Source organism: Hemicordylus capensis, chromosome 5 (assembly GCF_027244095.1).
Source record: "Hemicordylus capensis ecotype Gifberg chromosome 5, rHemCap1.1.pri, whole genome shotgun sequence".
NCBI lineage: Eukaryota > Metazoa > Chordata > Lepidosauria > Squamata > Cordylidae > Hemicordylus > Hemicordylus capensis.
In genome coordinates, this window is record NC_069661.1 from 202,300,290 (window position 1) to 202,440,063 (window position 139,774).

Sequence of the window (139,774 nt, forward strand, 5' to 3'; positions counted from 1 at the left end):
TAGTCTGAGAGTGCTTGTGTCCCCCCCGCCACTGCCTCAGCAGCACGGCCTGAGAATGCAGAGCACCAACCCATAGATCGGAGCGGCATCCTATTGCCCTTTACTTCAGGCAGCAAAATGTCTCGGACTAAAGAGCCAAGACTTCTCACACTGCACTCTGGTGCACAGATTCCAGTCACTGCAGGTGCAGGAACAAGTATGCTTTCCCCTGCTAACTGAACAAAGAGGCACCTTTTTCAAGTGGAGATTCCGACCCAATTCAGTCAGCTTGTGAAGAATATGTTCTGCCAACTGAGCAAAGAGGCACCTTTGAGCAAAGTGGCGATTCTCTTTATTTAGCAGGGGGAGAGCAACTGGCCCTATCCATCCCAAGCACACCATCCCTCCAGTGGATGTTGCTGGTGTGTGTCTTATGTTTCTTTTAAAGACTGTGAGCCATTTGGGAACAGGGAGCCATTTGATTGATTGATTGATTGATTGATTGATTGATTGATTGATATTGGGAACTTGCATTGAAAAGAACTATATAAATATTGTTGTATTCATAGAGGACTCATACCCACCACAGCTACTGCAGGCTGAATATGGAATACTCATTTGGACAGGAGAAGACTGCCATCTGTCCACCGTTCTTTGCATTAGAAGGATCATAGGAGTGGGCCTATTAGCACATGAATGTACAAGCCCAGATTGACATTCCTGTTAAAGTTTTAGCATGTGGAGATAGTGCATCCATGTCTGAGATTGGCTCCTGTGGTGTGCTATATGTAGAACCTACCTCCTGGAGTGCCCTGTGAATCAGTTCAGATGTTCACCTCATTCGACCACTGTGCTGAAAACGATAGCTGGGAAGAGATTGTATTGTACGTGCTGCATCATTTTAAATGGCCCTTCAACCCATCCCCACTTTAAGTGGCACAGTGGAGAAATGCTTGACTAACAAGTAGAAGGATGCCAGTTCAAATCCCCGCTGGTGCTATTTGTAAACCGCCCTGAGCCATTTTTGGAAGGGTGGTATAGAAATCAAATTATTATTATTATTAGAAGATGCTGAAAGGCATCATCTCATACTGTGTGGCAGGAGGCAATGATAAACCCCTCTTGTATTCTACCAAAGACAACCACAGGGCTCTGTGGGTGCCAGGAGTCGAATTCGACTCAACGGCACACTTTACCTTTACCAACCCATCCCATTATATGCGTTGGATGGTGACCCAGCTCTGGCCCACATATCTGAAGCTGAAACAGAGATTGGTCCTCGTATGCACAGACTGTTAACTCTTTTCCAACATTCTGTTCATAAGCCATGCAGACTTTATTGTAAAATGAAAGGTTCGTTGCTCGTAGAGGATGGTCCAGATCAGGACTCCCAGCTTTATGCATGTCCTATTCAAAGCGACCGCATACTCCAGACCGGGTTGGCATCAGACCAAGGCAGTAGCCACGGGTCCAAGGCTATCCAAGGCTCCATAGCTGACTCCTGAGGTTCTGGTGGGGAGAAACGATGAAAGGAAAGGCAGCCTTACATTACAGTAGCATGACTGGGCTACTGCGGAGTGACTTAAAAGCACCTCCAGGCAGCAGCATAGCATTCCTTCAATTGGAAACAATGCACGGAGTGTGTGCTGCTCCCTGGAAATGGTTCAGAGTCACTCCGCAATACACATCACTGCACCATTGGGCTGCCTTTCAAGTGGCACATCAGCGGAGGGCTGTCCGTCATGTTGGCCTCTGTTAGCGAGCATTTATGTTACACTTTTCCGAAGCATTCAGAGCATTGCACATACATTTTACTGCTGGGTGTTTGCATTGTAGGATATTTTGTTGTAAGCCACCTTGAGCATGTTTTTGTGAGAAAATGGGGTAAAATATATTTTAAATAAAATACTCTAGGAATCCCGAAAACAGGCCTGTGGAGTAGGCCAGTTTATTCTCCCCATATTACTGTTATGCACTTCCAGCTTCCCCGAGCAGTGAGAAGTCCTGAGGAAGCATTACCAATGAATGTCTTGGGAAGAGAGAGCACCAGAAAGAGCCTTGGGGGAGCATGGCTTTATAATATTTGCTCTCTTTGCAAGTATACCACCAGAGCACAAGAGGAGGCAAACTAAGGCTGTTGACCCTCCAAGATTGGCTTGGGGTCTCCAGTAATCGGCATCAATCCTCTCCAGATGATAAAAAAAATGTTTAGGAATGGCTTCAGGAGCGGAGCCTGACCACCAGGGGCCCATGTGTGGCCACGGCAGCGGCCCCACTCACCCCGCCCCCACATCTGACATCAGACACAGGGGCTAGCCATGCCCCCACATCTGACGCGGGGTGTGTGGTCTGGCTCCCAAATGGAGCCCCACAGCTCCATTCGGGTGTGGACCCTTTGGGAGCTAGTCTAGGGCTGGCAATGTGTTCTTAGTTGCTCTGCTCAGGGCAAAAATCTGACCGAGGGCCACCCGGACGCTGTGTGAAACGCTCCAGCCCTGTATCCCTCCTCCTGTCTTGGCTGAAGCTGGGACGAAATATGCACTTGATGCTAGCAAGCCAGGGCTGTTTATAGGCAGATCTCTGTCTCCCACTCGGAAATGGCTCGTTGACTGTTGTTGGAGGAATACATGGAATAAAATCTTGAATTGTCATTACCCAGCGTGGTGTAATTCCTTCCCCTCAACTCTGAGATCAGTTATAGGAACAGGGTGGGCCCTAACCCTAACCCTAACCCTAACCCTAACCCTAACCCTAACCCTGCCTGAAGGCAGTGAAGAGCTGCTCCTGGCCACGCCACAAACACAGCACCAGCCATTTAACTCCCAAAGGGGCTGCGTAGCCCCTTTGGGAGCTAGACGTGGGCTGGTGCAGCGTTCCCAGCGCAGCCAGGAGCAGCTCTTCCCTGCAAGCCACTCCTGGCCGCGCTGTGAATACAGAGGCCATTAAACTCCCGGATGGGGGCCTCACAGCCCCCGCTCGGGAGCTAAATCAGTACCCCCGCATCTGATATCAGACACGGGGGGGGAGTGTCGGGGCCACGAGGTGTGGCCCCTGATTGAGTGCAGCCCGGGTTCTTTGAACCCGTTCTCCCAATGGTGGCTCTGCCCCGAATGGTTTTAGTCAAAGGTGGCAACTCTAAGGCAAGCAGACTCTCCTACAAGGCAGGAGATCTTCTGGAGAACAGCTTTGATGGGGAGGGTGAGGCACTGTGCCCCAGTTGCTGGGGGATGGGGACTTCGGCCAGCCTTGCTTTAAGTTCTCTCCCCCAGCCCACTCTTTGGTTTTCTCTTCCAGTGTCTTTCACCCACTGTATGCTCTCTCACTCTCTCCCCTCACTCATTTGAAGCATTCCTAGACAGCAGGCTTTACCACAGGTTTTTCTAAAATGCAATGAAAAACCTGAATCATGTGTGAAGTGCTCCCTGATAGCTCACAGCAACTTCGGGGTAATTTTGGCTGATAACCCCTGCTAACTTGGCAAAGAGGCACCTTTTAACATGTTGATTCTCTTTGTTTAGCGGAGGGAGAGTAACTGGCCCTATCCACCCCCAGCACAGTACCTCCAGTGACTGTTGCTGGTGTCTATCTTATGTTTCTTATTAGATTGTGAGCCCTTTGGAGACAGGTATCCATCTTATTTATTTATTATTTCTCTGTGTAAATGTCCTTGAGCTATTTTTTGGAAGGGCGGTATAGAAATCAAATACATAACATAACATAACATAACATAACATAACATACAAATGTGAATGTAAAAGCACAGCTCCATTCTGGAGGAGATGGGAATTAAAAGCCAGGTGGGGAAAACATCCTGCTTCTAGAGAGATGTAGCGATACCACTTTCAAGTTCTGACAGACATTCCAAGACAAAACCACAGAGAGATTCCTTACATATCAGGAAACTCTCTTCTGACAATTATCTCTCCCGGACACTTTAAGTAAATAATGGCTACATCATCAACCATTCACCCTGAACTATTAACTTGCGATTTTCTTAAGGAATGGCTGGACAGCAGCTGATTACAGATTTGGCAGGAGAGATTGATAGTGGCTTGCATCTGAAATGCTGCTCAATACCACAAAATTTCATTTCAGGGGCTGACATATAGAGCAAGGATGCAACATGAGAGAGCAGTCTGACAGAATTTGCCAACTGACTGTACCAGTGCAGCAGGGAACCAGCCATTTTTAAAACTATCTTCTCTTTCCCAGGAAGCCCTCTGTACCTCCTGCAGATATGTCACCAAGGGCTGCACAACTCTCAGGGAGCACAGAGGGCTTTTGGGGGCAGCACAGAGGGCTTCCCGGGAAAGAGGAGAGTACTGAAAATTGTGGCTTCCCCACTGCACTGACTTATTGACTCAGACCCAGAGCTTCACAGCACAAAGATACTAGTTCAGCATATCTTCTGCATCCCTGGGATCTGACAGAAAGGAGAGACAGAGCTGAAATTTATAAGCACACTGATGATGTCAAGCTCCATATCTCCAGTTCTCTCTGCTGTCTTATAGATGTTGAATAGTATAGGGGACAAAATCAAACCTTGCAGGACACCATATCCTAAGCGCCACAGTTTCAAGGAGAACTTGAAACTCCTCCAGCACCACCTTCTGGACTCTGCCCTCCAGGAAAGACCAAAACCACCTTAAAACAGTTCCCGTGAGTACCATCCTGGCAAGGTGGCCCAGAGAACTACCATGGCTGATGATATCAAATGCTGCTGAGAGATCTATGTTTGATGTAACATGCAGTTTGGTCCTCATACACATGTACCATTTCCAGCACATACAGCTTGCCTCCCCACTAGAGTGGATCAGTTGTGTATACTGTCTGCTAAAAAGAATGTTGCACCAAGATAACCAAAGGAAAGCTGCATTATTTTATTTTATTTATTTATTTATTTATTTATTATATTTGTATACCACCCAAAACACAAGTCTCTGGGTGGTTTACAACAAAACAATACTACAACAAATAAAAAGATTAAAACATTACAATAATTTAAGATTTAAAACAATGTTAAAACTTTTTAAAACCATCAAACTATTAAGACAGTATTTAATTAAAAGCCTGGGTCAACAAACGTGTCTTGACTGGCTTTTAAAAACTTTTCAGAGATGGAGAGGCTCTTATTTCAGCAGGGAGCATGTTCCAAAGCCTTGGGGACAGAGGTTACAGAGTGACCTGTATACTTGATACCCAGTAAGGACAATTCCACATGCCTGGTCTGACTTAGCATCATGGATTCTACCATGGGAAAGGACTGTAGCTCAGTGGAAGTGCATCTGCTTTACGTGCAGAAGGTCCCAGGTCCAATCCCTGGCATTTCTGAAACCCTACACTGCCAGTCCGTTTAGACAGTTCTGAGCTAGATAGACCAAGGGTCTGACAGCTTCCTATGTAACCTACAATTCTGCTCCTGAGGTAAATAGTAATGGAGGGCAGAGTATCTTCAGCCCTATTTGTTAGACATTCTGCTCAGCATCTCTCTCCCTCACCATCCCACCTCCTGAGATTTTATCAGATGTTGCCCACTCATTTTCAGCCCGGTCTTGCAAGCCAACAGCCAGTGACAGCCTATGTCAGTTGTTCTCACAACCAGCCCTACTTGGGTAGCAGAGGGCTAGTCCAGGTGGGCCTGGCCCTGATCCTAAACCCAGGCAGGAAGCGAGGCAGGAAGACAAGCACTTGCCTCCTACTTCACTCTCTGGTTGTCTGGGTGCCTGTGCTGCCAGCAGCTGCTGCCGGACTCCTGGCAGCCATCTTGGCAATAGAGCCTGTGGGGAGGAGCAGCCCAGTAGCAGGGAGGTTTTCCAATGCACCACACTGCTCATATTGTGCATTGTGGGATACCTGATGGCATGGCTTCCTTCCCCACTGCTCCTGATAGTTGCTGCGCTTGCTGCAGCACCAGTCATGTGGGTGAGTGGCAGAGCCCAAAAGACACTCGGATCATCGGGGGGGGGGGGGAGGGAAGGCAGGATCCTGCTCCAGCCCTCCCCACTTTGGTCATGTGAACGACTGTATAATCTAGTATTGGGGGAGGGGGTTTGTGGAATTTTATGCCAAATACCCGTTTTTGTGCATGTTTGACACAACATAAACACAGAAAGCCGGGGCTGTTCCAACTGTACAACAGGTGGTTTCCCACTGCTGTGATGAGTCTCTGCCGGGGAAAAGAGTCCGATGCTGTGGTTCAATTATGCATTGCAACACTGAACTGGGAATTTTGGGTGGCTGACATTCAAATAGTTGTTTTTCTTGAGTTCCCTTGCTGTTGCTTGAGCTCCCTTGGTGGAAAAGGTGATTCCCAGGTTACAGAAGGAAAAGTAGCTCTGATTGGTCAATGTGGACTTCTTATCCTTTGCTTCTTTGGGGAAGAACATACTTGGGAAGTAGTGAAGTCACTTCCTTGCCTGCTTCTGCTCATTTGTGGAGCCTGGAAACCAGTACTGAGGATTTCCTGAAATGGGACCACCACCACCACATTTGCAACTTCTGCAAGAGACACGTGGGTTCGTCTTCACTTGAAAGGCATATGGGCCATTAAAAATGGGAGGAGAGTAGGTCTTGTGGTAGCAAGCATGAATTGTCCCCTTTGCTAAGCAGGGTCTACCCTGGTTTTCATTTGAATGGGAGACTATATATAAGCACTCTAAGATATTCCCCTTAGGGGATGTGGCCATTCTGGGGAAAGCACCTGTATGCTTGCATGCAGGAAATTCCAAGTTCCCTCCCTGGCATCTCCAGATTGGGCTGAGAGAGACTTCTGCCTGTAACCTTGGAGAAGCCACTGTCAGTCTGGGTAGACAGTTCTGAGCTAGATGGACCAATGGTATGACTCAGTATAAGGCAGCATCTTATGTTCCTATATTCCTAAGATGAGCCTGTCAAAGCGTTTGCCTTTATTAGAGGAAGCTTTCTTTAAAGTTACACCCACTCCATACATTCAATAATATAAGTCCTTTCTTGGAATAAAATTTTGGACAGAATTTTGCATAACAGAAATGTGCCATGACTCACACATGCAATTTTGGGTGGTTTAGGTCTATTCTGGTGTGTGGGTGTTTGTATAGAGCAATTACATAAGTGTCAGGATTGCTAAGAACTTTGACATTTGCAGCAGCTTAACAGAGTTCCTTCCATAAACAAACAAACATAAGTAAGTTCAGGGTGCTTTCCAGACTGCACAGAAGAAGTGGTGTAAAATCCCACAATTAACCCTAACATTTTGAAGCCTCTGTCAGATTTTACATCACTTCCTCTCGTGAGAGAATAAGAGAGAGAGAGAGAGAGAGAGAGAGAGAGAGAGAGAGAGAGAGAGAGAGAGAGAGAGAGAGGTGACTGAGAGTTTCCCTCCCCTCCTCGTGCCCCCCCCCCAGTGAATTTGTGCATGGGGGCAGAAGGCTCAGGAGGAGCTTGTCTCTGGCGAGTTCTCCAACCAAACCTTGCGCACGGCAGCTGCTCTTCCTTAATTGGTGGCTGCTCTTCTTCTGGCCCCATCCCATGATTTGCACAAGAAAAGAAAACTTTTGCAAAAAAAAAAAAAAAAGTGGAGAAAAGTCTGCTGTGCAAGCCACACTTCAATAGCTACAATCGTATGCACCCTTACCTGTGAGGAAGCCCATTGAATTAAATTATTTACTTCTGAGTAAGCTCAGCAAGCCTGCAAACTGTTCTAAAAACTTCTCAAGCCTGCAAACTGTTCTCAAACAAAAAATCAGCTACTATTTTGTAACACACATACAACACTTTAAGTCTAAAACATCAAGATAAGATATGAATATAGGTTGTGATCGTTCAAACAGCATCTCGCTATTCCTGTATTCAAGACAGTGTCAAAATTGAGATTGTACGAATGCACACCAAGCCTATAGTTAGTGAAGCAATTTTAAGCTGCTGTCTGGAAAGCACCCAGGTGAAGGGTTTAACACACATTAAACTGCCCAAGTATCTGTACATTGGTTTGGGACATGTTATTAAAGCCTAATTAATTTTCTCAACATATTAAGCCACATTTTCTCTAAAGGAGAAAAGCAATTTTCAAAATGGCAAAGGACGACATATTACACAATCTGTCTGAAATCAGAAATGGGGGTGAAGTTATTCTATATGCCTGACATTTCCTTGCTAATTGGATTCACACGGGTTTGAAAGAGCTTGGTATTTGCTTAAGTGGAAATCTGAGAAAACCTTCAAGTATTTTGTATTGTACTATGGTTGCCATATTCTGGCTTTCAAAATCTGGGTGCCTAATTTGCATATTATGTAAATTGGGGTGTGTTACTGATCTTATTGCTTGTTTCAGTTCATTTTTCTATTGTACTGTTTTATTAGAAACGGTTCAGAGTGATTCATTCTGGAGTCATCTAGACATTTAATAAACAAAATAAAATAAATGGCTAACATGATATGCAGCATTACAGGGACATAAAATTGTGCCTTGGGGCTGCCGCCGTTTCTGAAGACAGCCCCAATGTTTTTAAGAAGAGATGGTTCCACTAGCAACATCACTGCAGTTTTCCCCATTTGTGACCATGAGGAAAACTGAAGAAATGCTGTTTATGCAACCACCCATTCTTGGGAACCTAGGAAGCTGCCTTTCATCGAGTCCAGCCATTGGTCCATCTAGCTCACGAGAGCCATGACTACATTGACTGGCAGCCACACTCCAAGTTTTCTTGCAGGAGTCTCTCCCAGCCCTACCTGGAGATGCCAGAGATTGAACCTGGAACCTTCTGCATGCAAAGCAGAAGCTCTAGCCCTGAGCTATGGCCCCATGCCCTAAGGGCAATATCTTGCAGCAGACAGTGCTCACATGCAGTCACCCATCCAAATGCAAACCAGACCCTGCTTAGCACAGGGGGCAATTGATGCTTGCCTGCAGAAGACCAACTATCCACACCAGCATTGGGGTTGCCTTCCAACTCTGCAAAGGCTCTGGGGCACAGTGTTACATCTCCGTAATGCTGTGCATCATGTTAGCCAATAATTTTGTCAATTTATTGAGAGTATATATATAAATAAAATATATTTATTAATAGAAAATATATTTATTAATACACGTCTCACTTGGTTGTTCACATTTTTGCCTGTTTCAATTTCAATTCCATATTTAATATCAACATCAAATCGTTGCCCAACCTCATAGTCCCCATAACTAAGCCTAAGTCAAAATATCTAATCTGCTCCTGCCTTCATCTTCCTTCTCTTCCTCTGTTGTTTCCTCCATGTCAGATTTTAAGTTATAAGTCCCCTGGGTGACTTGTCCTCTTACACTTTGCAAAATGTGATGGATATACTGATCATGCCATTGAAATAGCAGCTATAGGAATATAGAAAATTAACTGGCTACTTGACTTGTTTGAGTTTGTCAAAGGGGTTTGTCAAAAGGACGTGCCCAGCTTCCATCTGCTGTACAAGAGCAGACAACTGGATTCACTTTTTCTACCAGCATGATAAATCCCCCTGTTCAACCCCCCCACCCCCCACCCCCACAGTGTTCTAATAAAACAGGCTTTAACCTTTTCTTTTTATTAGAGATTTTAAGATTTCTTGCATATGGAAGGAAATTTCAGTCCCTCCCCCCCCCACACTTTTTCTTCCCTCTTTCTGCCTTCCATTTTAAATAACTCTTTTCTGCTAATTGGCAACATTTAATGACCTGCAAGATATCAGAAAAGACCCATTCAATGACCAGAAGCAGTGGAAAAGCAGGCCTGCCAAAGGAATTGATTGGAACCAGGTGTACTCTGCTATATCAAAAGCAATGGCTCCATTTAAACCTTCAGTCTCAATGCATGCAATATTATTCTCTGCTCTACCTTCTGTGAGCATCTTTGTCAGAGGATCTTATATCTGGCAAGGGTTCCTCTTCAAAGGACAATGGACTTGCAGCAAAAGCAGCATTCACTTAAATTCCTTTGTGTTAAATTTACTAGGGGTGTGTAATTTGGATTTTCTGTGTTTCGATTTGGATCCAAATCTAACCCATCCAAATCACCCCTGATTCGATTCGGATCCAAATTGCAGCTGATTCGATTTGAATCGATTCGGGTTTCAGATCTGTCCTATTAATTCCCCCAGATTCCCAGCTTTCATTTAAAAAAAAAAAAAAAAAGCTAAGCTCTAGCCCTTATAGAAGTAGAGTTATGGAGCAAAATGTGTGGTCACTATTTTTCAAGTGTTCGGATTCTTTGGTGTATAATAACTTTCACTCAATGAATCCTTAAGAGGATTCATTACACACCTTCATTTCCTCTATTTATTTTGACTGTCTTTTCGACAGTGCCAACTGTCAACTGCCATGTGCCAACTACACCCCACTGCCACCCACAAGGCATTGGGGTACTACTCAGTTTAAGTTAAGTGCCTAATGGGTAGAGGCTACCACCCAAATTGCAGAGGGATTGGGCAAAGGGCTGATTTTTGGTTAATGGTTGAAGGTTTAGTGCCTTTGGGGCAGATTTGGGGCATAAAGCAGGATCTGGGGTGGAAGAGTGTGGTGAGGTGGTAGTGCCTAATGGGTGGAGGCTACCACCCAAATTGCAGAGGGATTGGGCAAAGGGCTGATTTTTGGCAAATTGTTGAAGTTTACGGATCTTTAAGGTTTCCCCCCATAAAGTATAATGGAGGTGTATCGCTTCACATCAGGGGGAAAGGGGTGGCCTAGAGTGGTGTGGGGTTGGTGGTAGTGGTAGGAGTGGATGCTCTACTCCTTACACTCATGACTGTGATGCTAGTTTCCTAGTACTTTCCACTGATTGATCTCAACCTCTGTTAAATCTTCTTTTCAAATATGCAGGGGTTGCCCAAGACATTTCAGTGGCTGAGATCAGCCTGGTAGGGGCCAGATCCCTTTCGAAACTGACTGTTGCAAGCTTTGGAAGCAGTGTGAGAGAGAAAGGAAGGTTGCCAGCAGCCTCCTCTTCTCTTCTTCTACTTCTTGCAACCTTTGCAAGAAGTGTGAGAGGCTCACCTTGGAAAGTGGGCAAAACTAGAGCAGTCCCAAAGAGGTGCTGTGATGGCAGCAGAGGGAAGCTTCTCATTGCCCTGCTGGTGGCCCATTCATATGCCATACGATCCTCCTACCTCACCTCATGAAAGGGCCACCCCTGAAAATGTTGTGATGCCAGAACTTTGAGGGACCTCTGGATGCCTTTGCATTGCATGTCCCATTCTAAATTGTGCTTTTGGTGTGTATCCTTCTTTCATTGTGTATGTACACATGTCCAAATCAGGTGGAAACTGTTAGATTTCCTCGTTTGATCACTAGAGATAGTCCATGATCTCATGGTCATATAGTGGGTTACTGAGGCTGGATAGATCATCATCTTTGTTCTAATTATTATTCTGGCATTATCCCAAACAGAGATGTAAAATTTCTAGAAATTTTGACATCATGAAAAAACCACCCACCCACCCAGTTTTTTTCCAGGGAGGGGGAATTTGGGGGGAAATAGAAATACATGCAATACTTTTTTCCCCCAGCGCCCTTTATGGGCCTAAAGTCACTTTGTTTCTTTAGGAGCATGTATAAAAATTAAATAAACATATAAATTATATATGTATAATATGTGTGTGTATAACACATTATAAATTAAATTAAATTATATCAATAAATTAAATAATAATACAAATGAAAATAATAAATAATAACAACAACCTGCTTTGCTCATAACATTGCCCATGTTTGGCATATTACATTTAGCAGTATTGTATCACTATCAGCAGTTTCAGCTTCTTCTGAGCCTTCATTCTGTTAATCTTAATGACTTATGGAAACTGAATTGCCTGTATTGAGAAACACCTCTCTACTTTTTCACATGTTCCTTTATTTCTTGATCTGGTATATTTCCAAACATAGACCAGTTTCTTTAACATGCTGTAGAAGCAGAAGAATCAGAAGCAAGAAAGAAGCTTAGGAGAGTAACGGCCAGACACCTTTCCTTATAGGAATATATCTGAACACCTTTTCTTAAATATTGTATTCATAATTCTAAAAGAAAATATCTCATAATCCATTTTTTTATTTTTGTGCGGGGGGAGTCCTTTGGAAAAACTGGGGGTGGGGACTGGATTTTTTCAATGAGCCAATATTATGGGTAGTTCATGAGTATCATGGGTAGTTCATCTCCCCCTGGTGCTTGCAGCTTCTTTATCCGGCTTTCAACATGGAAATTCCTGGTTTCTTATAACTGTATCTCATAAATGTCACATCCGCCTCCAAGTACTACTTGTCTCAACAACCCAGAATGATTTGTATATTTGTCTCAGATAAGCTGTGGAATCCGGACTCCCCTACAGGAGGAGAGTGACAACTGACTGGCAGCATGCTGCCAATGTCTGCACAAAGACATGGATCCAGGCAATGGCGCTGGACCTCAATGTCCATGCAATCAAGTCCGTCATTTGAGAACTGTTTGTGGCTTCCGAAAGGGTGGAATAAATATTTTGTTCACCAGGAATGGATTCCTAGGGGATCCAATCACAAGTGGAGAGTGTGGAATCCGGTTGGATACCTATATGCAGACAGAGCTGTGGACTGACCTAACTTAGAAGAATCAGCCTACATCACCTAGAAGAATCAGCCTAGATTTGGATCATGTCTACCTGGCTCTTATCCCAAACACGGTGTTCATGTTTCTGATGTCCACTGTACCATGCAAGATGTAGCTATAATTGAATGGCCGGTGGGGGGGATGTCCCTGGACCACTGAGGGAGAGTCCTCGCCTGACTGGGTGACAGCTTACTCTTTACTGTTTATGTTTGTTTGTTTGTTTGTCTGTTTGTCTGTTTATTCATTCATTCATTCATTCATTCATTTATCATATTTTAATACCACCCAAAACTTACATCTCTGGGCGGTTTAGAACAAAATAAAAACAGAAAAAGTAAAACATCAGTTAAAACAAGGTTATAACCAACACCTTGTATTTTGCCCAGAAACACATCGGCAGCCAGTGTAGCTCCTTCAATACGGGAGTATTGAAGGAGCTACACTGGCTGCCGATATGTTTCTGGTCTCTCCGAGATGACCCAGAGACCAACCTGGCTGCCACATTCTGGACCAACTGTAGTTTCTGGACTACATGCAAGGGCAACCCCACATAGAATGCATTGCAGTAATCCAGTCTGGAGGTTACCAGCAGATGTACCACTGTTTTGAGGTCGTTCATCTCAATAAACGGACACAGCTGGTGTATCAGCTGAAGCTGATAGAAGGCACTTCTGGCCACCGCCTCAACCTGGGACACCAGGGAGAGGCTTGGATCCAGAAGCATCCCTAGACTGCGTACCTGTTCCTTCTGGGGAAGTGTGACCCCATCCAGAACAGGCAGATCAAAATCATCTCTTGGTTTCGACTCTGCACAATGAGTACCTCCGCCTTATCTGGATTCAGTCTCAGTTTGTTATCCCTCATCCAGCCTATCACCGACTCCAGGCAGGCATTTAGGGAGGTTATGCTCTCTCCTGATGATGCTGACATGGAGGAATAGATTGGGTGTCATCAGCATATTGATAGCACCCTGCCCTAAATCTCCTGATGATCTCTCCCAGTGATTTCATGTAGATGTTAAACAACACCAGAGACCATATGGAGCCCTTAGGCACACCATACAAAAGTTCAGATTTTGAAGAAGAGCAGTCTCTAAGGGACACCATCTGGAACCTGCCCGAGAGGAACCACTGCAAAGCAGTGCCTCCCACTCCCAATCCCCTCGGACACTCCAGAAGGATACTATGTTTGATAGTATCGAAAGCCACCGAGAGGTCCAGAAGGACCAACAGAGTCACACTTCCTCTGTCAATTGCCAATTGGAGATCATCTATCAGACCGACCAAGGCAGTCTCCACTTCATAGCCAGCCCCAAAGCCAGTTTGAAATGGGTTGATGTTACTCTTCACAGCTTACTCTTCACTGTTGATGTTGTAAGGATATATGAAGTGAATGTAGTAGGTATGTATGTTAAAAATGCTTCTGAACCAAGGAAATGCACATGTACAAGTGTGTGCACAAAAGTGTGTGGGGAGTGTGTGGTATTTCTTGAACAGGAGCAAGAGAAAAGTCATGGTGAGAATATTTTGTTTTGGACCATGTCCTGGTAGTTCTACAGCAAACATACAGCAGGGAGAGAAGGGATGGCAGGAACCAGTATTTCCTGCAAGATGTTGTTGACTACAGCTCCCAGCATCCCTAGCTGGATTGGCTTTTGGCTGGGGATTATGGGAATTGTAGTCAACATCATCTGGCAATCCCTTTTACAGGAAACACTGGCAGGAGCCTATCTTCACTTCTTGTCCAAAGTCACACTCCACTTTGCTATGCCCCTGGTACCATATCCATGTAATTGGCAACAGCTGCCATGGGAACAGTGCAGCATCCTGTAGAAAATGGCTAGTGGTAAAGCTACCTGCTTTCCTCTGCACTTGTGATTCTCCCTTCCATCACTCATGGGTGAAGGGTAAGGAGCTCTACCAGGAGAATATGAATTTGCCACCTGGACAAACCCTTAATTGAATAGGCCTATCCCTGGCTAATTAATGAGGTCCTGCTTTAACACAATCTTTTTGGAGAAAATTGTGGATATAATTATTATTATGTTTTACAGAGATGGAAAGTTGACCAGTTTATAGCATGGCACCTCCATCTTGTAGCATGGCTGTTCCTCTATATTGGATTTATACGAAATTCTTAAGACAGTTGTCTCCCAAGCATCTCACTGGTCAATATTAAGACAGCTGGGCCAGATTAAGATGTACATTACCCAGGAAGCAAAACACTTATTTAGATGGGACACTGTTTCTCCCTTAAGATCACTAAGATCTTTTACCTTCAGTTCTACGAGGTTTTAACTGATCTCTGTTCTGCAATTGTATGCAGAAACAAGATGGTTTTTGAATGTCTGATGCAGAAGAGTTTTCATGGTGCTCTCTGTTTAACTGCATTGTCATGTTGTTATTAGTGGCTGATATGATCCGCAGCTCTCTAGCAACAGAGGGAGGGTTGCATAGCGCTACAGGTCTGCAAGAGGGTATCTTGGTCCTAGGCTGCTTAGAACTTGTTGAAGCTATGCAGAACAGACCATAAGGACAGCCAAACTATTTTGGCTTCCCTACAAGCAATGGTTTACAGGATAATAATATTCAGCTTAATCATCTGTTTTGTAAGGATATTTATCTCATGCTTTCAAGAGTGTCATTATTGGGAGGGAGGGATGGAGGGAGGGAGGGAGATCACAAGCAGGAAGTTATCCTGTAAGAGGATGTTGAGCAAGAGAGAAGAGTGCATCTGTGAATGCCAGCAGTCCATTAGGTTTTAGAGAAGCTGATCATACAGTCGTGGCCACTCAGCCATAGCTGGTGTAAAGCACTGAGGCTAAGTGGGAGTCCATGGAACCCTGCCAGTTTACAGCAGTTGAGTGGCTGGGTTCACGTTGGAAGATTCTTTTTTTAAAAGGACCATCTCCTTTATGCTTTAAGTCAACATGAAAACAGGTTTTGCCATGGGGAATCTCCATCAATATCGCATTGATCTCACCCCTGTACTTTTGGAAGATGAGGGCACTATCAGCTTCTTATCACTTGCACAGGAAGCAGTAGCAGGCCTTAAGTTATTTATTCAGCGGGATGTATTGACTTTGAAAAGCTCTAAGTGGGCGATGGGGGATTGTGACTTTGGCCTGTAAGGATGCTGCTAAGTTAAATTAGCAGAGCTCTAGACCTTGATTTATGAGCATTTGCACCTATATGTTATTCAGAGGTGTGAATCACAGAGTGTTGAATGACTTTCTCTAAATGAAAATAAAGACATCAGAACCTGTAAAATTTATACAGTTGGGTCTGAGGTTCCTAAACATGAGTTCCCAGATGCTGTTGGATCACAATTCCTATCATTCACAGTCACAATGACCTTTGGTTATGATCCAACAATATCTGGGGACCCAAGTCTGAAAACCCCTGACTCTGCTAGATCTTTGTTATGGAAACAAAACAGAAGTCTTACAAGTATAGGAGAAACATGCATTCATCCAAAGTATAAATCTCAACATATTTCGAGCAAATAGTTCTTCATGTCTTGGTTGACTAGCTACCTTCAAAAATAAACATACTGCTGATTTCCACAATGGTAGATAGAACTACATGGTGGTCTTTTTGAGAATGTAACAACATTTATTATTTATCAGAAGCTGATGCTTGAAATATGGGGAGAAAGGTAGAATATGGAGAATATTTATTTGTTTGTTTGTTTGTTTGTTTGTTTAGTACACCGGCCCAAACTTTCATCTCTTGGAGGTTAACAATAAAATAAAACAAGTTAAAAACATATACAAAAACTTAAAACAATTTAGACAATTTAAAAATCAAAACAGATGAAAACCTAAAAATTTACAAAGCTGAAAAAGCTTGGGTGAAGAGGTGGGTTTTCAAATGCTTTTTTCAAATGGTCAGAGATGGGGAGGATCGTATCTCAGTAGGGAGCTGAGCTAACCAGCTGAGCTGGCTGCAACTGGAGACGGACCTCTCCAGATGACCTCAGTGGGTGGTGGGGCTCATAACGAAGAAGATGTTCTCTTAAATACTCAGGGGGGCCCAAGCCATTTAGGGCTTTATAGGTTATAACAAGTACTTTGTATTTTGCCCGGAAACCTATTGGCAGCCAGTGTAGCTCTATCAGCAAAGGAGTGATATGGTCTCTCCAAGATGACCCAGAGACCAATCTAGCCACCACATTATGTACCAACTGGAGTTTCCAGACTATGTACAAAGACTGCCCCACATAGAGCGCATTGCAGAAATCAGGAAATCAGGTCTGGAGGTTACCAGCATATGTACCACTGTTTTATACAACTGGTATATCAGCCGAAGCTGATAGAAAGCCCCTCTGGCTACCACCTCAACCTGAGATACCAGGAAGAGGTGTGGATCCAGAAGTACTCCCAGACTGCGTACCTGTTACTTTTGGGGAAGTGTGACTCCATCTAGAACCAGTGGCATAGCTATAATTGAGCGGATGGGTTCAAAGAACCTGGGCCCTCCAGCTCCTCAGGGCTCCCCAACTCAACCTCTCCCTATTTTCTTCATTATCTCAATCACTTCAAGGGGCCATCAGGTAGAGTGGCCAACACGGTCCCCCTCTCCACTTGCTATGCTCCTGTCTAGAACAGGTAGATCAAAATCGTCTCTAGAGTTCTGACCCCGCACAATAAGTACCTCCATCCTATCTGGAGTCAGTCTTAGTTTATTCACCCTCATCCAGCCCATTACTGCTTTCAGGCAAGCATTTAGGGAGTTTATGCCATCGCCTGATGATATTATCAGCATACTGATAACACCCCACACCAAATCTCCTGATGATCTCTCCCAACGGTTTCATGTAGATGTTAAAGAGCATTGGAGACAGTATGGAGCCCTGAGGGACTCCAGACATAAACTCAGATTTTGAAGAGCAACAGTCTCCAATCGACATCATCTGGAATCTGTCTGGGAGGTAGGAGTAGAACAACTGTAAAACAGTGCCTCCCACCCCTAACACTCTCAGATGTTCCAGAAGGATACTATCGATAATACTGAAAGCCACCTAGAGTATTGAAAGCCACCGTATTGAAAAGCACTGTGTCGATAGTATCGAAAGCCGCCAAGAGATCCAAAAGGACCAACAAAGTCACATTTCCTCTTTCAATTCCCAATTGGAGACCTCCCATCAGGCCAACCAAGAGGGTCTCTACCCCATAGCCCACCCGAAAGCCAGTTTGAAATGGGTCTAGATAATTACTTTCCTCCAAGAGGGACTGGAGCTAAGAGGCCATTATGGCATTCATAATGGCGTCATTGATTCAGTTAGCAATTTTAGACAAATCTTAGCCCTCATAACCTTCTAAAAACAGGAGCTAATGGAGGCTGGCACAAAAGGAAAAGGGGACAGCCCACCCCCCATATGACCAAAAAGGAAACAACATATGGGAACCTCAATCAAAAACATATAAATAACTCTCTAATAACCCCGGCTAACTGAGCAAAGAGGCACCTTTTAGAAGTGGTGATTTTCTTTATTGAGCAGGGAGAGAGCAACTGTCCTATACAAGCCCAGCACAGCATCTCTCCAGTGGCTGTTGCTGGTGTCTTTCTTATGTTTCTTAGACTGTGAGCCCTTTGGGGACAGGCATCCAATGAATGAATGAATGAATTAATTAATTAATTTCTGTATGTAAACCGCTTTGGGAACTTTGGTTGAAAAGTGGTATATAAATACTTGTATTCATATTCGTATTTGTAATAATACTGTAGAGTTATTCATATGGTTTTTGAGTGTGTTTTTAAATTAGTGCTCCAGTTTGGTCTTTTGTGAAGCCACCTCCTCTTTTTGTGTTGCCCTCTATAATATAAGCATATGAGAGTTTACTACTTGTTCCTGATAAAGCCAAAGTAAACATTGTCTTAAAGCAATAATGAACAGAGTAGCCTAAAGCAGAAAGTGACGGAAAGTGTCCTTCTAAGAGGGCATAGCGCCTCCAGACTCCTTTGGGGTTTACAGGGTAAACTCGATATAAGAAGTTTGAACCTCAAACCTCAAGCCATTGTATCTGAATAAGTGGCTTTGATTTTTTAACTTGTATAATAAGGGCACAACACTATATAGAAGAAATGTGTGCCACTGAGTGAGAAGGGGAAATTGGAAATATGAAAATTTATTTGGATCAAAAGGAGTCTGGAGGTGCTATGCCATCATGAAAATAATACTTGGAAAGTCACTGAGGAAGACTACAAGTCAAAATGCTGGTGACTTTGTAAAAGATCTACAAGGACTTAATATCACTTGGAATCGCAAGGATACATGATCTAGACAACAAATGCCTGAGGGCCTTTAATATTTTAATAAAATCAAATAATAATATTTAATAATAATATTTTAATAATATCAAATATATAATATTTGAACTATAATATTTCTTATTCAGAGAGGCTTGGATAACTTCATGGAGGATAGTTCTATCATCAGCTACTAGTTGGAGGGCTACAGGCCACCTCCAGCCGCAAAGGCAGGATGCCTCTGAATACCAGTTGCGGGGGAGTAACAGAGGGAGAGAGGGCATGCCCTCAGTTCCTGCCTGTAGGCTTCCAGTGGCATCTGGTGGGCCACTGTGTGAACCAGGATGCTGGACTAGATGGGCCTTGGGCCTGATCCAGCAGGGCTGTTCTTATGTTCTAACTAATTACCTCATCAGCATATGCATGAGGACTTTTAATGTATTATGACTTTTTAAACAATCCTTATTAAGTTTTAAACATTTTTATGCAGCATTATTAACCTTTATTATTAAAATTCCCATATATATGCTAATTTTTTTGTAGTTCTATATTATTAACCTAGGACCATATTGCAGTTTTTCCTGATCTTTTGTATTGCCATAAGTAAATATAGAGCCCTTTCTCATGACTGTGAGAAAGACTCAAAAGGGGCGAGGGGAGGAAGCCTCGCAATGCTTAGCTCCCCTACAGACGAGCTCCCTGCCGTTGTTGGGTGGCAGATCACGCACCCAGACAACTGCTGGCTGCTCCCAGCAGCACAGAGGTTTGGGGGCCAGGAACTCCCACAATGCAATGAGTGCACGGTGCATTATCGGGGGTCTCCCAACGCAGGCTGAGAGGCTACTTGTGTGTAGGTGCCGCACAGAGCCGCACAGAACCAACACACAATCAGTTAGCTGGGGGTAAAAGTGTGCTTATGCCCTTAACCCTGGCTAACAGCTGGGGCTCCCTACAGGGTTTGCTGCCATGTGTCTCCCAGTGATTCATATGCCCTGCAAAGACCAGGCTTGGCTGCCTAAGCCCAGTCTTTGCTACACATGTGAACAGCCTCTTAGTCAGGATGTCATCCAGTATCCTACATATTTGAGATTGTTTTTAATGAAAGGCGGTATATAAATTCAACAATAAAATATATACATAAATAAATATGTGTGCTCTTCCTTCTACAGTCTAGACCTCTTCTCTCTACAACGCTATAATTTCATGCCCTGGAATGCTTCATTCCTAATATTTACTTGTAGGTCTTACTGCCCTGTTATTTTAATAGTATTTTAAATATGTACATTCAGAGGTCTTCTGCTGGAATGTATCCTGAAGGTTTGCTTAACTCTTGTAAGTTGATTATTTTGGGATGTACAAATTAATAGAATATTTTGCTGCTGGTGGTGGTGAAACTGGATCACATGCAGGTTTTTAAAAGTTTCAGTGCATAAGTGTTGAAAACATCTAAAACTGATTGTTCTCAACAAGACAGGAACGTTGTCTCAAAACAGGATGGTCTGCCTTAAAATACACTAGCAGATTTCAGTAGAGTTTGAGAAGAAGAAAACAAGCCCGGCGCCACCACCACAGTGAGCTTTAAAGGGAAAACATCCCACCAGGCAATCAGACAACTCTGAGAGTAAACAGGAAAGAGACTCTTGACACAGTGAGAAGGTGGGAGGGGCACGAAAAGGCTGAGGAGAGCTCTGACCGAGGGGTCTGATAAGGAAACTGAAAGATTCCTTTCCACACCCTGGCAAAAAGTGGCTGTGCAAACATGACCTCAGTGAGAAGCATCCAGCTTCCAGCTTCAAAGCATCTGTACTCAACATAAACAGGCTTAGATTTGCTGGAAGTGAATGCAGGAATCAGAGGTGTAGCTAGGGGAGAGGGGGCCAAATTTTATTGCACTAGGGATCAGACTACATGTGCTTTGGCACATGTGACAATGGATGAGTGCTTCCAACCAGAAGCCCCTAATTTTATCCCGAAAAATAGCCATTGGGGATTATTCTGGTTAGGACCATGGAGCAGAAGGAGGGAAGGTTACATCTTTCCTCTTGTGCTCTTTTCTTGCCAAAAATTATCCCCAGTGCGGCAATTTGCCCCAAAGAAAACAGCCACTTTGGGAACAACTGGCTGCTTGCAGGGTGTGTGTGTGTGTGTATTTTTGGTGAGAAAACAGCATGCAGGGAACTCCTGCACACTGTGGTCCCAGTTGGGATTGTCTCATATGGCTGTTCCTTGAGGAAAAGAGGTGATTGGAAACACATCTCTTTAGCACACATCCCAATGAATGTCGAGTTAGACTCTAAGTACAGTAAATCAGAACACGGTTGCAAAACTTCGAGAAGTACATTTCTTATTTATTTATTAAATTTATAAACTGCCTGGTATGAAACATCACCAGGCAGTGCACATACAATCAGAAAATTTAAAATAGCCAGCAATTAAAACAATTAAAAGTAATTTAAAACAGCTAAAGACAATTAAAATAGTATTAAACATTTAACTAAAAAGGCTTATCATTGTTATATTCTGTGTATCTTGTTCTGTTTTATAACTTGGGTTATTTTGGTACTGTGGGCCAAACTATATTATGTTAAGCCCACTATTAATAGATGAAGGAAATTGGCAGGGGAATCCAGGAGACCATTGTTATGCATGGGTTCCCGGATCACTGTTTCAGCTATTTGCAGGTCACAAATGTAGTCTGGGTCTCTTTCCCCCCAGTACGTGGTTTTGGCTATTTGCCGTTTTTGTGGGTGTGATTTTCAGTTATATCTGTGTTGTTTGAGAGAGGAGCTCTGTGGGTTGTTGAGAAGTTGATTGTGGAGGTCGGAGGAGGAGTCTGGAGAGGTGTGTTTTGTGCTTTGGAGTCTGTTTTGGAGGAGGTTATGGTGGAATTTGGAGCTGTGGTTGGTGGAGCCTGGAGAAGGAGCACTTTGGTGTGCTTTCAAGCTGCAGTTGGAGTGCTCAAGGTAAACTACAGTACAGTACTGTACAGATCCATCCATCCATTGGATAGTTTGGGGGTCGGGGCTTTGTATTGAACAATACTGTACTGTACAATCCAGTATTGCTAGCTTTAATAATTTAAATGTGTACATTTTAAAACAAGATCAGTGTTGCAAATCTACCCCTGCTAACTGAGCAAAAAGGCATCTTTTTAAAGTGGTGGATCTCTTATACATTACTGTATTAAGCAGCAGGAGGAGAGCAATCCCCAGCACAGCATCCTTACAGTGGCTGTTGCTGGTGCTCACCTTGTGTTTCTTTTCGATTGTAAGCCTTTTTGGAACAGGGAACCAAGGTACAGTGCTGCATTCCTTACTTATTTCTGATTCCCACCACAGCCTTTTGGATTATTCTGGGGACTTGGAAATATTCCAAAGAACCTAACCCCCAGATTCCCATAGGCAAAAGGCTCCACCCCACCCCCAGCAATTTCCCCATTTGTGGTAGTAGCCAGGAACCCCCATGAAAAACGGGGGCCTCCTGTATTTGTAATCTCCCATTCGATATACTGTGGACTCTGTTCAGACTGGGCCTCCCCACAGCTGCTTTTGACATAAAGGGAACACTTCCTGTTTATGTCTGGTCATCTAATGACAGGCTCAATGTAACATGGAATTTGGTCCAAACTGCCTTTCTTCTGCAAGCTCGGCCTGCCTGCCCCTTGCAAAGTATTTCAAGATTCATTTTCGGGTTCAGGAAGAGCAGCTAGTGTGGGGAGGATTGAAAGGCAAAAGTGACAGTCCAGAAAAGGTTAAACACAACCCATCTCTTGTCTGCCACTTCCCCCTGTAATGCCTCTCCTTTTCTCACCACTTTGTATGTGGGTGGCAAAACACAGGCTTGGGCACCCTGCGCTTGTTGTTAAATGTGTTACGTAGGCAATGAAACCAAAGAATCACGGCTGAGGTGGTTTGTTTGAAAGCCAGTTAGAATGTGTGTCCTCCTCCAGACAGAAAAAAGAGAGATGAGACTTGATTCCTAGAAGGACTGCCTAAACTACATGACTGGAAGCACATAAGGAGGAGCATCCTCCAGAGAGGATAAAGCAAGAAGATGAGATTTGATTCCTAGAAGGACTGCTTAAGCTACATGACTGGAAGGACGTAAGGAGGGAGCAAGTAAACAACTATTGGTACAACAATAGTCTTTGACCAAGGGCTTTTGCATTTGAAATGATGACATGCTGGAGTGCTGTTGTAAATAAAACAGTCATGCTAGTGTCAGCTTGAACAGCAGAGCACTGTGCTTTGGAACAGCTGGACCTCCACTCAAAATATCCAGTGGCAATACATTGTTTTTGGACCTACCATACCACTCACTAAAGCCAAAAATGTTTGCCTATAACTCCCAGATCGAAAGGTCTGCATAGCATCCTACTTCACTGACCTGTTGCATCTAACACCCTTGCCGTCTTGATCTTCTTGACTCCCTGAGAACAAATCATTTTCTCCCTGGTTGGCTCTTTTTCCCTGTCAGCTGTTCCTTTCAGCATCTCTGTTGGGGCCCGTTCATTTTCTGATTTCCTTCTCCATGAAGGCTCTATTCAAGGCACTTTCCTATTTTCTCTGTGCCCAGTTGCTTTAGGGAAACCTTATCAAGTGTAACAACCTTCATTACCACCTCATTTCTATTGGGGTGACTCACTCATATTTCAGACTCAGCCTGTCCAACCTAACCCACTCATATTTCCTCTGAAACCTCCCTTCTTTGTTTGCTCAGCACCACCACGTCGACACCACCACAGAGTCTTATTTTTTATTCCACTTTATCATTTGCCCTCATATCGCCCCCCCATGGCACATCATCTCCCGGGCATGTCTCCCTAGGAAAGACTTCAAATATCTATCATTGCCACTCCCCTGTTTCTGCCACCAGAAATCTAGCCATGGCCTGTTTCCTCTCTCTTCTCAGTTACTACAATTTCTTGTCCTTATCATCATCTTTCATCATTTTTAGTCCTGTTTCAGTATCAGAAGGTGGCTAGATTGGGTTGCCAACTCCACTCTAGCCCAATTCACATGTGATATTCAATGCACGTACAATCTATGAACAGTGTATGCATGTACGGATCTGAGCACACATGCAATTATTCATACATTATGCTCAATTCACATACAATACATTTCCTATCCATTTAATCAGGGTTTTGCAGCACGTGTAGAGGGGCAATTCAGATGGTCACCCCTTACATGAGAGTAAAGGATGTGCCAAGAACAAGTCTGCACATCTGTAAGTTACATCGGGGTAGGCACATTCATGCTAGGGCCCCATCTTATTGTATGTAGTAGCAGCAGCAGTGGGCTGAGGTTCATGTCAATTCAATTTGCCCAGTCTTCAAGTATAACCCTTGTTTCACACTTGGCCCCTCTTCTTCTTGACCTTTCCCTTTGTTCAAGTTTAGATTCATTGGAGAATCAGCCTCTCACTTTAATCTGCACATCTATCACATAGTTCTAATAAATAATCCTCCTCCTCCTCCTCCTGGATTTTAGAATACAAACTGATAGGCATTTAGCACACAATACGCTGGATCTGACAGTCATCGAGAAGAATCGAGTTCTGATAATTGAAATTCAGAGACGAAAGTTTGGTTGGTATATAAATGTGATGAATGAATGAATGAATGAATGAATAAAATTGATATTGCAATCCCAGGGGATAGGGGTGTGCATGGAACTGGCTGGCCTGGTTCAGTTTAAGTGTGAACTACACACGAACCTGACCAGACCAGTTCGATCCAGATCCCCATCGAACCCCCCCCCCCGGTTCAGTTCGGAGGGGTTTGTGAATTTTTTCTTTTTTAAAAAAAATTATTACCTCTAGCCCCTTTTGGGGGGCTTCCTAAAGGCCACGGAGGAGAGTGTCTGTATAGGTTTCCCTTCCCCCCACCGGCCTTGTTTACCACTGCTGTGGCATGTAAAACCTTCCTTTTTGGCCCATTCAGGCCTCTGTAATTCAGCGTGGCGGCCATTTTTCCTGCCGCCATGCATGCGCAAATGGCCCAGTGCATCGGAATGGAAGTGCCCAGTGCACGTGTGTGTGTGCAAGTTGTGCACGAAAGCATGATGTGCGCATGCATGGCATGTGGCATGTGCATGTGCACTGGGTACTTCCAGTCCAACGCACACCAGGGTAGCAAGGAGGTACACTGCTGCCCTGCGGAACAATTTTTAAGCACAGTGTCGGCAGGGGAAACGTGGTGGAGGGAGCATCCTCCCTGCTCCTTAAAGGTAACCCCCCCACCGTCAAATCAGTTGAACCACTGGATCTTCAAACCGGTTTGGAGGTCTGTAAAAGGGCCTCCGAACTGGTTTGTACACATCCCTGCTCCTTAGTGAGCCTCCCCACCTTCACAAGCCAAGTCAGTGGGGTTTAAAGTGCCATGGAAGCAGTGAGTATGTCTGTTGCTTAGGCAGGTACCTTGCTGCACGGTATGTGAGCCATGGATCCGAGAACCGAAAACGGCTGCCTAGCAGTTCAGAGTTCACATGCTGCAATAACATGCTGCTGTCTAACAAGACTACACCAAGAAAGTTGTCCTTGGCTTCTGAGAGCTGAAGTGCATTTTTACGGAATTAAAGCTAGACGCTTACTTTATTCGTACACATGAAAATATTTACATTTAGAATAAGAGAAAGGAACCTACACATTCCATTAAATACATCACTTAGTTCTAAATCTGTGATTTTGTAATAACAAGCATGGGGTAGGGGGTCCAGATTAGGATGAGACCACGGCAGGCATATTTAACCCTTTCCCCTCATGCTGCAGTCCCAGCAAAAACCATGTCCCCAAAGATCCTTTTTTAGCTCCAGGAAGGGAGTTGCCTTTGGTACTAACTCCCCCATGATCCTGGTAGCAGTTTTTGGAGGAGGACCATTTTTGTTGGGATGGCAGCCTCTGAGGAAGAGTTAAATACCCCTGCTGCACATGCCATGGTCCTGATCCTGATCAGGAACCCCTGTGGCTGCTACAGACAGCAGCAGAAACAGGAGGAGTGAAGGGGGGGAGGGTCAATCTGCTGTGTCCCCCAAATATGCCATGTCTATTCCTCCTTGCTGTAAGCCCACAACATTTGGTATTCAGAAAGATATACTGCCTCTGCACATGGAGGTTCCATTTAGTCAACATGGCTAATAGTCTTTGGTAGATCATGAAGTTGTGCAAACCTTTTGTAAACCCAAGCTAGTGTCAACACAGTGGCCATAACTACTGCAGTGTGCAATTCCACTTGTGACTTAGTGAAAAACAAGGGCAGAGTGGTATTACAAGGAGCACATCTGGAAATGCCCAGTGAGTTTTTAAACAGCCACATCAGCAAATATGGTCATCTGAATCCATATTGTAAATCTCCCCTACATATATCAGAGCTCATGTGTCCATATCTTTATTTAGATGGCCCTTAGTACACCAAGTACATATCTCACCTTGTCATTTTCAAGGTGGGGGTGCGGTAGGGGGATAGCATTCTTCTTCAGATAGTTCTTTCTCTTTCCACCACAACTATCTCTTCAAGTGAGAAACCATGGGGAATTTATATCAATATCATGGGCCATGTTAAGATGTCTTTGCAAATAGCAAGCAGTAACTTGACATTTATCTAAGGAAATTTGGAGAACACAGAGCACTGAACTGTGGGTTTTATGAAAAAGAAGGCAAACTATGCAGCCGAGGGAAATAACTTTCAAAGAGCCTTAAAATTAAAATGATGTCCGCTTGGCTGCTCTGTCTCTACAAGCATATTTCTATAAAGATATCTATAGAGTGGGTTCGTAAATTACTTGTAGCTCACAGAACGGTATTGGCAGCCAGGTAAAACCAAGAGATTCTGGAAAACCTTGAGCCCATTCTCGCAACATGAGCTAGATGGGTAGGAGAATTAACCCAGGCAGCCTGTGGTATCTGGCTACCGGGAGGCCTCCTGACCCAGCTGCTCCAGACCTGGGCAGCCCAGATTGGCAACCCAAGTAAAAAGTGAGGTTGGAGGAAAATGGAGCACCGTGGTGGTGGTATAAAAGGCTGCCAGGAATGACAGCCAAAGAGTGCTGGGGAAAGCAAGGTCAGGGAGAGGACTGCCTCTCCGCTGATCGTGTGGTGAATGGTGGGATACAGGACAGCTTCCTCCTCCTGATCCCACTTTGGGAATCTGTCACCAAAGTTCATGTGGGTGACAGGATGCTCTTGATGTGGGTGACAGGATGCTCTGATCATATAAGGGAAGACAGGTAGGATCCTGACTTACCCAGCCCACCCCACTTTGGTCAGCTCATTGGCTGATGTGCTGCACAATGCAACATTGACGCTTCCGACCTGCCAGGGCTGTTGTGCACATGAGGTTCCGTACTTTCTCCAATGCTTTTTAACATCTACATGAAACCGCTGGGAGAGATCATCAGGGGATTTGGAGCTGGGTGTTACCAGTACGCTGATGACACCCAGATCTACTTCTCGGTGTCAACTTCTTCAGAAGATGGCATATCCTCCCTAAATGCCTGCCTGGAAGCAGTAATGGGCTGGATAAGGGAGAATAAACTGAAGCTGAAGCCAGACAAGGCGGAGGTACTTATTGTGCAGGGTCAGAACTCTAGAGACGATTTTGATCTACCTGTTCTAGATGGGGTCACACTTCCCCAAAAGGAACAAGTTTGCAGTCTGGGAGTACTTCTGGATTCACACCTCTCCCTGGTTTCTCAGGTTGAGGTGGTGGCCAGGGGTGCTTTCTATCAGCTCCGGCTGATATGCCAGCTGCGTCGGTTTCTCAAGATCAATGACCTCAAAACAGTGGTACATTTGTTGGTAACCTCCAGACTTGACTTCTGTAATGTGCTCTACATGGGGCTGCCTTTGTACGTAGTCCACAAACTTCAGCTGGTTCAGAATGCAGCAGCCAGGTTAGACTCTGGGTCATCTCGGAGAGACCACATTACTCCTTTACTGATGGAGCTGCACTGGCTGCCAATAGGTTACCGGACAAAATACAAAGTACTAGTTATAACTTATAAAGCCCTAAACGGCTTAGGCCCTGGGTATTTAAGAGAGCGTCTTCTTCACTACGAGCCCCACTGCCCATTTAGGTCATTTGAGGAGGTCTGTGTCCAGTTACCGCCAACTCGTTTGGTGGCTACACAGAGACGGGCCTTCCCGATTGCTGCCCCAAGATTGTGGAATGCGCTCCCTGCTGAGATACGATCCTCCCCATCTCTGGCAATTTTCAAAAAACACCTGAAAGCCCATCTTTTCACCCAAGCTTTCTCAGCTTCCTAAATTTTTTAGGTTTTAATCTCTCATTTATTTTTAAATTTTTAAATTGTTTTAAATTTTTTGTATATGTTTTTAACTTGTTTTATGCTATTGTTAACTGCCCAGAGAAAAAAGTTTGGGGCGGTGTACAAATCTGATAAATAAATAAAATAAATGAAAGCCAGGCTCAGCAGTGTTGTGCAAGGGTGTCCTTGGGCAACCACCTAAACAGCATGCAGGCATATGCATTGCACAACTTGCATTATTTCCAATGTGTGCCTTGGCCCTGGTGGTCAGAAAGGCAGAAGCTATATTGTGTAGTACTGCTTGTATATTTGAATATTAGTAAATACAGCTTGCATTGTACAAGGATGGATACACCCACCAGAAATCCTCCTCCTATCAATCCCAGGATTGTTAAAGTGTGTGAAGGAAGAACGCCCACACGCCCTCTGTTCTATCACATGCGTAGGCTTAGCATGCTCTCTGCTGGAACACTAGCTGCTATTATGAAGCAGAGTTTGGAGTGAGAAAGATGAAAATGCCCCAGTTTCAGGCTTTCCTAATAACCAGGATGTCTGTGCGCAACACATTTCATCTCTCTGTTGTGGAAATTTATTAATGCAAAAAAGCCTGGTTAAATCAGATCACTCATCTGTTCTAGTCCGGGTTCTTGTTAATCACACCACGACAAGTCAGATGCCTCCACTGAGTCTATAAGCAGGGCATGAATACAACAGCTCTCCCCTTGTTGTAAATCCCCAGCATTTGGTATTCAGTGATAAACTGCCTCTGATCATGGAGGTTTCCAATAACTAACGTGGCTAATAATCATGATATGATTAATAATCATGATAATAATCATGAATTTGTGCATACCCTTTGTAGAACCATCCAAGCTAGTGGCAGTCAGCATATCCTACAGTGGTGAATTGCGTAAGTTAGTTATGCATTGTGTGAAATATGATCTTTTTATGATCTGAAGCTACTGCTGATTAATTTCATTGGGTGTACCTGAGTCCTAGCGTTATGAAGCAGAAATATCACCTTAGCCACACCATAATATTTTTATAAACCTCTACCATATCATCCTTAGTTAACATTGTTCTGTCTCTACTAAAAAGTCCTAACGAATTAGTATTACAATTATAATAGTAAGTAAAACATTTATTGTTGTGACCACTGGTCATAACATAACACAGCATAACATATAACATGCCATAAAAGAGAAACAAAAAAAGAAAAACTCAGCATACCATAAGTTACTTTTATAATACTGTTATAATGTAGTATTAAAATACTAGGGCTGTGCATCAAATCTGAGCAATGCAAACCTTATCAGACAATTTGACTAAAAAATATATACATTGTGATACAATATTGTATAATATATTGAACTTTAGGGTGGGTGGGAGACCAGAATTCAAGAAGTGGGCTTCCTTTGTTCTTCTAACTAGAAATTGGTTGCCTTCTGAGCAGCTGCAGTAGTGGCACTTTACAATTCTGCCGCTGCACCCCCCGCCGCCAGCAATTACCCACAATGCCATAGGTGATGTGAAACAAGGTCACAATGTTGAGTCCTTTCAACATTGTTCAAAGAGGGGAGGGAGGTTGCTCCCTGAAACTATAGGGGGCAGCCACTTACCTGCCCCACCCCCCAATGTCCCATGAAAAAGACAATGTTGTGACATTGCTTCCTTCCCTGATGGATTGTGGGACAATTGTCAGCAATCAGAAGAGTAAGTCAGAAGAGAGATGTCATTTTAAAGTGTTGCTTCTGTGGCTGCCCAGAATGCAGTTGATTTCCAATCTGAAGATAGAAGGAAGCCCACTTTTTCAAATGCAGGCAAATCCCCCATGATGCATCAAACTAATCTATCAGCTTGATTCAATGCATAAAACCTTGGGCATCAGCAACACAATGCAAATCAACTGATATTGGATGTGAACCGATGTCAGTAATTTGCTTGGGGCACAGCCCTACTGATCATTTTGGTTGTTCCCTTCCATACCTTTTTGTGCTCTACAATCTCCTTTTTGAGATGGGGCAGACAGAATTGTACAGTTTTCAGAGTGCAAATTTTCAAAAGGCATTATGATAAGGGCAGTTTTATTAATGGGTTTCCTTCTAATTCCAAGCACTGTTTTCCTTCCGCACACTGAATCATCCTTTTCCATGATCACAACCTCAAGAATCTTTCTGGCTAGTCAGAGCCACTTCAAAACACATCAGCATATAAGTGTAATTGTGGGTGTTTTTGTCCCAATGTGTTTTTGTCCCAATCTTTATACTTTCTAAAGGAGACACTTTCTATGTGGTTGTTTTCACGAGCAACCAAGGCCTGAGCTTACCTCCCTGTGGGAATCCACGTCTGGCTCCCAGAGGTGCCTTGGCAAACCCAGCTAAGAAGTCAGGCTCTTAAAAGAGGTTGAGGGAGTGATCACTCCCGTAAATGAATTTACTTGATCGTGTGTCAGTGATGGCTGCTTGAAGCCATGCTGAAGCACAGACAGGTGCCCACCTGCACAGTGCCTTGTAGGGTCTCAGGGGGCCGGGATGCGTCATGGAGCTGGAGCTTGGCCCTGCAGGAACGCAGTGATGCTCATTTGGGAGCATGATTCACAATCCCAACTGCAGAACTCTGGCATCTGGGGGGATAGTGAGAAAAACAAGCCTTCCTCCACCCCACTCCCTGGCCCGATTGTGAGATTGACCTCAATATCTGCTAAATTAAGCCCAATCTAGTAAGGTAAGGTAAAGTGTGCCGTCAAGTCGTTAGGTGCATAAATATTTGTAATGTAAGAGGCATTACAGTAATATGTCGAGTTTTCTACCTATCTGGTTGAACTATATTAGTTTTGTTCCTTGGGTGGGAGGGGGGGAAAGGTAGTAGACATAATTCAAAAGATTACTGGAGCAGCGCTTTCATTTCAACCAGAAGAGGAATTTTTCCATGATCAACTCGAGAGAAACATCTCTTTTTAAAAAATTTGGAATCTACAACAGCCAAGATAACTTTGGCAACTCATTGGAGAATAAGGCATATTCTAGGACAATTGGAATGGCCAAATAAGGGGTTTTGAGTTCATGGATGTATTAGACTCATAATCATCCAGGGCACAGCATCATTATTGGAAATTTGGCAACACTGTGTGTTTTCTGAGACACTTTATGACAAGAGATCTATTCATGAGTTAACAAAACGGGTACAGGGGGAGCTTGGAGAGCCCTGGCTTGCCACATCCCAGTGTCTTCATGTTTTGTGGGCACATCCCAGGGGTGTAAACTTCAGGGGGTGGCAGACATTGCCCCCCCTCATCTTATAAATAGCATCAGCAAGCTCACAGTTTCTTCTGTAAGTCCTTGTCTTGTCTTTTTAGGAACCCAACAAGCCCCTAGGAAACACATTGCTGTCTTGTCTATTGTTTCTTCAAAGATAAGAAGGGGAGGAGGTTCTTCAGGTGACAGTCCTTAGCCAGATGTTATGAGCACCCCAGGAACTCACAGTTATAGCAGCAAAGGTAGGGAGGAAGTCCACCACCCCTCTGCCAATCAGCCCCTCGCACCGACGATCATGGTTACGGCACCATTCGTCTGAAGGGGGTGGTGCCTTAAGTGTGATCGCAGTGAATCTGTGAGCTGCTACCTGGTTGCCCGAAGTCATAACAGTTGGCATGAGGGGGTGATTGACAGTGGGGCGGTGGGACTTCCTGCCATGAACAGGAACTCCTTCCTGATTGACAGCAGGGCAGCGCTTTTGCCTTCTGTAACCATGAGTGCCTGGGGCACTCATAAAGAGTGCTCTTGTCTATGAAGAAATCATGAGGAGGAGTCTGGGTGAGGGAAGGAAATACTGACAGGCCTGGTCAATACATTGCTAAGGAATTCATCCACCAATCAGGGCTCCAGAAGGCCTGCCTGCAGGAGGAGCAGTTTTGTTCTGGTTGGGAAAACTGGTCATCCAGAGAGCACCAAAGAGACGAAATACATCAGCAGTATGGACAAATTCTAGCAATTTAGCAATTTGCTAAAATTCTGGCAAAATACATTTTGTACTCAGAATGTATTTCTTCTGATTAATAGTCTTTCTGGTTAACTATGATAGGGCTAGTTTGGACAATCACTGGTTGGCACATGTTGTAAGATCAGGGACATACATGACTGTCCTGACATCACAGGAGGCCATCCCTTATCAGAATCACTCCTCTACACAAGCTCAAAAACTCTCTTTAAACAAAAGCTGGAGGGCTCAGGTTGGCACCCCTGACATAGACCCAATAAATTGTCTCTATTACAGTTCAAGACCAGCATAAGAAAGCATGAGGCAGTAGTTATGAGGAGTACATACCTTAGGATAGGACAGATTATGATGCAATAAAACCATATTATATTCAAAATTACTATACACTATAACTAATTACTATAAAATTACTAATAATTACTAGTAGTTCTAAACTATAATTACTATAAAATGCTACTCCATTGTGAGAAGGACTACCCCAGGTCAGCTCAAATACAGTAAATATATTAAAATAGGGAGAGAACAGAGGCAGAGTTAGATGCACCTGTCTATGAGAGGATAATAAGATATTTAAACTATAGGAAGGGGTGATAGACTCCTCCATGTGATCGAGAAACCTAATTGTGCTAATTGTGTGGAATGGTCTACAGCAGAGTTTCTTAACCTTGGGTCCCTAGATTATGTTGGACTACAACTCCCATCATCCCCAGCCATGGCCTTTGTGATGATGGGATGATGGGAGTTGTAGTCCAACACCATCTGGAGTTCCAAGGTTAAGAAACCCTGGTCTACAGGCATACAACTGTATGCACACAGAAGCCCCATTCTTATTTAGTACTGAATATACGGAGGTTGAGGGTTGAGGGATGGGAGGGTCAGTGGATACATAGTAGTCAGAGGAGGACCAAGAGAAGCAAATCTACTCCCTGTTCCATTTGTTCAGTGTATATGCAAAGAGCAGGAGTTCCCAACCTGTATCCTCCAGATGTTGCTGGACTAGAACTTCCATCACCCCCAGCCACAATAAATTGAGGCTGGGGGCGATGGGAGTTGTAGTTCAGCATGTAGAGGACCACAGGTTGGGAACCCCTGGCATAGAGAATGTAAGGCTACTGCTGGATTCCACCTTCACAGAAAGAGAGTCACACAGGTAGATTTGCCTTTGACATAAGTCCTCTTTGGGGGACAGCAGCCCCACCCCCACACTTCTTCTCTTCAGGTTCAGCACTTGCCAGACGACGGTAGCACTTGATCAAGTACTACTTAATACTACTACCAGTAGTAGTAATAAATAAATAATAAAATAAAATAAAAATAATAGCAGCAGCAGCGAAAAGTCCCCCATGCCAGTAGCAGCTGGTGCTTGCTAGGGCAGGGCTGGTGGTGAAGAAAGCAGATAGAAACATAGGAAGCTGCCTTCCACTGAGCCAGAAGTCAACTTCCTATGTTCCTATCTAACTTCACTACTAGGGATGTGCACGAACCGGCATTCAGATTGCTCGGAGGGGTTACCTTTAAGGAGCAGGGGGGTTGCCTATCCCCCCCCCCGCCTCGTTTCCCCCGCTGGCGCTGTCATCAAAAACGCTGGCGCGGGGCTGCTGTGTACCTCCTTGCAGCCTCATTCAGCGTCGTGCTGGAAGTGGCTGGTGCATGTGTGATGTGCTCACATGCACTGGGTGCTTCCCACTACTTCCAGTCCGTGATGCACCAGGGAGGCAAGGAGGTATGCTGCTGCTCCGTGGGACCAATTTTGCACACAGCACTGGTGGTGGAAATGTGTGGGGGGCGGGGGGGGGGAGAGCATCCTCCCCAGTCCTTAAAGCTATCCCCCCAACCTTTGAACTGGCGGAAATGCCGGATTTTCGAACCGATTTGGACGTTTCGAACCGGTTTGGAGGCCTCCGAACCGGTTCTGTGAACATCCCTGCCCTCCATTCAGCTTGCTGACCTGCTGTTCTAGCGCTCCCTGTCTGCCACTCCATGTTTATTTAGAAGGCAGGGCACCATAGGTTCGAATTCCCATGAGAGAAGTGTTCAGCTCAAGGTCTACCGAGATATGAAATATGGGAGGAAGAAGAAAAAAATATACAAGGCACAAAAGTGAGGCTTTAACTTCGCAAAATCCTTTATATAGTTTAACGAGCATTCAGGTTGCCAAATCCTTAGCCAGGCACATCTTTCAGCCAGAGAAGAGTAGACATCTCTTCAAGAAAGAAGAGAAAAAACTTGTTAATAAATTGACTTCCCCTGTGGGTCAGTTTTGCTTCCCATTCTGTGCCTTGCAGCCACTGTGTCTGGGGTAAGAGACACTTAACAATGGTTAATGTTTGAAAGGTACAATATGTTCTGTGTAACCAGGCTGCTCATTTCCTCTTCCTAATAGCTTGATTGCTATTGCAGGACTCTGAAGATTTTTATTTACCTCATTAGACCACAAGGAACAAGGTCATTAATATTCAAGCTCTGACACATTTTAAAAGTGAGACACAGCTACGCTTTAAGCAAGCCATTAACTTTATTTTTTCTTTTTTAGGTCAATGTTTTTGATTTGAATGTCACAGGACAATGAGAGCACTCCATGACAGCACCTTTGCTCTCATGTACTGTAATTATGCATGCGCGCGCGCACACACACACACACACACACACACACACTTACTTATTTTTGTGAATGGTGTTTTTTTTTTTTAACCAATCTTAAAGACTCAGGCATGGGTCTCAGTATCAGAAAGCAAATTCAAGAGGTATCCAAACTTTAGGTAAGATTTAGACAACCCTAGGGCTGTCCCTCAAAGATGAGCCTGTTCATCATACACCTTTGAGAAGATTAATCCATTAAATCTGCATGCATTTATTCATGATGAAAAAAAGTTTGAAGCAAAAATTCATGTGTCCTTTGTTTTGAGATTATGCATGCCTGCGTCATAGCACACACAAAAGTGAGAGAAACTGAAAGCAAACCAGGTTATAGTCATTAGAGTCACAATGGGCAAAAACTTCACATGGACTAAAAAATTTGACTGAGTAAAAAGGCCTTCACAAGCTGTCAAAATGTCATGAGAGCTGGAAAGGCCACACGTGGGAGGAAATCCGATAGACTAAGAAGGCCCTGTCACATTTTTGGTATATTTGTGTATTTTCAGTTGTTTGCCTCTATGGCAGTGCTGCACAATTTTGTCCCTCCACCATCAGCTTTAGGAACATAGGAACATAGGCAGCTGCCATATACCGAGTCAGACCATTGGTCCATTGAACTCAGTATTGTCTACCCAGACTGGCAGCGGCTTCTCCAAGGTTGCAGGCAGTGGTCTCCCTCAGCCCGTTCTTGGGGATGTCAGAGAGGGAACTTGGAACCTTCTGCATACAAGCATGCAGGTGCTCTTCCCAGAACGGCGCCATACCCTAAGGGGAATATCTTACAGACAGTGCTCACATGTGCTTTGGGACGACAACTCCCATCATAACCAGCCACTATGGCCATAGTCAAGGATTTTGGGAGTTGTAGTCCAGCATCTGCAGGAGGGCTGAAGTTCTGCATGAGAGGAGAGCTGACCATGTGGTAGCAAGCATGGCCTTCTTTGCTAAGCAGGGTCTCTCTTGGTTTGCAATTGAATGGGAGACTTCATGTGTGAACACTGTAAGGTTCTAAGTTCCCTCCCTGGCATCTCCAGATAGGGCTGAGAGAGACTCCTGCCTGCAACCTTGGAGAAGCCGCTGCCAGTCTGGGTGGACAATACTGAGCTAGATTGACCAATGGTCGGTATATAGCAACTTCCTATGTTCCTATGCTCCATGGAGACCTCTATGGAGCCAAAAGACAGGATATACATGTTTCAGATAAGCACACATGTCAAAGCTCCTTATAGCAGCTTCTTTGAGTACAGAGAACTGTTGTGTAAACTGTCCCCTGACTGGGTTTTAAATTCCAATAATTTCACTTTACCAGGCTGTGGATTGCGCTATCCCCAATTGAGACATTACCAAAATAGGACTTTAAAAATTACGGTATAAAACAAGAGTTTCCCCAAGCTGTGGTACTCCAGATGTATCTGCACTACAATTACCATCACCCCCAGCTATAATTCTTTGTGGCTGGAGATGATGGGAACTGTAGTCCAGCAACATGTGGAGTACCACAGGTTGAGAACCCCTGGTAAAAGATTCGCCTACATACACTCTGGAAGATTCTTGGTAATTAAATTGTATCCTGAGTAATACTGTCATAAAAACAGCATCTCTCTACTAAACTCAATCGGCTTCTACTGATTATTTTGCATTGCAAAGCTCATCTTGAGGAACCTCAAAAATATTCCTCTTGTTAAAAGCATTGTCTAAGGCAAGCAAGCAGACTGCATGCTAGGAAATATTCTGTTACCACATGCTTACTAATACAGGGCTTAACATACATTGCTTTCCATTGCAATTAGAGAATCCCATATCAAATATTTGTTGTGCACATCCATGGAGACATCCTAAGTGGTTAGTGAAAGCAGAAGACAGCAACAGATTATGACAGGTAATTAAAGGATTATTTCCTCTTACCCCACTCCAAACAGCAGCACAGTTGGGGAAATGGGCCTCTAAATAACTTTCTAATCACCTTACAACAACAGGAAGAGAGACTGACAGTCTTCTTCTATTCCTTCATGCCCCAAACAGCTGAAGAGACCATCCAGAGTTCCAGCCACTAGGGATGGGAAATGATTTGGTGTAGGCTTGACCGGCCAATCTGAATGCAGCTAGGCCCGTATTGTCACCCTCCCCATGTACTCTATGCATTTCAGCAAAACCCAAGATATTTATTAAGATCCCCCACCCACCCCACCCTACCCCCAGTGGGCCTGGCTTAGTGCATGCATAGACATGAGCCAGAAGCAGGGAATAACAGACATTTGTACCACATGTCTACAGCCTATTAAAGGTGATCTGTTCTATCTGTGCAGGGTAACACTGCAGCTTTGATGAACCCAGGGCAATGGATACCTCTAGTTTCGTATTCGTATGCAGGTATATCGCTGTGAGATGCCTGCAGACAGATCCAAGAACTCTAGATGATGACTCAAGTTAGCAAACCAAGCCGCATGCTACAGTTGAAGGCAATCAGTCACCATGATTGCAAGCAGTAAACACAACAAATTCCATTTTTAAAAGTGGGGAGGGGAGAACCCAGTCAGGCTAGACTTTGCCATATCGGTTTTTAAATGCTGCTTCTGCTATCACATCTGAGTTTGATTTGATTCTGAGTTTTAGAAAGTTGCAAACCATCCCCCCCCCCACAATGGTTTATAAACATGCACCAAAAATGTCTCATTTATTTGAGACATTTATGCAGTATTTATTGATTGATTTTATATACCGCCTGACTCCAAGTGCTCTAGGCGGATCACAAAATCAAATGCAAGAAAAACAAAACAAAACAAATTTGTCCGGCTTGTCCTAATGAGCCGGGGAGGGTGGGTTGCCAAAGGAGGCAGCTCAAGTTTGTACCACATGTACAAATGCCCTGCCTGAGAGCCGTAGAGCTGCAAGGTTAACTGTGCCGCTGTACCTGACGATTGGCCAGCACAGGCAGCATGGCTCTGGAGTGGGGCGGGAGTAGAGATGTGAAGGCCAGGAAAAAACCTAGACAAATTTGTAGGAAAACCAGGATATTCAGAGAATCCCACTTCTCTTTCTCCCCATTCTATCCCATCTTTCCTCCAAGCAGTTTGAGCCTCCTCCCTACTCCCATTTATTCTTTTTAAATTTAAAAGTTTTGATCTGATTTTAAGTGATTTTTAAAAAATGTCTTTTAAATTGTTTTGTATTGTATTTTCTCCCCCCACCCCACCCCCACACACACTTACTCCTTGGTCTGTTATGATTTAATGTGTTGTGTGTTTTTATCTTATGTTTTAACATTATGTTGTAAGCCACCCAGAGAACAATTTGTTATGGGGCGGCTAACAAATAAAGTGTATTTATTATTAATCCTCCTCCTCCTGACAACCTTTTGAGGTAGGTTAGGTTGAAAGATAGGGATGAGACCATGGTCACCCAGTGGCTGATATGATGCATGAAGCTACGTGGACCAGAAGACATAAGTGGCATTGCTGCTCCTGTATACAGACAGAAGCAGTGGTGTCACTGTCTCTGGTCTTGTGGTAGCAAGCATGACTTGTCCCCATAGCTAAGCAGGGTCTGCCCTGGTTGCATCTGAATGGGAGACTTGATGTGTGAGCACTGCAAGATATTCCCCACAGGGGATGAAGCTGCTCTGGGAAGAGCAGAAGGTTTCAAGTTCCCTCCCTGGCTTCTCCAAGATAGGGCTGAGAGAGATTCCTACCTGCAACCTTGGAGAAGCCGCTGCCAGTCTGTGAAGACAATACTGAGCTAGATAGACCAATGGTCTGACTCAGTATATGGCAGTTTCCTATGTTGTTCCTAACCAGCAGCTACACAAGCTGCGTCCCCATGGTTTCTTCCATTGTGACAAATGGAAGAAACCATAAGGAGACCGCTTGCACAGCTGCTGGTCAGGTCAGCCGTACTGTTGCTTCTGTGTATACAACAGCACAGGCGCTAATGTCCGATCCTATTAGCACTGAGCATCAATCATGTCAGCCAGTGAGTTTATCAGCTCAGTACGGATTCAAACCCAGGGTTCTATGGTTCTAGTCCAGCACTCGCAATACTTGCTTTGTGACAAGTGACCGAAGTGGATGACTTTGGACCCATCTAGCCCCATAATTCCACACACACGGCCACACACACGCCCCCCCCCCCCCACACACAATCTGCTCCTGGAACATGGGAAAAGTGAAGAGCTGAAAATCTTTAGATCAAAAAAGGAAGACGAGGAATAGTTATTTAACATATGAAATGTTGAAACAATGTTGTTCTTAAAAGAGGACCATACACTTCTCATATCTTGGCTTCCATACTCCAGAAAAAGGCATTAGAATCCATTTGCTAGTACGTAGACCAAGAAAGCATTCACACTATATAGCAACTACACTACCTTTGAATTCATGCTAGGTTTTTTCCTGCTCTCCTCTCTTTTCATTTTGTACTCCAGTGAACAATACAAAATGTGTAGTTCACTGAGCAGATTCTTTTTATCCTGGTACATCACCATCTGAGGCAGATGTTCCAAAAGTTTCCCAACATTATTTCATACTTGTTTTTAAAAAGCAGACACCCTTTTCCTTCTATTACATCTCAGCATATAAAGTGAAGAATTCTTAATGATGAAGTTTCTAACTTATGATTGCAAAACAGGAACTCTGCTAGTCTGACAAAAACCAGGTCAAATACTCAACTGAAGTGCCCCCTCTGTAGGTGTGATGGGGAAACTCAAAAGCTCATTCATGCATGTACAACTAATGTGCAATACAGCCATGTTTGTGGATGATTCAGGTGGTCAAGAGTCCTTCAGAAAAACGGAAGGAGGAGCGCAATAGTCATAGAGAAGAACCTCCCTGCCAGATCAGACCAAAGACCTACCTAGGCCAGCATTCCCACTTCCATAATGGCCAAGAATATGCCTCCAGGAAGCCTACAAGCAGGGTTCGAAGTCAATAGCCCTCTCCTGCCATTTTCCCCCAGCCACATACACTGCATCTGATTCCAGTAGCCCCTGTGACTAATAGCTATGGATAAGTCTATGCTCCATGTATTTGTCTAATCCCCCTTTAAAGCTATGGAAGCTATTTGCCATTACCAGGTTTTCTGGCCCCGCATTCCATAATTTAGTTATGTACTGTACATACATTGAACAACCCCAGTAATGACATTATGAAAGAAAAAGAAAATATTTCTCTCTTCTACATACAATGTAGGTGTGGTAGGAGCATGCCATATGGCCTCACCGCATCTATGGACAGTGGCTCAAATTCTGCACAACATAATGTGAACAGTTCAGCACTGCCCATGCCACTGAGAGTGTCTAGAACATCAACCATGGTGTTGTGGAACAGCCTGGCTTCTCTGATACTTAAAATCATGAAATCAGATTTGTACAATGTTACGCCCATTATTTCCAATGGACAGTGCATCATAATTTTAAGTCGCAGTGGAACAGGACTGTTTTGCAACACAGTGGGTGGTGTTTTAAACACTTGCCATGGCACGGGCAGTGCTGAATCACCCAAATTTTGCTGTGCAGAATGTGTGCCACTGGCTTTATGGAAATGTGTGAACCAGGCCATATTGTCACACAGATGGAAAGGATCAGTACAACAATTTAGTCTAATTCTCTAGGATGATAAAGTTTGCTTGACTTCAAAACCATCTCTAAGAAACACTCATGCAAGCTCTCATTTTAAAAACCCCTCCTATAAAAACTAAACTAAACTAAACTAAAATAAAATAGGAGAAACTGTATGTGGGATCACTTTTTAAATAGTATAAATGAATGAATCTGAAAGAGCAGATTCCATTCCTTCTCTTCAATAAGTATCCTATGAAAAGGCAGGTACTACAGCCTCAGTGACGTCTGCATGCTCACTCTGCAAAGCCAGTTATAAAGTATTCACAGCTCACACTGGTCTCTACCAGCAGTTAGAACCAAAGGAAGATGAGAGCACACCACACATATGGACATTGCACAGCCTAACAAATATGCCTAGCTGCCCAGATGTGCCTCTGAGACAAAACCAATTATCAGTTTTATTGTTTTCTGGTTCCTTAACGTTAGAGCTCTTACTCCTAAAGTGAGGTAAGTTAAAGTTTTTTTTGGTGTTTTTTTTTAAAGAATAAAGAATTAGGACTGAAATTAGCCCATTATACAGTTTTCCCTTGCCAACCAAGGATTTGTCTAATACAGTTTTACATATACGCGACTGGGTTTTTGTAGGCGGTCTTGCCTAATGCAACTTGAGTATATACAATTTCCCCCTCCTCTCTGCCTCAACCAGCATGAGGCTCCTCACCACATTCAGGGCCCCCTTCTCCCCACCAAGCACCTATTCCCCCCTCCTTCTCCGTTCAGTTGCATCTGTCGCCTCAAACCTCTCACGGGCTCCCCTCCATCATGGGCTTCCCTCCCTCCCTTCCCTCCTAGGCGCCCTCACATGCCCCTCAACAGTTCCCCCTCATAACTTGGCAGAGATTTCTCATGTCCCCCACCCCTCCTCTGCATTTCGTTCTCTTTGCACACCATTCTCCTCAAGTCCATCCCTCTCCCTCCATGGGGGCTCCCCTCCAGCAGGCGCCTATGGTCAAACCCGGGGCTTACTGCAGAGGTCCATGGGGCCGGTCCCTGCCTGGGCCTCGGGCCTCTTTCCTCCTCTGGTCTCAGTTTACAGTACTGTGACTTCAACACACACCCCCGGCTTTCTGAGGTGAATTCATGACCACAGTTCCCCCTAACCCCCTGATTCCCATGGACTTCTTAGTCTTGCCAACCACAATTTTGCCAACCATGGGATTTTGCTAGAACATCCCCCGCGGATGGCAAGGGATGACTGTACACAACTGCAAATCCAACCTCACTGTCTAAATTCATTCAAGTTAGGGTCAGGCTAGATAAATGCAAGGGTATGCTACAGAGGCATGGCTCCAATGGAACTGCCTCCTTTTCACTCAAAAAAGCCCTGGTAGATCAATCCCAATCAGATTGAAGCATGCAGGGAGGTTAACCTAAATGTTCACACATTTTCCCAAAATCCATGTGCCTTTCCCCCTATCAAAACACTCATCCCAAACAGCTGTTTGATTTTCAGGGGGGAAAGAGCACTAAGAGGAAAAGTCAGCTTCCCCTTTCCCATGCCATGATCTAGATCAGCATCATTCACTCACCATCCTGCAGCACTGGGTGAAAGAAGAGACACTTCTGGAAGCAGGCTTCTTTAATATGCATTTCCATGTGTGTCAAATGTGACCCCAATGCATGTTCAATTAAATTTGAATATGACAAACTCGGACCTAACATTTTACATCTGCATTTCTTTCATTTTAGCGTTATGGTCTTCAATTCACAACATATGGCCCTAAGTGTACTGAAAGGACCAAACAAAACTACAAGCCTGACAGTGGCAGATGCTTTCAGTGAGGAAGAAGAACTGCTACCTGCAGCAGTCTGTCCTTTTTCCTGCCTGAAAGGAGTCTGCAGCTTTAATGCTTTGTTGTCAGAGATGTAAGAGGAGGAGGAAACGGCAAGCGGCAGGCCTGTTACATGTGGCTCTGCTGGAGTTTACCTACTTAGAAATCCCCAGCTTACAGATGCTTTAACACCTTTTCAACTTCACTGAACTTTTTCCCCAGCTACAATTGCTCCCAGAAACCATTGTCTGGTGCAAACATGCTCAACTGGGCTTTCTAAGTGATTCAACTTGCCACAGACCTTGATATCCAATACAGGTGAAACAATAAACACAGTAAAGCTTTCAGGTTCTATCATCAATGGCTGGAAAAGCTTCAAGAGAAATTCTATAGCGTTGAGGCCAGGACCAGGCAGTTCCTGAGCTTTTCCCTTTGTTGTTTTATCTCTCTGAAAGAAACAGGGATTTCCTCTGGGGATTTGGGAAACAACCTTAGCTGGAGGCATCTTTCCTTTTGCAAGATAAAGCACAAAAGGATGAAAAGATGACTCAGTTCTTTCTCCTCTCCTGGAAATTATTTTTCCCTTCTTGCAGCTGTGTGGCAGTTATTGGGTTCATTTGTTGTTATCTTTTTGGTAAATTCTCAGTGGCCACTACAGTCTTTGTTAAAGTTTATTCAAGGCAATGCCTGGAAACTGGAAGAGACCATTGTCATAGGAGTCTCAGGGTCAAATTACACATTGCACAAACACAAACATCTATAATGCTAGCAGCAAATCTGAGGCAAAGCAGCTCCAGGTGAGCTGCAGCAGAGAAAAAGGGGTGGGGAGAAAGGTGCCCACCTTTCCTTATCCAGCAACTCCCCTCAAACTGCCATATTATTGAGAGGAGAGCTGGTCTTGTGGTAGCAAGCATGACTTGTCCCCATAGCTAAGCAGGGTCTGCCCTGGTTGCATCTGAATGGGAGACTTGATGTGTGAGCACTGCAAGATATTCCCCTCAGGGGATGGAGCTGCTCTGGGAAGAGCAGAAGGTTCCAAGTTCCCTCCCTGGCTTCTCCAAGATAGGGCTGAGACAGATTCCTGCCTGCAACCTTGGAGAAGCCGCTGCCAGTCTGTGAAGACAATACTGAGCTAGATAGACCAATGGTCTGACTCAGTATATGGCAGTTTCCTATGTCCCTATGTTCCCCCTGCCACAGGGATCTAGACATTGTGCATGTGCAGTAAAGCCATCATGGCTGCTTTCCCTAGGCAAAGCAATATAGCAATAGCAATAGCAATAGCACTTACATTTATATACCGCTCTATAGCCGGAGCTCTCTAAGCGGTTTACAATGATTTAGCATATTGCCCCCAACATTCTGGGTACTCATTTTACCGACCTCGGAAGGATGGAAGGCTGAGTCAACCTTGAGCCCCTGGTCAGGATCGAACTTGTAACCTTCTGGTTACAGGGCGGCAGTTTTACCACTGCGCCACCAGGGGCTCAGTTACAGGGATGGGAAAAGTTACAGGGATGGGAAAAGTTACAGAACAGAAGAAAAGCACTGGAGTGACTTCTCCACCAAATCATTCCTTCCTGAAGCTGTTTTACTTAGAAAAAACTGCCACTGGCGTTTTAATAGATATATTTGCATATAACACCTAATTTAGCCACATCTTTAGCCCAACCGATCCTTTTGCTTGTTCTATAAAATACTTCTTGGCTTTTTCTGATGAACTGAAAGAGCTTAGGAAAAGGTTTAGGAATGTGTACCTTATGTGGTGCAGTGGGGAAATGCCTGACTAACAAGCACAAGGTTGCTGGTTCGAATCCCCGCTGGTACTATATCAGGCAGCAGCAATACAGGAAGATGCTGAAAGGCATCATCTCATACTGCGCAGGAGAAGGCAATGGTAAACCCCTCCTGTATTTTACCAAAGAAAACCACAGAACTCTGTGGGCACCAGGAGCTAAAATCAACTTGACAGCACACTTTCCCTTTACCTTAACCCCTCTTACTCAGGAAAATGGTTTTTTGGGGTTCAAGTCTCTCTCTGTTTATATATCTGTATATTTTGAGACAGTGAATTTCCCAGTGGTTGCAAGAAAAAGAAAGAGAACAAAAAAAAATCATTTCTTATGCCAAAAGGGTTTATAAACATTTACATTTTGTTTTCTTTGTAGAACTGAATTTGCCAAGCATGCATAGAGGTAAACTTAAAATATCCAATTACAAATTAATAGAAAATCATAAAACATACATATATACAATACCATCATAGGGCCACTAAATAAAACCCAAACCAAACCCCAGTCTCTTTCTTCTAAAGAAACTATCCCAACAGTACTCCTGCATAACCCATACTATAGTTCTGTGCTCCTGTATAGTCCATAGTCCTGTCACTGTGGGTGAGCAGCCGAAATGACGAAGATCTGGTGCAACGAAGTCAGGTGGGCCCATCCAAAATATCAAACCAATGTGCAAATCTTGCCCAAAGAACTGCAATATATCAGCAAGTTCATAAAAGAATAGAAGATCTTCAAATCTCTCTTTCCTTCTCTGCTCAGGAGCTTCCTGCTGGGCTTGAAAACTCTAGAAGATTCTAAGGACCTTCTGAACATGCTCCAGAATGTTAAGAAGGGGGAGGGGAGATCATACACCCTTACTTGCCAGTTCAGGAAACCTACCAATAGAACTGGTAGTAATGGTGGGGGTTACACATGGATGCAGTATGCAAAATCTGATGACATATTAATACAAAAAAATTAAGTTTCTAGCCCTTAAGAAAGTGTATCTGCAGCCCTAACAATAATTTCTGTTGTGGCTTTTGAGCATGAATGCCATTTCATTCTCTTGGACAAGGCCCTGACTGTTTGCCTCTGATCCACCCCCTCCAGGTGACCATTGCCTCAGAAGCAGAGATAAATCAAATGGAACATCCCTTGCTCTCATCAAGGAGTTAGGAACATAGAGCTCTTCTGCATGACTGAGGAAGTTGTGGGCCTGGTAACAGAGGAGCTGGGGGGTAGATGGGCTGGAGAGATGTGTCTGGAAGAGCAGAAGAATTAGGATGGTCTGGGGGTGGTGATTTCACAGGCAGCGGGCAGAGAGAGAGAGATGGTGGTGGGAGTTGGGCAGCCCATTACAGGGGAAAATGGTCCAGGCAATTGAGGCCTGTTCCTTTTCCTGGCTTTTCTCCCAACCCTACATCCGCAAGGAGCTCTGGAAACACTGACTTTAGGATTAGGGTGCTGCTGTTGAATGCCGGGTCAATAAATGTGAAAACATCTCTCATCCACGATTTGATTGTGGATGGGCATGTTGACGTGGTATGCCCTGGTTGCATATGAAAGGGAAACTAGAAGTGTGAGCACTGTAAGATCTTCCCCTTAGGGGATGGAGCCGCTATGGGAAGAGCAGAAGGTTCTAAGTTCCCTCCCTGGCTTCTCCAAGATAGGGCTGAGAAAGATTCCTGTCTGCAACCTTGGAGAAGCCGCTGCCAGTCTGTGAAGACAATACTGAGCTAGATAGACCAGTGGTCTGACTCAGTATATGGCCGCTTCCTATGTTCCTATGTGTGACAGAGACCTGATTGGATGAGCTGGGTGAGGTTGGTCTCTCTCAGTTCTGTCCTCCAGATTTTTTGATCCTGTAGAAGCCCTGCCCTGAGGGTCAGGGAGAGGGGCATTGCAGTCATCTATCATGAGACCTTTCCCCTTTGCAGATGCCTGATTAGGCAATCTCAGAATTTCGAGTGTTTGTCCTTGTGGGTGGGCCTCTGAGATAAGCTGGTGATTTTGTTGGTGCACCAACCACCCTGCTGCATTTTAGTCTTTCTGAGCTGTCAGGAGTGGTCTCGGAGATGGCTTTGGGTTCCCCCCAACTTATTGTCTTGGGGAACTTCAATGTCCATGCTGAGGCCCTCCTTGTAGGAGTGCCTCAGGATTTCATGGCCTCCGTGGCAAACTTATGGATCCGCTTGGTTTCTAGACAGCCTTCTGAGATTTTCCAGAGTACAGAGCTGGTGACTCTGTTGAGGCTCTGGAATGTGAGAACACCTATTGACATGGGCTATTGACATGGTTGCTCCTAAATTTGATTTAATGTTTTAAATGATTTTAATTGTAAACCACCCAGAGATGCAAGTTTGGGGCAGTATAGAAATATTTTAAATATATAATATAATTAATATAATAAAAATAAATGCCCTATCTGTGCTTGGTGGAGCCTGTCCTGCTCTTTGGTTTTCCTTAGAGCTTAGGGCAATGCAACAACTTGGACAGTGGCTGGAACGATGCTGGAGGAAGAGTCAGGATGAATCCAACTGAACATGGGCTATAGCCCATTTTAGGGACTACTCTTTGGTGGGTGCGGTGGAGAAGAAACGCTTTTTCTCTGCCTCCACTGTATCTGCACTGTGCAGTAGGGATGTGCACGGAACCGCGGCGGGGAGACTCGAAGGCGGTGGGGGTCTCTCTTTAAGAATGAGGGAGGGTGAACTTACCCTTCCCACCGCTTTCCCCATTCCGGCATCCATATTTTGCAAAGCCGACCGTGGCAGCAGTGTACCTCCCTGTCGCCCCGTTGCCCTCATCTTCTGGATATGACCGGAAGTGGCCAAAGTACCTGCGTGCGCCGGCATATCGGTGACTTCCGGTCATATCCGGAAGATGAGGGCAATGGGAAGGCAGGGAGGTATGCTGCCGCCCTGATCGGCTTTGCAAAATATGGATGCCAGCAGGGGGAAAGCAGTGGGAGGGGTAAGTGTACCCTCCCCTGCTCTTAAAGAGAGACCCCTGCTGCCTTCGGACCAGTGGAATCGCCGGTTCTTTGAACCAGTTCAGAGGCCCATAAAGGGCCTCCAAACCGGTTCCATGCACATCCCTACTGTGCAGACCAGTGGAGCTGTTCTATGTAGCAAAGGCATTGCTCCACACATCCCCTCAGGTAATGGGTAGAGGAAACAATCTACAGCCCATTGTGATCAGTTTGCATGTCACTTTGCAGATAAAGTCGCTTGCATCCATGCTGATTTGGATTCCAGGGCTTTGGAATTTATGGCAGACGTGCCTCTGGTATCATCTGGTCCTATTATGTTGGATTATTTCCAGTTAGTGCAGCCTGAGGATGTGGACAAGATCCTGGACAATGTGTGGGCAACATTGTGCACTCCTGACATTTACCCTTCATGGCTAATAAAATCTGTCAGGGAGGGTACAGGCAGATGATTGGAGGCTATAACCAATGCTTCATTAAGGGAGAGCAAAATACCACTATGCCTCAAGGAGCAAAGATAAAACCATTTAAAGAGACCTCCCTTGATCCCTCCAACCTGGATAACAACTATAGACCTGTTTCTAACCTTCCCCTTTTGGGCAAGGTAATAGAGCATGTGGTAGCAACCTGGCTGCAGAGGGCCTTATATGATACAGATTATCTAGACCCCTCTCAATCTGGCTTCCATCCTGGATATGGGACTGAAACTGCCTTGGTTGTTCTAGTGGATGACCTACACTGGGAGCTTGAAAGGGGGAGTGTGTTCCTGTTGGTTCTGCTGGACATCTCAGCAGTTTTTGATACCATCGACCATAGTATCCTTCTGGACCACCTCTTGAGTATAGGTATTAGAGATACTGCTTGGAGTAGCTTGAGTCCTTTATCAGGGGGGCAGATTCAGAAGGTGGTGCTGGGAGACTACTGCTCGACTCCTCGGCCATTGGCTTGTGGGTGACCTGCAGGGTTCAGTTTTCTCTCCCATGCTGTTTAACTTCTACACAAAACCACTGGGAGAGGTCATCCAGGGACTTAGTCTGAGTTATCAGCAATGACATTTGTCCCTCGCTCTCGCTCCTTGCCACCTGATCCTAGGGAGGCAGTGAATGTCCTGAATTGGGGGCTGGAAACAGGGGTGGGTTGAATGTGGGCTAATCAAAAGATTGAATCTGGACAAGAGGGAAGTGCTGTTGGTCAGTAGGAGAGCCAATCAGGATGAGTGGATTTGATTAGTTCTGGATGGGGTTACACTCCCCTTGAAAGAGCAGGTGCGCAGCTTGGGGGTATTGCTGGCCCTTCTCTGCTTTTGGAAGCTCAGGTGGAGGCGGTGGCCATGGGTGCATTTGCACAGCTTCAGCTAGTGTGCCAGCTGTGTCCCTTTTTCAAGAAAGCAGATCTGGCTACTGTTACCCACACCTTAGTCACATCACAGCTAGATTACTGTAATATGCTCCATGTGGGGCTGCCCTTGAAAAACATTCATGAACTGCAGCTGGTGCAAAATGCAACAGCTAGGATTTTATCTGGAGCTGCCTGCTGGGATATCATACCCATTTTGAAAGAACTACATTGGCTGCCAACTTGTTTCCAGGTCCAATCAAAGTGCTGGTTTTGACCTTTGAAGGTCTTAATGGTTTGGGCCCTGGATACCTGAGACCACCTGCTCCCAAGGGTTGCTGCCCATTTGACGAGGTCATCAGAAATGGCTCTGCTCTGCGTGCTGACAATGAGTGCAGCTTGGTCACCATGCATGCAGGACAGGTGAATAATTCTCAGTTATTGCACCCAGATTTTGGTAGGCTTTCCCGGTGGGCTTCTGCTCCTCAGTCACCATCACAGTTTGTAGGAAGCAAGTGAAATCATGGCTTTTTACGCAGGCTTTTATACGAGCGCTGTTTTTGTTGCTGCTGCTCTGTATTTTATGGCCATATTGTATATGGTTTATACAACTTTTAATGAGATTTTCATTGTTATATTCCAATTTAATATTTTTGTGTAAATTTTATAGTCTTATATGTTTTGTAAACCACCTTGAGATTGTTTTAATGAAAGGCGGTATAAAAATTAAATGATAAATAAATGAATCCATCCTGGAGTGTCTACGGAAAGACTCTCTTCCTACCACAAGTCGTCCCCCCTGCCCTGCCCTGCCCGTTGGTCCTATACATGCATTGTCCTCCCTAGTTCATAATTTCTCATTTCTTCACCAATACCTCAGTCACCTTATATGAACATCTAGAGACATAAGCCTCAGATTAAGTGTTTCCAGCTTTGTACACACTCATCTCATTCTGGTTTCCCACCTTTCTGTATGGAGTATGAGGTGAGAGTGGGAAACCAGCATGTGTGGGTACAGAATTGCAGCATTTTTTGCTTGCTATGTTGTTCCTGCTCCTAATAGGGTAATTTCATCTCTTCTGTGAGTTAAGGAATGCTCTGCATGTATAAACCACATATATAATGTATAATCCACATTGTGCATGAGACAGAAATAGGGTAGTTTCTGCATATGCAAGCTGTGCATAATACACTGGAGACCCACAGAGCTTTGGATTGTACTTAGCTTAGATACAGAAGAATGAACAAATATTTTAATAAGATGCATAAAAATAATACATGTTCAAAAATGTTACCAGTGATCTTTATAAAAACTCTTACAAATATGAGGCACTTTATTTTCTTGCTTTATGTCAGTCGTGCTTTGCCCCACTAAGAATGTACTTTAAAAGTTTACCAGCATTTGCATTGTTTATTCTCACTGTTGGGCAGAAGGTAACAGTTTCTCTTGGTTCTCTAAGCACTCTTTCAGTTTATCTTCAGTCAAAGTCAGACGCTGCTCCAAGATTGAAATAGTCTGTTAGGAGGAGAGAAAGACAAGTGCATATCATCCAAGGCCACCTAAATATGCAACATTTTATTTGCAAACTAATTGCTCTTCATGCCAGTAGAGAAGAGTAAAAGATAGACAGCTGCATGATTAGATTCAAAAATTCTACTGTTTAAAAATGGCATAGCAATCCACTAAAATGTTTCTTAAAAATTGCTTCTTGCTATGCCATAAACCTTTAAGCATATGCTTTTGACACATAAAATTCATTAATCTGACACATCATATTCTCACCATTAAAAATATAGCACTAGAGAAGTATTCAAAAGCCTAGGAATCCAGTCCTAATATTTACTCTGGCCAAATAGCCTTGAATGGCAGCATGATTTGTGACTTGTGTACTGAAACACAGGTTGATGCTATTAATATGAAGGATAAATCCTCCAGGAATCTACTTTCTTTTAAGATAGATTTTCAAAAGTAAGCTCTCAGTATTTTCATTTCCAGAAAGCTGTCTAAGTATTCCGTGGATAAGATCCAAAGAATTATGTGTGGTGTTTTTATACACATACACACACACACACACACACTTACTTTTCCAGTCACCTTTCCCCACTAAAGTAGTTCATGCTCCCTATAAGTTGCTGGAGTAGCATATGAGAGGTAGGCAAAGAGCAACTCTCCTTTATGCACTTTGATGTACTTTCTACGTGTGCATGAAAGCTCTTTAGATCCAAGCATATGCATTTTGTTAGTTGAAAGAACTTTGGATGATCATATATTTCTGAAAATCCTTTTCGTATCAATAAGCAACATTTAAGTGACATCTGCTTTTAATTATTCTTCACTATAATGTGAACTATCTTAAATATGATTTGGTAAGAAGGAAATTACTCAGTAGCTTTGAGCAATCCTTTATAGCTGAATGGATCTGACTGCACTGTATGAGGCATATTATCTGTTTCATAGTTACAACTAGAATGAGGGATTTATGCTCCGATACTACCCTTGATGAGGATAATATCAATAGAATTTTAATATGTCAAGAAAAAATTTAATATGATAAAAAAATTCAACAGAAGTTCCCAAAGCTGTTTACATTAATATAAATAAAAAGGCAACATACTTTTTCCAAGCACTCAAAATATCTTCTGAGCAGTCCCAACCAGGGACTGCTAAACAGATTCATCAACTGAATGTTTAGGAATGTTAGCTTTAAAATCAACGAATTCATCAACTAAAATGACTTGCTTAATCAGTGGGCACCAATTTTTATCTGGGAGGCTGTGAGTTTAAAGCACACTGAATAACTCTTATATTGGATATAATATGGCTCAAATGTATCATTTTAGTCTGAATATATTATTTAGATATACTGTAATAGGGAATGAAACACTAACAATCAGTGGTAACTGATTACATTGCCAAAAAGGCATTTACAATGAGGCCTGATAACATGTGCATGCATTTAATTGGTTGGTTACGAGGTCTCTCACATGTATTATCTTGTAATCATTACAACTCTGTAAAGCAGACAGAAATAATCATTGCCTTATTACAGATGAAGGGCTGAGGCAGAGAGAGAAGCTTGCCTCAGGCCACCCAGCAAGTTCATGGTTGAGCTGAGATTTGAATCGGGGATTTCCAAAGACAGCCATAAAAATAGCCTAGTGTTGGTGCACACCCTCACCTCCAAAAGAACTTTGATATTCTTGTATCTAGCTATCTGGTTTATTTGTTAGGAGTATGTATACACACACGCGCGCGCATATGTGTAACCCATCTAGGAAGTCACTCACAAGAGTTAGAACATCTAGTTGCTCCACAATGTGCTCCAAGGCATTACTCAGAACTGAGGAAATGCCTGCAGACTCGTCTATGTTGCTCACAGTGTAGTTCTTTTCACTTTCCAAATTCTTTTTTGTTGTTGTTGAGGAGGATAAATTGGGAGGATACCGAGAATCTTCATTTTTCACTCCATCTTGCAGCATGGAAGGCTGAGCTAAAGAGGAACTTGCCTTTGTCTTCATTTAAAGGGAAAGCACAGAAATGTATGTTAAAGATAAAAAGGTTTGCTAGCTATTAGTATCCTTTTTCTCCTTTGAGAAGCAAATTTGATATATTCACTGTACTTGTTGGCCTTTCTACATTTGTTGCTCCAATGTCAGCTATAAAAGGCCTATTCTAATCCTTTCTTCTCTTGCTTATATTTTCCAAGAGATCTTACCTGTTTCAATTACATTAATTTTTATTTCATTTTTCACTGTTTACATTCCTGATAGCAAAAAGTTACAAGGAAAATACTATTGCAAACAAATTTAAGAAACAAGATTTTGCTAGCGGCCACTGCCATGAAAACTCTTCATGTGATTGGGGTTGGAAAACAAGATTCTGAGTACCCAAGTGGGCTTTGGATAAATGTTTCTCAAATATTGGTTGCCCATGCCATATAACAAGCCATCTGTGTGTGGGCGGGGTGGGGGGTGGGTAGGGGGGGAGACCTGACAAAAACAGCTTGTAATGTGGTATGAGGGTCCTGTGTTCGTAGAAGAAGTTAATAATCACACTAGGTATGCCCAACCTCTTTGGTACACTATGAAGCTGTTCTCATGACCAGCCTAACCCTGCCTGGGCTGCTCCACGCAGTGTTAGGCTGGTCGTGAGAAGCAGTGGGATCCTTACAGATGCCTCCACTACCTGCCCACCTAACCCCCTTTGTGAACCTGGCTTTCAGCCGAGGTCAAGAGTGTTCCTGAACCCCTAACCTGGCTACTGGGCATCGTGTGACTCCTCCAGCTGTGTGCAGCCTGAGGAGTCACAAAGACAGGCAAATAGAGTACCCATCTGAGGGAGAAAATCCCCAATGCAACACACGTGCTGGCCTCGGATCCCTCCATCCTGCTCTGTACTTCACAGAGCTGGGCTGCCCGTGTGGGTGCTCAGGAAGCATGCTGAAGAGGACCTGATTGGTCATCTGGGGGGGAAGGTAAGGTGAAAGCAGCCTCCCCACTCACCCCGGGCAATCATGTGAATCACCCCAGGAGTCATTCTTTGGACCCAAGCCATGATGTTACAACCATGATGTTTGAGATGTTACAACCCAAGGTGAAACCCTTTTAACATGCAAGAAGTAATGGCTACCACATGAATTGGCAAGATCTGAACTGGCCCCAAGTCAATAAAGCTAATGTGGGTCTAGGCTACCTTTAAATCCTTAATTCAAAAGGAAAACATAAACCAGGAATTTTCTTACAGAAGCAGGAATGATACTGGGGGGGGGGGGAGAAGGACATAAGCCGAGGCATAAAGGAAAATTAAAGAAGTATTAAGTATACCCTCCATAGTTTAAATGGTGAGGACCAAGATGACAGGCAAGATATTTAGAATTACACAATGTCACTCTTACTTGGTGCATGTGTAAAAATAAAACCTATGTACCTCTTCTAAAGCAATTTATTCAGATATACTGCCATGTCCACAAACACAGGTAAAAATATGCACAAAACCCACATACTCTATGGAACCAACACCACTTGTGTTATAGGACAGCATCTCTGAAGCCCCATTTTACAGGGAGAGGAAGGACACCAGCATTCCTGTCTCCAAAACCAGGTAATACCTTTATTTTCACATACTAGTAAGCCACAAGCTTTGGAGTTCTCCAGAACTCTTGTTCAGGTTGGATGGTAAGCAAATAAAATGGGGTGGGAGGAAGAATAGACAAAGTGGGCATGCTTGAAAATGCCCCCAAAGTCTGCATTTTGTAAAAGTCTTGAGATGGAAAGCAAGAGATTTCAGGTACACTTAATTAGATTACCCTCAATTTCACTTTGCACCAAGAGTTATTAGGATAAAGAAATGGCTGCTTCCTCCTCCTTTTTGAAAATCTAGCCACTCAGTTCTGTTTCCAGCACTGAGCAGTAATGTACTGGAGAGATGGGATATACATATTTTAAATAAATAAAATAAATGGAACACACACTTGCAAGGCAGGGAACATTGCTACGCTGTGCCAAACAAAATCTAAATGACAAGTTGTGCTTCCAGAATCTAGGAAAGAAGATTGCCATATTTTATGTAGTATTCAGATTAAATGAGAAAGTTTCTCTATGTAAATCTGATATATGCATAATGACTTCAAACACCACTAAAACTAAAAGACAAAAGGACCACCTTAGCTGACTATATTCAGCTCTAAAGTTTACCTGAGTATAGTTTATTTTCAGGCAAAATAAGAGTTCTGGTCTTGGAAAAAGCTATGTCCATGCTTTACAATTCAAAAAGCAGCTGCCTTTAATCTTTAGCCAGCCTTCACACACAGAAAGCATATCTGACAGCTTCCTCTGGAATACCAGAATGATATCATGACAAACAAGGATTTGAAGATAGGTTTTCTAATGAATCAGGATGTTGGTAAGGCATGCTCTTTAAAAATAGATCATCCAGTTCCCAGTATATGGTACGTCCGCCAATATAGGTTGTATCACCCTGATCCATGCAGGGTGACAAAAATCGACCTCTTAATCAACAGTGAGCTAGAAATGTAATGCTGGAGTTCATCAAACATCCTGATTAAGAACTAGATCTTGCAGAAACAAAAATTATTACACTTGATTGCATCTTTGGGGCTTTTGCCTTAGAATGAGCAATCAACAGGTCTTGAGTTTTATGTAGATAGTCAAATATTTTATTAAAAATTGTCAAAGACATGAATGACACTGATAGCAGTATCTTGTTTTCTTGGTTTACCCCACTCTGATTTTTTAAAGCAAAGCAATAAAAGTGACAGCAGCCATTTATTGCTATACTTCCTACTACTGTTACACCTCTTTTTTTACATGAAGAGTCCATAACAAATGTATGTATTGATATGTAGTGCTATTAGTCTAACAAAACACATGTGGCTGTGGTGGAAACTCACAAAGTATTACTACCACTACATAAAACTTTATTTCTACTCTCCCAGAAGATATATCAGAATTAGCATAGTAATGACATTTGGTGGACTGCACTTTAAAGACCCCAAGTACCTTTTTAGATGTTGAATGGTCACTTGATATTTGCATTTTATTCTGGGATGAACAATTCCATTCCTGAAGTATAATACAAAGAGGCTGTTCTCACAACCAGCCTAACCCAGCCTGGGGCAGCCCAGCCTGGAATTAGGCTGGTCATGAGAAGCAGTGGGACCCTCAAGGATCCCTCCGCTTCCCACCCGTCTAATCCTCCTAAATAACCCGACTGTTATTTAGGACTATCGTGCATCTGATTCGGCTGAGTTCAACCAGAGGAGACAAAGAGATGTGTGCCTAGAGTGCCTGTCTGGTGGGGGAATCCCCCAATGCAACATGCACGAAGCACAGTGCACTGTGGGCTACAGGCGGTAGGAATGAGTACCAGCTGGAAAACCCTCCAGGCTCCTTCACAGAGCGCTGAACATGTGGGCGTATGTGAGCACACTGAAGATGGTCCGCTTGGTCATCTGGGGGGGAAGGTAAGTTGAAAACAGACTCTCCCCCCCCCCCAACCTCCCAGCCTATTTCTGGCAATCGTGAGAATTGCCTCAGAGTTTCCCATTATTTATTTATTTATTTGTTTATTTGTTGTTTACACAGTCAGACAGGTGTTATTGACTGGTTTGTTTTATCCAGACATCGAGCCCTTCCCAAGGACCTGGGATGACTAAATTTTATTATCAATGTTGTTGCTGTTATAGATATCGTCACAGAATATAGGCTGTTCCCAGTAAAGCTGCTTTTTGTAACTGGCTGATGGTGATTTCTGTGGCCCCTATGGTGTTGAGGTGCTCTTCAAGGTCTCTTGGAACTGCACCCAGGGAGCCAAATACCACTGGGATTATTTGGGTCTTTTTCTGCCACAGCCTTTCCATTTCAATTTGTAGATCTTTGTATTTGGTGATTTTTTTTCTATTTCTTTTTCTTCTATTCTGCTATCCCCTGGTATTGCTATGTCGATTATTTTGACTTGTTTTTCTTTCTTCTCGACTACAGTTATATCTAGTGTATTGTGTGGCAGATGTTTGTCTGTTTGTAGTCGGAAGTCCCATAATATTTTTGCATCTTCATTTTCTTCAACTTTTTCAATTTTATGGTCCCACCAATGTTTGGCTAAAGGTAGCTTGTATTTTTTGCAGATGTTCCAGTGTATCATCCCTGCTACCTTGTCATGCCTTTGTTTGTAGTCAGTCTGTGCAATCTTTTTACAACAGCTGATTAGGTGGTCCACGGTTTCATCTGCTTCTTTACAAAGGCGGCACTTGCTGTTTGTTGTGGATTTTTCGACTTTTGCTCTTAGTGCCTGTTCTTGTGCAGCCAGTATTAAACCCTCTGTTTCTTTCTTCAAGTTGCCATTCTTAAGCCATTGCCAGGTCTTGGTGATGTCTGATTTTCCACTTATATGGTGCAAATATTGACCATGCAGGGGCTTATTTTTCCATTTTTCTGCTCGGTTCTTGACTTGTTCTTTCTTGTAGGCCTGCTTTCTTTCATTGGTGTTGAATAGTTTCGCATTATTGACCATTTGAAGTGCATCTTCTTCACTGTCCTTGATATATTCTTCAAGGCCTCTTTTCTCCTCCTCTACTGTTTGATGGACTTGCAGCATTCCTGTTCCACCTGAGCTGCGAGGGAGGTATAGCCTATCGACATCACTGCGGGGGTACAGAGCATGATTGATGGTCATGATTTTCCTGGTCTTACGATCTAGCGTCTCTAGCTCTGCCTGGGTCCAGTCTATTATTCCTGCACTGTATCTGATAAGAGGTATAGCCCAGGTGTTTATGGCTTGTACGGTGTTCCCACCATTGAGTTTGGACTTGAGGATTTTTCTAACTCTCCTGATGTATTCACTTCCAATTTTTCTTTTAACTTCAGTGTGTGCAATGTTATCAGCCTGGAGAATACCCAAGTAATTGTAATGTTCTTTCTCTTCCAGGTTCTTGATCTTGCTTCCATTGGGCAGTTCTATTCCTTCTGTTTTTGTTATTTTCCCTCTGTTCATTATTAATGCAGCACACTTGTCTAGTCCAAACTCCATTGCTATATCGCTACTGAATATACGGACAGTGTTTAGCAGTGATTCGATTTCTGACTGGGACTTTCCATACAACTTCAGATCGTCCATGTACAGCAGATGGTTGATTTTACTGGATGTTTTAGATGTTTGGTATCTGAGGCCTGTTTTGTTTAGTATTTGTGAAAGTGGGGTCATGGCGATTACAAACAACAGAGGGGATAGTGAGTCCCCTTGGAAAATGCCTCTTCTAATGCTAGCCTGTCCAAGTGTTTCGCCATTGATTGTTAACTGTGTACTCCACATGCTCATTGCTTTTTTTTTTTATAAATATCTGAATGTTTTTGCTGACACCAGTTGTTTCTAAACATTTTAGTATCCATGTGTGAGGCAATGAATCAAAGGCTTTCTTGTAGTCAATCCATGCAACACTTAGAATGGTTTTTCTTCTCTTGCAGTTTTCTAAAATCATTTTGTCAATCAGCAGCTGGTCTTTTGTGCCTCTGGTGTTCAGGCAATTTCCTTTCTGTTCAACTGGAAGCTGTTTGTTAGTTAATAAGTGTTGCATCACTTCATCTGCTATTATTCCAGTTAATAACTTGAACATGGTTGGCAGACAGGTTATCGGACTATAATTATTTGGAACTGCACCTTTTACTGGGTCTTTCATTATGAGATGAGTTTTCCCAGTTGTTAGCCATTGTTCAATATCACTGCCTTGCAAAATGTGATTGAACTGTTTTGATAGTTGTTTATGAAGGCTTGTTAGGTGTTTAAGCCAAAAGCCATGCAGTTCATCGTCGTCTGGCGCAGTCCAATTTTTAATTTTCTTTGCTCTTTCACTTATTAATTCTGGTATTATTAGACCTTGCATTTGTTGGTTACATTTTTTGAACTCTTTCATCTAGCCTGCTTTTTTATTATAATCTATTGGATTGTCCCATAATTTCCCCCAGAATTGCACTGTTTCTTCTTTATTTGGTGTTTCTACGTTTCTCGCAGTTTCTCCTTCTATGCTTTGGTAGAAACGTCTCTGATTCGACTGGAATTGGAGATTCTTCCTGTGTTGTGTAGTTCTGGCTTCATATCTGCTAATCTTCTTTGACACTGCTGTTATTTGCTGCTTTATTATTTCCAGGACTTCTCTAATTTTCCTTGAATCTAGGTGGTATTTTTGGATCAGATACTGTTTGGTGTTTTCATTCTTCAGCTTCTTGTCTTTCATATCTTTCAATTTACTAGCATCTGATCTAAGCCTATTTTCTAATCTAATCTTCCATTTACGTGATGTACTACTTTCTTTTTTGACAGGTCCATTGATCTTATATCTGAGCTTTTGTGTTGTTATTGTTGCTGCACTGTACATTAGTTGGTTTCTTTGCAAATTCTTGGTTGTTATTTCTGCAAGTGCAGCATTGACATCTTTTAATACCTGAGCAAGTTGTTTTTTGGCAACTATTTTTAGAGCTGGAAGTCGAACAGGGGAGGTTGCCTGGTTTTGATTTTGAAACAGTTCAGCAACAGTGGTATCCTCTATTTCCAACACCTCCTCCACCTGCGCCTGAGCAACTGCTTCAGTTGGTGGTAATTCTTCTTCCATATCTTGAGCCTGTGTTGCTCTTTGTAGTTCTTCCAGCTCAACTCCTGTGAATACTTTATTTCTTATTATGAATCTTCTCTGGTCTGCTAGCCTTTGTTCTGTTATTTTTGTATCTGGGTGCTTCTCTTTCCAAATTTGGTACATTCTTTTAAAATAACCTCTTCTAGTTGGACTAGACTTGTAATAGCAGATCATTATTTCCTTGTTGGCATTTTTCATATATTTTTTTTGGTTAAGCAACGTTTCTTCCAGTAACTTTGCTGTGTTCAGCCCTGGTTGCTCAAATGAAGATCCTGAGTCCTGTTGCCCACCTGCCACCAGATGTCCAGGGACTCCAGCACCTGGCGCGGTCCTTGTTGACCCAGGCGACGACCAATCCGGTATAGATTTATTAAAGTTACGTCTCACCATATTGTTGATGGGAGAGCCACTCTTTGTCTGGCTCCTCTGGTGAAACCTGTCTAGTATGGTTGGACCTCTGGCATAGCTCTCACCTTCCTCAGAGCACGCAAACCCCACAACCACGCCAAGGTAGGCCTCACTAGGGGAAGAATTATTATTATTATATTTCTATACCACCCGTCCAAAAATAGCTCAAGGCGGTTTACACAGAGAAATAATAAATAAATAAGATGGATCCCTGTCCCCAAAGGGCTCACAATCTAAAAAGCAACATCAGATAGACACCAGCAACAGTCGCTGGAGGTACTGTGCTGGGGGTGGATAGGGTCAGTTACCCTCCCCCTGCTAAATAAAGAGAACCACCACATTAAAAGGTGCCTCTTTGCCAAGTCAGCATGGGTTTAAGAGTTCCTTTCAATTTAACACTTGGTTAAAAAAAGCAATGAATGCTTTTTCCCCAAAAGCACCCTGCAGTGATCAAACTCCCCCCACCCCACCCCAAGTGTTAACCGGAAGTAACCCTATCTTCACTGACAGGCTGGTGAACTCCAGAGCTCAGCCTATCAGCACACCAGGTGGGTGGGACCTAGAGAGCTGTTGCCAGGAAGGAGGAAATCCTTTGTTAGAAAGAAGCTAGGTGGGAGAGGAGGACATGTGGCCATGGAAATTGGCTGCAGGTGTATAACTCTGCAAATCCTTGAAAGATAGGAGGGCAGGAAGCTTGAATTCTCTTCTGGAGTTTGGTGAGTTCAAGGAAAGGAAGCCTGGGCTTTGGCAAAATTAATTTACAGAAAGGTTTGTTTAGTCAGACTTTGTGTTCGAAACTTATATTTCTTTGGTGTGTGTGCTTTTGCATATTCCTGATACTGTTCTATTATTGTTTACCTGTAATGTAATTAAAATAAGAAACACTAGCCTAAGCCTATCCTACCTAGGGTATTGCAAAAGACACTTTTTTAAAGCATGCATAAGGATAAACCTTTTTGTAACTTACTAGTATTTTTAACTGTATTTAAAAGCTGAGAAATCCTCAGATGGAAACAGTCTGTAGTAATAGAATAAAACTGTTTGGGGTTTTTTTTAGTTATTTTTGTTTTACAAGCCTTTCAGAGTTGGTTGTTGTTGTTTTTTGCTCAGAAAAAGGGAGTGGGGTGAAGAGGGATTCCTCCAGTGCAATCACATCCTCAAATGGTCAAAAGCTATCCGTTTTCTCACCTCGTGCAGGTCTGCGCGTGGAAGATTTTTGTACTTCACCAAGAGCAAAATAAGGAGTTTTCCCTGGGATTCCACCCCAAACCCAGAGAGGTTCAAGCTCTGTTGGTAAGAGGGGCAGTGGTGGTGGCAACATTTAAAACCTACTGGGAATATAGAACAGTTTTAGGAGAAGCCTAGCCAGGCAGCTCAAGCAGGGATGATTCAGCATTTCTTTCCCTCACAGGAGCTTGCTCTGAGACACAGGCTTTAATCTGCTACACATTCATAAAAAGTAATCATGCCATTTGTAAAGAGTAATCATGGAAGGGGGAAAGGTTCTCTTGAGAGAAGGCACTGTAACATGTTTAACTTCTAGTTCAAGAGCCATGATTCTGTGTCAGCAAAGAATCATGTTTTAAAGCTAGGTTTGTGGCAGCTGCGGGCAGGGCAGAGATCTGTTCCTTTGAAAAGCACATCCTCACTGGCTCCTCCACCACACCAGGCATGGTGCTCGCTTTTTAAAAGGCCAATGCTCCCAGCCACCTGCACAGTGTCAGCATGCACATTCTTCCAACGCCGTGCTCAGACTGCTGGGAGCTGCAGCAACCACACATCGGGCGGGGTGGGGGGGGAAGCAGGTAAGGACTCGATCCCTGCCCCAACAAACTGGTTCAGATGCGGGCGGCCGAGCCGGTTCAGTGTTTCTCAAAGGAGACGTCTACCCAGTTCGGGCACATCCCTATTTTAAGGAGCTTTCTGCTGGCGTTGTATCACATGAATAATATGGTGCTAAAGACCAAGAGTCAGAAGTTCTTGCACACTGTAGCTGTTGTGCATAGGGGATGTTTGCATTGTGCTGGAAGGGACAGAGCGGAGCCAACTTTTGCACCTCGTACTGCATTCTATACCCCTTAATAGCTTGAAAGAGCTGTGAGGCTGGCACAAATACACATTTGGTCTTTCAAAGAGACAGGAAAAGCTTTGTTTCAACTACAGAGGAAGTCATTGCTTGTGCTCTTGTTGTTTAAGCCCTAGGAATGGGTGTCAATCGGCAGTGACATAGGAATCCCCAAACTGCAAGCAGCAAGATTAGCCAGATCACCATTTCCCTTTAATAATGAAATTGACATTTTCACAGCACACTTCGTTATTCTTACTAATTTAAGCTAAAGCTGACCAGGCTTTTAGAGGGCATTAGGTCATTTCAGAACAAGAAACAAAACAAACTGGTGACTTGGTTTTTATTACAACATATGAAGGGGGAAATAAACCCAGCTCCTCTGCTGCTGCCTTTGCAGCTGTGCTTGGGTAAGCCAGTTTTATTTATTTGCTAAGGATGACAGCTGTGTTAAATTTAGCACAGCTTCGATGGCATTAAATAGCAGCTGCTTCTCAATCACATTCAGAGCAGTAAGTGGGTCTATGGTCTTTTAAAGAGTTTTAAGATTTGGGGACAAATGCTTGCTTGCTTGCTCTGAAAACCCCATGTGCATTGTACTGGCTATGGCCAACAGGTTATTTGAGAAAACTTTCTGCACTGTTTATTAAGAAACAGTTAGTGTTTGGCTTTTTAAAAAAATCCAGAAAGGATGTTGTAAGGGACCATAGCTCAGTGGTAGAGCATATATTTTGCATACAGAAGGTCCAAGGTTTAATCCCTGGATCTCCAGTTAAGAAGATCAGACTGCAGAGGATAGGAAAAGCTACTCTCTGCCTGAAATCCCAGAGCTGCTGCCTGTCAGAATAGCCAATAATGTGTCAGACAGATCAATTGTCTGATTCAGTATACAGCAGCTTCATATGCTCAGTCTTGCCTACTACAGATACCTACAGAGAGTGCAGATGCTCATGCCATGTTCTGTGTGAGCTGGACCTATTCCATGTTCTTCAGTGTCAAGATAGGCTCCAAATGTGGGATATATAGGGAAGAACTGTCCCCATTTGTTAGAGCCATATGGAGTTGATTGCAGCCCAAGTATTTCATTGCAACTTTTAAGTAAATGATGTGTTTACGGAGATACTACTAATAAAAGAACACTAGCAGCCTTAAAGTATTACATTTTCATACACTATATTTAAATTAAACAGAAGCAGGCAATGGTATACGGTTCAGTTTTCACCTATCAGCAAAATAGGTGTGGTTAAAAAAGAAAAAGTACACCACCAGAAACTAAAGTGATCAAAGGCTCTGGGCTCCCCAAAAGGTGAGAAATTCCCTGCCAGGAAGTAAACCCTAAATATAAACCCTTCAGGAAGGAGCATATACAACTGCTTTCATAAACTACAAATATTCTAAGGGAAACCACAAGTGACAAAAATAACAATACAAGTTCTACAGGGGGAGGTATAAAGAATGTACTAAAGATGGGTCTTCAGTGTCTCTGTAAACAGCTGCAGCAGGAAGCTCATAAAATGAGAAGGACAAATAGCTTGAAATCACCAAAGCATTCCCACTATTTACATTCAAAATACAAATGAGCCAAGTTTAATTTGCAACACATCTCTTTTGACCATATGTGTACATTTCTCAGGGAACATCTTACAGCTAGATCCAGCAGGGAATAGTCTGAATGATGATGCTGTATCTCCCTCCTTATTGGTCTGGAGTTCTGACCAGAGCTTCTTGTTCAAAAGCACCTTTAAAAGCTCCCTCTTTAGCCCCTTCTCACAGCTTCCTTCCTGTCTTCTCTTCATTTCCCTTTTAAGTTGAAAAAGAGACAGTAGTTTTTTTCTTGAATCCCTATCCACAACTGAATAGTGTCAGGGGCATATCTAGGGAAAACAGCACCTAGGGCAAGCACTGAAATTGTGCCCCTGTCCAAACAGGGATGATGGGTCAACAATATCTGGAAATCCCTGTTAAAAGGAACACTATACCATCTAGACATGGCTGTTGATCAAAACCTAAAAACATGAGCCATCTCTGTTAAAGACTTAGAACAGTCAGGAGTTATGTGAGGATTCCAAGTGTCATTTTCTGTCTCATCTCATGCTTTTTAAAAAAACATGACTTTGTCCTAGAAGATCAGCTGCCCAAATAGCCACTAGCAAAATAGGGGAAGAAGACGGTGGCCGGGGGTGGGGGGTGGGTATAAACCAGTGAATGATTCGTGCCAGCCTTTGTCTTGTGATGATTGTTGGCTCATGATGGAGTATATGTGCATTCACCACACTAGTGCTTAATTTGGCACCAGGAGGGAGGAGGATACATTAGTTTGCCACACTAGACAGAGGAATTTACAACAGGAGCAGCCAGCCAAGTTCTGCCAGGGCCAAAACCAGCCCCTGCCAGACTAAGAAATCAAGTAATTTGCCCCTTCCTGTCACAAGCAGTGTGCTGCTGTTTTATTGTTGACTCTCTCTCAGATATCCTAGTCGTGGATGGAAAATTCAGGGTCAATTTACAAGAGACATTTTCTACATGGAAGTTTCTTCTGTGCAGGTGTTGTGAAGAAACCCATGTGTAGTATCTATTCCGCCAGGGGCATAGCAAGGTTGGAATGGGCCCAGAGATGATTTTTTAAAATGGGCCCCCAGCCCCTCAAAGTCCAGGGCCTCCACACACCCCAGGCCCCCAAGGATTTAAGTCTGATATTTCAAAATAAGTATGCTGCTTGGAAATATGTTTCTCTGAATACACACACACACACACACACACACACACACACACACACACACTTCACAATATATAGTGATATACATTGAGTACTATATATTTATGCTACTTTTAATGCCTAGAACACACTAGAAACACTAATTATTAAAATGGCCCCCTCGCTGCAGATTAGCAAAGGAGACTTTCAACCATGCAGTGTGAGCCTATGTATGTTTTCTCAGAATTCTGAACAAATTCAATAAAGTTTGATTCCAGGTTTTTCCACATGGGGCTTTTAAAGCCCTTTAACACACATCTCCTCTTGAATGGAAGTTCTGCATTCACATGTCGGCCAGATTTACCCTGAAGTCCCTGCGAGTTATTGGAGAGCAATTCACACATAAGAAAATAAAAGCACAACACATGCTTCACAGTTCTCACTCAGACCTTCTCGGTTGCAAAACAACTTGAACATAAGTGCATTTATAAATGAATGAATGAATAAATAAATAAATATAATATTGTTTGTTCCAGAAGTTTTTGTAATTTTCTGTCATGAAACAAGCCACTTATAGGCCTTTTTAGATAGTTTTTGTTTTTAAAGCCAGCACATTTTCCAATCTGTTTTAAATTAAATATTCAGACACTTCTCAGTCTCCCCCCCCCCGCCCATCGAAGCCCTATGGCAAGCAGATCCCTATATGGGGGGAGGGGGTAAGCCACAAAAAGGAATTTACATTCTATCTGGTAAAGGCTGGGCTGGCTAGGCTGGCTGGTCTGGGCAGAGGGTCTGCAGAGAACTCTGCCTGCCTCCTTCCTTACTTGCTTGTTTGTGGCCTGCCGGCCTACTTGAATTCAGGCTTCAGGGAGGCCTGCATGGAGGCCTCTCTGGAAGCCCCACCCACCCACTGATCAGCTGAGAGGTGGGGAGAGAAGGAGCTGTGTCTCAGTTTGCAGACAGCTCCAATCATAGGCTGGAAGGCAAGCAGGAGGGCAAGTGGCTGCGGGGCCTTGGGGCTGGGCAGGTGAGCAATGGGATGGGGTGGCTGGCACTGGCGTGGCGTCCCTCCCCCAGTGGTGCCTAGGGCATGTGCCCTGGCTGCCCCCCCCAGTTACGCCCATGAACAGTGTAACAGGACAGAAGCAACTAGTGCTGAACCTGCTCCATGATAAATAGTTCACCTGTACTGCTTACACATTTTACTTCCTTACAAATGTAATTTGCTTTGTTTTTTCTTTATCTTCCAAGAAACACTGAATGCTGGAAAGCAATCCCATACTCTCTTAATGGCATACCATGTTTCCATAGCAGTGCCTTTAAAGATTATGGCCAGGATTCAAAGAACCACAAAACCAGTTCCAAGCAACTAATGGGGGTAGGGTCTTGGGACTCGTTTCCCCCCCAAATAGCCTCCTGCTGTGTTACCCAGTGGTATGCTTTCAGAAATTTGAACCAGTTGTGTTATAAAGAGGAGACATCTTGCAAACAGGCTGATGTTCCTAAGGATGCAACAGCCTAGAAATAGGCCAAGCTGTCTGGGAATAGTAAGATTAAAGGATGCTGTTCACATAATACAAGGAAATGGTTGTCATAACATTTTAATTGTAAACCCACCCAAGCTGAAACATGTTAAGAAAGGTTTCTTCGAAGTGCAATTGGTTAATTGCTGTTGTTGGGCAAGAGAAATAGCTCAACGGGTAGCAATTCCCACCTGACCTCTATGAAGACCTTTAATATAAGTAATAAGCAGAACTTTGTATTCACCCAATGCTCTGACAACACTACATGTGAAGAGTACCTCTAGAGCAGGGCTGCTCAATTTTAGCCCCACTACAGATACCCCCATCATTTGGCCCTACAGATACCCCCAATTTTGGCCCTACTACTAGAATCCCCATCATCCTTGACTACAGGCCACTGTGGCTAGGGATGATGGGAATTGCAGTCCAAAAACAGCTGGAGAGCTGAAGTTGTGCAGCCCTGCTCTACAGGGATCTTATAACTGGCCAGTGAGAGAGAATCAGCCATCCAGGGGCACTGGTATTAACTATTAATTCTCTCAGTGTCAACTTAACTGTAGAAACTATAACTGTAATGGGCCATTTACCACTTTTCTTCACCCCAGCCATTAGTTACATGTGGAACACAACAAACCACTTTTGAAATGGAGAGACCGCCGACTGTGCAATGGCAGGGGGATAATCTTTAAAAAGAAACCAACCCAGAATATCTCATCAGCCAAGTTTAAGCCATTGGACATGCCCAAAGTAGCTGGTTGGAGGAGCCCAACCAGTGTCACAGAAGCTGAGATAAGGTTGTGCACATAAACACTCACCTAGTGCTGAAATAGTCCAATGCTGTTTTAGAATAATTTTTAAATTTCAAATGCGGAAGGAAGAAAAAATATAGATCATGACCAAAGCATGAGGTGATGGGGACTTTACTTCCTCCATGCTTCTGATCTAGATAGCTGTTTGTGATCCATCTCCCAGCTACTATTTTCCTCAGAAGGAAAGCTCCCTTTGGCAGCCCCAAACCATGAGCGAAATTGCCACCCCTGCAGCAGAAATTTAGGGACAGAAAGAAACCAAGCGCTACTTCTCTGGGACTTCCATTAATTTCAATGCAGCATGTACTGTAAGCACATAGCACTATGCAAGGAATATGATATAAAACTTAGTTAATAATCAATGTGTTTTATATTATATTTGAAGTGACTGAAAAAGAAATGGAGTATTCCAGCAGACACACACGCTCTAGTACATACAGGGTTTACCCCCACAAGTTATGCCAAAGCCCTCAAGGTGAGAATTTCTACACTGCCTCAGATCACGTTAGTACAAGGTGAATGACACCAAGTCTTGGTTTGAATGTCAGCAGCTAGGTTTGAATGTCAGCATCTACCCTTGATGCCTGCTTCTGAGACTTTAAGTAACTACATAGAAGAGAGAGATTCCATAGCTGTGGCTTCCCTCGCCAATGCAGCAAGCCTTAAGGCACCACCATGAGCTGTTCTACCTCACCTGTCTCTTCTAGCAACAAAGCCATCATCAATAAAGTCATCATTTGGATTGGTATGTATCCATGCACAAGAAGCTGTGTGTGAGACTTGAAATCCAAGGTGTGGCTTTGTAAACTGATTTTTTTTTCATAGGAAGAGAGTGAAGATAATCAACATAAACCTCAAGCATGAGAAAGGGGTTTTTGTAAGGTATATTGCAGTTGATCGGTTATCAGGACACCCAAACTATGTGTTTATATTCGTTTTCTCATAAACACAAAACTTGTGCCAAATTAGCCATGAGAGATGAGTTCATGTGTCTGCCCCCATTCAGATATCTAATAGCAAGTGGGGGTAGGTCTAATGCTAACATTAGGGACAGGATACAGATGAGGGGAGCTGTGGGCTCTCCTGCTTTACCTTCCTCACATTCCCTCACCTCAGGGACTTTTCTCTCAGCCCAGCTCCAATACCAGGCTTGAGCTCGGCTGGGAGGAAAGTGCCTGGGTCAATCAGAAAGTTGGGAGGGAGACTCAGCTCCTCTCTCCTCACACACCCTTCTTAATGTAAAAATGTGATGACACATACATCCAACTTTATACAGAACTGGGGTAGACATAAACAAACAAATGTGGTAGCTCCTGTCCTGTGTAGTTCTGCCTCTAACTACATCTTCTGCTTATGCTCCTGTAGTGATGACTCTCTTAAACCAATAGATCTCTCTAGAGCAGTGGTTCTTAATGTGGGGTCCGCCAGATGTTGCTGAACTACAACTCCCAGCAGCCCCAGCTTCAATTTATTGCTACTGCCTATGGCATTAGACAACAGCTAAAAATATTTATATGGAATGTTGAGTACTCAAAGTTCTTCACATGGATTTTCACTGCTTATAACAGTAAGGTAGATCATTATTATTATCCCTATATTATAGACGGAAAGCCGAGAGTGGCTTGCCTAATGCCAGAAAGCAAAACTCAACGTGCACAAAAACATGAGCCACTCTTCTCTGAAAAGTGAACTCACCACATTGTTAAATATACTATATTCTCTTGATAATTAAGCTTTAGGGAAACAAGCTGAAGCAGAAGGCTGTGCACAGCACTGATTGGCTGGGTATGTGCAGCCTTCACATCTCTCCCCACAGCAGGTGTTTTAATTTTTTTTTAAAGTTACTCATTGCACAATTATTTAAACATATGATTGCACAAATGTTACCTCAAACAAACAAAATGTAATTGGCCCACCAGAAGCGTGCAAGAGGTAAAACTGATGAAGAAGTCACCATTTACTACAGACAACAGTACAGTATGTGTCATTTGAAGAGCGAAGCTGGGCTTACCCTAATGGGGCAAAACACTAGCTCTTGTTTGTGTGTCTACACACACTTTTACAGAGTTCACTGCAGAAGCAAAATCTGAACCAAAGACTTCTTGATTCACAGCTCAGTCACCCCACTATGCTACCGTAGACTACAAAAACATGTAGACTCTATGAACTGGAGTAAATTAAAATTCAGTTACTTCAGTTCAGACAAACTGCATTATAGTTACATGTCCCTAATTTAGGACCATTGCAGGGTTTTTGGTTTATTTTTTTTAACCTCAGTTTTATTAGGATCCACAAATAGTAAAACACTGAATGAGCTCATAATGTAATATTGCGGAATGAAAGCTCTTATCCTGCACTTCTGTGGACTTTTGGGTACAACCATGTTCAGTGGGGTTTTCTGTTAGGTAAATGTGCACAGATTGCAGCCTTGAAGTGTTTAGGCTTGGCTAGAACATGTACAGGGGAAAGATTCAATACTTTATCATGATGGAACTTTCATTCATTGCAACTGAGACCGTGCATATGTCAGGGGAACAAAGGGTGTGTGTGTGAGTGTGTGTGTGTGTGTGTGTGTGTGTGTGTGAGAGAGAGTGAGAGAGAGAGAATTAGTAATGAATCTCACTCTCTAATATATTGTAGGGCTTTAATTTACTTTAGGTTTCCCTCCATTATTTGGAGGCTGTGCACTCCCCTTTCCAGCACACACATATATAGCTAGGTTTTGAAAAGAGAGAGCGAGACAGAGAGCACACACACGAACAAAAGCATGGTGACTATCCCAGGACAACGAGGTTATTCTCTCTGCCCCTTATGTAGGATACTGCACTATTGTAGGACAGTGCTTTAGCCAATAATGTAGCAAAGCAAGACTCTTACAGATTACTAATGCAGTGAGTTACAAAAGAAGTCAAGGGCAATACTCTAGCTTCAGGTCACACTCCATCAAACACTCCATCTCTGTGACCTACATTCATTTCAATGGAGCATGGAAGGAGATGGGGTTGACTATCTGAGCCATAGGCATTAAAACATTAAAATAAATAAAATAAAGTGCAGTAACCCAGTTTAGCAACAAAGCAACATTGTATATAAATGTTGCAATCACTGAACCAAATATTTTACATTTTATGAACTATGCACAACTTGCTATCCAGCCTCTCTTGATGGCATATGAAAAAGCTCAACCAATGTGCCTGCCACCATCAAGTATAGCACAAGGCAGTTACAGATTTACAGAACTGCTGATTGCCAGCTTCATTAGCTGCCGTTATGCTTACAGACTGGCAAAGGCATTTAGATCGGTAGTAAATCATCTTGTAGGTCAGCAGGAAGCTCATTATGGGCAGACAGTCCTAGTGACAGAAGCACTTTCTGAGAGTGCTAGAGTAGTAATTTCCTGTGTGAAAGGCTTGCTGCTGTTTCTGCATTCCTTAGGGTACGGCTCTCGGAGAATGTTGCTTTTCCACAGGAAGAGGAACCAGTTGTTAGTGGATGTGTGGGCTGATGGCTGTCAGTGACAGGCATTTTAAACATGCCTCAGAATCAGCTGTGAGAATGATGATCACAGCTTAGATTCTCAGAAGGATGAGAAAGAAAAGGAAAGGCGCTGAGGAGGGAATGGATAGTGGGGATATGAGGTAACAATTCACAAGTAAAATATCATAGGAAGTTAAGAGTAAAGAAAGAATATCTAGAACGTCCATGTTTAATTCCAGAGGTATACTGAGGTGTTAATGCAGCTACTAAAAAGAAACCCCTATTTCACAGAAAGTACCTAGTGAAAGCTATTAATAAAAACAGTATGCTCTGAAGCATACTGTATGTTATTGCTTCAGAGCACATTTTCAAAATATCTGGAGGCATACATGTTGGAATTAAAACACTTGTCAAGTGGTTTTGCAATGCAGTAACTTGACCTGCAAAACCCATATTGACATATACTTTACCTTTTTAAAGTGAAACTCTTGGTCAATAAAATACTTTCTGTACCCCCAGTACAGAAAAATCCAGAAGTCTCACCCAGAAGAGCAGTGCAGGTTCTACTTGTGCACTGAACCAGAACAGCCACCAATAGTTCTTGGCCTGGATTCTTTTGCAGGTCTTTCACATATGAACTCAACTTAAAAATGCTCAAAAGAAATTAGGCTTTTTAAAAATGTGCACAGATAAGGTAAGCTAAAGAATGGCTAGCAGGTATAAGAGAGAGGGGTTGGGGAGGAATGTGGCTATCTGTTTAGCACTTAAACATTATTTCATCCCTTGCTTTGTACATCAGATTTTCTAAAACTGATTTGATGAACTTCTCAGCAGTCATTTTGTGATTACTGATACAAATACAACAATTTAACAACAAACAACATTGTTTAAACTCTTAAGCTTTAACTGTGATCAATAAGCAAGCAACTCATAACAGAGTTTGTAATACAAAGCAACATAAACTTTTGTGTTGCTTTGAAACCCCATTGGGTATAACAAAATAGTAAATTAGAAATAACAGCTAGGAAGTGAGCCAAATAGTGATGGTGAAACAGAATGTTCCGAAAAGCACATTCTCATATGGCCTTAAAAATGTTTTGTCAAGAATTCTAACGTATAGCATTCATTAGTGAATGTTCCTGATAGAAAAAATTACATAAGAACATTGAAAACAATATGTCACCATGTAAAACGTCAGAGAGAGTACGGTGCTGAATTTGAGAGGCACAAATATCAGAAAGCAAAAGTATGGTTTAAGAAGAGCAGCACACTGCTCTCTCGCTCTGTGTGTGTGCTTTATATACAAGCCTAAAGTGAAGTGATTTTACCTATTCTATATAATTTATAGACGTGTATATGTCCCCCATGTCTGGTATACTTGCCTAGTAATTTAAGGCTTCTAAATCCCAGAGAGCCACCTAATAGTGCAGTGGGGAAATGATTTGAATAGCAAGCCAGAAGTTGCCAGTTCGAATCCCTGCTGGTATGTTTCCCAAATTATGGGAAACACCTATATCGGGCAGCAGTGATATAGGAAGATGCTGAAAGGCATAATCGCACACTGTGCGGGAGATGGCAATGATAAAGCCCTCCTGTATTCTACCAAAGACAACCACAGAGCTCTGTGGTTGCCAAGAGTCGACACTGACTCAATGGCACACTTTACCTTTAAGTCCCAGAGAAAAGATATATTGGGTGGAAAGCCCTCACAAAATCTACTTATCCTGTGTGTGGAGGAGGAGTTCTGGGAAGAACAAGAAAGTCCTAGACAACTTTTCAAGGTATGTAGCAAAATAGTCCAAGGCACTCATTATTTTGAGAATCTGAAATGCAATATTTATACATCTGTTATTCTACAAGATGAGCATGAATGGCATTCCAAAATGAAAGGCTGAAGTATTTCCACACCACCCAGAAAGCTGAAGTGTGGTATAAACATGCATGGAGTGTGGTATACTTCCCAGTTACTAGAAAAGTCTGAAAACTGGAAATTTAATATGTTATCACAGCAACATGGGACCCACTTCTATGGGACTTCATCTCAGCCTGCTGCTACAACATCTGAAGTACACAGGATCTTTCTGAGAAGGAATTTTAATAGAAAAGCCTGCATAATTAGCTCTGCTCACATAGTGTTGGGTTTTCATACTATACCTCAATGGCATGGGATGAGGCCACAGTGGCTACAGCACTGCGATAGTAACATATGAAACAGCTCTAAGCTTGCCTTTTAACAACAATAATTTGGGCACTAGAATTCAAGCTGGTTCTATTATTTCAGAATACACATGGAATGTATTAGTGAGGTCATTCACACAATCAAAAACTGTGTTCTACCCAGGTTTGGGAGCTGTGTGCACTCCCAGTTTTCAGTTGTGTGGAAGCAAGGTAGGAGGAAAACCTGGGTAGAACTGTTTGTGTGGAAGCAAGGTAGGGTAGAACACAGTTTTTGATTGTGTGAATGATCTCAGTATCATTACATAGATTCTCGAGTGACGGTATCATGCTTGTTTTGGTACTTCCACATGGCCAAGACGGCTGAGATTTGGTACACATATGATACAAAACACCGTTGTTACTACAAACAGCTAAACTCAGCACTAGTTAGAGCTGAAATCTGGAACATGTGGCCCAAGACACACGGATTTTCTTAGAAAGTCTGAATATGGGACTTGTTAAATATCTATGAGGGTGGTAAAAAAGCAAAATCTATATCAAATTCTATATATCTGGCAATTTTAAAAAAGCACTTGAAAACCCACCTCTTCACCCAAGCTTTTTCAGCTTTTTATATTTTTAAGTTTTAATCTGCTTTTGATTTTTAGATTGTCTAAATTGTTTTAAGATCTGTATGTATGTTTTAACTTGTTTTATGTTATTGTTAACCGCCCAGAGACCGAAGTTTGGGTTGGTGTACAAATTTGATGAATGAATAAATGAATGAATGAATGAATGAAATACCAAGACAGTGGGATGAAAAAAACATGCAAACAAAATACAAAGAGTGCATTTTGGCACAATAGCTTATAACTATGTAAACTGCTTCTAGTTTGGGCTGCAGTAAAAGAAATAAATTACATAATACTATCCTAGCTTGCACACAGCATTTTTAACTGCTCCAGAGAAAAATAAGCATTATCAATAATACAGTTTGTCATCTTTGTTAGACAGCTTACCTGAGAAATGATAGATGAGGAGCTAATATTTATGACAGGAGGGTCAAGTGTTTGCATATCAGTTACATCATAGTTGGGATTTATCTGTTGAAAACCACATTTGAGGATATATTAACATTACTTTACCTAAAGAAAATGGACACAGGATTGAACTCTTGAAGGTAACTTGGAGTGACAGAGTATTCCTCTTAAATTATAATACACAAACTAACAGTCAATGTGTTATTTTACTAGCCATTTATATTAGAAAGCTGCTTAAGATACACAGTTTCTCTTCCCTATTTCCTTATGATTTGAGTTATGCCAGTGTAACTAGACTTCTTCTCAAGATGCATGGGCAACCTTTATTTATACATCATGCACTCAGATGAATCTGTACTTTAAAAAAAGAGAGAGTCTTATTTACAAAGGCAAAGGTTCTCACTACACTAAGTCAATCCAACAGGCAGAAATCTTTCCTTTGTGGATGATGGACTGAAAAGAGTATCTGTTAGTGACACTTTACACACAAGCTGCTGGGAAGATCCATTTCTTATAAGTGACAGGGAAAACAGGTGTAATGTTGTTCAAAATAGAGTCTGTTCAATGAAGCCCATAAAAAGAATGGAACTTTATGGTGCATCTAGAGCAGAAGGAAGATGCCTAAATTAAGAAACTATTAGCCTACCTTCTAGGACAAAATAGCTATCAGCACACAAAAATATAACAATCAACAAGCAATGATATCAAATAACTCTTCACTAAACTATATCTGGAAGGTGAACATCTGTTCAGTCACTCTGTTCAACATCTGTTCAAAAGGCTTTAAAAAGCTTGTTGGAACACACCTTTTAAATCAAACATTTGGTGCTGGACTGTATTAGGTCCCATGCTACCCTGCCACTGCTGTAACTTCTTTCATGGATGGGGCTTAAAGCAAGGCTTCCTAGGTAGAATCTGAGCAGGTGTGGGATCAGAGAAGGGGGAAAGGGTTGAAAGAAAGAGTTGGGATGACTTGGGATCAGAAGTCAAATGAATCCACTGCAATTGCTGCAGAAAAGGCTGAATGTGTTTCCTTTCCCCCATATCAGCCAGGAGATGGGCTGTGACATTCTGTACCAGTTGATGCTTCCAGTTTTTATCCCTCCTTAACAACTTCTGACTAGACTATATAAACGTATTCTCAACTCTCTCTTCTATATGACCATATTAACAAGTTATTCTAGTAAGAACTAATCTGACTACTTTCCTTTCACTATCCCTACAACTGGACTAAATTTGGTCCAAATCGGTTAGCCGTTCTACAAGTTGCACCTCAAAGGTTCACGTGTCCGCCATTCTGGATCAGAGTGGATGACATCATTACAAACTATGCCACTGAGGTGTCCCTATGTGTCCCTACATATGTAGCAAATTTGGTTCAAATTGGTAAGGCGGTTGACAAGTTAGCCCACCTGTGCCTCAAAAGTTTATGTGTCCATCTTGAATCGAGGTGGATGACAATCACAAACTACACCACTGAGGTGTCCCTGTGTGTCACTCACAGCAGCTTTACCAAATCAGGTTCAACTCAGATAGTCCACAAGTTAGCCCGCTTGCGCCTCAAACATTCACGCATCCACAATTGTGAATCGGGGTGGATGACATCACAAATTACGCCATTGAGGCATCCCTATGTGTTCCTACTACAGCTATAGCAAATTTGGTTCATATTGGTCCAGGAATTACCAAGTTGATAGGGGTGGCGACACACACACAGAGCTGGGTGATCTCATAAGCCTATAGGAAAGTAGACTAAAAATGGTTGCAGAAAATAATGTGCACATTAAAGGATACTCAAATGAAACTGATTGGCTGGAGGAAGTGACAGCGAATTTAGGAAACAGCCTTAGGTAATCCCTTGCCTATGACAATAAAATTATTCCTATCCTGTTCTTAATCACTTTTATGGTCCTAAAAAGATTAACACTATAGTGAAGGGTGTGACACTTGAAATATTTTAAAATGCTCAATCTGAATGTTCATTTTCATACTCGGTTGGTTTCCACTGTACAAACGAGTCTTACACTTTACTGCCATCTAGTGTAAGTTAGAAATCTATTCAACTAGCTACTGAGTACAATATTGATTTCATATGCCTATAAAAAATATCTACAGCTATAATGTGCCGTTGAATACAGCACAAGGTTACACTTAATGTAGTGGGCTGCCCTAAGGAACTAACCAAAATAATTACTGCTTCTTAGTAGGTTTCAAGCTTTTCATAACATATAAAACTGTCTTCTTTAGGATAGCCTGGGAAAAACAGGTTGCTTACCAGTAATTGATGATCCTTGAGTGATCCTAGGAATTTACACCACTGGGATACGTGCCTGTGCAGGAGACCAATCGGGAAAATTCTAAAAGCTTTGTGCAGCGCTCCAAACTCTGCTCACAGCATGCATGCATCTGTCGATATAGGCGGTCTGAGTGCTGCTCTCCTCAGTTCCTGGATGAATGCAAGATGTCAGCAACCATCGTAAGTGGAACTGGAGAGATAAGTGAGAGAACAAGTAAGTAAAAACATATATGTTGCCCACAGCATGACCTCCAAGAAAGAGGGGAGGCAGGGTGGGATGTGTGAATACCTAGGATCACTCAAGGATAATAAGTTACAGGTAAACAACCTGTTTATCCTTGACGTGATCCCACTGTATTCAAACCACTGGGCGATTAGCAAGCTCCTACAGGAGGAGGGTTTTGTGGACTTTCCTCGTGCACTGTTATAATAGAACTTGCTTCAAGACACCCCTCCCAAATTGCTTATCCTTAGAGGACTGAAGGCCCAGCATGTAATGTTTAATGAAGGAGTGGTCCAAAGACCAAGGTGCAGCTCTCTGAATCTCAGTCTTGGAGACCCCTTACAGACTGGCAGCTGAAGATGATACTTCTCTTATAGAGTGGGCTTTAACACCCTTAGGTGGGATTTTGCCTTGAGATTTGTATGCCTCAACTATGGCTTAGATAATCCAACATGACAAGCCTTGGTAAGTGATTTGCGTGCCCTTCTTGTCCTTTCTATAGGAAATGAAAATTCTATTATCTTTATGAAAAGAGCAAGTCTTATCCAGATAGAAGGCCAGTGCTCAGTGAACATCCGACGTGTGTAGAGAGCACTCTAAACCAGACTGTGGGTTGCGGGGGAAAGCCGGCAGAATCACATCTTGGTTAATGTGGAAACTTGTGTTTACCTTTGGAATACAAGATATGTCCATATGTATGACTGCTTTGTCTTTGTGAAACCTGACATAAGGGGGATGAGACCTTAGGCACACAACTCCCCGACTCTCTTGGCCGTGGTAATAGCTATAAGAAAGGTCGTTTTAATGGACAAGAGTCGCAGAGGGACAGTAGCCATGGGCTCAAGCGGGGTATTCATGAGACCTGTCTGAACCAGAGATAGCGACCATTCTGGTGTCGGGGTCCTTGTACGAGGGTACATGTTCTCCAGGCCCTTAAGAAACTTCTTTGAAAGGGGATGGGAGAAAATAGTAGATGCGTCCACCCCTGCATGACAGCTAGAGATAGCAGCAAGGTGGATCCTAATGGGCGGATTAGAAAGGTCAGCCAGCGTCAAGCTGGAGAAATATTGCAATATCTGTAAAATGGCAGCCACTGAGGACAAAAAAGAGTGAGTTGCTGCATATGACATGAAGTGTTTCCACTTGGCAGCATATGTGTTCTGCGTAGAAGGCTTCTTCTTATTAAAGAGGATCTCTTCTAGTAGCCAGGCACAGGGTTCAGGGACTTTATCCTCTACACGTTGAGTTTCAGCATCTTGGTGTCTGGGTGCAACACCTGGTCAGGGTGCATGGACAGCAGGTCCGTTGCAGCTGGTAAGGGTAGGTATCTGCCCTTGGACAGTCTCAAGACAGTAGGATACCATGCCTGACATGGCCAATCCGGGATAATCAGAATGCAGTCTGTCTTTTGATGGATAATCCTGTTGAGGACTCTTGGGATCAAGGGAAGGGGCAGAAACATAATACAGAGTTTTGTTCCATGGCACAAGAAAGGTGCCTTCCATGGAGTTGGTGCCTATGCCCGCCACTGTACAGAACAGAGCGCATCTCGCATTCTCCTTTGATGTGAATAAGTCCACTCATGGAAACCCCCATGTGTGGAATATCGGCTCAGCGAGTTGGCTTCCACATTGTTGATTCCTTTATTTTGGATCACCAGAGGGTGAATTTCGTGTTGAATACACCAGTCCCAAAGCTTCAGTGCTAAACTGCATAAGGGGCGCAAAATAGCGCCCCCATGATTGTTCATTTAAGCGATAGCAGTAGTGTTGTCCATCTCAAGTTGCACTACTTTGCCCTGTAATATAGGTCTGAAGGCCTTCAAGCCAAGAAAACATGCCAGCAGCTCCAGCACATTTATGTGAAGGTGTCTCTGGGTGTTTGTCCAAGACCTGTTTACCCTGTAAGCTGGGCAGTGAGCTCCCCAGCCCTCCCCGGAAGCGTCCAAAATCACAATCACTTGAGAGAAGTGTGGCTGGAAGGGGATGCCTGTGCTTAGGTTTTCCTGAAGGGACCACCACCAGAGGGAATTTTGGACTGTTTGTGGTGTCCATAATAGTTGTCTTGGAGACTCATAAAGGAAATTGAAGCTCCTCAAAAATCAGAGTCGTAGAGGGTGCATGCATAGTTTCACATGGACTACCGCAGCAGTACATGAGGCCATTAAGCCCTGCAGAATTTGTATCTGACGCATGGTCCTCGTAGGGGTAAAGAGAGCCAAGTTCACGTGGTTCACTAGCTTCAGTATCCTGTTCTCTGGAAGGAAAACCTTTTGTTGGCTGGCATCCAACAACACTCCTATAAACAGAAAGGGTCTGTGTAGGGGTCATTTTGGATTTCTTGTAGTTCACATTGATGCCTAAACTGTCGAGAGTGAGAAGAAGGGTATTCAAATCCTGCTCCAGTCTGTCCTTGGACTGGACTGTCAAAAGCCAGTCAACTAAGTACGAGTATGCTCTAGACCAAGGCAACCGAGATGAGCAATCAATACAGCCATCACCTTGGTAAACACCCTTGGGGCAGCTGAGAGCCCAAAGGGCAGGACTTTGTATTGGTAGGCTAGCAAGCTGACTGTGAAACACAGATACTTTCTGTCTCTTGGACGGATCCATACATGAAAGCAAGCATCCTTCAAATTGATGGCAATGAACCATCTGTCTCCCACCAGAAGTTTAATCATGCTCACAATGGAGATCATGCAAAATTTGATGTTCTGCACAAATGTGTTGAGTGCTCGGAGATCGAGGATAGGATGAATGGCTCTGTCCTACTTCATCACTTGGAAATATCTGGAATAGAACCTGCTCCTTTAGATGGTTGGGGGAACGGGCTCTATCGCATTTCTCTCCAAAAGGGATATTACTTCTGCCTGTAGAGTGGGGGTAGGTGCTGTGGATCTTGTGACCATGAAACAAGGTGAGTATGAAATTGTATGGCGTAGCCCAATTGGAAAGCACTCATTTGTCTATAGTTAAGTGTCTCCAGTTGTCCAAATGCTGGGAGATCATGGGAACTTGGGCAGGAATGTTCAAGTTATCAAGGGCTCTGCTTCAAATTCTCACCCTGTTTAGGGTGTTGAACAGTGGGATTTCCCCTATGCTGGTGGTGTTTACCATGAGCTCTCGAGGATTTCTTAAAGTCTCTCTTATCGGTGGGTTTGTACTGAGACCTGTACTTCCCATAGGGAACATTAGGCACAAAGGAAAGCTTTGACCTAGATTGATAGCCAGATTAAGTGGTAAGGAATGCAAATGACTTTGCAGTCAATTTCGATTTCTTCAATTTTTCTATTGTATAGACAGTTTCAGAGCTGAAAAGCCCTTCACCCTCAAAGGGGAGGTCCTCTTTTCTCTCCCTAGTTTCATATTGTAACGTAGAGGAGCAAAGTCAAGTATGACATCGCGAGGCTATTGAACCTGCCATGTTCTTTCTTAGACTCACAGTCCAGATGGCAAGCAGTGCTTATTTGTTGCCTGGTAATATCAGCTGATCTGATTTGCAGCTCTTTAATTTTTGCCTGCATATATTTCGGCTTAGTATCGGCAAGCTCCTCCCACAAAGTGCTAGTAGCATGACGTACAGGTAGTGTAGTTTGCAATACGCATTGCCAGCGTACTAGTTGAATACAAGCATCTACTAAGGGAGTCTAACTTACGACCCTCCTTGTCAATCAGGGCTGCATGTTGCTTACCCAAGTGGGAAGATGATGAGTAGTTAACCACCAACAAATTAGGTTGTGGGTGTTTGAAAAGGTGTTCACACCCTTCTTCTTGAAACTTATACATATTTTCCAGCCGCCTGGAAGTGGGGGTTGTAGTGGATGGCTTCTTCCATGCCTGCTTTGAAGCTTGTAGCAGCACTGGGAGCATTGGTAATGCAGTAGACTGGGACGTTTTTGCAGTTTGCAAAAAACTGTAAACAGGAACTTCAATGTTTTCAGTAACTTGTTTAAGACTAAGGCCCAAGGCTTTGGCCATATCAGTAATCAAGATATGATAGTTCTTATGTTCCTCCTTCAGTGAATCAGAGGCTTTTAAAAGAACCTCATCATCTGGGAATGGTTCCGATGGGGTCTTAGTGGCTTGTGACTCTGTGTCTGAGTCAGGTACTGGATCATCTGGGATGGGAGAATGGCTGTCAGACAACAGGGTGTCCTGTGGTGTATGATCTGAGGGTCTGAATTGGACTCGAGGTTCAAGCAGTGAGGCTGGTTGTAATGGTGGAAGAATAGGTTGCACTGGATTAGATAGAGTAGTTGGCGCACGAGGTGATTCAGGATCATTTTGAGTCAACATGGTAGCATGAAGTGCGCTACAATGACCCAGTCAGGGATGAAGGCGTCTTTTTACTCCCAAATGATAACCATTGTCCCAGGGAGGTGACACATACAGTCACCTCGGGCTCAATCATATGGAAGGACATCAAACCCGAGGTGACTGTATGTGTAACCTCCCTGGGACAATGGTTATCATTTGGGTGTAAAAAGACGCCTTCATCTGGGTCAGTGACTGGGTCAGTGTAGCGCACTACATGTAAGGGTTGCACATAGCAATCTGTATGAGTAAATCCTTCAAAAGATAGATGGGTTGTCAGATGGAAAGTCTGATAGGGTTTGTTTTGATAAGCGCAGTCACTGCCTCCCTGATACCATTGAGAAGGAGCAGGGTGCATGGAACTGTATGAGTGTGCACAGTTTCTCAGTCAATCACATCATGTCAATCACATCATCAGTATCGCTAAGGTCAATACTTGGATGAGGAGGCGAAAAAGGGTATACACCCTGCGACAATACTACATTAGCTTTCGAAGGTAAAGCCAAAATATTGCATGGGGGAACTTCCACAGTCACTGACAGCGAACGAGTAGTCGTCAGACCACTGTTAACATCGCCTCATTCCGTGCCTCCTTTATAGGCACAATTTTCAACTTTGGTATCATAAATTTTTGTACTGAGGAAGATTACGTCGACCCATTTCCTGACACTGACTTGTTGGGTATCTGTACTTCTTTAGGCTTCAACAGCGTCAACAGGCTTTTCTTCAAAGGCTTAACAGAGGTTGACTGCCTTGACGTCATAAGATTCTGTGGCATTGAGCATTTTGACGTCACGTCCAATGTCGACTGCTTCAACGTCGAGGGTTTCTCTGATGCCGGGTGCTTTGATGCCAAATCCAATTTCGCCTTTTTATGCAAAGTGGCTGTCATAGTTGTGGAAGAGGATACTCTACATTTCAATTCTGTCTTAGCATTTCCCAATTCAACCTCTTTCAAGGTCTGGGAAGAGGGCTTAGGTGCTCCTTTTTTTGAGACCTGAATCGGTGTCGAAGGATGATCAAGTTTCGGGCTAGGGGTCAATGTCAACTTCACCTTGTCCTTACTTGAGGATTCTGTAGAAGGGTCACAGTCTTAGACATCGAAGAATCAACCGATTTCGATACCAGGGCAACTGTCAACATCGTTAACGGAGGTTTTAGTGCCAAATTGTAAAGAGTGCCCTTTAACCTCAAAAGTCTGATTTTCCGAGTCTGTCTGGAAAACTCCTGACAGATTTTACAGTTTTTGGTATTATGTTCTTCTCCCAAACAGAGAAGGCACAGCAAGTGTCAGACTAGAGGGAAACAGTGTTACATTTCCTGCACCTTTTAAAGGTATTTTTCTTGTTTTCTGTCATGTAAACAGTCCAACAAGAGCAGCTAGTAATATTAGAAACTATATAAAGAACTTTCTCTCACTTATCTGAGTGGCTGAGGTGGCAAACCCCAATGAAGCAGAAGAACCTTCCGAGGCGTCTGTACTAGTCAGCGGTTGGAAAGGAACTGAGGAGAGCGGTGCTCCAACCACCTGTATTGACAGATGCATGCATGCATGCCTGCCGTGGGTGGAGTCCAGAGTGCCGTGCAAAGCTTTTAGAATCTTCCTGATTGGTTTCCTGCACAGGCGTGTATCCCAGTGGTGTGAATACACTGGAATCACATCAAGGATCTTGATTTAGTTCACCAAAAATAACCAGCAAGTTGATAGGATTTTCTCTGTCCTTGTGTACCAAAGTGCTTAAGCTACCTGGTTCTGTACTTTACCCATGCCTACTTGTCAGCACCTATGTGATTATCTTGGAATGTGTGTTTGATTCTGGCTTCTCTTTCCTAAGGTCAATTTATACCTTTGGTAAAGGTGTTTGCTTCTTTTCACTAAGATCTATCATGGGTTAACACTGTAAAGCATGAAGAGGTATCAGTGTGTGCACAGCAGGTAATCATGGCTACTCACTGCATGGTTTTTTTTAGACATGCATCTTCTTTTGATATCTTATGGTGTGCACTAGAATAGAAAACATCTTAATTTCACATTTAAATAATTTCACATCATTTAAGTGTGAAAGAGTAGATAGAACTGTTAATAACTCGAGGGGATATTGTACTAGGAAAACAGAAATCAGAAAGAAAGCCATAAATGAAAACAAAGTAGCTAAAACAAATTTCTCTCCCAGTGTTCTTTTCTCATTCAAATGGTGTATTTAAATAAAAGTTATTTCGCTATATAACTCTATTCCCATCTTTTTGGATGTGTCCTCCTGCCGCCGCCCCCCCCACCATCTAGCCACAAATATTTAATTCATTAAAACTTGCATTAATTTGAGAGGTGAATGAGGATCCTGCTGGTATTGATCTGCTCAGTGGAGTTCATGTACCACTCTTGAGTAATTAAGGAGCACTTCTATTAATTCTTTATTTATTTGATAGCAAGCTAATTTTGTTGCTGTTATTTGGGATCATGGGAAAAGGAACCACATATACATTTACTGACTTATCAGTCTTACTAATCAGTGCCACATAGAGATTTCTAAGTATATGAAATATATAGACAACTATTTGTTAACTCACAAATAGTTAACAAATAACAGCTATAAAAGTTTACCTCTACTGATGGTGGTTTTGCATCATGACGATGAGGTGACCGTGGGTAAATATCAAGAAGGTGAGGTGGCTCATCAGAATGTATTCTTCGCATATGCTTTTGAAGCACTTTCTTATACTCAAATAAATCAAAGTTTGTCTTCCACAGCAGCACCTGCAACAAGTCAAATCTATTTTTACTGGCTGAGATTCTGACTAACAAAGCATGTGTATAAAGAGGGACTGCAGGGACACAACAGAAGCCCACATAAAACTTCCCATCCCCAGCCCCGCTACATTTGTGCTGCTGTGCAAGTGGGTGAATCTTTTCTGTTTTGCCCATGCTCCAGAAGTGGGTCAGTGACATGTTTCCTCTCTTGCAGAGCAGAGGAGTTTCACCCATGTGCAACAGTACACACACACACACACACACACACACACACACACACAGGGACTGGGGAGTTACACATGGGCTTCCATTATGTCCACACAGTCCCCCTTTACACACAGGCTTTGTTAATCAGAATCTCAGCCCCTATGTTTGACTCAGACTTCACACACACACACACACACACACACACACACACACACACACACACACCTTCATCCCTTGAAACACCACTACATTGCTTTAAACTTAACCTGGATTTTGGAGTAGATTTCTACCCTGACTGCATAAATGTGTGTTAACAAGCAAGCCATTCCCAGCCATGTCATTGTTGTCATACTCTGCACTTTGTTGTCCTCTGCACTTTGGTTCATTATATATCCAGAAGTATGGCTACTCACCAGTTATGACCTTTATATAAATAATAAAAATATGACATGTTGAGTCAATTGGGAGAAAAACCATCCTGGAAATGAATCGATTCCCTATGGTGGGGGAGGTCCTATCCTATTTCCATATTAAGCCATTTGAGAAAGGAGATAACACTTTGTTTCTCTTTGGAAACTTCAATTTTGTTTCCCCTTGAAAGCTCAATTGACCTTGACAGATGATAGGGTCTGAAAAATAGTCTGAGGCACTGCATACATCTGTGCTTCCAAGTTAGAACAGATGAAACCAGCACCCTACCCACCTCTGATCACAATGCAAGACCTAGTGTTTGGAATAAGCAAGTCATTCAGAAGCATCTGACTTTGAAGAAGCAGGGATTTTAGCCACCATAACAAAGCCAAAAGGATCACAACAGCAACAACCACAACATGCAAGCCTGGCATGAGAGGATCAACCATCCATTGGATGTCTCTGGTCTTTTCCCATTTCTCCTAGTGGGGCACAGGCCAAAACTAAGGCTGTTGCAGCCCTGATATTATTGTGTGTGCAGGGCTGTGTTCATCTGAAGCTGCCCTCCAAGGACAGTAGTGAAGGATAACTATATTTCCCAGTGTAGAGCTGGCAGAGGCTCTTCTGAGCAAGGAGTTGACCTGTGTAGCCACAATGAGATATAACAGGCCAGACATACGCCCAGATATGCAACCACATTCACAAAGGGAACCATTGTCATCTGTGATTAGCTTAGATGGACAGAAGACATAGGTTCGGTATGTATACAAGAAGTGTGTGCCCAAGGATAGCCGACAAGAACCAAACATAAGATGTGACAATTGTGGGAGACTGACCTGTAGAATGCACTTGACCAGCTACCAGACCTGTGATTACTGCCTTTACGTCAATCACAATGTGTCCTTTCAGCTGAAATGCTGAGATGTTGAAGCATGGATTCATGACATGCTTGGGATGTGGGGGGCACTACTGCACACCCCTGAAGTGAAATATTAAATTATTGTAGGTTCTGTGGACTGGAAAGATTGGGCGGGGGCATCAAATGTAAACAATGGTACTAGAAAATGAGTAAAAACCATGACTCATGTTTAGAGTTAAGCAAGGGAGGCACTGAAATAAAAACGATAAGGTAAATTAGGTCTACCTAGCAAGAACTCAGACATACAAAAAAGGTTCAGATTTCTTTAAAAAATTCTAATAAGACTTTTGAGACTACAGTTAAAGTAAGATCATCTTTATTTACGTACCTTATAAGAATTTTAATTTTATGTCAAGAATTCAAATATCAACAAACCTGTATATCTGCACCACCAGAGGCAAATGTTTCCCCACCTTTCGAAAAGGCTACAGTGAAGACAGGTCCCTGGGGAGGGAGAAAAATGTATAAAGTGCAGTTCTTGTTCCCTTTTTTGTACATCTTAATCCCCAGCCTTAGTAATTCTTGACCCTTTTTTGCCCGTCTTCCTTTTTATTCATTTTTAAAGCAGTGTAACGTTTTAGATGGAAAGCTCATTGGGTGAAAATACATTTTAATGTTAATGTTTTGTATCCCAAGACAGACATTTCAGCTTTAGCATCCAAGCCCATCGTCTTACATTATGCAGTTTATATTGAAACAATAAAATAGACTATTAATCAAAGGCAGTACTAATCCCTTTCATTAGTTGTTGTTGATTCTAATTACTTATATCCCATTTTTAGTTATATGCAACTTATATAAAGCCAACACAGAATACAATAGAATGCAACCTAAAATAGAGAAAAGAAAAGTTGAACACAGAACAGAAAGATTTAAAAACAGACAGCAGGCATCTGGTGGGCCACTATGTGAAACAGGATGCTACACTAGATAGGACCTGGGCCTGATCCAGCAGGGCTGTTCTTATAGGTAAAAGCAGCAGCATATACTAGCCTAGTCTTTTGTTCCCTTTTAAGCAGAAATATAGACTCTGGGTGGTTTTAGTTATCAACCTCCATAAGAAAGCTTACAGACTTCCACCCAAGTTCCATGCCTGGCTCAAAGCATATATAGAGCCACTGAGCAAGACTGCATGGTTTTGAAATTCTTGGGGTGCTTTTAGATAAAGCTTGTTTGGGCAGTCTTGGGTGGGCTTGAGATAAGCAGGTATCACGGGAGTGCACTCTTCTCAGTGCACAGTAGCTGCATTCATATGAAAGTTGATAATCTCTTAAAGAACCCTGTAGGGGCTTGTGATGATTAAGGTGGAAATCCTTCCCTCAGCTGCAGGGAGTCTTAGGTAGGCTGCCACAATCCATTTTTCCAGGCAGAAAGGTTCTAAGGGATATCCTGAGAGAGTAAAGTGGAATACCCCTCCCTTACAAGCAAGACTGAGAGCTCTTAAGTCTTCAAGGACATGTGACTAGGCAGGACCCTATGAGGAGTGACAACAAGGATTTCTTTTTAAAAAATGATGTTAAGGAAAAATGCTGAAGTCTTCAGCAAACCCAGCCTCCTTTCAGACAAACCCTCAAAGAATTACGATAAAGAAACAACACAGATCCTAGCACTTAAACATAGTTCCTTGATGCATCTGACTATACTGGTCTGGTCTCTACTTCTAGGTAAGGAACTCCCAGTTGATTCCTAGTCAAGGCTGTTGAACTCCTTTTTCCCTTAGCAGCTTCTGAACCTGCTGCTCCCTGAGAGGCCTCTGGGGAAGAACTGATTCCAGAATAGAAACTCTTCCAACTCTTCTATAGGCTGTTGTCCAGTAAACTGCCCCTCACTCTGGATTGGTCCTTCAGTTTTGATTTTCCTGGGCTTTCCTCCTTATTAGGAAAGGCCCAACCTCTAAGCAGTTACTCTGAAGTTAGGCCTAGTCCTCTCCTAAAGCCTTACTATCACTACAGGGCTAGTAACTGGAATAGACATATCATAAATAACTAGCTACCTAGTTCTCCCTGTCTCTTCCACCCAGCCCAAAGCAACCAATCTAGCTCCCTGACCCATCTTCATTTCATCTCCACCCCTTCAGCCACTTTGTTCTCCCCACCCCATCCCTTCAGCAAGTTCTGCTGCCACTGCTGCTCTCTCTCTCAGCCGGCCAGCCACCGCTTTCCAGCATTTCTCTTCCTCTCCCAGCAGCTGCTTGCGAACTCTTGCGAGAGCTGCCACACACGGAATTAGCCACGGGTACACCTTAGAGAATTATATATAGAGAGATAAGACAACCTATAATTGGCTATACAGTGAAGTCAATATGACATCATTCTAGAAGCCATGTTAAAGCATAAATCAGAGGCAATACTATCTTCACTGCATGGCCAATTGCTACGGTCAGTCAATTCCATAGTGCGGCAAGATTATAAGCGATATGAATTGGTAAACTAAAATCATCCTGGAAATCTGGCAATGTAATGCAAGTGGATAACTGGTTTAAAAGATACAGCTTATATACCACAGGAGTAATGATAGTTGGCTGGACTTTATAGAATGCAGGGAAGGGAAGAGAGTGCAATCCCTGTCATTGATGGAATCTGCTATGAGTGGTAATTCCCTTGCTGAAAGTCAAGTGAGGAGAAAACTTCAGTGTTTAAACTGACCTGCTGCTAGTGGACTACTCATCTGCCTTGAAGAAGCAATATTTCAACCATACAGTGCTGCAGCCTCTGGGTACAGAAATAAGCAGACTGAACCAGACCCAAGTGTACATTCTTCATCCAGAAAATATCCCCCACTCATTGAAGGACTCTTATATACTTTGTGCTTCAATGTTGTATGAGAAATGTGAAATTAAATCCAATTATGTTCTTTCATTTATGCCATATCCTGCACAATTAGCATTAGAACTGTTCTAACAAAAGAGGTTTCAACTGAAAAGGATGTAGTGTTATGACATATGAGCAATGCACTAGATGTAGTGGGTCATTTCCCCAGCAATATTACTTGTGAAGATGCTATCAACTTTGGACCATTTCATACGTTACTATTTTTCTTGGTGGAGGTCAATTCAGAGTTTTATTTTAATGTTTGAAGTACAGCAGTAGAGTTTTTTTTAATGCAATGAACACATAAATTGAGCACCTGTCTGTCCAATTGGTATACTCAGAGCACAGTCATGCAACACTTCACAAATTACAATCAAATGACAAGATTATGTCAATGTAGGTCAATAGGAATGTATGCATCAGTCCTTAAAAGCAAGGCCAAAAAGTAGGATAGGAAAGTTAACATGCTACCTCATGCCCATGAAGTGTGTACAAGAGTCTTCCTTCTAAAAGATCCATAATCTTAAGGGTACCATCATTAGATGCTGAGATGAGATAGTTACCGGAAGGATGGAAAGATGTGCAGTTAACGGCACCTCTGTGAACTGATATAAGTAAAAATATTTCAGATATTGATGCAAACATAGGAGACAATGTCAGTAACAATAGCTACTTAGCCTATAGTTATTAGTTTGCTGTGTAAATGAAGATTATATTATCTAAAGAGCAGCATGTTTTTGCCTTGGGCTAGCCTCTGTCCAACAGCATTTTCTATTACTTCCTAAGCTGCCACTGTAGGTCCTTCCCTATTCCCTCTCTTTTTATATCATATTATGGTCAGATGAATGCCACTTTTTTGTCCCAGACCTATGTCATACTGTCCTTCACCTGGAGCAGGTTCAAACACCAGTTCTCCTGCTCCTCCAGTATTATGCTCCTCCTTCCCTAATCAACCTTTCTATGATTCAAAAATCAAACCCTCTCCTTAATAGGTTACTGCCCTATGAGGAATAGGACAGAACGTCAGGCAGCTGCTGTTTCACAGAAGTACAGATTCATACGCTACAGAATTGCTTCAGTCTGTTGAAAAACATGCAGCATGAGCCAGCAATTCTCTGTCCCATTATGTATATAGAGCTCCTGACTGGAAACAGAACTAAATGCGCATAAATAGGTAAAAACTGAACACAAAGATGTTGACAGCTGCAGTGGTTCCATAGAATTGGAAACACAGTCAACTACTCTTTTAAAATAGTAACTGCTAACCGAGCAAAGAGGCACCTTTGAAAAGTGGTGATTCTCTTTATTTAGCGGGGGAGAGCAACTGGCCCTATCCAGCCCCAACACAGCATCCTTCCAGTGGCTGTTGCTGGTGCCTATCTTAGGATATATATTTTTTAGACTGTGAGCCCTTTGGAGACAGGGAGCCATTTTATCTAAACTTGGAAACTTCTGTTGAAAAGCAGAATATAAATATTTGCTGTAAAGTGAGATTTCAGTGTGTGTGTGTGTGTGTGTGTGTGTGTGTGTGTGTGTGTGTGTATATACATACACACACACACACATATATGTACTCTGTGTGTGTGTGTGTGTGTGTGTGTATGTATGTGTATATATATACACATACACATACACATACACACACACACACTCTGTGTATATATAATGATGACAGGCTTAAATGTTGCCCAGACCACATTTTTCTTGCCATTTTTGCCACAATGACAGCCACATGTGTTCCAGTACCAGCACTAAATCGCTGGGGTCCGGGGCAAAGCCCTGCGCTTGGCACCCCCACATGGCACACTGAGCCAGTTTACAATGGTGGTGGCAGCAGGTGATGACTCCAGCGGCAGAGCCTGACTGCCAGCAGTCCGTATGCAGCCGCCGCAGCAGCTCCACTCACCCCGCCCCCCGCGCCTGACGTCAGACGCGGGGTATGTGGTCTGGTTCCCAAACTGAGCCCCGCAGCTCCGTTCAGGAGTTGGGAGTGAGTGAGTCAGGCTGGTGCAGCGCTGGCCGTATAACTCCTGAAGGGGCTGTGCGGCCCCTTGGGGAGCTAGACTTGGGCTGGTGCTGCGCTCACGGTGTGGCCGCACCGCGACACTCTGGGCCGCACCGCGAATGCAGTACTGGCCATTTAACTCCCAAAGGGGCTGCACAATTAGGAGTTCTGCTGGCGCTGCATTTGCCAAGGCAGAAAAGAGCCACTCCTGGCTGTGCCGCAAACGCAGTGGACCTTTAACTCCTGAACGGGGGCCACGTGGCCTCGGCTCAGGAGCTAAACCATCACCCCGCATCTGACGTCAGACATGGGGGGCGTGTCAGGGCCATGAAGCGTGGCCCCTGATTGGGTGTGGTCCGGGTTCTTTGAACCTGTTGGCCCAATAGTGGCTTCGCCCCTGGATGACTCCTCCTACCCTCCCCCATAGACAAATAGGGAAGAATTTCAGTAGTGACATCTCCTACCCATTCACGCTCAGAGGGTAGGAGGAACAGGATCTGCCACTATGATGATCCATTCAATTTCTCGAATGGGAACAACAAAAGTTGTTGCTGCTTCCACCACCAAGTCTCTGAGCAGCAGAAGCAGCTCCTTTTCACTCCCATCCTCCCCACTGGTCAATGGGGTTTCTCTCAAAGGCTCTTGCATCCTTGCCACTGGCTGGGAGGAGAAGAAGCAGCTGCATGAGTCTCCTGACCAAGGAACTGATGCAGCTACTCCTACTCCCCACCATCCAAAAGGAGCATCCCAGAAGGGGATGTCCCCATTTGTAGAGGCATCAGCAGCACAAGTCTCTGAGCAGATTTGTGCTACTTCTGCCATCAGTTCTGAGGGGGTTCAAGCATCAGCCCAACCAGATGAGTCCTCTAATAGACATGGGCCCCTCAGCCAGTGCCAAAGCTGACACACTACTCTCTACAGTGTGATGATCTATTCAATTGGTTGCATCATCTAGAATTTGTATGCAGGTTTCTTCTACACTATATTTTACATAACCTTTACGGAGCATATGAACATGCTCACTTGCATTTTAACAACAAAACAATGGCACGTGCAAGTTGCCAATAGTTTAGCCATATTCCACTGATGTGCTTCTTTCCCCTAAACGGTGAAGTTGTTTCAGGACCTATTTCAACATTTCCCTGATGCTGCTCAGTCACTTTTCTAGCCTCTTAAGCTTTTATCCAACACAGTGCTTCAGCCTTTGTCTTCAGTAAAATTATACACAACTAACACATGTATTTGGAACATACATTTAGTCAATTAGGTCCTTCACTTGTAAGTTTTAGCATATTTTCAGCCTTTCTGAAATTTTAAAGTAGCAGATTCTAAAGAAAATCTGTTTAGTTCCTCTGCTGTTTGGTAGCGAAAACACAGATTTCAGCCAAGTTGAGGCCCTGTTAATAGATTTTCAGCAGTTGCCAGGAAGATTGCATCTCTTTACCCTAGGCTAATCAGTTAGGGCTTTTTTAGCCTCCAGCATCCAATATTGTCATGATAGGAGATGAGGTGCTGAATTTGTGCTAGAACCCAAAGAACTTAAGCTTGGAGAAGTTGCAATTCTTGGGATTGGATTGCCATATTTGACACAGAGAAGCAAATTTTGTCCCTAGTGAAAAATTATGATTAGCCCTGGGAGATTTCTGCCTTTCATTGTAGCATGTAGTTTCGCTCTCTTGCTAGTAACATCTGGTTTGTTTTTTAAAAGTCTACTCAAATACCATAACCAGAGTGAACGTCTAGTTCAATATCTACAGTACTAGAAATCATCTCTGCAGTTTATTTGGAGGCACAAAGCTCAGTGTGACACAGATATCCCCACCTTCCTCCTGAGCTTGGACCTGGGAAGAAGGGAAGAGATTGTTCCTGCAGTTGTGCTGTGCTTCTTTAAAGCTCAGCACAACACCAGAGACAAGGCTCAGTCCTCCAGAGCAGGGACAGGGTTGCAGTACCACACATTTTGGCTAGCTACTAGGGATGTGCCCAAATCATTCCGGTACCTCTTTGAAGTGGCACCAAAATGATTCGGCTCCCTGCAGCTGAAACATTTCGGCGTGGGGTCCCCTTAAGAGGAGGCAGGCAGGCCCTACCTGCCCCTCCTGTGAGCCTCCGCCGCCCCATCATGCCGCTGTACTCCATAAAGTTCTTCCGTGACAGCAGCAGCCCATGCTGCTGTCTCCTTTAAGGCACCCACCATGGCGACGGGATGCTTCTCCCAGCATCCCTCATGTGGCAGCGGCATGTAAAGGATGCAATGCCATTTGTATGTCAATGCCATGCAAGGGATGCTGGGAGAAGCATCCTGTCACCATGGCAGGTGCCTTAAAGGAGACAGCAGCATGGGCTGCTGCTGTCACGGAAGAACTTTATGGAGTACAGCGGCATGATGGGGCAGCGGAGGCTCACAGGAGGGGCAGGTAGGGCCTGCCTGCCTGCCTCCTCTTAAGGGGAGCCCTCCCTGCCCTCTGGGATGTGCCCAAAGTATTTGTGCACATCTCTACTGGCTACCAAGGCCAGTCAGAATTAGTGAAACTTAAGATGGTATACATAAGGTCATCCCATTATATGCTCTAGGGCCCTGATCATCTTGGTTGCCCTCTTCTGCACCTTTTTCAGATGTGGTGATCAGAATTGTACAACATACTCCAGGTGTGGCCACCTGGTGTGGAGTATTAGGGCATTATAATATTAGCAATTTTATTTCCAGTCCCCTTCCTAATGATCCCTAGCATGGAATTGGCCTTTTTCACAGCCGCCACACATTGAGTTGGACCTTGCTAAACCAGTCATGCTAAACTTTACACAACTGGTTAAAAAGGGAGTTTTAGCAGGCAACAATAATAATAATTAAAAAAAACAACACATGTGCTGGACAGTGCAGTTCACAACTAAAAAAAAGTGAAGCAGCAACAGAAATGGAAGAGAAGCTAACACCCTCTAGAGATGGCCAAGATCGTTTATAGAACTCAAGCCACGTACCAGCTGCTATTTTTATCATGTGTTAATGAAATAGATCATGTTTAAATATAGTTCTTTATATGGCATTTCCTAATGCTCAAAGTGCTCACTTGCCTTATTTTTTTAATCCCTGAGATAACACTGTAAAAGAGGCCAGTTTTATTACCTCCATATTAAAGATGTGGAAGTGGGAAATGAGGTTGAGAGAATGGCAGCTTGTCGAAGGCTGCCCAACAAATTCATGGCATAAGAACGATTTGAAATGAGGATTTCCTGGATCACAACTCTCACTCTTAATCACTACAAGCAACTTCAGCTATTAAAGAAATTACAAAGAGGTTTAGTAATTTTGAGCTGCCTAAACATTTACCATTGTGACGTTGCAATAATTTGTTCGTTCGAATATCCCAGAGCTTCACTGTGTAATCAGAACCTGCAGAAACTATACATGTACCATCAGGACTGAAATCCACATAGTTTGCAAATCTACAAGGAAACAATAGAAATATTTATTATTAAGAAGCAGTAGCTGCCATGCAGTGCAATGTTTCGTATGCCTTGTAAAAGGGCATACATGCAGTTGCACAAGAAGCAAAGAATTGCACAAACTCAGTTGCATGATGGATGGCTATTATTTCCAAAGGCCATCCACTGCACAACTGTGTTTACACAATTTTTGAGTCTTCACAAGAGCACTACTGCACCTATGTTCCCTTAAAAGGCAAGCAGAACGTTGTGCAGTGTGTCAACCAGTGCCATCAACTTGGCCTATGTTCTCATATTTTCACAAAATCTGTGCAAGCTAGGTCACGCTGAGATATGTTGGCAGTGGTATTCCTAAGCAGGGATTTCAACCTGCACTTCCCTTGGCAAAAAAACAATACTTTCTCTACTAGGGTTACTCACGAACCAGAAGTCACCCCAGTGCTGTCAGAACAGAGTGGATTCCCCCAAACCACACAACACACTGTAGAATCTACCATGCCAGCTCAATCGACAAGAAAAGAGATGTATTATACTTCTACAAGATATGCTTGGTATTCCCTTTTGAACATTCCCATGCACGGGAGTCTCTTGAACATTGGATGAGGAGGCATGAAACATCTTTAAAGTCAGATAAACTATACTTCCTCCCCTCCCTTCTCTATTGAAGTTGGATTTCTTTTGAAAGAGAAATAGTTCACTGAATTTCTCCAAGAATGAAGGCTGTGTTTTGACTGTGGAGATCTTGCATGTTTCCAGCAATCAAATCACAACATTTTGCCACTGGAAAAAAACCAGGTTATTCCCCACATTAGCACAGCAACTGTTAATGTCAGTCCCAACTGGGATTGGCTACACAGTTGTCATAGACACCTACTGATTAGTGTCAGTGCCACTCTTAGTGAGAAGTGATACAATTTTCTGTTCCCATATTTTGTGACTTGGGTTTCAACAATTATTTTTCAGAGACTGAGTGCTGACTCGCTTCACCACTCAAGTGCACAAATGGTTATTTTTTATTTATTTTTTAAAAAACGGCAACTGCCTGAAAGGCTCTTTCCCTGTAAGAATATCTTGATATTCTATGAAATCTTCCTTTTATTTTGGAAAGAATACACATTGCCCCTCCAACAGGAGAGGATAAACATCTAATACATTAATTAAAACAAATTGTTCTAGTAAGAACTGATCTGCCTACTTTCCTTTCACTATTTCTAAAACTGGACTAAATTTGGTTCAAATCAAAGTCCAAAAGTTAGACTTCTTGCACCTCAAATGTTCACGTGGCTGCCATCTTGGATCGGGGTAGAGGACATCATTACACACTACACCCTTTGTGTCAGTCACTACAACTGTACATAATTTGGTTCAAATCGGTTAGACAGTCCACAAGTTAGCCCACTTGCACCTCAAATGTTCACACATCTGCCATCTTGGATCGGGATGGATGACATAATCACAAACTACACCATTGGGGCAACCCTATGTGTCCCTACAGCTGTAGCAAAGTTGGTTCAAATCAGTTAGGCAAGTCACAAGTTAGCACACTTTCTCCTCAAATGTTTATGCCTCCACCAACTTCAATCGGGTAGATGGCATCATCACAAACTACACTGTTGAGGTGTACCTATGTGTCACTCACTACAATTGTACCTGATTTGGTTCATATTGGTCCAGGTGTTGCAAAGTGGGGGGGGGGGAACCACACACAGACACACAGAATGCCCGGTAATCTCACAAGCCTACTGGAAAGTAGGCTAATAAAATAAAGATCAAACATCTACACATTTTAAATGGTGTACACAATACTTTTGCAATGAGCAGTATACTGTACCTGACAATCCATTACAGAGACGTGAGGGACAACTCTACTAGATCTCTTTCTTTAAAAAACAAGTTCTAGTAAGAACTAACCTGCCTGCTTTCCTTTCACTATCTCTACCACTGGACTAAATTTGATTCAAATCAAGGTCCATAAGTTCGATCTCTTGTGCCTCAAAAGTTTTCAGAAGGAAATAAAATCTGATTTTTAACAGTTCCCAAACACACTTTATTCCTGGTACAACACCCTGTACCTTTTTTATTAGCCTAGGTTCCAGTAGGCTTATGACATCACCCAGCATTCTGTGTGTCCGTGTGTGTGGTTCAACAATATGAACCAAATAAAAAAGGTACAGGGTGGCAAGACCAGATGGTGATGTTGGAAATTAGACAGAAAGATAAAATAATAAGACTTTGGGGGGTACCTAAAGATAAGAACCAAGATCTGAGACAATTGCTTATTACAGAGATAGCAGCGCTTATGCAAATGGATTATCAAGAGTTTGAGAGCCAAGTGGATTTGATTTTTCATGTGAACTCTCCCTATGCTTCTGCGAATAAGTTACCCAGAGACTGTTTAGTACAGCTTACCACCACATCTATTAAAGAGACGATTTTGGGTGCATATTTCGTTAATATTCTCACCATTGGGGGTCATGCTATAAGGGTTCTGAAAGAGATTCCATCGAGAATTTTAAAGAAATAGAAGCATAAGCATGTGGCAGATGCTTTGAGGAAGAAAAATATAGCCTTTAAATGGCTATTGCCTGAAGGGATGTCTTTTGTTTATATAAATCTAAGAAATTTGTTATGAGGGATTGTTCGGAATTAGAAAAATTTTGGCAAAGATAAAAAAAGTTTTTGATTTAGAACCAGCTATTACTCCAGAAGAGAATTAAAGTTGGAAAAATTATTAAATTAATAATTATATCAAGAAATGGAGTATTTTCAAAGATGTTATATTTATTCCAAATGATATTTGTAATTAATACTCTGACATGCTGTAAATGTTGGTGTTGACATATGTATTTATCTTATGATAAGATCAAAGTGGAAGAAGTTTGATAATAGTTTGGGAAATTATTAAAATGTATAATCTGTTATGTGAAGAAACAAGAGACGAAGTGGTAAAATTAACAATGGTAAAGTGGGTACAAGACGTAGGTTAAAATATTAATCTAGAGGTCTGGGAGAAGCAGTGGAAGAAAGATCTCAAATTCACAGTGTGCTATAATGTAAAAGAAAATTTGATAAAATTGATGTATGGCATTTAATATCTAAGAAATTAGCTTTAATTTACAAAAATGTATCTAATAAGCATTGGAGATGCAAAGAAAGCGAGGATCCTTTTATCACATGTGGCAGTCCTGCAGAGAGGTAAAGAGGCCTTAGGATATGACTTTAAAAAGATTCTCAAATGTATGTCACAAGAGACTTGAACCCTTTCTGTTGGGCATAATCAATGAAGAAATCCTGAAAGCAAACAGAAATTTCTAAATTTACTGTGTTAGTAAGAGATGGCCATTTAGGAAGTTTTCTAGAAGACTGGAAACCCTCTTTGTGGTACAGGAAAAACAATGTAAATTTGGATTTATCAATGGGGCTTGAAATGTAAAAATAACAGTTGGGGAATTTGTTTGAGTATTGTAACTAAAGTATTATTATGGTAAAATATGAAGCAAATATTTATATGAGAGCAAATATAGATGTTACAGTATAACTATGTTGAAAGATGAACTGGAAGTCACATTGGTATATAGAAAACTAATAACAATATAAATGCCAAAAAAAAAAAAAAAAAAAGGGTACAGGGTGTTGTACCCAAACTAAAGTGTTGGGTTTTTTTAAACTGTTAAAAATCAGATTTCCTTGAACTTGAAATCATAGAACTAGAAGGGAAGTTACTGGCAATATGGAAAACACTTCTCCATGGCTATTAAAATAAAGAAGCTGAGATACTACGGTAATGATATCAAATATTTCACTCTCTAGGTAGTGAAAGAACTCAAAGAGTCAGGAATCTACACACAACAGACTCAATAATACTGGGATTACCTTATTGGAAGCTACAGCTTTTCCTAGCATGACCTTTTAATTATGAAGTAGAAAGAAAAATAAATCTCCACTAAAGGCAAGATATACTGCCTATTGTCTATTATATTACTTTGGGGAGTCTTAGTAGACAATGTCCCATAGACATAACTTGTTGAATCAGATATTCCTGCTCTGAATTATTTTATAGGAAGATGGATATTGTGCAGAGCAAATTCAGAAAAGGCTCAGCATCAGCAAGTATCAACAACTCAGCTACTTTGCAGGAAGCAATAACTCTAATGTAGCAAAACTATCTTTTTCTTATGACCATCTGCCAATATAGCACAAGCAGAATATTTATCTGTTGCACTGCTATATTGTCTTTCTGCCAGGGCACCCAAATATAGAAGGACTGAAATTGTGTCACTACAATATTTCTGCTTTTTCTTATATCAATGCTGCTTACCCATCATGATCTATTATGTTATCAATGCATGTTTTGTTTCTTATATCCCAGACTTTAATAGTTTTATCTTCACTACAAGATACTATTAATCTTCCATCGGGTGAGTATCTAGAAAGGAGAAAAAAATGCTTTATGTAAAAAAACAAAAAGTCCAAACCCTACATCTTTAGCCCTGAAAGCATTATTAGCCCTGATAAGTTTGGTTTTTCTTTAGTCAATAGCCAGATTGCAGTGCGCCACAGATTTGGACCATGTGGTGGTTAGGCAGGGGGATTAGGAAATACTATTCTGCAGGACATTTTTGAAAGGAAATAGCTTCTTCCATCCTCTGAACATTCAAATACAGCCTGTCTTTTCAGTTTCACTGAACAAAGTGCTTTGTAATTTTACATCACTTCCCTAACAAGATTCTGAGGTCGGTTATGTGTAGGGACATGCTCAAAATGCGATGCAGCATTCTGAATTGTGGCACAATCCATTTAAAACTAAGAGTTCACACAGCCCCTTTAATGCAGAGGAGAGCAGGTCCATACCTGCTCCACTCGCTGCCACTTCTGTAATAGCAGCGCACACACACATACACCCAGCTATCAGTGTTTGGTGGCAAGGTGTCTCCCAGCCAGAGATGGGCAGTATCTAAAACACATATTTTAAAATACATATTTTCAATACTTTTGTGTTTTGTATCTAATACACTTTTCAGAACAGTATTTTGTATCTAAAATACATTTGTTCAGATATTTTGTATTTTTAAAATATGTTGCCAAAACCAAAATACATTAAGCTTTTGATTGTTTTGCCTGTCTCCAAGAGGGGATAGTTAACCTCTCAAGTTGGGTGAGGGAAGGGACTCTTGAGGTTGCTGTTTCCAAAATGCTACTTTGGTGTTAATTTAGCGCTTTTTTTAGCCAAGACAGGCTGCATTGCTTGTGCATTTTTACCATTTTGCTTTGGTTGCCTGTGAACTGTCCTACTTTTTAGATCTACTTAAATAAACTAGCTTTTGATTGTTTTAAATTTGATCCAGCTGGAAGCGTGCTCCATTCTGTCTCCCTATGTACCTGCTATGGCTACATACTAGGGATGTGCAAAAAATTTCGGGCACAGAACGATCTGTGCCCGAAATGAACAATTTCGGGTTATTTGGGGCCGAACCGAATCACCCCCGATGTCCCCCGATATTTTTCGGGCACGAGCCGAATCACCCGAATTTCGGGCATGAAAAATTCGGGTGATTCGAGTCACGGTTGATTTTTGGCGATTTTTAAAAGTTTTAGTGACTTTGGGGCAGTTTGGGGGCATAGCATGGGATCTGGGCAAAAGTAGTGGGGTGGGGTGGTAGTGCCTAATGGGTGCAGGCTACCACCCCAATTTCAGGGGATTGGGCAAAGGGCTGATTTTTGGTAAATTTCTGAAAATTTCATGTCTTTGGGGCAGATTGGGGCATATTGGGGCAGAAAGTGGGGCCTGGGGCAGAATAGTGGGGTGGGGTGGTAGTGCCTAATGGGTGGAGGCTACCACCCCAATTTCAGGGGGTTTGGACAAAGGGCTGATTTTTTGAGAATTTTTGAAATTTTAGTGACTTTGGGGCAGTTTGGGGGCAGAAAGTGGATCTGCCCCAAAAGAGTGGGGTGGGGTGGTAGTGCCTAATGGGTGGAGGCTACCACCCCAATTTCAGGGGGATTGGGCAGAGGGCTGATTTTTTGAGAATTTTTGAAGTTTGGGTGTCTTTGGGGCAGATTGGGGGCAGAAAGTGGATCTGCCCCAAAGGAGTGGGGTGGGCTGGTAGATAGTGCCTAATGGGTGAAGGCTACCACCCATCCCCAATTTAAGAGTGATTGGGCAGAGGGGTGAATTATGGTGAATTTATTTGTATGAGGTTTGTCTTCATAAGGTGAAGTGTGCTAAATTGATTACTTCCTCATATTATTCATAGTAAAGGAAAGTGTGAAAAAGTGAAAGTGGGGTCATGAGAGTTGTTTAATTGAAAAAAATCTCATTTGCTATGATAGAATGAGAATTCACACCTCAGAAGTTTTTTTCACATCAAAATGGCCACCGCACACACAGAGGCCTGAACAGGCCAAAAACAAGCATTTTCCCGGGCCGTGGCAGTGATTGAAGACGCCTGTGGAGGGAGGGGGAACCTTTGTGGAAACCACCCCCCACGGCCTAGAGGGAGCTCCTCAAAGGGGCTAGAGGTATTTTAAATTTATTTTTAATTTTTTTAAAAATTTGTGGACTTGTCCGGAGGCTCAGTTCTGCTCTGGATGGAACTGGAGGTGGGGGCGGGTTCAGTTCGATCCTGAACCCCTAAGCCAGACCCCCGGACCAGTCTGCACATCCCTAGTTTTAAGGCATTTTGGCTATATTTTGAGTTCACTCTGCTTCTAGAAAAGGGAAGGTTTTGATATTAGTTTTGTCTTATAGGAGACTGGTGGCAGCTCTACCAGAGGATTCAGTTAATCCATGTAAAAAGTTACTTGATTTTTATTTTAGATTGTGGGCCTCAATTTATAGAATGAAAAGCATATTCCATTTTTAAAACTATTTGATCAATTGTTGGTGAAGAGTGATTTCTAGAAATATAAATAATGAATACATATAGATGAATACACTTATGCCTGTCCTATGGGTTTAGCCATAGTAACATAGGAAGGAATATAGGAAGCTGGCCTATACCAAGTCAAACCCTCGGTCCATCTAGCTCAGTATTTTCTACACAGACTGGCAGCAGCTTCTCCAGTTTTTGCAGGACAAATCCAAGCTCACTTGTATGTTGGATGGGTATCCCATTTTCTGACAGCTATTTTTTAGATATAATACTAGTCTAACATGAAGTGGTCCTGTAGAATGGTTGTTTTCCTTTGCTGGGATGATTCACAGCCCCAGGAGGTACAACTTGAATGTTTTAATCTTTGAAAAACTTGTATTGTTTAAAGGAAATGGAAACAAGTTTGGATAAGTAACAGTCATCTCAAAATTGTTTCCTTTTTCCAGGAATTGCATTTTGTATTTTAAGATGTATTTCAAACTACTATTTTGTATTTTTATTGTATTTTGTATCTAAAATACTTTTTCTGAGTATTTTGCCCATCTCTGCTCCCAGCTGCCCCTGCATGCAACACTGGCATGCACATGGCCTCCATGTATTACAGAAGTGGCAGCCAGCTGAGGAAGAGAAGGTATGGACCTGCTCTTCTCTGCATTAAAGGAGCTGTGTGAGCCCTTGGTTTTAAAGGAGATGCCGCTATTTGGACACCAAACCGCATTTCAAGTGCATCCCTAGTTATGTGATGAGAAAACAACTTGCCCAAGGCATAAAATTTGAATCTGAGTTTGCCCATGTAGCTGCTGTATTGTATTAGCATACTAAGTGCTCTTGGTCAATTCATTTCAGTCACTTCCCTTTATATTGGGCTGGTTCAGATGTCACATAGAAGCTCTGTTTATTTCAAGTAACCTAGGCTACTTTTTTCTGAACATTCACATTTTGTATTTTTGTTTTTAATGGCCATCTAACCAAGACCTGAACCCTATCTTTGGCTTGCGTACGTAGATTAAGTTTAACCTTAGTTCTGCATTATATTTGAACCCACCATCAGATTAACGGAGTCTTGTGATTTCTCCCCTCCAAGGGCTGTTACTCACAGGCTGTTACACAGAGCAGCTGTCAAACATGGCCACTCCAGGCAGCAAGCATTTCTAACTGGTGCCAGCTTGAAACCTCACCTAGTCTGCCTAGAAAACTTCTTAAGTCATCTCTCTGTCCTTTGTGATTTATATCCTGAAACAATACATCACAGAATACTCAATCAATCAAGTATTCTGCTGGTTTGTGCTGGGAGCAACCCCCATTTAAACTCACTCCCACTCTGTCTGCACCCCCACAGAAAGGGATCCAGCCCTGCTTCTGTAAAACCTGATAATAACTTTCTCTGCCTCGCTCTCTCATCTTACTCCCCGTGGTGTTGAAGTCCAGCAACAGCCTGTTGTCAAAACAACCATAAAAACAGTAAATACTGCACTAAAATCTTTCCCCATTTCTTTCCCTTGTGCCCTGAATTCTACTCTTTACTAACAAGAGCAGAGCTGAAAAGCCCCCTTTTGTGCTTTTGCCAGCTAGCCCAGTAGTGCCTTGCTACACTCTCTTACAAAGGGAAAATTATGCGAGGCTCTTCTAAAGAGGAAGACTCCGTAAGACTTTTCAGACAACCCCACACATTTTGCCTTATCTTTCCCTCCCATAGTTCTAACACTACATGGTAGATCTGCCCTAACTGCTCAGCCCTAGTAATACTGCATCCACAGACATTTCCTTCAGTTTTCCCTCCAGCCCCACAACTCTCCCTTTTATGTGTTTCCTTTCAGATTATCTCTCCATTGCTCAAATATACAATTACTGTCATGGTGCCTTTCTTCCCCCATCTAAAAGCATTCTCTTTTGCCTATCCCTGCCCAGCATCCAAACCCGGATCACCAATTGGTAGTTAATCCTGTCCTTCCATTACCTGACTCCCCCTTCTGGCTTCTTTCCTCATATTCCTCCTGCCCAAATTCTTTGTTCTAGGATCCCTCTTGCTCCCTAATCTCCAATTTCTCTCTGTCTCCCCAAGAAGCATTAGCATTGCTTTTTGCTAGTCTTGGAGTGGCTAGGGAATAATTACCTGTGCTAAGTCAATGTTTGTGGAAGGAGGAGGGAACTAATAACAGCTTCTGTGTTTCCCCTTTCTAATCAGGCCAATGGTATGAGAGAGTATCTGATGAGACAATGCTTTGCAAGAAGCAGTCCAAGACACATCAAACTGGAACAGAATCCAGGCACTTAATGGGAGGGCAAGAGAAGGGATGGGACACAAGCAAGCCAAGATACAACTAGATAAATCAAGTTTTGGTGACCATCTGTGTCACCAATTCTGGTTTGTTAAATAAACCTAAGTTACAATAAACCTTGACTCTGTTTGACGTCTGAACCAGTCTGTTGAGAAGCCTTTTTTCTTGTCTAGCCCATATTTTAAAGCAAAACAAAATCATATTGACTTAATCGAATCATGTATTTGAATATATCCTTATCTTTATTTACACATGAATAAAAGGCTAACCTGTTTTGCAGTTTGTGGAAATAATCTCTATTAACACAGCAAAGAAAAGAATCAAACAGAAACATCATTTTTAAACAGAGTCCAAGTAAAATTGAGTGAATTTTTCAAAGTAGTACTTTTATATTAAAACAAATTAAAAAGAACAGTGGAACAGCCTGCATCCATGTAATAGTAGGCTTTCCCTTTTTGAAGTTTTCCAACTGAGATTGGATGGCTCTCTGTTTCAAATTCTACAGCAGTTTCCTGCACTGAGCAGAATCCATTCAAGGTGCCTTCCAACCCTAAAATTATCTTTCTATAAACATAGGGAAGTTATCAACCCTTCAAAAATACAATCCTAGTCTGTTTAATCAACTTGATACCTAACCGATCATATACCTTTTTCTCCATACTTATCCGTTATCTGCTTGAATTTTAATTTGGGGCTACTTTACACATTTAATATGTTCCCATAAGGAGTGTGATGTGTAAGCAGACTTACAAAGAGAGAAAAGTATATTTGTTAGGACAAAGCTTTCTGAAAATTGAGAAGATAAAGGAATACACTCACTTGGCACAGCGCACCCAATGAGTGTGCTGGGATAAGGAAAATAGTTGGCGTTGACTGTAAATACTCCACACTTTTACTGACTTGTCATTGGATGCAGTAACTAGAAATTGGCTGTCCTGTGAGAAGTTCACACTGCGGACGGATGCAGTATGGCCTTTTAATGGTGTGGATTCACCATGACTGTAAATAAAACAATCATAATTCACATGTGCTAGCCCCACAACATAATCAAAAGAGATGATTAATTTACTTTTCCTTCAACTCACCTCATGTAAACATAGTTTGCATTTTAAAGGGAGAGCCTTCATTGTTCATTTGTACCAGTGAGAAGATAATTTATTAATAACATTTTCTGTGACAAATATTTATTCTGAACTGTAGTTCATTGTGTCCTAATGAGACATATAGAGAGACCATATCAATCCTATCTTAAAAGATCTACACTGGTTGCCGATAAGTTTCTGAGCAAAATACAAGATCTTGGTTATAACCTATAAAGCCCTAAACAGCTTGGGCCCTGGGTATTTAAGAGAACGTCTTCTTCGCTATGAACCACACTGCCCATTGAGATCATCAGGAGAGGTTCGTCTGCAGTCGCCACTGGCTTGTCTGGTGACTAATCAGGGACGGGCCTTCTCCATTGCTGCCCCGAGGCTTTGGAACACGCTTTCTGCTGAAATAAGAGCCTCCTCATCTCTTACAACTTCTAAAACGGCAGTCAAGAGGCATTTATTCACCCAGGCTTTTAATTAGATACTGTGTTGTTTGATTTTTAATAGTTTCAACCTTTTAAATTTTAAAATTATTGGGATGTTTTAACCTTTTTATTTGTTGTTTGTATTGTTTTGTTGTAAACCACCCAGAGACTTGCGTTTTGGACAGTATATGAATATGTTAGCTAAATAAATAAATAAATAAATAAATAAATAAATAAATAAATAAATAAATAAATAAAAGCCTAGAGTCTTGGCTGGATGTTTCTATTACATAAAACCATGCCTTGATATAAAATATTGTTCTGTTCTTTGGAAATATGAATTGTGCTTATACAAGAGTTAGTTCCTCTCTCCTTAATCAAAAAAGAAATAGGAAAGGAAGAAATGGTGAGGGAACAACCTACTGCTTCAGAAGCACTTCAAGCTTCTGTTTGGCTTTTATGACTGGTCTATCAAATCATGGAATAATCACTGATTTGAATCTTTTCATATGCACTGGGCAGGAATGCATTTAAATTTTCAGGTAAATTACAGCTGACCCTTAATGAAGCACCAGTGACATGAAGAAGTGGTTCAGATGTAATGCCAGAAGAGGGGAGCCTCAATATTGTGTGCTCTTTCCCTCCAGTCTTGGTGTGTTGCAAACAGTAGTTTACCTAATCAGCTGAAATGGCAGAACTATAGTTGTCACAAACCAGGAGGAGAAAGCAAACACGAACCACGACCCTGGAGGGGAGGAGCCAGCATGCAGTTTTGAGGCTCTGCTCTGTTCATTCATCAAACACTAAAATATGGTTTGGCGTTACATATGAACTACTTCAGTGTGAGGTGTGCCAGACATGCCTACTTACTAAGATGGATTCAGCTGAAGGAGTGAGTTAAGATTTCTTCAATTATACTTCCTGCCAGAACAAACAATTAATGTCTCAAATCCAATATTCTTTCAAAATTGGCACTCCTGCAAACATCATGAATAACTTTATTTTTCAATACTACTTACATACAAGGAATCCATAGCCTGACTGTCCTGTCTTGAGAAGCAGATGCCACCAAGCTTCCATCTGGTGAAAACTGTACACTGGTTACAGGTTCCATGTGACCCACAAATCTGAAAGCTTTTGAATTTGGTCTCAAATTCCATATCATAAGAAACCTATCCAAAGAAGAGGTGGCTGGCAAGAAATAAGTATAAAGCTATTGGTTCTAAAAAGTAAACACACAAGATGTATTGTATCACACGGTTTTAAAATTCATACATAAAAGTTATCAATTACTTTTACTATCCATGTCATGAGGAGTTATAGAACTAAGATGCAGAATCCATTATAAGTTACATAACTTTCAAATCTAGCACAGTAATTTCCTAGCAAGTTCAACCATATAACTAAACATATTACTTACTCAGTGTCTGGCTGAAAAATGGATGACATTAAATGCATGACATTAAATGTTATGCATTTAATGATGGCATGGCCATGAGATGGGTACTACTATTGTCCTTGAGTTTGTCTCTTCATGGAAGAGATGTGTGACTGCAAAGAACTTATCATCATGAAGTTGTTCACAGGCACAAGTACTTCAGTCCTGATCCAGCTTAATAACATTTTAGCCGTGTGTGTGTGTGTGTGTGTGTGTGTGTGTGTGTGTGTGTATGTGTGTGTGTATAATATTTATATGGAAATAAATCCCAACCCAATGAGGCTGACGGGGAACATTCATACCCCTATAAACGTCTCTCTGGGCTCCTGAACTAGAGAATCCATGCTATTCAATTTTGACATGGAAATCTGAACCTTTGAAGTGAGCTTTTAGACTAAAGACATGAAGTTGTGTTCTGCCATCCATAATTCAACAGTGTAATGAGACTACCAGTTAATACTCAGAGAGTGAAACATTACAGCAGCAGGTGAATTAAACTAGCCAGCCCGCTGCAGAATAGGAAACCTTTTTGTTAATGCTTCTGCTTTGGCCTTACACAGTTAGAATTGCCAGAGGAAAAGATAGTATTCATTTCTTCTGGTTGTTGCAGGTAAGAGAGCACATGGACAGTGAAGAGGTAGGGTGGAGGAGAAGAGTTCCAAAGCCTAGTTGTGATGCCACACTCTACATTCAGTTTTCATGTGATCTATATGTCCAAATGTACATAAACTGATATTTGCAAGTACTATCCCCATTAAGTCATAAGGCTGTATTACTCTGGGAACACAATCATGTCATCATGGATACTCCGTGCAATAACTAACCTCAAAATGATTTCATGCAACATACAAAAAAGTCTGTAACACAAATCACAGGAACATGTGAGGAATCAATATGATTAGAGGCCAAAGGGGGGGGGAAGTCAAATCACAATTCACGATTTAACTGTAAAAAAATTTATTTCTGTTTTTCAAGAAATTGATCACAATTATGCATTTTGAAATTCATTCTTTAAAAAAAATGAAAATCAGTAGTTTAACCTCCTTACAGTAACTGCTCTAAATAATTTCATAATCACTAAAGAATTAAAACATAATTTTATTTATTTATTGTTAAATTTATATACCGCCTTTCATTAAAGCAATCCCAAGGCGATAATGCATATCTTCATTTTTCCAAATACAAAATGTTTCAGAAACCTGTAAATAGTATTATCTTTCTAAATTGGATTATCTTAATAGCAATAATACAGATAAGATGACTGCCAATGCAGGTTCTTAGGATAAAAATATTTACAAATCTAAAAACAAACAAAAAGTATCACTGTTCAGAACATCATTGGTTCTTCCATCGGGGACTGCACTTTTAAATACAAGAAAGAAAAATAAGTTGTTTTGCTTTTTTATGTCATTTATTAAGGATATTCATATATTTCTGCACACTGGTTTTCTGCTCAAATAACAGAATGCTTTTTAAAGCCCTTGAACCTGTCAGAAAAGCAGTCCTCCAAAGAGAATACATCTTTTCCCAAACTTTAAAAAAAGTAATAAGGCATACGGGCAGACAAAAATTGCATAGCTTACAGAGTTTCCTAGTGAAATAGTGCTTAACATAGAACCAAGTATAAACTTAGCAGGAGTGCATATGGAAATACTTTTTTTTTTTTAAGGTCACTTATGGTTATTCATGACACTCTACCCCAGTCCCACCAAATGACATCACAATACTAAAGTGTCATAGAAATTCCTTGGCATATCAGTTCAGGTAAATGTGCACAGGGAAATCCTGCTGAACTGCTGCAGGACAATTACTTTTTCCATTATTTCTGATGTGTGCAAGTCAGATTCTAAAACAGTAACAAATATGAGCTGAATATGAGCTAAAGCAATAACAAATATGAGCTTCTGCTGAAAAAAACTAAAAAGTACCCAAAATATGCCTACAATGCCAAAAGAGAAAAAAAGATGTACATTCAGAACTAAAGCACAAGCGACCCAAATAAGCAAAGGTTAGTTGCAACTAAGCCCCATTGAAAAAACTGAACATGTAATTGTACACTTCATACCCACCAGTTTTAGAGGGTGTTAACCCTTAAGTGGTGCAGTGGGGAAATGTTTGACTAACAGAAGGTTGCCAGTTCAAATCCCCTCTGATACTATATCGGGCAGCAGCAACATAGGAAGATGATGAAAGGCATCATCTCGTACTGCACAGGAGGCGGCAATGGTAAACCCCTCCTGTATTCTACCAAAGAAAACCACAGGGCTCTGAGAGCGCCAGGAGTCAAAACCGACTTGACAGCACACTTTACCTTTCACCAGAACTAGCTTTTACTGGAGTGTGCCCAAAGATATACAGATTAGTAACCAGAGACATCTAGATAGCTCGGTTTCAAAGTTTTCCCGCCAAACCCCGCAACCAAGCACTTGCATCAGAAGCTATTCTTATACAAGAGCTCTGCTATGTATTTCTACAGTTGAAGCATATTACATTGATGTAGCCCATTTCAAGGAGGAAGGGAACAGCTTGGGTGGGGCATTGATTGTGCTGTTTTTGCCTCTGCCCCACCTTTCCTCCAGGTGTGTGTAATCTCCTCTGGGCTGCTGCCGTTGGGGCTGCTATATAGGGCAGGCTGGCCCAAGGGCGTGAGCTGAAGGGCGAGAGCACAAGGGCTCTCGTCCTTGTGGCTCTCAGCTGTGGGGCAAGCTGCCTGGGGCCCAGAAGACCTTCCTAATTCTGCTATCAAGAAGCCAGCATGAGAGCTTGAAGAGAGTATGAGTCTTGGGCCTCATTTTTACTAAACTGAGGGGCTGTGTTTGGTTAGGCTGAGGGGATGTGTCTTGGAGAGCAGAAAAGTGGGGATGGAGTGGGGGCAGCAATATCACAGGTAGCAGGCAGAGGGAGATATGACGGTGGGAGTTGGGCAGGCTGTTACAGGGGGAAACGGTTCAGGCAATTGAGGCCAGTTCTTTTTCCCAGCTCTTCTCCCAGTCCTCTGGTCCCAGGAAGCTCTGAGAATACTCCCTCGAGGATTAGGGTGGTGCTGCTGAATGCCAGGTCAGTCAATGCTGAAACATCTCTCATCCATGATTTGATTGTGGATGAGCAGGCTACCTGGTATGTGTGATGGAGATCTGGTTGGATGAGCTGGGTGGGTTGGTATCTCTCAGCTCTGTTCTCAAGGTTTCCAGATCATGCAGCAGCCCCGCCTTGAGGGTTGGAGAGGGGGCGTTGCAGTCATCTACAGAGAGATCCTCCCCATTTCCAGGTGCCCGGTCAGGCAATCTCAGAATTTCGAGTGTTTGTCCTTGAGGGTGGGCCTCCGAGAGAGGCTGGGGATTCTGCTGGATTCTGTACCACCCCACTGCACTTCAGTCTCTCTACCTGAGCTGGCAGGGGTGGTCTTGGAGGTGGCGTTCAGTTCCCCCAAGCGTATTGTTTTGGGGGAGTTCAATGTCCATGCTGAGGCCCCCCTTGTAGGTGCGGCTCAGGATTTCATGGCCTCTATTGCAACCATGGGCCCGTCTCAGTTGGTATCAGACCCTACCCACATGGCAGGACATACTCGGATCTGGTTTTTGCTGACCGGGGAATAAATGATCTGGAGGTGGGGGAATTTGAGACAACACCCTTGTCATGGACAGATCATCATCTGGTGGGGTTTAGTGACTGCTCCGTCTGCCCTCTGCAGGGGTGGTGGACTGATTAGGATGGTCAACCCTTGAAGGCTTATGGATCCGCTTGGATTCCAGACAGCCCTCGGGGAGTTCCAGTGTCCAGAGCTAGTGACCCTGTCGAGGCCCTGGTTGATCTCTGGAATGAAGAGATGGCCCGGGCTGTTGACATGGTTGCTCCTAAATGCCCTCTCCAGCTTGGTGGAGCCCGATCTGCTCCTTGGTTTTCCTCGGAGCTTAGGGCGATGAAACAACTTGGGCGACGGCTGGAACGACGCTGGAGGAAGTCTCGTGACGAATATGATCAAACATGGGCTAGAGTCCATTTTAGGGACTACTCTGTGGCAATGGGGGCAGCAAAGAAATGTGTTTTCTCCGCCTCTATTGCATCTGCTCAGTGCAGGATGGCGGAGCTGTTCTGTGTAGCAAAGACATTGCTGTACACAGCCCCCCAGGTAATGGGGGAGGAATCATCTACAGCCCGCTGTGATCAGTTTGCGTGTCACTTTGCTGATAAAGTTGCTCACATCCGTGCCAATTTGGACTCCAGAGTTTTGGCAGTTCCGGCAGACGTGCCTCTGGTCCCATCTGGTCCCATTGTGTTGGATTCTTTTCGGTTGGTTTGGCCTGAGGATGTGGACAAGATCCTGGGCAGTGTGCGGGCAACATCGTATGCTCTTGACCCTTGTCCTTCATGGCTAATAAAAAGCTGCCAGGGAAGATACAGGTAGATGGTTGGAGGTGATTATTAATGAGGATTAAGGAAGGGCAGGATGCCATCGTGCCTCAAGGAGGCGGTGGTAAGACCATTATTAAAAAAACCTTCCTTTGATCCCTCCAACCCGGACAACTATAGACCGGTCTCTAACCTGCCCTTTTAGGGCAAGGTGATAGAGCGTGTGGTGGCGTCCCAGCTGCAGAGGGTCTTGGATGATATGGATTATCTGGACCCTTTTCAATCTGGCTTCCGCCCTGGATATGGAACTGAGACTGCCTTGGTCACTCTAGTGGATGACCTACGCCAGGAACTAGACAGGGGGAGTGCATCACTGTTGGTTCTGCAGGACCTCTTGGCGGCATCCTTCCTGCTGGACTCTCAGTGGTATCCTTCTGGGCCTCCTCTTGAGTATGGGAATCGGAGGTACTGCATTGCAGTGGTTCTGGTCTTTTCCTGGGGGGGGGGGGGTCCAGAAGGTGGTGCTGGGGAACTACTGCTTGGCTCTGTGGCCAATGGCCTGTGGGGTCCCGCAGGGTTCGGTCTTGTCCCCCATGCTCTTTAACATCTACATGAAACCACTGGGAGAGATCATCCTGGGACTTGGACTGAGTTGTCAATATGCGGATGACACTCAGCTCTATCTTTCCTTGTCACCTGATCCTAGGGAGGCGGTGGATGTCCTGAATCGGGGGCTGGAGGCCATGATGAGTTGGATGTGGGCTAATAAACTGAAATTGAATCCGGACAAGATGGAGGTAATGTTGGTCAGTAGGACAGCCAATCGGGATAAGGAGATTTTACCAGTTTTGGATGGGGTTGCACTCCCCTTGAAAGAGCAAGTATGCATCTTGGGGGTACTACTGGACCCCACTCTGCTTTTGGAAGCTCAAGTGGAGGTGGTGGCCAGGGGTGCCTTTTCGCAGCTTTGGCTAGTGCGCCAGCTGCACCCTTTCTCGAGAAGGCAGACCTGGCCACGGTTACCCATGCCTTAGTCACGTCACAGCTGGATTACTGTAATGCGCTCTACATGGGGCTGCCCTTGAAGAATATTCGGAAACTGCAGCTAGTGCAAAATGCGGCAGCTAGGGTTTTATCTGGAGCTGCCCGGTGGGAGCACATCACACCCATTCTGAAAGAGCTGCACTGGCTGCCAGTTTGTTTCTGGGTCCAATTCAAGGTGCTGGTTTTGACCTTTAAAGCCCTTAATGGTTTGGGCCCGGGATTTAAGCAGGGACCGCCTGCTCCCAAGGGTTGCTGCCCACTTGACGAGGTCATCTGAGGGGGCTCTGCTCTGGGTGCCGACAATGAGGGAGGCTAGGTTGTTGTGCACTCGGGACAGGGCCTTCTCTGTTGCTGCCCCCAGACTATGGAATGCTCTCCCGGTGGGTATCCGCTCCTCGGTCTCCGTCACAGTTTTTAGAAAGCATGTCAAATCGTGGCTCTTTACCCAGGCTTTTATATGGTTGTCTCTGCTGCTGCTTGTATTTTGTACTTTGTTTTTATATTTTTTTAGCTCAATGTTTTAATGTGTCTTTTTTATAACCTTGTTTTTAAATTTTATTATGAGCCGCCTTGGGATTTTCTTAATAAAAGTTGGGGTATACATTTTACAACAAATGAATATAATAAAAATAAAAATAAAATATTTTTCTCCCACAACCTCTCCCAGATTAGATTATGTGGCCATGTCATCTTTGAAAATGAGATCTGTAAAGTACCCAAATAAAGTGACTGAAGACTTCAGCACCATCCACATTTGCTGCAAACTGCAAGACCCTGTATCCCTGTTCAAATGTTAAATTTGGAATGCAACAGTTAATTGCTGCTTTCTACTGCAACAAACTTAGATTTGCCACATGGCTACTGAGAGGAATGTATCAGGAAATATTACAACACCTTAGATTGCTAGCTAAAGGTATGTTACACTTTCAAACCAAAGTAACAGCTTTAGATTTCAAGCAAAGCTGAATTCTATCCTTGTACATTTTGCTTGCATTAAGAGCCACTGTGAACTACTTCCCTCATCCTTTGACACATTAATAGATTTTAAGAGAACAGCGTGCAAGATACTATGTAAACAGTGATAAGGCAGAGATCATAAATAGATGCCATCAAAACTTGCAAATATTAACAGAGAGCCTCTAACATCAGCTCAGAGTTTAGATGCTTTTGGTTGAAATAATGAGCTAAATTTCTCATTCTTTGTGCTCTTTTTAATATCAGCGAGGTGAATATCCTCCACTTGCCACTAGTTTTTCCAAACTCAGTTACAACTTGATTTTTCTGCCTTCATCCCCACATTAACATTTGATTGCTTTTACCACTTGCTCATAGATTGTAATTGATCTACTTTAATTAAAGAAAAACAAAATCCACACACTTGAGGTGCATCAGGAACTGGAGGAACACACCCACGCCTACAGTATCAGGGCTGGCTACAGCCACCACTAAGGGACTCTCGCAAATCTGGCCTCTCCCATGTTTTTGGATGGGATGACAGAGAAGAGTGGGGATCGGATGGAAGGCTATGGGCACAGAAGTGATCTTGGGGATTGGCGGTGTGCCCCCCCCCCCGCGCGCAGTTGCCCAACGATGCTGACCTCTGACAATGGCTCTGCTCACAATCAAGGATATTTAAGGTGTTTTTCCCACCCTCATCCTTTCAGTGCAGAGATGCTGGATGCCTGGAGCAGAAAAACCGAATGCATGCCTTATGGTCCCAAAATATAAATAATACAATAAATGACCATCTGCTGCCCTTTGATGGTATCTAGAAATTTGTTGTCTGAGGCAGTCTGCCTCACTCTGTCAAAGCCAGTCTTACTTCAATGTATGCTGGCGGCTAAAGTGGAGATCCTAATCTGCATCTGGAAGGACAAGACCGGAACCACTGAATAATTAATAATCCTGATTAATATGGAATATAACAAGTTCTAGTGACACAGGGGATGAGAAGATGACAGTAACATGGCAATGAAAATGTGCTATTTGGACTGGAGTGGAATGACAGTGGAACAGACGTGCCATTGTTCCACCACCATCCCACTTACATATTCTAGGGGACTGACTGGTGGTCATTCTTTTCAGCAGTTGACACTCTACCGCAGGGCCTGCCGTTCTACCGCAGGGCCTGCCGTTCTGTTGCACCATATTGCAGAAAGTACTCTATTATTATTTCCATTCTTGACCCAGTCATTCCAGTTTCTGTCATTTTAAAATAGTTGATTTGAGGATGTCAATTACTATCAATGATAATTCTAGTTTAGGAGCATTTGATTTAGTAGTACGAGCCATTCCCCTATCTGTAGTGACTATCTACTATAGTGACTATCTACTATCATTCCTAGAGACTGAGAACAGCTGATCTGCCCTGTATTCTGGATTACTTTAAGTGATGGCAAAAGGTTTCTTATTTCCTGCATCTCCTAAGCATCTCTCTAAGGGAAACACAGCAATTCTGTTCCTAATAATTATGGGATGCATTTGTAATACCACCCATGCATTATGTATACTTATTACATTTATATTCGACCTTTCTTCCATGCTGGAACCCAGACAGTCTCCTATACAGGCACTGTCCAGACCCAGAACTGTTTACCTTCATTAAGTTTGCTCTCTTGCATACCTTCAGACCAGGGTCACTCCCCTTAGCCATTATACACAAAAGTAGCATAACATGCCCTCCCTCACACAAGTCCCCCCATCTGTCTCACCCACAACATCTCCTGCAGTGCAGAGAACATTCTGCACATCATACTGGCCAAGCAGCTTCATCAATATTGTCTAGCTGGAACCTGGACATTGCTGTTCTGTTCTTTGATTAGTAAGCAGTTACTGCTGGAAATTTTAATCTCAAACTGTGCAGAAAGCAAATTGGACCTAATAATAGTAGAGAAGCCACACTAGACTTTCCCCAATACCTACTTCACTAGCATAGAATAATGGACTGCAAATTATCCCACAGAAAAGTGTTCTTGTTGAGGAACCAACTTCACTTTGTCATTGAATATGCCAACACATCCTCTACTCTCAAAGTCATCTTGTGCAGCATCCCTGAATTCTCCTGCCTGGGTATCAGCAACCCCTCAGAACAAAACTTTAGAGAAGAGTTTTGAGGTTGCCTTTTTGTCTGTGGTGATACCAATAAAATAATCTACATATGATTTGTTCATACACACTGCAACAACAAACTTACCAAGTATTCTAGTAGTTGGACTGAAGGCAACACAGGTGACTGCATCTCTGTGGCCTTTAAAATGACGTAGCAAGATGGGATCCTCCTAACAAAGAAGAGCATAAAGAAGCATTTCTGTGGTTTTTAATATTTATTTTAAACAGTCATTTTATCTGATGCAGCAATAAATGAACTACTGCAATAATCAATAAAAAGCTGCAGCAAATTTATTAGTCTTTAAGGTGCTACAAGACCCTTTGTTACAACTGGATTTGTGAATTACTATCTGTGAAGGCCTTTGCAATATTCATTTTACAAGACTGGGGTAACACAGCTTGACCCACAAATCCTTTGAGATGCAGTATCTAAGTTAAGACTATAAATTAGGCAGTGGAAGTCTATGGCATATTCCGTTATGATTAAAAAGGCCCATGGGCTTGACTATGGCACAGCGAGGCCTATAAGCCTGCCTGCCTTTACAGTGCTACACTTCTGCTTCTTTCTAGCTCAGTAAAGTCAAACCCATCCTGAGGCCTAAGAGGCAAATAGCCTAAATGTGCCCTAAAGCAGCACTATCTAATACTTTGAATCCAGCTTATGACAACCATGCCAAAAAGGTTGGCAACCACTGATTTTAAGTTATGGCCAAGCATTTTCTTTTTCATGACATATTACATTGTACATATAAACTGCCTGAATCATTTGTTATGAACACAAATCCTGATTTTACACACTACTACAACAAGCCTTCCAATGTAGGTTGAACAGTGGGGTGCAAAACAGTGACCTTTGCTTATCAGGATGATACACTTAACCACAGACAATGCAAATGAGACAGAAAATATACAAATATGCTTAAGATAAGATGGGATTCATCAACTAGATGTGATTCCTCAGTTAGGTTTTGTTTCTAAATCATTTGCCGATCAAGATTTTATTTCTTAATACACTAGGCAATTCAGCAGACAAGAGTAAGACTTATTAGAAAGACGAGAGAAGCAAAACATATGCGGAGCTACTGATATTATGCAGTCCTCAACTTATTCCAACACATTTCTGTGGCCATTTAGAAAAGCAATGTAATATTACAGATTGAACCAAGGCCCATATAGCAGTATAGCATCACAACCTATTCTAATGGGTCCCTGCCATTGCTTGGAAAAACGAATTCATTCCAGGAAACATGCAGCATCATCATGAGCTGATGAGGTATCACAATTAGATTATCAAATTAGGAGCAGGGAGACCCTGGTTCAATTTACTACTCAGCCATGACGCTCCCTGGGTAATCTTGGGTCAGCCAGTAATCTTGGGTCAGTTCTCAACACAACCTACCTCATAGGGATGTTGTGAACACAAAAATCATGTAGGGTGGGGAATGTGTTGTATGCTGCCTTGAGCTGCATACAATACATTGAGCTGCCTTGAGCAGCAAGGGAGAAGAGCTGGTCTTCTGGCAGCAAACACAAATTGTCCCTTTCATTAAGCAGGGTCTGTCCTGGTTTGCATTTGAATGGGAGACTACATGTGTGAACACTGTAAGAAAGGGGATGGGGCCACTCTGAGAAGAGCACCTGTCTCATGCCCTTAGGGGACCGGGTCATAGCTCTGTGGTAGAGCACCTGCATGGTTGCATGCAGAACATTCCAAGTTCCCTCCCTGGCATCTCCAAGATAGGGCTGCAAGAGACTCCTGCCTGCAACCATTGAGAAACTGCTGCCAGTCTGGGTAGATAATACTGAGCTAAATGGACAGTCTGACTCGGTATAAGGCAGCTTCCTAGGAGCTTCTTGAAGAAAGAGCAGGACAATAATAATAATTAGTAGCAGTCGCAGTTCTTTTCAGTATAGCTCAATCTTATTTCTCAAGGAAAGAGTAGACACCACCGATGCACCCATCTAGCTAAAGTAGATGTAGGTCCCTACCCAACAAGGCTCTACCAAGCAGCTTCTCAATTGACCATTTGCAAACCAATCATATCTGTGTGTTGACTCAGGAATAAGCCTCACTGTGCTTATTGTGGCTCTCGGCTAAACGCATACACAGCACTACAGCCCCTGCCAGGACAGACACATGAGAAGGAACACAAAGAGGAATGACAGCCAGCATGGGAGGAGAGACCAGGCAGCGCCTGCCCCTCGCAGCCCAGACACACAGTCACCATCTCCCCTCCTCTCAAGATGAAATGCGCCCTGCTCCTACCAGCGCTGACGCCATCAAACTCTCTTCGGCGCGGCAGCGGCGGGTTCCCCTTTTTACGCCGGCGGTAGTCCGTCAAAACCCGCGCGCTCCAGATCACATGAGCCGAGCCCCGAGCACGACTCCTGGGCGGGGTTGGAACGAATTTCCGTCGAACGGCGGCAAACTCAAAGCTCGCCTCCCAGACGGGAGAGCAAAGGAGGGGCTTGTCATAGGGTGCAAGGAGGACGGAGGGGAGTCGACTGGGCCCACGTTCAAAGTCGAGAGCGGGCATCCATGGCATAGGCGTTCGACTAGCCTTTAAAGAGACCGCTAAAGGGAAGCTTGGAGCGGTTGCCTAGTTACAGCGCGCGTCCCGGATGTTCCGTCTACGGTTGTGGGAGTAGAAAAACGGGCTTCCGCCAGGGGGGCGGGAGGAAACAATAACGTCATTCTCTCTTTACCTTTTTTTAATAAGAGAGAGGGTGGAGGTAGAGCAGTGGGCGTGGGGGGGGGGTTCCCAATCAAAAGGGGTTTGAAAGAGAGTAGGCTATGGGTAATGGGTTGAAAAACAATGGAAAGCCCCCCCTAACCATCTAACCCCGCCTCTGTTTTCTAGACACTATTTGCGTTCCATAGCCGAACACAACGTAAATGCTTGGAACGTTCCATCGGAACAACCGGTCGAGCCGGTGGTTCCAAAGGGACGAACGCAGAATGAGCTTGGAACACTCAAAACGGCCCGAGTGCCATTTTGGAGTCCAAAATGGTCCTCTTATGGCCCCTCTGCACATGTGGCAGCCACTTGTGTGATGGTGCTGACCACACAAATGGGTGCTGCACACGCGCAGAGGCCAGAAGAGTGCTATTTTGGAGTCCAAAATGGTGATGGGAATGCTCAGAACGTTCTGACTCGAAATGGGCTGTTCCAAGCTCGAAACAGGCCCTCCATTTGAAGGGTATCTTGTTCCGAGCTCAGAATATTAAAAATGTCCCATTCCGAGCTTGGAACGTCCTGCACATCCCTACTCTACAGGATGTCTCACTTTTTACTGTTAGCTATTTAAATTACCATCTACCAGAGCAGGAGGCAGCTGGATGTTTGTACAAGCCACATAACCAAAGGATAAAGCTTCATTTTTACAGCACTGCTTCCTGTATTTTCTTTATGCTCTCTCAGGAAAATACTCCCATCATGCAGAAAATTAAAATACTTAAGGCTATACCATATATACCAGATTTACCTTCCTCCATCTATGGTATTCTAACACCAAAGAGAAATAGCACTCCATCTAATAATAAGAGTGTATATTTGTTTAAAACAAAGGTATGTGCCCACTTTCTGAATGGTATTGGCCAAGAAAAAGCACAGACACTATAGTCTACTGAATGTTTAAAGTGGCTTTATTGGGTTGGTGTGAGAGTTGTAACACTCCAGCACCTGGTGGCCCAGGCTGGTCTCAGCTTCTTCCTCCAGGATACTCTGTTGAGGAGCAGGTGAAGGGGTTGTAGCGGGAGGGGGAAGTGGAGTGAGTGTAGTCTGTAAGAATAAGATCTCCCTTACCAGGATCCCTGTCAAAGTATCTGACCATATCAAATGCATGTACTTAAGTTTTGGAACCAGGGATAGACTGGGACTTCTGTTGGTGCACCAATCACCCCACTGCCCAACAGAGTTCCTAAATGAGCTGACGGACTTAGGCTCAGGCTTGGTGTGGTAGGGGACTTCAGTGTTCACTTTGGGACAAATTTGTGTGGGGAAGCTCATGAGTTAATAGCAGCCATGGCAACAATGGGCCTATCCCAAGCGCACTCAGGACTGACACACACTGCTGGTCACATGTTTGATCTGATCTTTTATTCTTATCAGGGTAGTGTCCCATGTGTGAGGACTCCAGTTATTTCCCCATTGTCATAGACAGATGTTAGACTGTAAGGCTGGAATTAGAACCACAATATCCCACCTCCAAAGAGGTGAAGGCCCTGTTAGAATGGCTCACCTGAGGTTATTGGATCCAATAGGATTCCAAGAAGCCTCGGAAGGATTTTGTCTTGGTTTTGCAAGTGATCCTGTTGGTACCCTGGTGGAGAATTGGAACAGCAAACTCACCAGGGCAGTAGACATAATTGCTCTAAAGTACACACGTGGACAAATGTGTCGGTACCCCTCCACGAAAAAAGAAGAACCAACAATTGTCTCTGAAGTAACTTGAAACTGACAAAAGTAATTGGCACCCATCATAGTTTGATATGATTCATGTTCGATAGGATTCAAATCAGGGCTCATAGAAGGCCACTTCTGAATAGTCCAATGTTTTGTCCTTAGCCATTCTTGAGTGCTTTTAGCTGTGTGTTTTGGATCATTATGTTGGAGGATCCATGACCCGTGAAAGAGACAGAGCTTTCTGACACTGGGTAGTACGTTTTGCTCCAGAATGTCTTAATAGTCTTGAGATTTCATTGTTCCCTGCACAGATGTAAGGTACCCCTTGCCAGACGCAGCAAAGCAGCCTCAAAACATAACCGAGCCTACTCCATGTTTCACAGTAGGTATGGTGTTCTTTTCTTTGAAAGCTTCATTTTTTCATCTGTGGACATAGAGCTGATGTGACTTGCCAAAAAGCTCCAGTTTGGTCCCATCTGTCCAAAGGACATTCTCCCAGAAACATTGTGGCTTGTCAATAAGCATTTTAGCAAATTCCAGTCTGGCTTTTTGATGTTTTTCTTTCAACAGTGGAGTCCTCCTGGGTCTTCTTCCATTGAGCCCACTGTCACTCAAAAAGCGACGGATGTTGCGATCAGACACTGATGGACCTTGACCTTGGAGTTCAGCTTGTATCTCTTTGCAAGTTGTCCTTGGCTTTTTGTCTACCATTCTCACCATCCTTCTGCCCATTCTGGGGTCAATTTTCCTCTTGCGGCCGCGTCCAGGGAGGTTGGCTACAGTACCATGGACCTTGAACTTCTTAATAATATTTGCAACTGTTGTCACAGGAACATCAAACTGCTTGTAGATGGTCTTATAGCCTTTGCCTTTAACATGCTTGTCTATAATTTTCTTTCTGATCTCAGACAACTGTCTCCTTTGCTTTCTCTGGTCCACGTTCATTGTGGGGCACACAATGATACCAAACAGCAGTGACTACTTTTCTTCATTTCATTAGGCTGAATGACTGATTGCACGATTGGAGACGTGTGATACTAATTAAAGAAAACCGCTAATTTGAAAAATCACTCTAATCCAATTATGTATGATCTTTTCTAGGGGTACCAAAAAATGTGTCCAGGCCACTTTAGAATATCTTTGTAGAATAAGCAATACTTTATCTCTTTTCACACTTGCTTTGCTTTACTCGATGACATATCAAAGGCATGCAGGTATACATGGGACAATTGCTTTTCATTTAATCACTTTTCGGGAGGCATAAAACACTTTTTCAATGAGCTGTAAGGGTACCAACAAATTTGTCCACATGTCCACTCACACTGTACATTTAATTCAACTCAAAATAATCTTCCCCATCTTAGGAGAAAACTGCCTTTAGTTTACATCAGGTATAGCAGAGTACCCTTCGCAATCCATTGTAAACATTTCTACACAATTTTATAATTCATCATCTTTCTTCCAAAGAAACAGGAAAATTAGTCTGTTGGTAAGAATGCATAACAGGCAATGCAATGTCCAGGCAGTCATAACGGTTGGCTTCTCCAAAATATATTGCCCATAAAGTCATATACAAAAGATTTTCTTTACAGAGATGGTTCACATTAGTAGAGAATGTCCATTATTAGGAAGCCTTACTTCAATAATTCCCAGACCCAAACACAGACACCATTTGTGAATATTGTTTCTTTATTCCAAGTTCAAAACTTCAGTTGTAATTGTAATGAAAAAACCTACAATATTCTAGCATACTTATATACAGTTAATTGGACTAACTTCATATATCACAAGTTTGACACCTCTGTTCTGATTGAGACATATAAGAACATAAGAACAGCCCTGCTGGATCAGGCCCAAGGCTCATCTAGTCCAGCATCCTGTTTCACACAGTGGCCCACCAGATGCCTCTGGGGAGCCCACAGGAAAGAGGTATGTGCATGCCCTCTCTCCTTTTGTTGCTCCCCTGCAACTGCTATTGAGAGGCATAGTGCCTCTGAGGCTGGAGATGGCCCACAGCCATCAGACTAGTAGCCATTGATAGACCTGTTCTCCATGACTCTGTCTAAACCCCTTTTAAAGCCATCCAAGCTGGTGGCCATCACCACATCCCATGGCAAAGAATTCCATAGATTAATTATGTGCTGTGTGGAAAAAGTACTTCCTCTTGTCGGTCCTAAATTTCCCAACCTTCAGTTTCATGGGGCGACCCCTGGTTCTAGTGTTGTGAGAGAGGGAGAAAAATTTCTCTGTCTACCCTCTCCACTCAATGCATAATTTTACACACTTTGATCATGTCTCCCCTTAGTTGCCTCTTTTCCAAAGTAAAGAGCCACAAATGCTGTAGCCTAGTCTCATGAGGAAGGTACTCCAGGCCCCTGATCATTTTGGTTGCCCTCTTCTGCACCTTTTCCAGTTCTACAATATCCTTCTTAAGATACGGTGACCAAAGCTATATGCAGTACTCCAGATGTGGCCGCATCACAGATTTGTATAAGGGCATTATAATATTAGCATTTTTATTTTCAGTCCCCCTCCTAATGATTCCTAGCATGGAATTAGCTTTTTTCACAGCTGCCATGCACTGAGATGACACTTGCAATGAGCTGCCCACAACAACCCCAAGATCTCTCTTCTGATCAGTCACTGACAGCTCAGATCCCATCAGCGTAAATGTGAAGTTGGTGGGTTTTTTTGCTCCAATGTGCATCACTTTACCCTTGCTTACATTGAACCACATTTGCTATTTTGTCACCCAGTCCCCCAGTTTGGAGAGATCTTTTTGGAGTTCCTCACAATCCATTGTGGATTTCACTACCCTAAATAGTTTAATGTCATCTGCAAATTTGGCCAGTTCGCTGGACACCCGGACTTATAGATCATTTATGAACAGCTAAAGAGCACTGGTCCCAGTACTGATCCCTGGGACCAGGGGCGTAGCAAGGTTGGAGTGGGCCCAGAGACAAGATTTTAAAATGGGGCCCCCCCACTCAAAGTCCAGGGCCTCCGCACACCCCAGGCCCCCAAGGATTTAAGTCTGATATTCCAAAATAAGTATGCTGCCTGGAAATACATTTCACTGAATACACACACGCACACCTCACAATATATAGTGATATACATTGAGTACTATACATTTGTTTTACTTTTAATGCCTAGAACACACTAGAAAGATGAATGATTAAAATGGGCCCCTCGCTGCAGATTAGCCAAGGAGACTTTCAACCATGCAGGGTGAGCCTATGTTTGTTTTCTCAGAATTCTGAACAAATTCAGTCAAGTTCGATTCCAGGAGGTTTTTCACAGGAGGCTTTTAAAGCCCTTTAAGACACATCTCCTCTGGAATGGAGGTGCTGCATTCACATGTTGGCCAGATTTACCCTGAAGTCCCTGCAAGTTATTGGGAAGCAGTTCACACACAAGAAAAATAAAATAAAATAAAAGCAGAAGACATGCTTCACAGTTCTCACTCAGACCTTCTGGGTTGCAAAACAACTTGAACATAAGTGCATTTATAAATGAATGAATAAAATAAATATAATACTGTTTCTTCCAGAAGTTTTTGTAATTTTCTGCCATGAAACAAGCCACTTATAGGACTTTTAAGAGTTTTTTTTAAGCCAGCAAATTTTCCAAGCTGTTTAAAAATAAATATTCAGAGACTTCTCAGTCCCTCCCCCCCATATCAAAGCCCTATGGCAAGCAGATCCCTATATATCCGGGTGGGGGTGGGGGTGGGGAAGGTAACCACAAAAAGGAGTTCACACTACCTGGCAGCAGGGGGTCTTCTGCTGCAGAGAACAGTGGAGGCCTCTCTGGCTGCCTCCTCCTTCCTGGCTGGCTTGGGCCCTACTCGAGTTCAGGATTCACAGAGGCCTACACCAGACCTCCGTTGAAGCCCCGCCCACCCGCCGATCAGCTGAGAGGCGGGAGAAAAGGAGCTCTTTGCAGCTTGCCTGCTGCCTCCATTGCGGGCCAGGAGAACAAGCTGGAGAGACGGCGAACAGGGCAAGTGGCTGAGGGGCCTTGGGGCTGGGCAGGGGGCAATGGGGAGTCACGTGAGGTGCCTCTGGGGGGCCCCTCCAGGCAGTGGGGCCCCCAGACAACTGTCTCCCCTTGCCCTATCGTTGTTACGCGCCTGCCTGGGACACCCCATTTCCTACCTACCTCCATTGTGAAAACAGTCCATTTATTCCTACTCTCTGTTTCCTTCAACCAGTTACCAATCCACACATCCCTTATTCCATGACTGCTAAGTTTACTCAAGAGCTTTTGGTGGGGAACTTTATCAAAAGCTTTTTAGAAGTCCAAGTATACTATGTCAACCAGATCACCATTATCCACATGCCTGTTGACACTCTCAAAGAACTCCAAATGTTAGTGAGGCAAGACTTTCCCTTGAAGAAGCCATGCTGGCAGAGGTGTATCTAGGGAAAATAGTGCTTAGGACAAGCACTGAAATTGTGCCCCTTGTCCGAACATCTGATACCCATCTTTCAGATAACTTTACTATAATATCAGCTGAAAAATACAAGTCAAGCTTGTTAATCTTAATATTTCAAGAACTATTTAGCAGTGGATGTAGCCAGACCTGGAAATGCTGGAAAACTACAAATTTCAGTATGCTGGGGCTCATGAAATACCCAAATACTATGTGGAGGTGTACTTGGAAAATGAAACAGAAGTGCCTGTCTTATTCTATACTATGCATTGTAGCATCACTATTACATAAATTTAAAAAATAAATGGAGAATTTGATTTTTCCCAGATACTCTGAAAATAATTAAAGGATATGCAGAGTAAACTGCGTCACTGCTTGGAATATATTCTAGTATTTCAGAAAGACAGTTAAAATGAGAGAGAGAGCAAGAAACTCCCAGTGGGCCTTAATACTAAGGATTTCACACTGATTCAAAGACAAACTCACCAATAAAAGCCGTATTATTAAGACATCACATTTAACTCACTTATCACAAGAAGCAAAATAAGAGCTAATGAATATAATCCTAGCTCATAAGCTTTGGTTCAATATTCACAAGCCCTGATTCTCTGTACATAGTGCCAAACTGAATATGTGTATAGTGACTTATATTATATTAATGGTTTTGTTTTTTTTAATTTACCTGTAGCCCCTTCAAGGAGCTTCCTAAAGGCCATGGGGGGGTCTTCAAAGGTTCCCCCTCCCCCCGCTGGCCTATAGGGCCTTGCAGGGACGATTTGAGCATGTGCAGTGGCCATTTTTTAAAATATTTTTTTTTAAAATGGCCGCTGAGAACAAAATGGCCACAGCATATGCTCAAATCACCTCTGAGAGGCCTGGCATGGCCTAGGGCCTCACAGAGGCCATTTGAGCATGTGCGGTGGCCGTTTTGTTTTCGGTAGCCATTTAAAAAAAATTAATTTTGAAAGATGGCGCCTCCTTCAGGTGCGCCCAGGGCACGTGCCCTACCTGCCCCACCCTAGATACACCCCTGAGTGATGGTTCTCCTTCAACAAGGCCTGTTCTTCTATATGCTTAACTATTTTGTCCTCAAGTATGCTTTCCATCAATTTACTCGGCACTGAAGTTAAGCTGACCGGCCTGTAATTTCCCGGATCCCCACTAGATCCCTTCTTGAAAATTGGAGTCACATTGGCTACTTTCCTGTCCTCTGGTACAGAGCCTGATTGTAGGTACAAGTTATATATTTTTGCTAGGAAATTGGCAATTTCACATTTGAGTTCCTTCAGAAGTTTTGGGTGGATGCCATCTGGCCCTGGTAATTTGTTAATTTTTAGCTTTTCAAGACAGTTTAGAACATCTGCTCTTGTCACCTCAAATTCACCCAGTTCCTCAGCCACTAAACCTGAAAAGCTCAATTCTGGAGAGGGTATATGGTCAGTATCCTCTGCTGTGAAGACAGATACAAAGAACTCAATTAGCTTCTCTGCAATCTCCTTATCCTCCTCAATAATCCCTTTCACACCCTTATCATCCAAGGGTCCAACTGCCTCCCTCGCGGGTTTTCTACTTTTGATATATTTAAAGAAGTTTTTGTTATTCCCCTTGACACTTCTAGCTATATGCTTTTCAAACTCTCTCTTTGCATCCCTTATTGTGTCCTTGCATTTCTTTTGCCAGAGTTTATGTTCCTTCCTGTTCTCTTCATTTGGGCAGAACTTCCATTTTCTGAAGGAAATCTTCTTCTCTTTTATAGCTTCCCTAACTCTACTTGTTAGCCATGCTGGCATCCTCCTGAACTTGGTGGTATCTTTCCTCTTTCTTGGTATACATTCCAACTGCGCTTCTAGAACTGTGGTTTTAAATAAGTTCCATGCTTTCTGGGGTGATTTGACCCTCCTGATTTTCCCTTTCAACTTCTTTCTTACACATCCCCTCATTTTTGAGAAGTTTCCTCTTCTGTAGTCCAACACATATGTGTTGGAGTTCCTTGACAATTCTCCACTCGCTGAATTGGATCACACTATGATCACTGCTACCCAATGGTTCAGCAACTCTGACACCTCACACCAGGTCCCGGGCACCACACAGAATTAAATACAAAGTCGCCATCTCTCAGAGGCAGGATGCCTTTGAGTACCAGTTGCAGGGGAGTAATGGCAGGAGAGAGGGCACGCCCTCAACTCCTGCCTGTGGCTTCCAGCAGCATCTGGTGGGCCACTATGCGAAACAGGATGCTGGACTAGATGGGCCTTGGGCCTGATCCAGCAGGGCTGTTCTTACGTTCTCTGGTTGGTTCCACAACTAACTGTTCTAAGGCACAGTCATTTAAGCACATCTAGAAATTTGGACTCTCTCTCATTACCTGAATGTGAATTTATCCAGTCTATGTGTGGGTAGTTAAAGTCACCCATTATTACTGCCCTGTCTCTCTTTGACGCCTCTCTTATTTGTTTCTCCAACTCCAGGTTACTCTCAGCGCTTTGATCCGGAGGGCGATAGGATGTCCCTAGTAACACATTTCCTTTCAGACCTCATAATGTTATGAATGCTAATCCTCATAATGATGCCAGCAATCCCCCAGGCGTCATTTTAAAAGTTGCTCTGCGACCTTCTTGATTTTTAACGCCAGCAGACTGGTTACATTTTGGTTCAAGTGGAGTCCATCCCTTTTGTACAGGCTTTGCTTTCTCCAAAATGTATCCCAGTGCCTAATGAATCTAAACCCCTCCCCCCGGCACCACCATCGCATCCATGCCTTGAGACCCCTCAGCTCTGCCTGTCTCGCTGTCTGTGCGTGTGGGACAGGTAGCATTTCAGAGAACACTACCCTGGGGGTCCTGGACTTCAGTATGCTATCTAGCAGCCTAAATTTGGCTTCCAGGACCTCCCAACTGTGTTTCCCAACATCTTTGGTGCCAATGTGCACCATGACAGCTGACTCCTTCCCAGCACTGCCCAACAGCCTACCTAGATGCAGCGTGACATCCACAACCTTTGCACCAGGCAGACAAGTAACCATGCTGTCTACACGTGGGTCACAGACCCATCGCTCTATGCCTCTAATGATAGAATCACCCACTAAGAGGCCTCCTCCCCCTGGAGGAGTATCCTCTGTGCTAGAGGATATGGGCGCATCACCCAAGAAAGGGGTCCCTATTAAGCAAGTGTTTCCCTCTTCCTCAGACTGATGTCCTCCTTCCTTGAGACCCTCATTCTCCGTGACAGCAGAAGCGCCATCAGCCTGGGAGTGAGATGCCTCTACGACATCCCTGAGGGTCTCATCCACACACCTCTCTGCCTCCTTGAGCTTTTCCAGGTCAGTCACCTTGGCTTCAAGGGAACGCACTTGTTCTATGAGAACCAAGAACTCTTTGCACTGAGCGTTAAGTATATGCACGGAACCACACCGGGTGGCTCGATGGCGGAGGGGGGTTGCACTTTAAGGGTGGGAGAGTGGCCGGAAGTGGTTCCAGAAGCAGCTGGCACACGCTACTCTTCTTTGTCTGAAGAACTTGCTTCCAGGAAGGATCTAAAGATGAGACACTGTTCCATGCACCACATAAGAGTAGAGAATTTTCCTTCCAATTTGTATCAAACTCATTTACATATCCGGAAAGTATAGCTTCCCTTCTACCAGTAGACAGCACAAACCAGAAAGCACTTATTTGAAATGTTATATCCTTTAAGTTTTCAATCTACAGTGGTGAAAAACTTGATTTTGAAACCAGTTTGTTGTATTGCTGAATAAGCCTATATTCCCCACCTGAACAATGAGAATCAGCTTGTTTATTGAATTGCAAGTTCTTCTCCTTGAGAAACAGGATTCCAGAAATCTTGATTTATTAAATCCAAAATTCCATAATCAAAGAACATTTCACCACACCAAACCAAGCTTATAGGTTTGCTATAACAGTTTTTATTTTTAAAAAACTGTTTAATGAAAGTTTATGTATCCATCACCTGCCTACAGAAGTTTCTACCTTCAACCACCAAACAATCCTATCTCCTTGTTAATAAGAGCATATTTTTGGCCTGATTTGGGGCAAGTTGTATGATGTTCAGAATGTTTTATCCTTTGTCAGGAAATAGGAACCTAGTGCAGAAGTCCAAAGCCACCCTTAAGGTTAAGTCCTGCAAACACACAGCCACATTTCGCATGAAAGTTTTTCACACAGGGCCTTTAAAGCCCTTTAGCTTGCATCTCCTCTGGAATGGAGGAAGTGCGTTCACATATCAGCCAGATTTATCCTGAAGTCCCTGAGAGTTATTGGGGAGCAGACCAGTTCACACACAATTCAGGTTTTTCACTGCGTGTTAGGGTGTAACCTGGTTTATATCCAGGGTTTTAAAAAATCAACTATTTGTGTCATTTGGTGGGGACAGCTTCAAGTTTGCAGTAAAGCCTCCCTGTAAACTCAAGGTAAAGCCTGCTGTGTGTGAGAGTCCCTGGAGCTAAACCACCAAATTTCTAACTTAAACACATTGCACCAGTAGTGGGTGCGTTAATAGGTTTAACACTTAATGAATAGCCATTGATGCAAACAGGTGGTTTATTTCCAGTGTTACTGTCTGTTGAATGCATGCTTCAAAAACATTTGTAAGCCAAGACTTGTGCACAACTAGAAGAGCCTGTTTGAAGACAACTGTACCTGCCATTTCCATCACTTAACATTGAGAGATGTCCAGAAGTGTCTGCTGCTAGCAATACATCCTTCTGCTTGTGCAAAAGCAGTATGAGGGACGGAGAAAACTTTTCCAGAACAGAGATTACTCTCGCACTAGCAGATGTTGTGAAACAGCTAAAGACTTGTTACACAAACCCTTCTACCACTGGTGGTGGTTCTTGCACTAGCAGTTGCACAATGTTGTGGAGCATCACAACAGCTTCTTCCATGGGTGTCACTGTGGATGCTACCCTAAGCATTTTGAATGACAAGACAATATGAAAAATGTTCTTGTTAGGACACAAATACAAAGTATAGAGTTGAAGAGTAACGACTTCTTGTATCAAGATATAACTTTTACTTACCTTGCTGTACAGGCAATATCCTATAATTTATTTTTAAACAGGGATCAGGAAAGACTAATATAGCTCTACTCTGTGGTGATGCAGTGGGTTTCCTTCCTATATGAACAGAGATTCCTTCACCAAGCTTCCAAGTATGCCATTTTAGAGCACATTAGAAGTCCAATAGCATTCCATTGATAAGTTGAATGAGCATACAAATCTATTTCAAAAGTGTTCCTTAAAATAGTTGTCCTGAATTACAGGTTTTCTTCCACCAACAATTTTAGGGGCATTACCTGGTTTAATTTCCTTTGGAGGAGATAATACGCTAAGTACTTGGCGAAGTTTTGTTTACAAATATACAAGCACAGCAAATTGGAAGCAAACATACAATGGGAAATCTGCCAGACCGGCATCAGATTCCCACAGAGCACACTTGTATCTGAAGGCATTTCACCATTAGCCACCACACAGCTCTGTGCTCTCCATCTTTCTTCCCAAATTCATATTGCAATTGATTGGTTAAGTGCCGTCAAGTTGGTGTCGACTCTTAGTGATCACATAGATTCTCTCCAAGATGGTCTGTCTTCAACTTGGCCTTTAAGGTCGCTTTAGTGGTGCAATCATTGCTGTCGTAATCGAGTCCATCCACCTTGCCGCTGGTTATCTTCTCTTTCCTTCAGTTTTTCCCAGCATTATGGACTTCTTAAGGGAGCTGAATCTTCACATAATGTGTCCAAAGTATGATAGTTTGAACCTGGTCATTTGTGCCTCGGGTGAAAATTCTGGGTTGATTTGTTCTAGGATCCAATTGTTTGCTTTCCTGGCTGTCCATGGTATCCTCAAAAGTCTTCTCCAGCACCAAAGGTCAAAAGCGTCAATACTTTTTCTATCTTGCTTCTTCAGAGTCCAGCGTTCGCATCCATAGAGTGTCACGGGGAAAAGCATTGTCTGAACGATTCTAATCTTTGTAGGTATAGACACGTCACGGCATCTGAATATCCTTTCCACCTTCATTGCAACCCTTCCAAGTGCTAGTCTGCAGCGTATTTCTTGACAGCTTGATATTTTACTACTGTTGATGGTTGATCCTAGAAAACAGAAACTATACTCTTCAATGTCTTCATTGTCAATTCTGAGGCTGGTTGCTGTACCTGTTGTCATTAGTTCAGTCTTCTTTACATTTAGTCATAGTCTCATTTTTTCACTGTGCCCTTTGACTTTCATTACTAGAGCTTGCAGATCATCCACATTCTCAGCTATCAGAGTGGTGTCATCAGTGTAGCGCAGGTTATTGATGTTTCTTCCTCCTTTTAAAACTACGCTCATCTTCTTCCAGTTCAGCTTCTCTCAGTATATGTTTAGCATATAAATTGAATAAGTAAGGAGAAAGTAAACAGCCTTGTCTTACTCCCATACTGATCTGGAACCAGTATGTTTCACTGTGTTCTATCTGGACTGTGGCTTCCTGTCCTGTGTATAGGTTTCTCATGGGAACAAGGAGATGTTCTGGGACACCCATTTTCCTAAGGATATTCCACAACTTGACATGGTCGATGCAATCGAAGCCTTTTCTGAAGTCAATAAAGCATATATTGACTTCTTTTTGGTATTCTTTGGCTTTCTCTGTTATCCAGCATGCATTAGCAATAATGTTCCTTGACCTTTTCTGAAACCATCTTGAACATCCTGCATTCCCCTTCCCATGTAGGGCTCTAATCAGCATTGGATGATCCTGAGCATTATTTTGCTAGCATGTGAAATTAAGGATATTGTGCGGTGGTTTGCGCAATCTGTTCTTTGGTATGGGTATGTAGACTGAACTCTTCCAATCTGCTGGCCACTGTGTCATTCTACAAATTTACTGGCAGAGTTTGGTTAGAGCCTTGACTGATTATTCTTCTGTTGCCTGCCATATTTCTGTAGCTATTGCATCAATTCCTGTAGCCTTCCAACTGGTAATGACCGGAGTGCTGCTCTAACTTCATCTTCCCGTACTAGAAGTTCTTGCAAGTAGGGAATATCTTCTACAGTATCTCGAATGTTGACGTCCCTGCTGTACAGATTTTCAGTACACTCTTCCATCTCTGCTTGAACTTCTCTGAATCAGTTACTATCTGTCTTTTGGCATCCTTTAACATACCAATTCGAGGTTGGAACCTCCTTCTGAGTTCAGAGATCTTTTGGAAAACGTTGCTTGTTTTTCCGTGTCTATTTCCATCCTCAAGGTCTTTACAGATGTCATTGTAGTACTGCTCCTTGTCTTTAACAGCTTTCTGAAATTCCCTATTAAGTTCCTTCATGAGGTATTTATCTTTGACTCTCCTCTTCTTGGCAATTTCCACTGTCTGTTCTGACATCCATTTTGCTTTCTTCTGTTTCTTGGTCTTTGGCAGTCTCTTTTCACATTCATCCTTAACAACTTCTTTGACTTCATTCCACAGTTCCTCTGGTTCCCTATCAATGAGGTTCAGAACTTCAAAGCGGTTCCTGAAGTTCTCCTTGAAAATGGTGGGTACATTCTCAAGATCATATCATGGAAACTGGATAGCTTTGTTTTTCCACTTTAGCTTGAGTTGGAACTTGCACATTAGCACTTTGTGATCTGTTCCACAATCGGCCCCCGGCCACATCTTTGCTGTTATAACTGAGCTCTTCCACCTCCTTGACCAATAATGTAATCAATTTGATTTCTGTGTACTCCATCTGGTGATGTCCATGTGTATAGGCACCAATTTGGTTGTTTGAAGAATGTGTTAGCAATGAAGAGATCATGGGCTTGACATGAACTAATAAGTCATTCTGCTTAATTTCTGTTTCCTAGGCCATATAGTCCAACTGTGTTTTCCTCCTTACCATTTCCAACTGGCATTCTAGTCTCCAACCACCAACAGCGCATCTTGTTTGCATGTTTTGTCAATTTCAGATTGAACTTGATTATAAGCTCATCAACTTCTTCTTCTTCTTCTGCATCAGTCATTGGGGCATAGACTTAAACTGCCATGTTAAAAGGTTGTCCACGAAATCCAATTGATATTAGTCTGTCACTGACGGCATTGTACCCAACTACTGTCATTGCTATATCCTTCCTGACTATGAAAGCAACACCATTCCTTCTTTGTTTTTCATGTCCTGAGTAGTAAACGGTATGATTTTCTGACTGAAAGTGTCCCATTCCAGTCCATTTTAATTCACTGATGCCCAAGATGTCAATCTGCAGTCGATTCATTTCATCTTTCACTGTGTCGAGCTTTCCCATATTCATGCTTCTTTCTTTCCAGGTTCCCATTGTAATTCTGTCTTTACAGCTTCAGATTTTCTTTTCCCACATGGCAGCATCAGCCACTAGATGTCCAAAAGGTTTTAATCTAACTGTCATAAACACCATCAGTACTCAGAGATCCTCAGCTCTTCCTCAATAACATGTTAAGTACCATCCAACCTGAGAGGCTCATCATCCAGGACTACATCACCAATCATTCTATTTTGTCTATCCATGTGGTTTTCTTGGTAAAATACAGGAGTTGTTTGCCATTGCCTTCTCCTGTGCTGTATGAAATGATGCCATTGTCATTGCCACTGAAATGATTGTCTGCCTCCAGCACCTTCCTATATCACTGCTGCCTGATATAGGTGCCTGCTTGCTTTAGCTGGGCATCTGGGATAATCTTCGCATTTTGGGTGACCCTACTGGAAGTATACCTCCTGGCGTACTTGGTTCATCCCTCCCAGGAACACCCTCCCACCATGATAAGTCAGCATAGAAGGACTTGCGTGTGTGGGGGTGGGGTGGGGTGGGGGGGCAAATTGCAATGGCTAGCTACCAAATAGTTTGAGACACACACCCTACTAGTGGCAAGGTCTGGCCTTCCCAGACTCTAATGGGTAATACATTCCAAGGCTGGAGAGAGATTCTTATCTATCAGGAGAACATTTGTGGTTAGCACCCACTGATGAACCATCAAGCTAATATCCTGGCCTGTTAAGCAAGCCAGTCTATCTTTAGTCTCCTAGTATTTGCAACACCATACCCCTCTATATAGGATACATTAGGTGAGACAAAACACATAGGTAATACATAGTCTGGGGAACAAAGTCAAAGGTGCTAGGAAAAGAATCAAGATCAAAATTGTTACTGCCTGTTTGCAGTGCAGGTATTAAGGAGGTTGCAAAGCTGGGGCAAGGTATTGATGGTTTGCAGACTCATCCTCCACATGCAATTAGTACAGGTCTGTTCAATATTTAGCCTTCAAGCAGAACATACTCCAGCCCAGGGGTTGGCAACTTTTGACACTCCAGCTGTTGAGCGCCAACTCCCATCACCCCCAGCCACAATTTATGCCAGAGCTTGCCTGCCCCTCATCTAACCACTATAGATGGTGAGTGGCCTGTCAGACTGACAGCCTCCATGCTTTTAGAATCCCACCAAGTCAGCAAAGAAAGAAAGTTTATCAAGCATTCGGTGGGTCACCATCTTAGCTGGTGAGCTGCATTCCGCTTGTAGTCCATCAGTTGTGCAGGCCTTATTAGAACAGCAGCTGCCTGTATTCAGTTAGAATAAGAATGTACATTACATAAGGGGGAAAAAAATACTAAACTTGTCACAGACGGTAGTACAGGGTGAAAACTACGGCCAGAATCCAAGAGACATACAATGAGTTCTGTATGACTAATGGGGCTTGTAGTTCCCAAAAGGCAGGGCCCCCATACCACATAAACAAACCCTATTTGAATAGCGGGGATTGAACAGCCATATCATAACATAGCCCAAACTAGTAAGTGGCATGGAAAAATGAATAGGATTTTTCTCAATAGGAGTCCACCAATGGAGTACATTGGCAGTGGGTTCTGGATAGAGGAACTTTCACACACTATGAGGCTGTTCTCACATACAGCCAAGACTGAGCTAAGAAAACCACCAGGATTGTGCCTGATCCCAGAGATGCTGTAGTGACTAACTCACCTAGGGAGCCCACCTCCTAACCGAGGTTAAGGGAGTGAGTGCTCCCTTCGCCCCATTTTCTGGATGGCGTGCAGTGCCAGTTACTTTCAGCCAATGCTGCAGCACTGACGGGCACCTGTCTCTCACTGAGGGTATCACCACTATGCACCACACAAGTGAGCAGTGCATTATGGGAGTTCCGGGGCCAGGACAAAACGTCCCAACCTCCATGCTGCCGGGGGAAGCAGCGGAGCGTCTGGCTGTGTGGGATCAGGTGCCGTAACCCTCCCAGGGCCTGCAGCTGGATTGCCTGAGGTGAGCTCAGGCAAGCTGCTGCTGCCTTCCCCGCCGCCCACCCTGAAGCCCTCTCACATGATTGCGAGAAAGGGCTCAGTGTGTAGTTTATGCAGTTAACAACCACTGCCTTAGATGGCCTTTAAGCCCTATCAATAGCTATTGGCCATAACAGCCAAGCGGAGCTTCTGTGGTCTAAGGCAGTATACCTTCCAGATGCTGGAGACTTATAACCAGGATGAGAGGCAGTTGCCTTTAAGCCTTGCTCATAGGATTCACAAAAGCAGACAGATGGCTTCTGTTTGAAACAAGATGCTGACTAGATGAACTGCAATCCAGCAGGACTAAACCTGATGTTTATTTTTAGAGTAACAATCACAGTGGGCATGCACAAGTTTTCCATCCCCAAACATGCAAGACATTCAGGTTTGAAATCCAAGACTCCAGCTTCTGCATCTGTTTAAACTCAAGCAGAGAGCAAGGTGACATTCATGATGCCCTCCGAGGAAAATAGTATTTTGTGCCTGCAAGTAGGGTAGGACTGCAGTGCCTTGGTATACAGCTGAGCTGAGGGCAAGGAAGCAAGCTGGGAGAGGGCTGCTATGCAAGTGGAGAAAAGAGAAAAGCTCAGGGTGAGTGAGTGAGTGAGTGAGTGAGTGGACACAGGTTAGCGGTCGTGATTGAGCCTATTCTGTGGCAGTGATGGAATAAAAGAAGTTCTCTCTCTTTCAACAGATGCAGGTGAGGCTGTGACAGTCTGGAATCCGTGCCTGGATGGACTGGATGAGGGTGAGCAAGTTGCAACTCAATCCAGACAAGACCAAAGTACTGTTGGCCAGTGGTTCCGCTGCCCGGGTGAAAGATGTTCAGCCTGTTCTAGACAGGGTTGCACTCCCCCTGAAGGACCAGGTTTGCAGTTTGGGGGTGCTCATCAATCCAGCACTGTCACTAGAGGCTCAAGTGGCCTCTGTGGCTCAGAGGACCTTTTATAAGTTTCAGCTGATACGCCAACTGCAAACTTACCTGGACAGAGACAGCTTGGCCACAGTTACTCATGCTGTGGTAGCCTCTCGCTTAGACTACTGCAATGCATTTTACATGGGGCTGCCTTTGAAAATGGTACAGAAACGACAGTTGGTACAAAATAGGGCTGCAATATTATTGAGTTGGACTGAACACTTCAATTATATTATGCCAGTGCTTTATCAGCTGCACTAGCTCCAATTCTATTTCCAGGAGAAATTCAGAGTGCTGGTTTTAACCTTTAAAGCCTTAAACGGATTGAGTCCGGGTTACCTGAGTGAGCACCTTGCCCCACATGTCCCTATTTAGACCTTCTTGGCAGGCCATGCTCTGAGCACCCCTGCAAAATGAGAGAGAGGGCCTTTTCAGTGGTCAAACCCCATTTATGGAACAGCCTCCCTTGTGAGGCTTATAGGGACCATCACTTTGTTTTTAGATGCCAGGTGAAGATCTTTTCTGTTCACTCAGGCTTTTAAAATTGATTTTAAATAGTTTTGTACAGTGTGTGTTTTAATTGGATGTTTTAATGTCTTGTGAGCCACCCAGAGAGCAATTTTGTTATGGGGCAGCTAAATAAAGTCTATTATTAGAACCACAAAGACTCTAATGCAAGAGTATGGAGAGCTGGTCTTGTGGTAGCAAGAATGACTTGTCCCCTTAGCTAAGCAGGGTCCATCCTGGTTGCATATGAATGGGGATGGAGTTGCACTGGGAAGAGCAGAAGGTTCCAAGTTCCTTCCCCGGCATCTTCAAGATAGGGCTGAGAGAGATTCCTGCCTGCATCCTTGGAGAAGCCATGGCCAGTCTGTGTAGACAATACTGAGCTAGATGGACCTATGGTCTGACTCCATATATGGCAGCTTCCTATGTTCCTACTGCTGTATTAATAGGATGAATTACACCCACATAAAGAGTAATTCCCCTCCCCTCAAATAGATGCCTAGCTTTGCACCAGGGTAGCTTTACACATAGTGCTGAACCTAGCGTTTAGCAGAGCAGATGAAGCCCCAGGAATGCACACATCCTACTTCTGGTATTAGGAAGGACACATCAAGACTGGTGGGTTTATATGACATGCCCATCTCTGCTCTATGTGCGGTACAGAACCTGATGTTTCTGAGATTTGAAGTGAATGACAGAAGTTGGGTTCTACTACTATGGATATTTATATACTGCTCTTCAACAGTTTACATAGAAAAATATATAAATAAGATGGTCCCGTCCTCAAAGAGCTCACAATCTAAAAAGAAACATAAGGCATATACCACCAGCAGCTACTGGAGCAAGGCTGTGCTGGGGTTGGATAGGGTCAGTTGCTCTTCCCCTGCACTACTTTAAAGTTCTGTACCGCAAATAGGATAGAATGTGTGCCAGACTGGTGGATTCATATGATGGACACTGCAGAACTTGAAGAGGTGAAGACGAGGGCAACCAGGATGATCAAAGGCCTGGATCACCTTCCTAATGGAGGTAAGGCTACAAAACATGGAAGTTTTATAGTCTGGAAAAGAGGCAACTATGGTGAGACAATAGAGGTTTATAAAATTATGTACGGAGTAGAGAGAGAAATCTTTCTCCCTCTCTCACAATACTAGAACCAGGGGTCATCCCATGAAACTGAAGGCCAGGAAATTTAGGCCCAGCAAAAGTAGTTTTCCACACAACACAATCTATGGAATTCTCTGCCATGGGATGTGGTGATGACCACTAGGCTTGGATGGCTTTAGAAGGGGCTTAGGCAAATTCATCGAGGACAGGTCTATCAGTGGTGACTAGTCTTGATGGCTATAGGCCACTTCCAGTCTCAGAGAAAGATACCTCTAAATACCAGTTGCAGGGGAGTAGGTAGGAGAGAGGGCATGCCCTCATCCACCGCTTGTCTGTGGGCTTTCTCAGAGGCATCAGGTGGGCCACTGTGTGAAACAGGATGCCAGACTAGATAGGCCTAAGGCCTGATCCAGGAGGACTATTATGCTCTTATATCACCACCACCACCAGCGTGGTGTAGTGGTTAGTGCTGGACTAGGACCGGGGAGACCCGAGTTCAAATCCCCATTCAGCCATGAGACTAGCTGGGTGACTCTGGGCCTGTCACTTCTCTCTCAGCCTAGCCTACTTCACAGGGTTGTTGTGAAAGAGAAACTTAAGCATGTAGTACACTGCTCCAGGCTCCTTAGAGGAAGAGCGGGATATAAATGTAATAATAAATAATAATAATAATAATATCCAATCTCAGCATGTCCTTTCTGACATTGGAAATTGGGTGTGTGCATATTCCTAGGGCTTTGGCTTCTCCACTCTTCAGGTTCGGTGTGACATGTGAAGCCGTCCATATTCAATAGTCATTCTTGCTCAGTGCAAATACAGCACAGGATATCAATATCTTCTCACAACTGTCAAGCAGTAGAGAGTAAAATCCATCTCAAATCACCTTCCGAAGAGAAAGCAGCACCATTTAGCGGTTAAGTTAGTAGGCTGACTCATCTGAATAGTCAACACAGATCATCCTTTCCATTTGTAATGCACAGTAAGGCAGCAGAGGCCTGCCTTTTAGCACAACTCAAACAGCTGGGGACTGACCAGACAGCAATTTGCTCCCAGGTGGAGAATGCCCTAGGCACAAGTCAAAGGCAGAGAAAATTTCAGAACAATTTGGTTTGGCACGTTTCAAGTCAGGCAATTGTTTTACAGGACATCCAGCTTGGCCCAAAGGATAACTGAAGCAGTAATGCATGCTATCTCAGAGTAACTAAGCTAGCACACAAAACTGTTAAGTTTTGAGCGTTGAGTTCAATTCTATTCATTTGAAAAAACCCAGCAATCAGCTAAGATAGATACAGATAAAATACATCATGGTTTTCACCTGAACAGAAATATACCTGCCAGTAGTTCATTTAGTTGTGACTTTACAAAACAAACCCAGTTATAAAACAAGACAGAGCCTGAGGGAAATGCACTTATGTCATATGTAGAAAGCAACCATATTTAAGTTGTAGATTGCAAGGAAGTGCACATAGCATATGACAGGGCACACAAATTAAGTGAACAGAGTGCAAGACACCAAATGAAAAATTCTAGTGGGGAATCAAAGAGGATGATGTGCTTAACAAAAATACCTAATTCATTATTGGACAAAAGTAATAGTCAAATAAATTTGGGCAATAAGTTTAAGTATCAAGCATTAACTGATCTGAATTAAAATATTTTAAGGAGAGCTGGTCTTGTGGTAGCAAACATGAGTTGTCTGCTTTGCTAAGCAGGATCTACCATTGTTTGCATTAGGATGGCAGACAACATGGAACATAGGAAGCTGCCATATACTGTGTCAGACCATTGGTCTATCTAGCTCAGTATTGTCTCCACAGACCGGCAGTGGCTTCTCCAAGGTTGCAGCCAGGAATCTTTCTTAGAATAACTTGGAACCTTCTGCTCTTCCCAGAACGGCGGCTCCATCCCCTGACGGAAATATCTTATAGTGCTCACACTTCTAGTCTCCCACTCATATGCAACCAGGGCAGACCCTGCTTAGCTAAGGGGACAAGTCATGCTTGCTACCACAAGACCAGCTATAAATATTTCCCTTGGGGACAGGGCCATAGCTCAGTGCAAGAGCATCTGCATGCAATAAATCTTAGGTTCCCTTCTAGGTATGGCTGGGAGAGACTCCTGCCTGAAACATTGGAGAGCTGCTGTCAGTCAGAGTAGACAATACGAAACTAGATGGATTAATGGTCTGACTCTGTATAAGGTAACTTCCTTTATAGTAGGGGTTCTATTTTATAACTACAGCAGGAATCAAGTTTCCCTCTGAAAGTAGAAGACACTTCTGCTTGTGCATGGAGTGGGCAGGTCACTGATCTCTGCAGATGTTCCCACTGGCTGCAAACCCCCACCCCACTTCTGAGTGCATGCCTCTGATCCTTTAGCATGGCTTTTGGGAGGCACAGGAACTGCAGCAATAAGGGGGATTATATGCAACTCATTGGATCCAAGCTACTGGTAACTAAATTCTTTAATTCTAAGTAATGAAAGGCTAGAAGACCTAACACTGTTGTGCTAAGCACATCTGTGGCATTTCAGATGGGCATTCCAAAACAAGTTTGTGTAAGATTGATGTATCAAGGCAACAGTGCCATGGGAGAAGAGGATCCTTCCATTATTTGAGGACTTTGAAGACCAGAATCCTCATATGGTCAGACATACTTCAGTGGCGGTTTAGTGTATGATTTCAGTATTTCTTAATTCCATCTGACTATACAGGAGGATCTCACTCTATTCATGGGTCCAGCACTCATGGATTCGCATATCCACAGCTGGGTAATTAGCACCCAACCTCGGAATACACAAACACCCCCCCCGGCTAATAAAGAGTTAAACCCATGTATTCGTGGGTGGCCAAAAATGACCTCAGTCATTTCCAGCCACCATTTTGATTGCTGTAGTGATCAGGAGCCATTTTATGGCTGAAACCACAGCAACCCCTACCCTTCAGCGATTTCTGGTCGGGTTTCAGTGCAGTAGGGAACTTTGGGGAGTCATCTGGAGGTGATTTGGGGCAAAAATGGGGACAAAACCCATTATTTTCGGCCAATTTTTTGCACTCAGAAACCTAACCTTCCTCTTCCCATTGCTCTAATGCCCCGTTATTCATGGATTCAGTATCCATGGCTCCCCCACAGAACAGAACCCCTGCAAATAACAGGGTTCTCTTGTACTTTCAAAGGAAGAGGATAAAGCTCTCAGAATTGAGGGTTACTACTATAGTTGGCCAGGGATACAGGAAAAAGCGGTGCTCTGTAAACAACAACAACAAAAGTTACGTGTTTTGAATTCACCTCACAAGAGTTATTTTAGATTTCTAGAACTACAAATTGAAAGAGATTGGGTGAAATGAATTTTACCCCCCCCCTCTCTCTCTCTCTCTCTCTCTCACACACACACACACACACACACACACAAGCTTTTCTTGTTCATCCATCAAGTGACTCTGGTTGGATTACTGATCATTTGAAAATCAAATAGAATATTAGTCTTATCTGTTCTGGTCCTGCAATCAGAGACCAGATGTCTAACTTTCGCTTGCCCACCCAATACAAATCCTAAAATCACCAAAATAGCAAAGGTTGTGCTGTTTCATATGTTAGAGAAAACACTAGGATAAGAGGTATAAACAAAAGATGCAGTGCAAGAGAGTGGGGAAAAATGCACTTTACCTTCCTGCTTTGCTGGTACTGGTTTATATTCTTGACATACACTTTGGTTTCATCCCTTATTCATAATGGGAAACACAGACCTTTAATTCAATCACCCTTCCCTGAATGTTGAGCTGTGTTATTACTGGAATGGCCATCATACTGCTGCAGGCTTCACATTTGATAATTATATTAGCGTAGATATGCTATATGACATTGCTGTAATAATCCCACTTAGGCGGGGAAAACCACCTGCTTCTCTGAATGATTTGACCACAGACAGAAGTCTTCCGTTTGTTATTCCAGTGATTGTGTTGACTCTACATGGGAAATTAGATTCTTCTAGGGGCCTATGACTGAAAGGCAGCATTCATTTATTCTAGGTTCCGAGTGTGCCAGTTTGTCTTTTTCAGGTGGGAGCAGCATGAGAAGTCCTTCCTTTAGTTCTGATTTTAAGCCCAGGTTGATCAGAGCGATTAGAAGCCATGTCCGTGTCCCAGAAAGATATTCAACTAGGCAACCAAGTTGTTTTGAACAAAAACACGTCTAGTGGAAGATTTTAAAGTCACATAGACCCTGATTATTTAAGAGAATGTCTTCTTCATTATGATTCCCACCGCCCATTAAGATCATGAGAGCCAGCGTGGTGTAGTGGTTAGAGTGCTGGACTAGGACCGGGGAGACCCGAGTTCAAATCCCCATTCAGCCATGAAACTAGCTGGGTGACTCTGGGCCAGTCACTTCTCTCTCAGCCTAACCTACTTCACAGGGTTGTTGTGAAAGAGAAACTAAAGTATGTAGTACACCACTCTGGGCTCCTTGGAGGAAGAGTGAGATATAAATGTAATCATCATCATCTGGAGAGGTTCATCTACAGTTGCCACTGGCTCGTCTGGGGGCTACTCAGGGACGGGCCTTCTCTGTTGCTGCCCCAAGGCTTTGGAATGCACTCCCTGTTGAAGTAAGAGCTTCCCCATCTCTGACAACTTTTAAAAGGTCAGTTAAGACACATCTGTTCACCCAGGCTTCTAATTAGATTTACAGTTTTAATACTTTTAACTTGTTTTAATTTTTTAATTTTTTTCAAATGTTTAAATTTTGTTTTGATCATGCTTTTATTGTGAACTGCCCAGAGACGTAAGTTCTGGGAGGTTTAGAAATTTGTTAAATAAATAAATAAATATCTACGATGTAAATATTTAACATTTTTGTAGTAACAATTATGGACAGATAATTATGGGTGCTACCTGCTGATAGCACCCAAGTCTCAAACTATGCATCAGACCCAGTGTCCTGAACATGTGCCAATGGCTAGTATGCATCTGTCATTAGGAGCCTGCCCTTTGAAACTTCAAGCATGATTCACATGAAGCTGAAGTGTATGTTTATTTACACCTGCATGCAACAATGCTTGCTGCAGAATATGAATCTTTCTTCAAGGGCTAAATGATCAAGGCAGAATTTTTTTAAGTGTATCAGAACTATTTTCTAAATAACAAGTGCTGAAAACAAACAGCATAACTTGTCATAAGAACAGCACCTTCTACACTTCTGGGCAGTCCACCTGTTCCTAACTCAAATTATATTGAGCTTCATCTTTGCATTCCACAGGTTGTTGTGAAGCTAAGAGTAGTGGGGATTAGGGAGGACAACCATCATGCTGCTCTGAGTTCCTTGGAGAAAGAGCTGGATATTAATTTCAAAAAATTCCAACCTAATAATGGAAATTAAGGGTGATATCTGAATCACAGCACTGGGAATAATTAGAAAGCCAAGTGGCCATCTGAGAAAGGCCATTGCCTACATGTTCTGCCTTTGTTGGAGCATCATTTGGTGGGAACATGTGAGCAGACCTTCCTTATTGATGCCTAGGTAATGGTATTATTATTATTATTATTATTACATTTATATCCCGCTCTTCCTCCAAGGAGCCCAGAGCGGTGTACTACATACGTGAGTTTCTCTTTCACAACAACCCTGTGAAGTAGGTTAGGCTG

General features: G+C 43.0%; 1 protein-coding gene and 1 long non-coding RNA gene across 7 annotated transcripts; one reads left to right on the forward strand and one right to left on the reverse strand.

Annotated features, from left to right (window-relative positions):
- Nucleotides 1–49,402: 49,402 nt before the first annotated feature.
- POC1B (POC1 centriolar protein B) lies at nt 49,403–120,766 on the reverse strand. 6 transcript variants are annotated; one of them, XM_053258254.1, is made up of 12 exons: nt 120,645–120,766; nt 112,557–112,641; nt 103,551–103,722; nt 101,835–102,014; nt 96,183–96,290; nt 91,749–91,864; nt 86,887–87,020; nt 83,981–84,049; nt 81,922–82,074; nt 72,467–72,550; nt 51,460–51,684; nt 49,403–49,687 (listed from the first exon to the last, which is right to left on the reverse strand). In XM_053258254.1, exons 3-12 carry the CDS (start codon nt 103,694–103,696, stop codon nt 49,589–49,591), a joined length of 1,314 nt encoding a protein of 437 aa, XP_053114229.1. In that variant the 5' UTR covers nt 103,697–103,722; nt 112,557–112,641; nt 120,645–120,766; the 3' UTR covers nt 49,403–49,588. The 6 variants fall into 6 exon arrangements, with proteins under 6 accessions (XP_053114229.1, XP_053114231.1, XP_053114230.1 ...); XM_053258256.1 differs by having other exon boundaries at nt 103,551–103,753; XM_053258255.1 differs by lacking the exon at nt 120,645–120,766 and adding an exon at nt 114,738–115,213 and having other exon boundaries at nt 103,551–103,753.
- Nucleotides 120,767–124,502: 3,736 nt separating this feature from the next.
- Nucleotides 124,503–136,316, forward strand: LOC128325755 (uncharacterized). The gene is made up of 3 exons (XR_008307603.1): nt 124,503–124,634; nt 132,298–132,351; nt 136,233–136,316. It is a non-coding gene; the product is annotated as an uncharacterized LOC128325755 (long non-coding RNA).
- The last annotated feature ends 3,458 nt before the right edge of the window (nt 136,317–139,774 follow it).

Excerpts from the sequence above, each read along its gene's own strand:
- POC1B (XM_053258252.1), bottom strand. Across the intron at positions 102,015-103,550 it reads AGGCTATGGATTCCTTGTAT|TCATGGTGAATCCACACCAT; the intron begins GTAAGTAGTATT and ends TTTTATTTACAG. Across the intron at positions 51,685-72,466 it reads CCTCATCTATCATTTCTCAG|ACAAAGGCAAGTTCCTCTTT; the intron begins GTAAGCTGTCTA and ends CTTTAAATGAAG.